Raw genomic sequence first — 139,183 nt, 5'->3', positions numbered from 1 at the left:
AAGGCGGAGGTGGTGTGAACGAATGGAACAGCAGCCGCTGTGTCACTGAGTATTACATCACACCCAGCCTACACACGCACGGGGCCCGGCACTCACACACACGCGGAGGACCCCGACACACACTTGCACGCACCGACACACACTTGCACGCACCGGCGCAGCGCGGGGAGGAGCCAGGGACGCTGGTGATGGGGTGGGCCAGGTCGGCGTGGGAATGGGGTCCCCCACCCTGCACTTTCGTGTTCCCCCACAGCAGGAGGCACAGCCGAGCATCCGTGATGCCCACACCACACGCGGGGCCTGTCGGCACCCTGTGCCCACCATGCACTCAGCAGCGCTTCATGTCGAGAGCACCAGGCTCACGTACACATTTACACACGGCAGCCTTTGACATGGGTGTCTCTGAAAGTCACAGACTCCTCAGTCTCTCCCCCTGGGTCTCTGAACCCCTGAGAGCCCAGGATCTCGGGTCCCTGGGTCCAAGGGCATGAACTTCCTCTGCCTTTTATAGGCCTAGCACCTTGCTCAGAGCAGGAAGTGCTCATTGCACGTGGGCCCAGGGAATGACGGTCTGGCTTTGGGGCGCAGGCTTCCCTTCCCCCTGGCAAACCTGCCAGAAGAATATCTCCAGATTCACATGGAAGTCATGATAAAGGGTGAAGGTCAAGCTGGTCCCAGCCCAGAACTTTATCAGCTGCAGTGAGAGTCAGAAATCCAGGAACCAGGAGGGATGGAGGGCCCCACAGTCCTGCTGTAGCTCGGGGATGCTGGGGCCTGGACAGCACTCTTTAACCCCTAGGCCCTTGGGCCTCTCTGGGCCTGTCCCTCCATCTGTATCATAAGAAGATTGGATCATAGCCACCCTTCAAAAGTTACTTTGAGGAGTTCTTCTGTGGCTTCCACGTGCCACGGGTGCAGCCAAAAAAAAAAAAAATTATTGTTTTAAAAGTTACTTTGAAAAAAAAGCTTAAGTGACTTTGAATGAGAAGAGCCTGGGGCATAAAATGCAGATTCCTGGGCCATCCCCCAGGAATGCTGATTCTGCACCGCCAAGGGAGTGGTATTCTTTCCAGGACCCCCGGCTGATTCTGTTGCAGGTGGCTGGTGTCCCCAATTAGAGACGAACTCCCACCGGTCCCTAAGATCCCTTTCAGTCTGGACCCTCGAGGGAGGAGGCTCTGTGGTCACCAGGGGGCCAGACAGAGGGCCGTTTTACGTGGGCCTTAGCTTCACAGAGGGTCTCAAGTTAGTTCCACCAGTTCTCAAATGGACTCGATTTTGGTCCCCAGGCACTATCTGGCAATGCCTGGAGACATTTTGGTCATTGTTATGGAGGTGGGGGAGCTGTGCGACACATCCAGTGGGTAAAGGACAGGGATGCTGCTGAACACCCTCCATAGGAGACTCTCAGACTGCCCCCCACACCAAGCACTCCCCACCCAACTCTCCAGACCAAAGCTGAGAAGCCCTGCCAGTCAACATGACCCAACCTACCATCGTGAAAACAGGAGTGAACAACTTTCCCCAAATAACTTTCAACCTATCACGGTGCTTCCTACAATGTCCTCTTGGCATCTCTCCATTTTCTTTAACATACCAGGAGCCTAAAAAAGCCAAGGTGGCCAGGGCATCTTGCAAGTCTGAGGTGGCACCCAGAACCACCTCCCCCCCCACCCCACTTGGGGCTCCCCACAAGGGTTGGGGGTGGTTGGGCTCCCGGGGCTGGTGCTCCCACCCCCACAGCCCGCCCAGAGAGGCCTCCCCTCTGTCTCCCCACAGGTCCCGCCTCAGCCTGCCTCCTGCTGATGCTCCTGGCCCTGCCCCCAGCAGCCCCCAGCTGCCCCATGCTCTGTACCTGCTACGCATCCCCGCCCACCGTGAGCTGCCAGGCCAACAACTTCTCATCGGTGCCGCTGTCCCTGCCGCCCAGCACGCAGCGCCTCTTCCTGCAAAACAACCTCATCCGCACACTGCGGCCTGGCACATTCGGGCCCAACCTGCTCACCCTGTGGCTCTTCTCCAACAACCTCTCCACCATCTACCCGGGCACCTTCCGCCACCTGCAGGCGCTGGAGGAGCTGGACCTGGGCGACAACCGGCACCTGCGCTCTCTGGAGCCCGACACCTTCCAGGGCCTGGAGCGGCTGCAGTCGCTGCACCTGTACCGCTGTCAGCTCAGCAGCCTGCCTGGCAACATCTTCCGCGGCCTGGTCAGCCTGCAGTATCTCTACCTCCAGGAGAACAGCCTGCTCCACCTCCAGGTGAGCCAGTCCCACTGGATGGACGGACACACACACACACACACAGAGTCCTCTTCTGCTTTCCTCTCTCCCGGGGCCTCTTGGCTCCACTGTTTCTGGGTACAAGGCGGGGTCACCCTTCCTGCCTTAGGGTCTCAGCACCTCTATTTCTCTGTCCCTTTTCTAAGTTTCTGTCCCTCCCACTTTCCCCTTCCTTTTGCCTCTTCCGACCACCTCTCTCTGTCACTAACTCCCCAACCCCCCATCTGACTCCCTCTGCCTGTCTGTCTGTCTCTCTCTTTCTGTCCCTCCCTGTCTCACTCACCAACTTGCCTCCCCCATCTGTCTCCTTCTGCCTCTTCTGTCTGTCTCCCTTCACTCGCCCACTCCACACACACCCCCATGTCTGTCTGGGTGTGTGTGTGTGTGTCTCTTTCTGGGATCTCTCCTTTCCCCCTGGTTTGCCTTCGGGGGACTCTGCCTTTCCCCAGGCGCCGCAGCCCGAAGGCCCCATGGTGGCTTTTCTCACCCACCCCCCACACACCCTCCCACGTCATGGGGAGGTGGAGCCAGAGGGCAGAGCCGCTGCAATGGGTATCCCATAGAAGGTTCCTCCTCGCTCCACCTTGCTGGGTGGTGGGAGAGGGAGAAACCTACCCTTTCTAGATTCCATCCCCCAAATCTATTACTGCCTCAGTGCAACAGAAAGAAAAAAAGAGTAAACAGCCGTTAAGTGGCTGGAAAATGGATTCTCTGAAAACGGAAGGAATAACAGTCATTGCTATTTATTGTTATTATTATTGATCTAAATATTGTTTATTGTTGTTGTTACACTGTTTGACAGTCAGATCGTCCCGTTCTGTTTCCCCAGGAAGCAGTAACACACCCTCCAAACCACTCTGGGAGAAAATTCCCTCTCAGCAATGTGGGCTCTGGGCAGCCAAAGTCTCCCCTCTCCCCACACTCAGCTTGGAAGGCGCTTCCTCCTCCCCCTCCTGGGTTGCGGCCTAACTGGTCACCAATGTATGGAGTTGATGCTGATAATAATAACAATAGCAATAATAATTTAACATTCACTGAGCACCCAGTATGAGCTTGGTGCTGAGAAAAGGGCAGTGAACAAAACAGACAAAACTCCTGCCTTCACAGAGTATGGTCTAGTGGTGGAGAGAAACGAGAAGTAAAATATATAGTATGTCGGGAAGATATGTTGGATGTTATCATTATTACATTAGTATTATTTGTGTTATCATTATTACATAAATAATAATAATAATAGCCCACTAGCGCCTAGCAGGCACGCTTGGGTAAGGACTTTACAGGTGACAACTCTACCATTTACAAGTGTGTGACATTTTTAACCTCCCCAAGCCTCAGTTTTTCCATCTCTAAAATGGGAGTAGGAGTTCCCGTGGTGGCGCAGTGGTTAACGAATCCGACTAGGAACCATGAGGTTGCGGGTTCGGTCCCTGGCCTCGCTCAGTGGGTTAAGGATCTGGCGTTGCTGTGAGCTGTGGTGTAGGTTGCAGACACGGCTCGGATCCCCCGTTGCTGTGGCTCTGGCGTAGGCCGGTGGCTACAGCTCCGATTCGACCCCTAGCCTGGGAATCTCCATATGCCGCGGGAGCGGCCCAAGAAATAGCTAAAAAGACAAAAATAAATAAAAAATAAATAAAAATAAAATAAAATGGGGGTAGCCATAGCACCATCTTCTAGGGATTTTATAAGCATTAAGTGCACGAGTAATTTGTAAAGCACTTGGAATACTGCTTGGCGTACAGGCAGAACTCTATACATGCTTGTTAAAATGCTATTTTAAAAAGAGAAACACGCCTCATTTAACATGAAGTCTCAGTGAAATGGCCCGTGTTGGACCCTGTCTTGGAGATGTGGGCCAGCTTCCTTTGTTTTGTTTTGTTTATTTATATTTTCCGCTGTACAGCCTGGGGACCATGTTACACATACATGTATACATGTTTTTTCCTCCCATTGTTGTGTTGCGATATAAGTATCTAGACATAGTTCTCAGTGCTACACAGCAGGATCTCATTGTAAATCCATTCCAAGAACAATAGTTTGCATCCATTAACCCCACACTCCCGATCCCTCCCACTACCCCCCCCCGCCCCCCCGGGAACCACAAGTCTATTCTCCAAGTCCATGATTTTCCTTTCTGTGGACATGTTCATTTGTGCTGGATATTAGATTCCTCAGCTTCCTAACTTTGTACCCCATGGTTCCCAAAGTGTGCTAAGCCACTTCATCTCATTTCTACAGCCCAGGTGGGACACTGTTTACACCTCTTTACAGATGAGGAACTGAGACCAAGGATCCCAAAGCCTTTGTCTCTTTCCCTCTTTTTTTTTTTTTTTTCCTTTGCTTTTTAGGGCTGCACCCAGAGCATACAGAAGTTCCCAGGCTAGGGGTCGAATATACAGCTGCAGCTGCTGGGCTGTGGCCTGCGCCACAGCCACAGCAACGCCAGATCGGAGCCGAGTCTGCTACCTCCACCACAGCTCATGGCAGTACGGGGTCCTTAAACCCACTGAGCAGGGCCAGGGATCAAACCCGCATCCTCATGGATACTAGTCAGGTTCATTACCCCTGAGCCACAATGGGAACGCCCCCCAAAGCTTTTGTCTCTTAAACCATTGTCCGTGTGACTGGGGCTTATGGGTTCTCAGCATCATGTCAAACCTCACAACCAGCTGGCTGTGGGATCGGTTAGGGGCAGTCGGGGCATAGAATGAAGTTTCTGAGGCCACCCAACCAAGAAGAGCTGGTGGCACTTGAGCCTTTGTGGTCTGACGACCTTGCAGGCCATTTTCCTCACTCAGAACGTTCCACTGGCGTCTGATCAGGTGCAGGGGCAATGGCACTCAGAAGTACAGCAGTGCAGGCTGATTTTTGAAAAGCACACGGCTAGTGTCTGCCAAGCCCAAGTTCAAAGTCCGCCTCCCATGTGACTTTGGAATAATTACTGAATTTCTCTCCATCTCATCTCCATTTCTTTTTTCTTTTCCCAAAATAGCTGTCATGACACCTCCTTTTCTTTATCTGTAAAAAAGCAATCATAATACTACTAAATAATACTCATCTAAGGAGTTTTATAGTAATTAAAATTTAGTACAGGGCAATGTCAATATATGGGTGCTATTTTCTCACTTATTTAGCTGTAGGCAAGTTGTGTCGCAGGACCCCTCCAAACCTCAGTTTTTTCATCCTTAAGATGGGAATAGTACAAATAATGCCTTCCATACAGAACAGCAGTAAAGAGTAAATGAGTTCGTATACATGAAGCACATAGTTCAGTGCTGAATAAATTTTGTCATCATGATCTGATTCTTCATCACAAATGGCAGCCAGGGGTTGGGGACAGGAAAGACCTGGGCAAGGGGGACCTTGAGTGGACGCTGGGGACTTCTGAAATGGGAAGTGTTGGCTCTGCACACCCCTGGCATGAATGGTACGGAGCATCATGGGAAGGAAGCATCTTCACACCTGGCCCTTTATAGAAGAGAAAGAAAAAGACAGCCCCTGCCTGTGAACTGCCGGGAGAAACTAGGCTGGGAGATGCCACAGGCAGGTGAGGAAGCATGCGGGCTGGGGTGCGATCCACAGAGAGCAGGTGTGACCCAAGATGGAGCCGGGCCTGCCCTGAGAAGGGAGCTCTGGAGGAGGGAAGAGGACCATGGCTTTTCAGGATGAGGATGGTGGAAATGGGGTGCGGCAGAGGTTCTCACGGACTGTCCGCTAGATGCCAGGCACCGTGCCACATGCATTCATCACAGGTCCCTATGGAGCACCCACTGCATGCCAGGCAGTGTTTTGGGTGCCAGGGATTCAGGAGTGAAGGAAAACCAGTATCCTTGCTCTTCTGGAGCACATTTCTTACTGGAATGGAACCAGAAGAGAGAGACATCCATCCCTCTTTTAATCATTAGAGCAGCCTGCCTGGCGGTAAAGAATAGTCTTTACATTCAGGCAGATTTGATTTGCTCTGTGGCTTTGGGCAGTTTACTTCACCACTCTGAGCCTCAGTGGACCCCTGATCTGTGAAATGGAGAAAATGACCTGTACCTCGAGGGTTTGTTGTGAGGATTAAAGGAGATGCTGCTTGAAAACATATGCAATCCAGAGTAAGCATCATGTCCCCCACTCAACAGCTGAGGACACTGAGGCTCAGAGAAGTTAAGGTCAAGGTCACCCACCTCAAAAGGAGCACAGCTGAGAATTAGCCCAGGTCTGTCTCACTCCAGAGCACAGCTGTTCAGAGCCCTGTCTCCAGAGTTCACATCTGCATTCCACTATATAGTAGCTGTTGAACCTAGGCCGGTCACTTGCCTTCTCTGAGCCTCCCTCTCCTAAACTCTGAAAGGGAAGAATAGTATCATTGGGGAGTTCCTTTTGTGGCTTATTGGAAATGAACCCAACTAGTATCCCTGAGGACACAGGTTGGATCCCTGGCCTCTCTCAGTGGGTTAAGGATCCGGCATTGCCATGAGCTGAGGTGTAGGTCGCAGACGTGGCTCGGATCTAATATTGCTGTGGCTGTGGTGTAGGCCAGCCGCTATAGCTCTGATTGGACCCCTAGCCTGCAAACCTCCATATGCTGTGGATGCGGCCCTAAAAACACCAAAAAAAAAAAAAAAAAAAAAAAAAAAAAAGAGTAGTATTATCGGCTTCCTAGGGCTGTGATGATTCAGTTACTACATGGGATCCGTGGAGCACAGGGCTTGGCACATGGTGAGCGCTTAGTTAGTCAGCTGCTGACGCAATTGATGGCGATGATACCCAGCGTAGATCGGTGAACACTGAGTGGGGGTGCCTGGCACAGAGTAGACACTCGATACAGTTTTGTTGAATGAATGAGGTACATTCCAGAGCTCACTTGCTCATTAATATCAGATGAGGATGGATCTTAATGATCAACGACCTCACTTCCTTTGTTTCGCAGATGAAAAAAAAAACAAAAAAAAAAAACTGAGGCTCAGAGAGGTGCCTGGAGCTGCTCAAGGTCACGCAGCCCAGCCGCTGATTTGATTAGTGCAGGAGACTGGAGCTAGGAAGTTGGAGGGAGGCAAGGTTAAGAACAGGATGCTGTCCAGGGAAGGGGGCAGAGATGCTGCATTGAGATTCCAAATGGATGCGGAGAGCTGTGAACCGGCCAGGGAGGTGAGGGAAATGTGGTTTTCAAAATGGAAGAGGATGACTTTAGCAGACGCTCTCTGCCCAGAGGGAGGGGGTGATAGGGAGGGTGGGGTGGGGAGGGCGAGGGCTGTGAAAGTCAAGAGCTTATTAATGCACAGAGAACAGTTTTAATGGGGTGGAGAGAGGAAGGACCGGATTTGAAAGCTGCAGTAGGATTTGGCAGCAGCTTGGACGGGGGGGAGTGGGGAGTGGACCCCCAGACTGAGGCTCTGAGAAGGGAGAGTCAGGACTTTTGCAGAGGGACAAAAGGGAATGAGAGGAGATTGGACACAAGGAATTCTGTAGCCCCCAGTTGGGGCTGTGGGTTCAAGGTGCCTACATTCCCTAGGATCTCTGGACTTTTGGTCTCCCCTTCCTGATGGCCCCGAGTCCCCATAGTGCCCACTATCTCTGCTCCTCCGACTGCCCCCCTCCCCGCCTTATTGATCCTTGGACCAGGTATCCTGGGTGCATCCTACTCTTGCTGATACTCATAAAAAAAAGTGAAGCCCTAATTAGGTGTCTCTGGATGGGCCAGGATGAAAAGGACAAGGGCATCAGGCCAAGTTGGGCCAGGCTAAGGCTACGGAGGTGCCGGGAGCCCACTGGAGACCTGAGCTGGGCAAGGGGTGGTGGCAGCAGGGGGTAAAGAACGCTGGTGTCAGAGGGAGCCGAGAAGGTGGAGGGGGACGGATCTTAATGTGGCCAAGAGGAGGGATCTTGGCAGGCTCAGTTCCTGTAGCGGAGAGGGCGGAAGCCAGATGGGAGGGGGCGAGAAAACGCAGGAGCACAGGAAGGTGGAGGCTGTGGGTGTGGGCCGGGAGTCAACGCCCTCCCCCAACCTGAGCGCCTGCGACCAGGCTCCTGGGTGGGGTGGGAGGATCATCTCCCCAGGCAGGGAAGGGTGGGAGAGCCATAGCCGGGGGACAGGACCCCAGGGTGAGCTGGCTTGAGCACAGAGGATGCTTCTGTCCTCCAGAACCAGACCTCATGGGTCTGCCCATTGGCCACAGTGATGTCCTCCACAAGAGGGGAGGACCTCAGTGCTAGAATCTGGTCCCCTCTCTGACAAGCCCTTCATCTCCCTGGATCTTAGTGCTCTCCTCTTAAAAAAAAAAAAAAAAAAAAAAAAAAAAGACAAGGCAGGTGTACCCAGAAGTGCTAACTCCCAAATCTGGTTGACCATCACCAATACTTTGGTGAACTGGTTAAAATGCATAGCCCAGCGCCACCCCCACCGCCCCCCCCCCCCCATGGAGCATACGCGCTCCTCTACTTGCTGAACCATGGTTCAGGGTCCTTCCAGCACTAACATGGTCTGACTCAAACTCCCCAGCCTTGGGCAGGTGCATAGTCCCTCTCAGGGGGACAGTGATGCAGAGCCTGGAATAGCGGGCTTCCTCCCCTTCTCCAGTTGCCTCTGGGCAGGGTGGTGGTGGTGGTGGTGGAGCTGACAATTGGTCCCCTTAATATCTCAGCCCAGTAGCCAAATTTTGGGGCCCCAGGAAGCTCCTTTGTTAGAAGAAAGGGACAGGACCTAATTCTAACTGAGTCCCTATTGTCATAGTAACCACCATTTATTGATGGGTGTCTACATGCCCACCAGGTTCTGAATCCTTTCATGATCTCATATAACCCTCCCTCAGCCTGCTGAGAGGGTTGTTTTCTGAAGTATACATAATGGGGAAACTTAGGCTCAGTGAGGCTAAATAACTTGCCCAAAGTAACGTGGCTGGGAAGAAGGCAAGCTAGATTTGAACCCAGACTTTGCTGACTCGCAAGCCTATGGGCTTCACCTTTGGACCAAATCCCAATGTGCCAGGCCCTGTGCCCAGCATCTCACCTATCTGATCTCTATGTGGATTGTCTTCTTTAATCCTCAGAACAAACCCAGGAAGAGATACACTTACCTGCATTTTATAGATGAAGAAACAGATTGCTGGCTTGGCCAAGTTCACAGTAATGGCTAACTCATAGAATGCCCAACATATTGATATATGTTGCTTCAGAGTTCCCGTGGTGGCTCAGCAGTAACGAACCCGACTAGTATCCATAAGGATGCAGGTTCGATCCCTGGCCTCATTCAGTGGGTTAAGATCTGGCGTTGCCATGGCTGTGGTATAGGCCAGCAGCTTCAGCTCTGATTCGATCCCTAGCCTGGGAACTTCCATGTGCAGTGGATGCAGCCCTAAAAACAGACAAAAAAAAAGAAAACATGTTGCTTCATTTAATCGCCACACCTTACAGATGAAGAAACTGAGTCACGGGGATGTGGAGTGACTCGCTCAAGTGACAGCTAATGATAGGGCCAGGATTTGAAGTCAGGAAGTCTGCAGGCTTAGGCAAACCAGGGGTTCTTATTCTCCAAGCGTGGTCCTCCCACCAGTAGTAGCAGCAGCACCTGGGATCTTGTAGAGACAAACAGAATCTTTCCCCACCTCCCCAGACCTGCTGAATCAGAAACTCCATGGAGTTCCCGTCGTGGCGCAGTGGTTAACGAATCCGACTAGGAACCATGAGGTTGCGGGTTCGGTCCCTGCCCTTGCTCCGTGGGTTAACGATCCGGCGTTGCCGTGAGCTGTGGTGTAGGTTGCAGGCGCGGCTCGGATCCCGCGTTGCTGTGGCTCTGGCGTAGGCTGGTGGCTACAGCTCCGATTCCACCCCTAGCCTGGGAACCTCCATATGCTGCGGGAGCGGCCCAAGAAATAGCAACAACAACAACCACCACCACAACAACAACAAAAAAGAGAGACAAAAGACAAAAAACAAAAAAAAGAAAAAAAAAAAAAGAAACTCCAGGGGCAGGGCTCAGGGAACAGCAGGGGACTCTGACGCACCCCCGAGTTTTAAGAACTATATTGCCTGTCTCAACATTAACTTCTAAGCAGGTTAGAGGGAGTTCCTGTTGTGGCTCCGTGGTTAACGAACCCGACTAGGAACCATGAGGTTGCAGGTTCGATCCCTGGCCTCGCTCCGGGGGTTAGTGATCCGGCATTGCCATGAGCTGTGGTGTAGGTCGCAGATGTGGCTTGGATCCCAAGTTGCTGTGGCTGTGGCATAGGCCAGCAGCTACAGCTCCGATAAGACCCCTAGCCTGGGAACCTTCATATGCGGCCCTTAAAAAAAAAAAAAAAGGCAAAAATATATAAATAAATAAACAGGTTAGAGGAGGAGCTCCCCTGTGGCTCAGTGGGTTAAGGACCTGGTGCTGTTATTGCAGCGGCTCAGGTCGCTGCTATGGCGCAGGTTCGAACGCTGGCCCGGGGAACTCCCGTGTGCTGCAGGGTCGGCCCTCCTAAAAAATAATTTAGAGGAGGCAGGATTCGAACCCAGGACTCTAAGAATCAGGTCAAACTCTTTGTAGTCTATCATCTATCATAACGCTCCCCTTCTTTCCTGGATTTCTTCTTTCCCTGTCTCAAGACCACTCTATTCTTCTCGCCTCCCTAACCCCCAAAGGATGACCTGTTCGCGGACCTGGCCAACCTGAGCCACCTCTTCCTCCACGGGAACCGCCTGCGGCTGCTCACGGAGCACGTGTTCCGCGGCCTGGGCAGCCTAGACCGGCTGCTGCTGCACGGGAACCGGCTGCAGGGCGTGCACCGCGCGGCCTTCCGCGGCCTCAGCCGCCTCACCATCCTCTACCTGTTCAACAACAGCCTGGCCTCGCTGCCCGGCGAGGCGCTCGCCGACCTGCCGGCGCTCGAGTTCCTACGGCTCAACGCCAACCCCTGGGCGTGCGACTGCCGCGCGCGGCCGCTCTGGGCCTGGTTCCAGCGCGCGCGCGTGTCCAGCTCCGACGTGACCTGCGCCACCCCTCCGGAGCGTCAGGGCCGCGACCTGCGCACCCTCCGCGAGGCCGACTTCCAGGCCTGCCCGCCCGCCGCGCCCACGCGGCCGGGCAGTCGCGCCCGCGGCAACAGCTCGTCCAACCACCTGTACGGGGTGGCCGAGGCCGGGGCGCCCCCCGCCGACCCCTCTACCCTCTACCGAGACCTGCCGGCCGAAGACCCGCGGGGGCGCCAGGGCGGGGACGCTCCCACCGAGGACGACTACTGGGGGGGCTACGGGGGCGAGGACCAGCGGGGCGAGCAGACGTGCCCCGGCGCTGCCTGCCAGGCGCCCCCGGACTCCCGCGGCCCCGCGCTCTCGGCGCGGCTCCCCACCCCTCTGCTTTGCCTCTTGCTGCTGGCGCCCCACCACCTCTGACTGCGGTGCTGTGACTGAAGAGGCCAGTGTGTTCCCCTCCTGCCCCCTTCCCTCATCCCCCATGCGGCTCTGGCCCAATCCCCGCCCCGGCCTTGTGGCCTTGCTGCCTTCTTTCCTCGCCCAGGTCCTCTCTTCCCCAGGACCAGGCCACCGCTCCCCGCCTCCCGGGCTGCTGGCTTACGGCAGCCCCAGGAGGACCTGTCTGGCGGCTCAGCCCTGTTCGGCCCATCTCTGGCCATTAACCGATCCCATCCCAAGGCTGGGGTGGGCGCCCCAGGCAGCCGCTGACCCCTTTTCCCAGCGCCCACCGTGGACTCGGAGGGGCTTTGTCTGCAGAGCATCTTCCACCAGCAGAGCCTTTGGAAGCTCCCGGGGCGGGAGCCCCCCACCCCCACCCCCAGGAGCCCTTTGAAGGGATGCTTCAGCCGGGGCCAGGCCAACACTAGGCCCCCGCTTATCCTAGCCATCCTCAGCCTCCCGACACTGGAGAAATACTTTTCTCCTAAGTCTACCCTGGACACTTTTTAGGGTGCCTGGAGAGAACTTTCGTCTCCACCACGGCCCCTGTGTGGTGAAGATCAACAGAAGTTGTTTGGGGAAAAAAAAAAATTTATTAAAAAATTCTATTATTTTATGTTCTGTTAAGATTTGTTGGCTCAGGACCTCCAACGTGGCAGGGGGTGGGGTTAGAACCATCAGGCTTTCAGGACCAGGAGGGTTAGAAAAAGGGGAGCCATTCTGCACCATCACAGTGCTTCTTGCTCTTCACCCCGTGATGAGGAGCTGAAGCCGGAGGAAGGGGGGGTGTGACTCTGGAATCTCAGGCAGGCGGGGTGAAATCTGACAGCCAGGAGTGGATGCTGATGGCACCTCCCCTCCCCATTTGTCCAGAAGCAGCAGCTACAGCCGACCCTGAGTTGTCTGTGCCAGAGGAGCTAAGCCTGGAGACAGTCTCCATCCTGGCTAATGGTTCTCTTCCAGGCCCTGTTCCTTTAGGAAAGAAGAGCAGTGACCACTTTTCCCTACAAGGAGGAGTAGCATGGACAGGCATGGTCACAGCCAGCCCAAACATGGCTTTGGGTAAATCTGAAAAAGCTACCTTTTCCCCAGGGGAAGCCAGCCCCATACTAGAGCAAACACTTTAGCAAACAGAGCCTAAGGCTGCATTTCAGCTCACAACTGCCCCCCTCAGCTGACTACCCTTGTGCAGTGTACAGCCTACATAGCTGTACACAGCAATCCTGTAGACAAATGATCTCTTTCCTTTGGCTCCTATGAGGTAGAAGGCAGCAGGGAGGAGTCAGGTCAGAGAAGCAGTTCTCTAGGCAGGTTAGAAGAGAAACCAAGGGGCCAGGGTGATCAGAGGGACAGGAAATCCACGCTGGAATGTTTTGTTGGCTTGAGGTATGATCAGAAGTTTCATCTTGTGTGTGGAGGAGAGGATGGGGACAGGAAAGAGCCCTGGCTAAGAAGGACTTGAATGAGTCTCATCTGATAGAAGCAATTGGGGAAAGGTTTGATGGTTTAAATTTAGGGTTAAAGATCTAACTTGGGGAGTTCTCATTGTGGCTCAGCAGGTTAAGAACCCGACTAGTCTCCATGAGGATGCAGGTTTGAACCCTGGGCTTGATCAGTGGGTTAAGGATCCAGCATTGCTGTGAGCTGTGGCATAGTTTGCAGGTGCAGCTGGGATCCTGCACCACCGTGGCTGTGGCATAGACTGGAAGCTGTAACTCCAATTTGACCCCTAGCCCAGGAACTTCCAAAGAGGAAAAAAAAAGCGGGGGGGATCTAACTTGTGAGTTTGGAATGCAAGAGAGGGGACCTGGGTGCTAGAGCTCGAGGATGCTGAGATTCTGTGGCCCCAGCCAGACAAGTAGGAAGAAGGTGGGACGAGGTGGTTGGAACAGGAGAGTAAACACCCAAAGCCTGAGGCAGGTGGACTTTGGATAAAGCTGTGGGGTTGGAGGTGAGGGGGAGAGCGCCAAATCTGGGGTTTCCTGGGGGCCTGCATCGGGCTGGTTTTGAGGAGGCTAGGAGGTGGGACTTGGGGGGCCAGGCAGGCAAGAGCTCTGAAGGAGGAGAGGCCTGGGCGGGGGGAGAAGGAAGGATGCTGGTAAATCAGAAGCAGGCTGTCCAGGTCACAGAATTATCATTGTGAAATATTCATGGGCCTTTGGTCCAGATGCTATTTCAGAAGAGTGAAAGCAGGAGGAGTGTGCGAGTCTCAGGAAGAAGCCTACAGCAATGGCACTTTCTCCCCACCCCACCCCCACCCGCCCAGACAGACCCACAGACGCCCATCACGTGCCCACCCACGCTCTCTCACACACTCACACAGAGCGGAGCCGGGGAGCACGTGCAGGCATGCCAACACCCACGGGTCCCACAGGCGGGCAGATGCACCCCAAATACTGACGGGCATGTGCAGTGGCTCACAAGGGTCCCCCCACAGAGACCACCCCCAGAAAGCTCACACACAACCCCAGCCTCCCCAAACCATGCAAGTTTACAAGCCTGAGCCACACACCCTGACATGAGGGGGATTTTCAAAGGCATCCAGGCCAACCTCCAAGGATGCTCTGAGGGAGAAGTGGAGGCCCAGAGAGGGGAAAGGATTTGTCCATGATGCCTCAGCCCTGAAGGAAACAAAACTCATTCACCTCTCCGTATCTGTGTTCTTTTCCTCTGCCTGACACCTAGCCGAATTAAGCCTGCCTTTTCTCTAATCTCTCTCCCGGTTTACCCCGTCTCCCTCTAGCCCCAATCCAGCCCTTCCTTTCCATCCTCCTGCTACCTCCCTGCTGCATCTCCTCATTACCTCATGCCTAGAATGTAGGAGAAAATAGCAATAACCTCCTCGCTGGTTTTCCTCCATTCAATCTCTCTCTCCCTCCTACTCAGCTGGCCCATGTTGGCCAGATTCATCCAAATTTGCATTATGTCATTTTGTTTTTACTCAGGAACCTACACCGGCTCCCTATTGCCTACAGGTTAAAGAGAAAACACCTCAGCAAAGCTTCAAAGATTCTCTTCAGAGGCTGGTCCCAACTGCCTCTCCAGCTTTTTCTCTCGTGTGGCCTTGTCCCAAAAACCTTCCCTCCAGCTAGAATGACTGTATCATGCTGGCCATCGGTTAGCATGCACTTGAAACCCACAAACCTATTTTGAACCCTCTCTAAAATTCCTCAGTCTCTCCCCCAAATGAGGAACCCTCTCCCCTGTCCTCAGATGACAGACTCCTGGGCCCTTCCCCAAGGCCAAAACTGTGTCTTGCTGACGTTGTCAGTGGGGGTGGGGGGGAGGCCAAGTTCTTGTCCTTCAAAGCTGCCTCTAGAGGCTCAGGCTAGGGTTCCCTCCTAGCAGATGGCAGCCCCCCGCTGGCCACCTTGGGTATCATAGCCAAGCTCAGTCACCCTTAACTGAGAGTGAGCAGCTATCTGCTTGGGGAGAGGGATAGAAGGACGCCAGATGACAAGGTTTATAAGCCCTTAAACCTCTAAGGTTCTTACCCTCTAGGTGGGGGGACGGCTCTCAACCCTGCTTTCTGAGCTGCTGGCTCCTGCCTTTAACTTCCTGATCCATGCGAGAACCCCTCTCCTGTGAAAGACAAAGACCTGGGGGCTCCCAGGACCCTGCTGAAGGGAAATTTGCCCCCCGGGCCAGGGACAGGCCAGGTGGCAGGCCCAAGGTCCAGCGGGGGTCAGGTTTCTACATGAATTTTTAATGCTTCCAGACTTGTCAGATGTTCCGAAACCTGAGCATGTCCTTTCATCCGTGTTCATGGTGCCAGTCCCCCTGGGGGTGGCGCAAGGAGGGTAGGCCTGGGTCAGCTACCCAGTTGCCTCTTGAGCAATGATTTGGGGGAAGCAGAAGGGTGCCTGACCTAGTTATTTTCCCACTTACTGTGTGACCTTGATCAAGTCACTTAACTTCTCTGAACAGCCCTTGTTTTGTTGTGTTTTGGTTGGCATTTATAACCTGGGGGCACTAGCGTCTGCCTAAATTGAGTCCTTGTAGGGAGTAAGTGCAATAGCCCATGGAAAGGTGACCTACATCTTTGTAGTTATTATTATCTTTCCTCAAGCCCTGCCTCCCTCCTCCTGTTGTCTCCAACCCTCGGGGTGCCTTTGCCTCTTTCCTTTAGAGGTGGGGGTTTTGGCTCTGCCATTACCCCCTAAGATCCAAACTGCCTACCCCAAGATTCTTTGGCCTTCTTCAGATGAGGGGGGGGGAGTGAAGCAAGAAGATGAGGCAAGGCTGGTGGTTGAGAGAGGAGGGAAGCAGGCAGTGGAGGGAGAAGGGTAAATCCCGCTCAGCTGGAAAAGTCAGGTGCAGACTCTATCTTTCTTTCTCCCTCCTTCCTCCCTCCCTTTCCCCCTTCCTTCCCTCCTTCCTGGCACCTTCTCCATGCCCTGGTACTCTCACACCGGAAGCAGAAATGGCCATACTGAGCAGAGGTGAGGTCAGGAGCATGGAGGAGGGAGTGGGGAGCTGTTGACGGAGGCTTGTCCAGTCTTTCCAGCCCACCAATTCCCTGCAGAGCGTTTCCAAAAGGAAGGTCTTTTCTATCTGATGTAGGTGAGAAAATGCTAAGATGCAAATTCCTGCCTGAGTGCTTCAGACCTACTGAACCAGATCCCGAAGGGAGCCCTGGAACCTGCATTTTAGCACATGGGGGTGGGTTATGAAGCTCTCTAAAGACCAAGAAGCAGCTCCTCAAAGGTGGGGTGGTCCTGGGGGGACAGACAGGAGAAAGCAATAGGAGCAAAGTTAGATTCCCCACCAACACACACACACACACACACACACACACACACACACACGCCTGGTGGGAGTTACAGACTACACCCTTGCATGGAGAGAATGATGGCAGGGATGGGGAAAAAAGGACAGAGTGAGAGGAGTATGGAGACAAATGCGGGAGGTGGGGGGAGCAGTAAATGTGACCCAAGGTAAGCAGCCACAGTCACTTGCATGTTGCCCCCACCTTCCCGGTCGATCTGAGATCGCGACCCTCTGGTTCCCAGATGTGGAGACTCTGGAAGTCCCGTGTCTGGAGCCCTAGGGTCAGGGAGGAGGCCTCACCTCCAGAGACCAGCGGTCCTCCCCCGAGGTTCAAAGCGCAGGTAAACCCGTGGACAGCTCCCCCTCACTCCTCTGGCAGGAGACCTTCAGGCCTGCCTCAGGTCGGTACCGTCTGACCTTCTCCCTCCCTCTGCCCTCCCCAACCCCCCGTCCCAGCTCATCTGCATAACGTTCCAATTAACACGTTTTCCCTCAGCTATTTACAATCCCTGAACTCGATCCCTGAACTCGCTCCCAGCTCCGGAGCCCACTTCCCGCCGCCCCCTCGCCCCTCCCCCGGAGCGTGGCCCCATTAACCCTTACGACCCAGGCCGCTCCCTGCGGCCTTGACCCCACCGGCTGGGGTGAGTCTAAGGGGTGAGGGGCGCGCCTGCGGGGGACGGCGGGGTCTGCTGCGGGCCCGAGGCCCGGGTTCTCCCCGTAAAAGGCAGGCGCTAGCCCGCCCCTCTTTCTGGGAAGAGACCGGGAGGGGGGCTTCTCCTGGGAGACTCGGGGCGTCGAAATTCCACGTTCCTCATCCTCCGGCCCCCGCACCCCTCCTCCTCCCCGCCACGTACCCTCTCCCCTCCCCAGCCATCTGTTCCACTCGGCAGCGCCGCGACAAACACGGCTCCAGCTCGCTTCCTCCCCTGCCCAGCCCCCTTCCCCAAGTTCCCCATCCCAGAACGGGGAGAGGGGAGACATCCCTCCCCCAGGAGTCCGAGATCTCTGCTAGCATCTCCCAACGGGTCCCAGGCCACAGCTGAGCAGGGGGAGTGTCGAGACCCCTCCTTCAGTCTCCAGAGTCGGTGGAGCAGGAGATTAGGGTGGAAGGGGGGAGGCGTGGCGTGGGGGCATCTCAAAGGAGGGCAGAGCAAGCCAGGGTAGAGGTCTGGAGATCGAGACCCGGGAAAGGCAGACTAGTGGGTATGGGGTGTATGCGGAGGGGTGTGAGGGTTCCCTTCCTGGCTCGCCGCCCGCTCCCACCCAGGTCCAGCCGCGGCCACGCAGCGCCGCCTGCTGGGCACACCGAGTACCCGGCGCACACGACTTGCCTCCTCCGTCCGCCGCACTTTTCTGTTCATCGCTTGTGATCAACCTCCACCAGACTGTGCGGGGAGAGTCAAAGTCCGAGACAGGGAGTGGGGTGAGACTCGGGCGGGAACCCGTTCAACCCGTTGATGGGTGCTGTCCAATCCTGATTTGATATTTTGCGAAAAGGGAACTGTGTTGGAAGCCAGGAGTCTGGGCTCAGAGCAGCCAGGGATCTGCTATACGACTTTGACAAGTCTCCAGACTCCGGTGGATGTTGGTAAAACGGGTGGGTCAGTCTGTTTTAGCAATTTCAAACGAGAGTTTAAGATAAAGGGAGGGCATACCTAGAATACTGTCTTCCAAGGTTAATATTTGGGGATTCTCCAAGGGATGTTTTTTTGCGTGTGGGGGCGGGGTGGGGTGGGGAGTGGATAGGGCCTTTGCGGTCATTCTTAGCCCTCAGAGGGCAGCCAGGAGCTGGGCTATCTTGGAACCTCCTTTCTGCCACTGATTGCCTTAGCAGCCTTGTGGTTAGGACTCAGCCGTCACAATTGGAGGCTTCCAAGCACAGCTTCACTACCTACCAGCTGTAACCTTGGGTCTTGTGCCTTCCTCTCTCTGGGTTTTCCTCAATCTACAAAACAGCCGAAGACACAGATCACTGATAGTTAGGAGGAAATGAGATACCTGTGTAGCTACGACAGGCAGATCCTCAGAAAATATTGGTGGCCCCTTCCTGCATTATGCCTCCATTCTGTGACTTACTCCAGCCTCTAAGGTTTATGACCCAGGACAGAAACAAATGCAGGAGTGGGATAAATAAGGTATCGCTTCCTGGAAGGTCCCATGTCCTTAAAGATAGATAGTGTCTTCCTTGATGCACATGATTGTCTTTCTTTTTTCTTTTCTTTTTTTTTTTTTTTTTTTTTTTTTTTTTTTTGCCACATCTGCGGCATGTGGAAGTTCACAGGCCAGAGATCAAACCGGCAACACAGCAGTGACAACACTAGATCCTTAACCCAGTGAGCCACCAGGGAACTCTGATGCAGGTAATTTTAAAGCCTAACTTTATTGCCAAAGGTCAATATAAATAGAGCATAAAATGATGCTCGAATTTGCATAAAGTTTTAAGATAAAATATTTTAAGAAAGTGTTCCTTACAAGAGACCTCCAGGGGTGCCTTGATAGAAAAGTCTGAGACTCATTCCTTAGCACTCTTTCCAAAGCACCCTTCCCTGATCCCCTGTAGGGACAAAGGCCAAGCACCCACAGGTGCCCCAAACCCTAGGAAGTGGTGGACAGGAGCAGAGGGCAGGGATCCAGACTCCCTGCAGACACTTAAGGGCAGGGCATGGTTGAGAACAGGAAGGTGAGCCAGACAGCCAGAGGTGGACAGGCTGGCACTTTGGGTGTCCTACTTAATGCCCAGCTGAGTGTGGGTGAGGAAGAGGGATGGGGGTGTGGGTAAACACCCCCCCCCACCCGAGCCAAAGAGAGACACACCAGTCTCTCGCTTCCCTTTTAATTTCCTCTAAGATCTGCAAGCAGCAGCACCAGGGAGGGCACTCACTCTCCAGCTCTAGAAGGGGCTCCCCCCTGACACCCCATCCAGGACACAGCCAGCACCTCAGGCCCCTTTCCTCCAAGGGGAAGGTGGTTTCATACACACACACCCACACACATGTATGTACACTCTAGACCCTACACAGCTGAGGCCTTGGGGGCTGCTCTTCACTGATTCCACAAGCCCCCAAGAAGCACCAGCAGGCAAGCCCCTAGGACAGGCCCCAGAGGAAAAGGCAGGGTAGCCAAAGGCACCCTGGTCTCCTCTAATCCCAGGATCAAGAAGGCCCAATCCTAGCATGGGGGACATCTTCAGTCAATGGAACATTGCTTTGGGAGATCTTTTTTTTTTTTTTTTTTTTTTTTTTTTCCTTTTAGCAAGTCTCTACAAAAACAGAACTTCTATCCGTATTTATAAATCCACAGCCCCTAGCTCTGGGCGGAGGTTACAGGTAGAAAAGCCACGAGGCACTCCCTTTGGCTGCGCTGGCCTCGGTGGCCTTCATCCAGGCCCCTCGGCTCAGAGGTCTACGCTTTCACCTCGGGGTTGGCAGGCCCCTTTGGGGGGGTCCTCCCAGTGGGTGGCATACTCCCTCTGGAGCTGGGCACGGTAGCAGAAGAGGTAGCAAGGGAGCAGGAATCCCAGGAGTGAGAAGAGCAGGAGGCCCAGATTCACCTTTAGGGCAAAGGAGGGAGAGAGAGAAAAAGTCAAGTTCGCCCTCAGGGACCCTCCTCAGCCTCCCTCAGGGAGGAGAAGGCAGCCGTCTGTACTCCGGGTCCTGGGCCAGAACGACAAACACACTGAATGCTCACGAGTGCCCACCGGCATCTCACCGAGCGTCCGGCAGCCTTGAGAAGTGACAGGGCCTGGTCTGAACCCCAGCTAACACCGGTGCCCAAATGACCTGGGGGATTCTGGGCTGGGAAGCTGGACCTTTGAGGACACTGATAACAGGACCCCTTCTGGGGTGGTGAGAAGAAGCTCTCAGGTGGTTAAATGAGCTGGGGGCACAGACTGGGACAAAAGGCCCGGGAGGCCCAGCCCAGGGGCCTTCAGGAGGGCCTTGGACCCAGCGCAGTCCCCCTCTGTGCCATGTACTATGCGGCTCTGGGCAAAGCCGTCTCAACTCTACGAGCCTCCTTATCTGGGCCGCCGTGGCCCCTAGCTAAGGACAGGCCTAGGGCACCTGTCCTCAGCACCTGGAGAGCACCTGGTAAACGGCAGCGGTTATTTCGTCGTCATTCTTGCAGGAGGGTTTGGGAGTGGGTGGCCCCTCAGGGCAGATGTCAGCTTTAGGGAGGTCAATGTGATATTAGGAAAAGCCTTTCTAACAAGACCAATAGCAGAGTTCCTGCTGTGGCTCAATAAGACCAGTGATGTCTCTGCAGCACCAGGATGGAGGTTGATCCTGGGCCCTAGCACAGTGGTTTAAAGGATCTGGCACTGCCACAGCTGCAGCATAGGTCCCAACTGCAGCTCAGATCTGATCCCTGGCCCAGGAATTCCATGTGCTGTGGGGTGGCCAAAAAAGAAAAAGAAAACAAAAATGAAAACATCAATGGCTGCTGCCATTGCTGGGGGTGTTTGAGCTAAGAGCATTTGTAGGAACCCCTTTCTAGGGGCACTGGTGAGAAGACCCTTGCACTGGATGGAACTAGGCTGGATCTGAACCGGACCACTTGACAAGTCACCTGGGAGCATATTCCAGAGTCCTGGGCCCAGGCCAAGAGAGGCTGATTCAGTGGGCTGGAGAGTCTCTGAGGGGTTCTGACGGACAGCCAGCTTGGGAAGCCCCAGATCAGAGACATCCAAGGTGCCTCCTGGCTGAGACGAGAGTGAGGGATTCCGTCAAACACAAGAGCCCGCCACCCCCAACTCGGGAAAGGGGCTCCCCTTGCTTCTCACCCAGAAGGGCTCTCCTTTCAAGGGTCCCACCATGGCCATGAAGAGTGGCTGCTGGAGCAGGGCGAACATGGCACTGGTGAGAGACTGCAGGCCTGTCAATGTCCCGAAGTGGTTGGTTGGGTACCTGTCAATGAGAAGAGGGAGGTTCCAAATGTGAGCGACATGGGGCCCTCTCCAGCCGGGCCCCCGCCCGCCCTGTCCCTCCCTGGACAATACTCTGTATTAGCCAGACCAGGCAGAACATAAGAGATCAGGCTCTCTGCATGTGTTCTTCGGTCCCAGGCCTCCAGCGTGTATGCTGTGACTTCGGGACTGCTGAATTGGTTTCTTTTCTTTTTTAAAGGGCCACACCCAGGGCATAGGAAGTTCCCAGGCTAGGGAACGAAGCAGAGCTGCAGCTGTCAGCCTATGCCACAGTCACAGCAACACTGGATCCTTAACCCTCTTAGCAAGGCCAGGAATCAAACCCTCATCCTCATGGATACTAGTCAGATTCTTAACCCACTGAGCCACAGCAGGCACGCCCCTGAGCTGGTTTCTGATACCCACTGTCTGCGTGATAAAAGCAAGTAACTCAATCTCTCTGAGCCTCACTTCCTTCACTAGAAACAGGGATAGCACTAACTTCACTGGGCTGTTTATCCTCTTAACACATATGCATTAAGCTCCTATTATGTGCCAGGTAGTGTCCCAGCCACACAGAGATACAGCAGTGGACCAGACGGACATGGAGGTGGCATTCTGGTGGGGCAGGTGGTAGTCCCCAAGAAAAACCTATGGTGTGGGCTTCCCACCACCATTGTGGTGCAGCAGAAATGAACCCAACCAGTATCCATGAGAATGTGGGTTCAATCCCCGGCCTCGCCCAGTGGATGAAGGATCCGGCGTTGCTGTGAGCTGTGGTATAGGTCACAGATGGGGCTTGGATCCCGAGTTGCTGTGGCTGTGACATAGCAGCTGTAGCTCCGATGTGACCCCTAGCCTGGGAATCTCCATATGCCACGGGCGCAGCCCTTTAAAAAAAAGTGAAAAAAAAAAAAACCCGGATGGTGTGACCGGCAGTGATGAAGTGCTAAGGGGAGCAGTTAAGCAGGGGGATGGGGTGAGGGTGTCTAGGGGGCTGAGACTGTAGAGAGTATGGGAGGCCTCACTGAGAGGAGAGCTGAAGAAGCTGAGACGGCTGGCAGCCTCGTGGCAACCTGGAGGGAGAACGTGCTAGGCAGAGGGGACAGCAAGTCCAAGGGCCCCGAGGAGGGAACATGCTTGGGGTTACTGCCACATGCACAAGACAGCCAGGGTGGGGGCAGGGGTGAGCAAGGTGGGGGAGGGGAAGAAAATGAGGGTGGGGCGGGCAGCCGTGGGGTGACGGGAAGAGACTTATGTTCTAACAGGTGTCTCCAGCTCCCTTGTTAAAAATACTGAGGGAGACAAGGGCAGGTGGCAGTGGCAGGCGGGAGTGGCATTGCTGGAGATGCTGAGAAGGGCTGGGCTTGGAGTCTGTGGAATGTGGAGCTGGCAGGCTTGCTGATGGCGTGGATGTGGGCTGTGAGGAAGGGAGGAATTGAGGATGACTCCAAGTCTGTCTGAGGTGCCCTCGAGGTTTGAATGAGGGGACCACATCCGCCGGGTGCCCGCCACGGAGTAAGCGCTCCCCAGCGGTTACCAAGTTGTCACCCCTCTTGCTCCATCACACACGTGGAAGAGACACTCAGCCATAGGGACCAGAAGAAAACGGGGAACAGGAACAGGGCAGGGAAGGGTGTGCTGGACACGAAGCAGGAAGATCATGAGGCAAACAAGATTGCTCTCTGGAAATTTTGACAGGGCTGACATGGTGAGAGAGGCCACTCTGGGAGCTGTTCTGGAGAGGAGGTAAAAATGTCATCAAACCAAATATTTTAGCTTCCCTTAAGGGAAGACCTTCTGACTGGAGCTGTCCCACAGTTGGGGGTGGGGGGGACTGCCTTAGAGGTAGTGAGCTCCCCGTCGTTAGAGGAGCTCAGAGAGACCCGTGGACCAGACCACCTCCAGATGTCAGCCTTCCAGGGAGGCTGGAGAGGGGTGCACCAAGGGGAGTCTGGGGTCCTTTCGGCTCTGCTCTAGGAGTCTCTGGTTTTGGAGGGGAAGCTCAGGAGGGGAGTTCGGCCCCAGCTGACTCACACTGCAGCATAGAGGCCCCCACAGGCCGAGTGGTAGAAGCCTCGAATCACGGTGAGCAGGACAAAGGTCAAAAACTGAAACCAGAAAGAGAGAGGGGAGAGGTTAAGTGCAGGGGCAGGGGAAGGCAGGAGGAAGGCTGGGTAAAGACGAGGTGAGACCAGAGCCTACATGGGCCTGCCCCCTGACCCACGCAACCTGCTAGAAATGCTTCCTGCAGAACCCAGGAAACAGACCCAGAAGAGCCACGCTTCCTGGAGGGCAGGTGCTGGGTGAACCCTGCCTTTGGCGGGGCTCTGGGAGGCAGGGAGAGCAGGGAGGATGGAGGTCGGTACCTGGAGGTGTAAGCTGTTGATGAGGCAGGTGATGCCAAACGCCACGAGCAGCAGATTGGTCAGGGTGAAGGCGTTGATGGCATTGGTGAGCTTCTGGATCTTGAGGTAGCGCGGTCTGACGGAGTTGGTGGCCGCACCATCCCTGAGGAGAACAGGCCGTCACTGGCTGCTGCCTCTACCTCCTCAGCAGCACCCCCTCCACGTTCTCAGCATGGCCCGTCCCCCTCCAGGGCAGCAGAAAAGAGAGAGAGCCATTCTCTCCAGCCTTGCCTTTCTCAAAGTGTGGCTCCCCCAACATCATTCAGGGCCTTACCCCAGACACCAGAATCTCACCAGTAGGGCCCTGGAATCTGCATTGGGAAAACCATCCCAAGTATTTCACAAGCACCCAGAAGTCTGAGAATCCAGGCTGGGAAGGCAGGCAGAGAACGGGGAGTCCTCACGCCATCCCTCATCAGAAGCCCCCCGTGGAAGTGTCCCTACCCACCAGCCTGGACAAAGGTAGATGCCACTCTGGGGACGGCAGCTGGACCCCTGACTGCCCAGCAAGCCCCTCCCTCTAGCATGATCAGGGGCTACCAGAGGAGAGGTCAGTAGGCTCAGATAGACAACGGAAGGTTGCCCATTGGTCCCAGATGGAAGGGCCCTGCTGATGGATCATGGCCAGAGCAAGGAGGGGAGACTGGGTACCAGGGCCAGGGCACCACTGATGGAGAGGGAAGCTACATCCTTAGGTGTCTTCTCTCCTAGTCTCCCTCTCCCATCCTCTCGGGACAAACAGGACTATCTAGATTAACACAGAGGAGTTCCCGTCGTGGCGCAGCGGAAACGAATCCGACTAGGAACCACGAGGTTGCGGGTTCGATCCCTGCCCTTGCTCAAGAATCTGGGGTTGCCGTGAATTGTGGTGTAGGTTGCAGATGCAGCTTGGATCCTGCGTTGCTGTGGCTGTGGTATAGGCTGGATGCCACAGCTCCAATCAGACCCCTAGCCTGGGAAACTGCATATGCCACAGGTGCAGCCCTAAAAAGACAAAAGACGAAAAAAAAAAAAAAAAGAAAAAGATTAACACAGAAAGGGCATAAGCAGGGAGTTCCCACTGTGGTGCAGTGGGTTAAGAGTCCAACTGCACTGGGAACTATATCTAGTCACTTATGATGGAGCATGACATTGTGAGAAAAAAGAATGTATACATATATGTATGTGTAACTGGGTCACCATGCTGTATGGTAGAAAAAGAAAAATAATGTACTGGGGAAATTAAAAAAAAAACTACAGTAAATCTTATGAATTGATTTGCTCTAAAAAAAAAAAAAAAAAAAAAAAAAAAAAAAAAAAAAAAAAAAAAAAGAAAGAAAGAAAAAGAATCCAGCTGCAGCAGTGCAGGTCTCTGCAGAGGTGCAAGTTTGATCCCCAACCTGGCACAGTGAATTAAGCATCCAGCATTGCCACAGCTTGCAGCTCAATTCAATCCATGCTGTAGGTGCAACCATAAATAAATGAAAATAAAAATTTAAAAAAGAGCACAAACAGTCAGAAGACCTCAAGTCAAGACCCACTCGTGGTCTCCAGCCAACATAATGGCCTCAGTGACCCCCACATCCTGTATTCACACCGCGGTATAGTCCCCTTCTGCAATACCACTGAAGACAATACCACTTCTGAGGTCACAACATGAAAGACACTGCAGCCTCTGCCCTAGTCCCCCTCCCTGAGCCGTCTTGCTGCGGGCCAGCCAGCTGCTGGGTCCTGAGCAGCCTTCAGAGAGGCCCAGCTTGGGAGGAACCGAACCTCCTGCCACAGCCACCCTAGTGCTCTCAGGAGTAACTGTCCAGCCTCAGGCAGTACTTCAGATGACCAAGGCCCTGGCTAATAGCTTGACAACAATCTTATGAGAGATCTTTCTATGGTCTGAATATTTGTACCCCACCTTCCCCAAATTCTGATGTTGAAACCCTCCTGCCTGGAGTTCCCATTGTGGCTCAGAGGGTTAAGAACCTGACAGTATTCATGAGGATGTGGGTTTGATCCCTGCCCTCAGCTATGGCTCCAATTTGCCTCCTAGCCTGGGAACGTCCATATCCCAAGGGTGCAGCCCTAAAAAGATTAAAAAAAAAAAAAAAAGGAAAGGAGTTCCCACAGTAGCTCAGTGGTAATGGACTTAACTAGTAGCCAGTGAGGGCATGGGTTCGATCCCTGGCCTTGCTCAGTGGGTTAAGGATCCGGTGTTGCCATGAGCTGTGGTATAGATCACAGATACAGCTTGGGTCCCACATTCTGCTGGCTGTGGTGCAGGCCAGCAGCTGCAGCTCCGATTCAATCCCTAGCCTGGGAATTTCCATGTGCCACACATGAGGCCTTTAAAGAAAAAAAAAATATATATATATATATATATTATATAAAATAAATATTTTTAAAAAAGAAAGAAATCCTCATGCCCACTGTGATGGTATTCAGAGGTAGGGCCTTTGGGAGGTGACTTGTGCCCTTATGAAAGAGGCCGCACAGAGCTCCCCAGGTCCCCTATGAGAGGACACAGCGAGATGTCTTCCACCCAGAAGAGGATCCTCACCCAACAGGGCTGGCATGTGGAGCTCAGGATTCCAGCTGCTGGAACAGCGAGAAGTAAGTATCTACAGATTATAAGCTACTCCGGTGTTTTGTTACACCCGTTCAAACAGACTCAGACAGACTCAGAGCCAAAAGCATCCAGCTACGTCATTCCCAGATTCCCGACTCGCAGAAACTATGAGATGGGAAACGTCTGTTGTCTAAAGATGCAAATTTGGTGGTAATTTGTTATAGATCAATAGATATCTAATATACCAACCCTATCTCTTCCTGACTTAAGGCTTTAGTGTGTACCCCCCCCTTCTTTTTTCTTTTTAGGACGGCACCTGTGGCATATGCAAGTTCCCAGGCTAGGGGTTGAATTGGAGCTGCAACTGCTCACCTACACAACAGCCACAGCAATACCAGATTGGAGCCATATCTGCAACCTGTGCCGCAAGGCATAACCCTTAACACAGTGAGCAAGACCAGGGATGGACCCCACATCCTCATGGATAATAGGTTCTTAATACACTGAGCCACCACAGGAACTCCTAGAATATGCCTTTTTTTTTTTTTTTTTTTTTTTGTCTTTTTGTCATTTCTTGGGCCGCTCCTGCGGCATATGGAGGTTCCCAGGCTAGGGGTCTAATCAGAGCTGTAGCCACTGGCCTATGCCAGAGCCACAGCAATGCAGGATCCAAACTGCGTCTTCGACCTACACCACAGCTCACAGCAACGCCAGATCCTTAACCCGCTGAGCAAGGCCAGGGATCAAACCCGCAACCTCATGGTGCCTAGTCGGATTCGTTAACACCTGAGCCACGACGGGAATCCAGAGTATACCCTTTTTAACCAAGGTTCTGAAAACAGCTACTGAGAGCTGTGTGACCTTGGGTAAGTTACTTAACCTTTCTGTGTCTCAGCTCCTCATCTGTGAAACCAGGATAATGATGGACGTTACCGACCTCAGGGAGCTGATGCAGGATTAAGTAAGACAATGCGAGTGCCCAGTGCACAGTCAGCACTTGGTGTCAACTCTACTTATCATCAAGCAAGCCATGTCCCCCCTTAGTCTCAGTTTTCTTGTCTATCAAAAGGGATGGACCTCCTTCCCTCCCAGGGCTCTTGGGAGGATGAAGTGAGATGTTAGATGTGAACGCACATGGCGGTCACCACCCTTGTGCAGGTCACCTGGCAGGGGCCTTGGTGGGGATGTCCACGCAGTCCTTGATCTTCCAGTCCATGATGTAGCCAATGAGGGGGGAGGTGAGGATGCACAACAGTTGCGCGGCCCCAAAGACAGAGGAGTAGAATTCAACTGGGCAGGACAGGAAGAGAAGTGGGGTCAGCAAGTGGCGTGAGTGATGCCTGCCGCCCCGTGGGCACTGTCACCCACTTCCAGCAGAGGAGAGGGCATGCCAAAATAGCCTCCCTCTGATCCCAAGGTCCTAGATCCCTAACCCCCAGGGTGACAAGGGTAGGTCCAGGCTCCCTGTGCAGCGGGCAGTGGAGGAGTGGGTGTGGGCCAGGGACCGAGCTTTCATCACCCTACCTGTCTCTGTCACCCTTTGCTTCAGGTTTTCCGTCTCTGCGCGGGGTGGAGGGGAGAAGCCAGGATGAGAGGAGCTCAGTCAGGGACACCCTTCTGCCCCCCGCCCCAGTGGGCTCAGCAGCACCTCACCATGCTCCTGGCCGCTGATCACGAGGTACTCCAGCATCCTGTTCATGGAGGCCAAGAAGAAGATGATTCGCAGCTGGGTCACACCCATGGTGAGGAGGCTCCACAGGAAAATGGCAGAGAAGAGGCTTTTGCGCAAGGGGACAGACTCTGGGAAGACAGAGGGGCCCCCCCCAGCCCAGATCTTCCATTTGCCTCTGCGCAGCCCAGCTGATGCAGTTCTAGTGGGGGCTCTGACACTGTGACGGTGGAGAGGGACGGGTTCCTTCAAAAACGAGGGTTCAGGGAATTCCCTGGTGGTCTAGTGGTTAGGATTCAGTGCTTTCACCCCTGCAGCCCAGGTTCAATCCCTGGTCTGGAAACTGAGATCCCACATCAAACCACCACATGCTAGGTCAAAACCAAACCAAACCAAAACAAAAAACAACAACAAAAATGAGGGTTCAGCTTCTCTGGCCTCCAAGTTCTTGCCCAGCTCTAAAACTGCCTCACCAGCACCTTTTCAAGTGACTTCTGGGTGTACGCATACCTAGGCTTGGCATGGTCATTAAGATGCCAGCTACTATTTACTAAGCACTTACTATGTGCTGCACACTTGGCACGAATTAGCCCATGCAATCAAGTTCAACAACAAGCTCATCTGAGGGCATTCTACAGATGGGGAAAATGCAGCTCAAAATGCTCAATGGCTTGCCCAAGCTCAAGGGGCTGGAAGCCAAAGGTCAGCTGGACTCCGCTCATGCCCATAGCAGCTCTGCCACGGGAGGACCGGCAGTGGCTATCATCCACATAGCTGCACAGCATTCCCCAGTTTACCAAGAGCTTCCACATCCCTGGCTTCCTTCAACCCTCACAGCTAACTTCCCCAGTGAAGTGGGTGTTCCGAGTGCTAGTTTAATAGAAAGGGAAAGTGAGAGCGGGGTTAAGTGATCTACCCAAGTCACATGGCCTGTAATCGGGGAGCAGCCAGCCTTAAACCCCCATCTTCTGACTCCAAGGCCCATCTTCCTTCCATGCATCTCAGAGCTGACACCTTGCAATGTGGCAGAAGGCAGGTGCAGCTCCCCCTGTAGCCAGTAGGGGGCACGAACCAGCCAAGTGTCAGAGTCTGCAGGCTGGAGGCTGGCCCACCTAACATAACCTGATGCAAGAGGTTCAGAGGTTGCTGGGAGCGCTGAGAAAACCAGCTCTCCCACAGGCGTGGAGACCCTGCCCTGTTCTGGAAGCTGCTCCCTCCTTCATCCCAGCAGAACATCCCCGAAACTGAACGTCCCAGAATTCTCTGGGCTTTGATTTTGTCCCCATTCTATGAATAGGGCACGTGCCCACCTCTGTGAAGGGGTGCCATGAGACCTGAAGAGGGGAGAAAGAGCACTGAGGCCTGAGCGCCCACTCTGCGTGAGGACCCGGCCATCCTCTCCGTTCCCCGAGGCTGGCACCTTGACCAGACACTCACTCTCAGCAGACTTTTCTGAGATGCCACGAACGTCCTGGGATGAAATGAAGATGTCAGCCCCCTCCTCCAGGCTGGGGGCCTTCTGGCTCAGCCGCTGGCCCACGATGGTCACATAGGTGTAGAAGCGGTCACCTGTCACCTTGTGATCCAGGGCCAGCTCTCTGAGCTTCATCTTCTCCCTGCCAGTAGCCAGGCCGCAGCATGTGGGAACCAGCCGGGCAGAGCCCACCCTCAAGAGCCAGCCAAGCCCCTCCTTGCCCAGCACTGACATGCCCACTGACAAGCTCCCAAGTGCAGGGCTGGTGTCTGTGTGGCTCAGCACCCCATAAGAGAGGGTGGGTGAGATGTTTTCCACTTGGGCTGTGCCCATGGAGGCTGCATTGAGAACTCAGATGGGGACGGGGGGGGTAAAGTAGGAGTTCGGGATTAACATACACATCCTACTATATATAAAAGAGATAACCGGGAGCTCCTGTTGTGGCTCAGTGGTCACGAACCCGTCTAGTGTATCCATGAGGACGCGAGTTCGATCCTTGGCCTCGCTCAGTGGGTTAAGGATCCAGTGTTGCTCTGAGCTATGTTGGAGGCAGCAGATGTGGCTCGGATCTGGTGTTGCTGTGCCTGTGGCGTAGGCCGGCTGCCACAGTTCCGATTTAACCCCTCGCCTGGGAACTTCCATATGCCACAGGTGTGGCCCTAAAAAAAAAAAAAAAAAAAGATAACCAACAAGGACCTACTGTATCTCACAGAGAACTATACTCAATGTTTTGTTCATAACCTATAAGGGAAAAATATCTGCAAAAGAATATATATGTATAATGGAATCACTTTGCTGTACAGCTATCTGACTGGCACCCTAGGTGCTTGGTTGTGGACCCATCTCCCCAGTTTCTCCCTAATGGGGGTAGGTCCCCGTGGCATGTGGCACTATTGCAAGGGTCCCTCCTACTCTGATCTCATCCTCCAAACCTAGAAAGATGACTAAGTCACCGTGTTTTGGCTGCCTGCTTTACTCCTCTTCTACCCAGAGCACCTGCAGGTGGGCGAGACCAGGCCCACCGTTCAGATGAGAAAGCCAAGCTCAGGAAGCTCAGGTGATTTGCACACCCAGGTTTCTCTGACTCCAAAGCTGCTTCTGTCCATCCCACCCACACCTTCCTGCTCCCTCTCCTATCCCACTCCCCACCCCCAGCCACTCACTTGTAGTTGAAGTCCTCCGGCGAGGGAAAGGATTCTTTGGGCCAGTTGAGGACACAGTTCAGAAAGATGAGGGAGGCCAGGCCCGACCAGGTGAACATGATGACCATGAAGGACACGCCAGCGTCATAGATGAGCTGGGGGAAGAAGGGGCAGGCCCATGGAGGAGGCTGTGGGACCCCCGGCAGGTCTCCAGCCGGAGGCAGAACCCAGGCCCCAAAGGCCTTAGAGAAGGTCTCTTCTACCCCGTTCCCTGGACTCAATTTTCAGATGAAGAAATCAAGACCAGAAGTTAAAGCGTCGGGAGCTCCCCTGGTGGAGAACTAGTATCCATGAGGATGCGGATTCGATCCCTGGCCTCGCTCAGTGGGTTAAGGAGCCAGCATTGCCGTGAGCTGTGGTGTAGGCTGCAGAAGTGGCTTGGATCTGGCTTGCTGCGGCTGTGGTGTAGGCCAGCAGCTGTAGGTCTGATTGGACCCCTAGCTTGGGAACCTCCATAGGCTGTGGGTGTGGCCCTAGAGGGAAAAAAAAAAGTTAACAGTTGGACCTAGAAGCCCCACTATCCTCTTTCTTTTTCACCCCAGCCCCCCTCAAGAGGTGTGAAATAGTTCCCCAAAGGTGCCCTGAAGATGCTGGCCACAAGCTCGAAATGTCTTTGAAATCTTATTTATTATCTTAAAAAGACACCAATGTTGCCTTTGACTCCAAACACCTGTTTCTTTTCACACAAAAGTCATTTTATCATTTTTATGTTCAAGAAAGGAGAATGAAACCTCCTAATCATGTGTTTTGTTTTGTTTAGGGCATATGGAGGTTCCCAGGCTAGGGGTCTAATCAGAGCTGTAGCTGCCAGCCTACACCACAGCCAAGCAATGCCAGATCCAAGCTACATCTGCGACCTACACCACAACTCACCTTAATGCCAGATCCTTAACCCGCTGGGTGAGGCCAGGGATTAAACCCCGTGTCCTCCTGGATACTAGCTGGGTTTGTTAACTAGTGAGCCAGGATGGGAACTCCCTAACAGTGTTTAACTTGCCCCTTCCTGGCACCTCCCCTGGGGGAAAGACAAACCCTATCTGAGAAGCCTTATCGCACCTTTCACAGGTGTGACAACCGAGGGGGGGAGGGGGTTGTGCAAGCACTCTGCCCATGGCCACCTAACCCCAGGACATGCTGGCTTCGTATTGACTGGGATTCTGTGCCAAGGTATCGGCCCCTCTTGTGAGGAAGCCAGGCACAGAGCTGTGAGCTGCCTGCTACCCTCCCCATGGGAGCCTGGGATGACTGCTCTCTGCCCTCCCCTGGGTCTCCAGCGCTGCCTGAGAAAATTTCTGCTCCTCCTTGGCCTCAGCCTCAGTCTTGGAGCTCTTCCTTCCCTAGGAACAGGAAGGAGCTTCAAAGGGCCCCTCCCAGCAAAATCTGGCTCCTCAAACCCCCCTGCCTTAGTTGAGGGAAGAGAAAACCCCACCCTTCAGGCCTGCTCCTACCTGAAGAATCATTGCCCACCCCCTACCACCAATATGTTCTTTTTTGCTTTTTAGGGCCACAGCCACAGGGTCGAATCAGAGCCGGAGCTCCCACAGCCACAGCCACAACAACTCGGGATCCAACCCACCTCTGCGACCTACACTGTAGCTCGCAGCAACACCAGATCCTTAATCCACTGATTGAGGCCAGGGATCAAACCCACCCCGTCATGGATACTAGTCAGGTTCCTTACCACTGAGCCACAAAGGGAACTCTGCAAGTACCTTCTAAATTAATACATTACCCACCTAAGTCAGAATCTAAGGAGCATGCTAGACCCAGGTGAAAGGGTGATATGATATCAGAGGAAGAAATAAGGCCTCAAACATGTCCAGAGTTAGAATCTGGCTTTCTGGCTCTAGATCCACCAGGCTGACCAGTCTAGGAGCTGGCTGGGCATGGATTAGCTCGGTGACCTTGGACCCAAGTTACCTAGCCTCTCCAGAGCAGGGCAAGGAGATGTGGCATAAAAGGTACAGTGAGGCCAGAGAGACTAGGGCCCTGAAGGTATGTGAAGGAGTCGGACTTGATGCTATAGGTGAAGCAGAGCAGGTGTGTGAGCCAGTCCTCCGTCTAAGATCATGCGACTGACAGCTTAGAGAGGGAAGAGACTGGAGGCAGGGAGATCAGCTGAAAAAGCAGTGGCCCAGGAGAGAGGATGAAGGCCTGGACTGGGACCAGGGGAAGGGAAAGGAGAAGAGCAGCCAACCCACTGGTCGCCAGCAGCACCGGCTCTTCCCATGATGCTGCAGCACTTCCCACCCCCACCCCCCAACCCCTCCACCCGCCTCAGTGATGGGAACTGAGCTCCGACTGGCAGGTAATGGGTCACCACACATCCTGGCCACTATGCACCCAGTCCCACCCAGTTCTGTGTCAAGGCAGAAAGAAGGCCAAATGACTTCACTGGCCACCAGAACCACCTTACCTCCACCCCGCCCACCCCCAAGCAGCACCCTACCTTGATTCCCGGGTATGTGATGGCAGAAGAGGTATAGGAGCCGATCATGAGGGCCATGACAGTGGCGCGCAGATTCCCAAACATGTTGGGCAGCTGAGGGAGGACAGCAGGGCCAGTGAGCAGGCGGAGACCCTGACATCCACCCAGGGCTCCCCTTTCCCAGACCCACCATCAGCTCCAGGAACACTCACCCCAGTCACAACAGAAAAGTTCAAAGGCAAAAATCAATGTCTGAAACTGTGCTGTAACCCCCTCCCACACAAAGAGAAATATTGTTTAGCCCCCAGGGTTTCCCAAGTTAGTTTTTTACGGAGCCCCTTAGTCATAAGAGGCCTATTTATTTATTTATTTATTTTTTTCCTTTTGCTGCACCTGCGGCATGCTGAAGTTCCCAGGCCAGGGATCTAACCACTGTCACAGCAGCACCAGATCCTTACCCACTAGGCCACAAGGAAACTCCATGAGATGCCTCTTAATAACCCATGGAATAGGTGTTTAAGAAACACTGATCCAGTGCAACTGCTTTGACAGATGAGAACGCTGAGGCCCGGGATAGGGATAATCAGGTTTACTTCCTTCCCTGTTCATGCCCTCTGAGCTCTATCCTAGACCCCAAGGCTGTGTGACCATAGCTGGATTGGTAACAAGATCATGCCCCTTAACCCTCTTGGGGGCCCCAAAGGCCCCAGTCCTTGGTTTCTACTCAGCATGGGCAAGTAAACAGGACGGCTAGGGAGGTGAGGGTGGGAGTGAGAGAGGGCACAGGTGTCCAGAAGAAGTAGCTCTGACATGCAGAGCAGAGGGGAAAGCAAAGCCACACCACCCTTTGTGTACCCTGCCCCTGGAAGAGTCCTAGATGCCACAGGGAACTTAACCCACTTAAGGGGAAAACAGAGGCCCAGAAGGGGATCTCAAATAGCTCTGGAGAGGAAGGCAAATAAACACAGAGAACTGACCGATCAATCTCCAAGCAGCTATGAGAAAGAAGTGGGGCCAGGGGCTGACCCCACTGAGGCAGAGGTATCCCCGGCACCCTGTATCTGCAAGGCACGCGGCCAAGGACTCCAGGGAAAGTGCCACGGGCCGGGAGATCAGCTGGGGCCTTGGCGCCCCCCAGTCCCCGCGCCAGGGTCCGAGAGCGCTGTCTCCGCCCAGCACAGCTTTAGGCAGGCCGGGCTAGCCCAGCGCAGAACTGCACGTCTCGGCTCCTCGGACCAGTCCAGAGCGCCTAGAACCGAGGCTCGGGGGCGGGGCAGGCGGCAGGGGGCGTGGCGGGAACCGGGCCCTGCCATTGGCTGGGGGTTACGGGCCGGGCGGCAAGGGCGGAGCAGCGGGGAGGCGGAGAGCCCCGTGGGCCTCTGGACAGGGTCAGAGGTTAGGCCCCAAGGGCAGGGGAAAGAAGGGATTTAGGGCCTTGAGCCAAGTTGCACAGCGTGGAGAAGGGGCTCCGGAGGAAGGCGGGGAGGAAGGGGTCTGCTTCCTTAGAGAGTTGTGAAATGTCCTGGGCTGGCATTTAAAGGTGGCTGCTGGGTGAGGTGAAATTCAGTCAAAAACACCCAGTTTAGCCCTCCTTTGAGATCAACAGCACGAGGCCAGCCCAGCCCAACCCCTCCCTCCACCACACACTCCTAAGCCTTTAACCCTTCTGCTCACTCACTCATGTATGCATTTCGAGTAACACCGAACACACACATAAGAGATCAAGCCAAGTGAAAAAGACTCTTGTAGGTTAAGCACAGCTGAGTGTCGACAATTTGATATGATTCAAACTAACACACAAATACACTGACCTACCCTTGGACAGCATCACACATACAACGTGGCCGACACACACCACTGTCTCAAGCTATGCTCCCTTCCATTTGCATCACCCAGTTTTATTCCTTCCAGCACTTATGACTAGGGACATCAATTATTAGTTTACATGGGGTTTTTCTGTGTGTCTTTTAGGGCCACATCCGCAGCATATGGAGGTTCCCAGGCTAGGGGTTGAATCAGAGCTGTAGCTGCTGCAATGAAGGATCTGAGCCTTGTCTGCGACCTACACCACTGCTCACAGCAACGCCAGATCCTCAACCCACTGAGGGAGGCCAGGGATCGAACCTGCATCTTCATGGATGCTAGTCAGATTCGTTTCCACTGAGCCACAACGGGAACTCCAGTTTACTTGTTTTTAGGGCTGCCTGTTCCCCCAACCCCTGAATGTAAGCTCCAGAAAGGTGAAGAAGTCATCAGTTCTCTGTGCTGTGGCCCCAGTGCCTAGACAGAGTTCGAGACCTATGGGCTCCGGACACACACACACACACACACACACACACACACACACACGCACCTCCCAACATCCACACTGAGGGTCTCATCCACATACACACAGCCTCACACCCACACTGCGCTGCAGCCTGCACGGTTTCACACACACATGCATTTGATCTGCGTCCACTGGCCCCTCTCCTACCCTCGCCCTCACTTGCCCCTGTACCCTACCCCATTCCTGGGTACCCTGCTGCCAAGTCAGGGCCTGTCATACTCACTGTGAGTGAAGAGAATGTTAGGCAGATGCCACCAAAACCATTCAGGGACAGAGCCAGGAATATCAATGGAGACAGAACTAGGAAGGGGAGAGGGATGGATGAGGGCCTTGGGGGAGGCGTGGGAGGCTAAAAGCAAGAGCTGGAGTAGCATCTACCTTCGTCTCGCCCATTCTGTTCCTGTGGGGGCACAAAAGGCCAGACATCTCACCTTTGGTGTCACGAGAGGCCAAGGCCATGAGGGTGCAGGACACGGCAAAGCAGGTGCTGTGGAGACGTAGGGGGAGAAGAGAGAGGGGCTGAATGCTCTGTGCCTCCGCTTCCCTGAAGCACAGCCTCCTCCAGCTCCCCACAGCCCAGCCACCTCACCTGCCAACCAGCTTCATGGGCCGGGGGCCGAAGCGGTCCATGAGGATCCCCAGAGGCAGAGTGGTGGAGCTGAGCACAAAGGAGCCGATGGTGAAGCCCAGGTTGAGCATCTTTTCCTGTTGGTTACAGCTCAGCCACTGGTGCTGCTCATTCTGGGTGGTGTTGGTGATGTTCTCAGCTGAGGGGTGGGGAGGGAAGGGCAACATATGATCACAGGAGCAGCTGGGCACAGGACAGTGGCCTGGGATCGGGGTCCTGCACTCAAGGCCGATGCGTCTGCTTTACTGCCACCCGGGTGCCTCTGGTGGGGAAAGGACTCCATAAAATGGCAATTAGTATCTGACCCAGGGAGAGCCAAATACCCAATATGAGGCCTTGACTAGCTCAAACATGATAACTAATATTGAAGTAATTTACCAAATTCAAAGTCACTCATTGTCTACGCTTCGGAGGTTGTAGATCCCAGACAGGAAGCACTGCACTGAATCTGGGGCAACATCAGTGAGTGATGCTCAACTGATGGAAGAGGCATTCCCTTAAAACTTAGAGGATGCAGGCTCCCAGCAGATACTCAAGTCTGATATACCAATGGCTAGTACAGTTAGCCCTCCATATCCATGGGTGTACATCCCCAAACTCAACCAGCCACAGATTGATTTTGAATTTTGGTTAAATCTGAGGATGCTGAATCCACGGATACGGAGGGCTGATTAAACCACCTCTTTTTAAAATGGTACTCTCTTTGGCACTGGTTTAGGAACACTGAGGATCTGACTGAATGTACAATGATACCCTGTCTAATATATAATAGCACTGCAAAAAAAAAATTAAAGGATGTTTTCTTCATAAATGACATTCTGTTAAAATCATAGCTAATATTACAGGGAACTACATCCAGTGTCTGGGGATAGACCATGACGGAAGATATTATAAAGGAATCTGTGTGTGCGTGTGTGTGTGTGACTGGGTCACTTTGCCGTACAGCAGAAATTGGCACAACTATTGCAAATCAACTACAGTCTCACAAAATATTTTTTAAAATAATAGCTAATATTTTTTAACCATTTAAGTATGTTCTAGGCATATTCTCAATGGGTACAGTATTAACTCAGACAGCCCCATGAGTCAGCTAATAAAGTATCTCCATTCTCCAGATGATGAAACTGAGGCACAGAATTAGGACTACGGCACTGCCCTCCAGCACTCTTTTAAAAGTTAACCTCTGAGAAGACCTGGCCTCCAGGTAAAATGCCAACTTGGAGTTGTGACAGGTTAATGAAAGGCTGGTGATGGGGGATGGGGGGGATTTCACATCACTTAAAGCTCAGTGAGTCATAAAGTGGCGGCTCCCCTGTCTCCTATTTGTTACTTAGGCATCATTGCCAAGGGCATACTCAGAGTGCACCTGGAAGGCAGAGGGAAGGGGGTCTGAATTCCCATGACCCTCCCTACTAGCCGGGCAACCCTGGACAAGTAACTTCCTCCCTTTCAGCCTTACGTCCCTTGCCTGTAAAAGGGAACAGAGAAGACCTAACCCAGGCTCCTTAGGAGATTCAGCTGGAAAAAGGAAACGAAGACCTTTGCACAGGGCCTGGCCCAGGGAAGGTGCTCCTGGACCAGCTGATGAAGGAGTAGGTGATGGCCTACTGGCGGGCGGGGGGGGGGGTGCAATGTAGTGAGCCTCTTCTCTAGGTGCTGGGGATTCCACAGGGAATAAGCCAGAAAGCTCTCAGCTCTCCTGGGGCTTGTACTAGATAATAAACAGGGAAACAAACGGATGCTGATATAGTGACATGTGCGGTGAAGGGAACAGAACAGGAAGATGTGATCGTGCTGAATGCTGGCAAGGGGCAGGATCTGCTCTCCCTGGTGACAGTGACTGCTGACTTCAGATATCCGAAGGGCATGAGGGGTGGCAGAAGGCAGAAGTGATCTGTATGCCGACAAAGGAAGGACAGAGGAATTATTTGCAGAACGGGAATGCTGGCCAGCCAGGGGAGGAAGCGCCTTGGGCCATGGGCTGCACAGAGGCTGGGGGAAACGCTCAGACACCGGAAAGAGGGGTTGAGAGGTTTATACCACACAGTCTCTGGGCTTCAGGCCAGCCCCCGAGTTTAGTGATCTTTATTATCTCTGTTCTTTTCCCCACCAGGTTTGTCTGCACCTGTTTATTCAATCTCCTCATACTTAAGTGACATGTATGGTTTGACAGGCATGATGTCGGGACAGTGGGTAAAGCGGGAAAAAAAATACAAAGATAATTTAGACCAGACGCTGCAAACTGGTGACCAGCAGTGAACCCGTGTTTTGCTTGGCTTGAAAATTTTAATTGGGTGCCAGTTTAAAACTAGGAGTTATCACATAAAGATCGAGACGTTTTGCTTCTCTTTAATAAATGAGAAGATCTGAGTTCCCTTGTGGTGCAGCAGGTTAAGGATCTGGTGCTGTTACTTCTGTGGCTCGGGGTTTGATCCCTGGCCTGGGAACTTCTTCCTGCCGCAGGTAGAGCCAAAAAGAAAAAGAAAAAAAAAATGATCTGGATAATGCTGGAGCTGAGTGGAGGCCACTCCTTTTTGCCAGGGATTATCCTCTCTAAGTAAGCTAAGGCCTCACCTTTCTACTATCTCTCAGACAAATTATTATTATTATTATTTTCTTCTTTTTAGGGCCGTACCTGCAGCATATGGAAGTTTCCAGGCTAGTGGTGGTCGAGCTGCTGTGCCAGCCTCCACCACAGCCACAACAATGCAGGATCCAAGCCACATCTGCAAACTACACCCCAGCTTGAGGCAACCCCAGATCCTTAACCCATTGAGCGAGGCCAGGGACCGAACCCACATCCTTGTGGATACTAGTTGGGCTCGTTACCACTGATCCACAATGGGAACTCCCTATTATGTTTTTTATTAAAGTATATTTGACACGCAATATATTAGTTTCACCTGTACAGCATAATAATTTGACTTTTTTTTTTTGTTATTTGACGTCTGTACACACTTTGAAATGATCACCACAGTAAGTCCAGTTAGCACCGTCACCCCACAAAGCTAATGTAGTATTACTGACCCTATTCTCATGTTGTGCATTACCATATGCCATTATTATTAACGGCCTGGCCCCTGCTGGCATCGGAATTTGCAGCCCCTGAATTAGAAATGGTCCCTGCTCTGAAGTTTTTCACAATCGGATGGCACTTTCTCTCACTGGCTCTCAACTAATGAACACCTACTTTGCGCCAGGTTTTTCTATGTAGTCTATCATTTAATTTTCACGACCCTAAAAAGTGAATGTAATGACCCCCATTTTATAGACAATGAAGCTCTGAGACACAAAGCAATTATGGCCACACAACTTCTTTTTTTTTCTTTCTTTCTATTTATGGCCACACCTGCAGTATGTGGAAGTTTCTGAACATACTGCAGTCCGATTCTTAACCCACTGCGCCCAGCACCAATTCCTGAGGCTATTTTCTTTTTCAAGTGGATTGATTTAAAAGGAATTATTGGGAGTTCCTGTTGTGGCTCAGCAGTCAAGAACTCAACTAGTATCCATGAGGATGCAGGTTGGATCCCTGGCCTCACTCAGTGGGGTTAAGGTTCCGGCTCTGCCTTGAGCTATGGTGTAGGTCATAGACTTCCATACACCACAGGTTCGGCCTTATAAAGCAAAAATAATAAAAATAAAAAAATAAAAGAGGAAGTAAAGGAAGTATTAAGTAAATAATGGTACCCACGTCACACAGAAATGAGAAAATCATGACAGTGAACTACAGATGACTAGGTCTGGGAAACAAGGTTCATAGTCAGATATTCCTTGTGCCCAATTCTGGCACCACTAGCTGGGGCACATTCACACTGCTCACAAAATGATCCCATCTGCTTTTTCTCTCAGGTCTGTGAGTCCTTCCTCATGGCTCCTCCTCTCTCCCCATCCCTACCCCCTGCTTCACTCTCCTGAGGCTGACACAACCACATTCACCAAAACACCTGTAGGACTGGGCCCTGGCTGGCTGTCTTGTCTGTGGCAGGATTCCCCCAGGAGAACTCTAAGCTCAAGTTTTTCCAGAAAAGTTCTGGGGTCAGATCTGGGTTTGAATACCCACTCTGCTCCTTATTTATTAGCTGTGTGACCTTGGATAAATTACTTAGCATCTCTGAACTTCAGCTTTCTCTTCTCTATAAACAGATTTGTGGAGTTTCCTTGTGGTGCGGCAGGTTTAGGACCTGGGCCTTGTCACTGAAATGGCTCAGGTCACTGCTGTGGAGCAGGTGTGATCCCTGGTCTGGGAATGTCCATATGCCACAGGGGCAGAAAGAAAGAAAGAGAGGGAGAGAGAGAGAGAGAGAAAGGAAGGAAGGAAGGAAGGAAGGGAGAAAAAGAAAGAAAGAAAAGAAAAGAAAAGAAAGAAAGAAAGAAAGAAAGAAAGGAAGGAAGGAAGGAAGGAAGAAAAGAGGGAGGGAGGGAAGGAAGGGAAAAGAAAAGATAAGACAAGATGAGAAAAGAAGCGCAGGGTGTGGCTCAGCAGGTTATGAACCTGACTGGTATCCAAGACAATGTGGGTTCAATCCGCAGCCTCACTCAGTTGGTTAAGGATCCGGAGTTGCTGTGAGCTGCGGTGTAGGCTGTCAGCAACAGCTCTGATTCAGCCCCTAGCCTGGGAATTTCCATATGCTGCAGGTGCAGCCCTAAAAGACAGACAGGAAGGAAGGAAGGAAGGAAGGAAGGAAGGAAGGAAGGAAGGAAGGAAGGAAGGAAGGAGGAAAGAAAGAAAGAGAAAGAAAGAAGGAAAGAAAGGAAGGAAGGAGGAAAGGAGAGAAGTGCAGATCCAGGGAGGATAAGGTCCCATTTTATATTCATGGTAACAGAAATATTAAGAATGCTAAGTAACTGGCTCAGATCAGCAGGCAGCACACAGCAGAGTGGGAAGCCATGCTGCCTACCTCTTCCTACACAGGACTGGAATGCAGATTCCTGGTTGGGACCCTGTAGTGTGTGTGCTTGGGTTTCTGCAGAGATGTGGGTTTCATCCCGAGCCAGGCACAGTGGGTTAAAGGATCTGGCATTGCCACAGCTGTGATGCAGGTTGCAGCTGCAGCTCAGATTCAGTCCCTAGCCTGGGAACTTCCATATGTCTGGGGTATGGCAAAAAAAAAAAAAAAAAAAAAAAAAAAAAAGCAGAAAATAGGTGCTTTTGACAGGGCAGCACGACTAACACAGATCAGAGTAGAACAGCCCCAATCAGGCTGATTTCTAGAGGCTGAAGTTCCTTGAATGAAAAAGACAGGTTGTACCTTGTTTTTGAAGAGTGGACCAATAAGTTCTGAGAAAAGAGGGGGAGGGTTCACTTTGCCAAACCACCAGGCTCCAACATGCCCTCAGTTCTGGGCAAATGAAAACACCAGGTGGATACTTCGCACCACTTACAAAAATTAACTCCAAATGGATCAAAGATCTAAATGGAATTCTCAGAAGAAAACAGACATAAATCTTTGCAACCTTAGATGAGGCAAAGGTTTCTTAAACATGACACCAAAACACAAATGGCAAAAGAAAATACAGACTGGACTTCATCAATACTAAAAACTTTTGAAGGTCCCACTTCGGCATTTCGGGATCAGCAGTGTCCTTGGAACGCAAGGATGCAGGTTTGATCCCTTGCCCGGTACAGTGGGTTAAGGATCCTGAGTTGCCGCTACAGCATAGGTCACAACTGTGGCTCTGATCTGACCCCTGGCTCAGGAGTTCCATATGCTAAGGGACAGCCACCCTCCCAAAAAAGACTTAAAAATAAGTTTGTGGTTCTGATGGGGAAAACAAACGTACAGTTACCGAACGGGAAGGGGGGATAAATTAGGAGTTTGGAACTGGCAGATACAAACTACTTTAAATGAACAACAAGGTCCTACTGTATAGCACAGGGAACCATATTTAAAATCTCTTTTTTTTTGCCTTTTCTAGGGCCGCTCCCACAGCATATGGAGGTTCCCAGGCTAGGGGTCCAATCGGAGTTGTAGCCACTGGCCTACGCCACAGCCACAGCGACGTGAGATCCGAGCCACGTCTGCAACCTAAACCACAGCTCACGGCAACACCGGATCCTTAACCCGCTGAGCGAGGCCAGGGATTGAAACCGCAACCTCATGGTTCCTAGTCGGATTCGTTAACCACTGCGCCACGACGGGAACTCCTTTTTTTGCTTTTTAGGACCATACTTGTGGCATATGGAGGTTCCCAGGCTAAGGGCTGAATCAGAGCTGCAGCTGCTGATCTTTGCCACAGACACAGCCAGGATCCAAACCATGTTTGCTCACGACAATGCTGGATCCTTAACCCACTGAGCATGGCCAGGGATCGAACCCACATCCTCTTGGATACTACTCGGGCTATTTCCCGATGAGCCACAGTGGGAACTCCCATATTCAAAATCTTGAAATAAACCATAATGGAAAAGAATACAAAAAAGAGAAGTTCCCACTGTGGCACAGTGGGTTAAGAATCTGACAGCAGTGGCTTGGGTCACTGTGGAGGTACAGGTTCAACTCTTGGCCCAGCACAGTGAGTTAAAGGATCTTGCACTGCCATAGCTATGGCATGGGTTGTTGCAGCTGTGGCTCAGATTCGATCCCTGGCCTGGGAACTTCCATATGCCTTGGGTTCGGCCATTACAAAAAAAAAAAAAAAAAAAGAATACAAAAAAGAATATATATATATTATTATATACACACATATATAACTAAATCATTTTGCTGTAAACCAGAAACACAACATTGTAAATAAGGTGTACTTCAATTTTAAAAAATAGTAAAAATAGGAGTTCCCGTCATGGCTCAGTGGTTAACAAATCCAACTAGGAACCATGAGGTTGCGGGTTCGATCCCTGGCCTCACTCAGTGGATTAAGGATCTGGTGTTGCTGTGAGCTGTGGTGTCGGTCACAGACGTGGCTCAGATCCTGAGTTGCTGTGGCTCTGGTGTAGGCCGGCGGCTACAGCTCCGATTGGACTCCCAGCCTGGGAACCTCCATATGCCGAGGGTATGGCCCTAGAAAAGACAAAAAGGCAAAAAAAAAAAAAAAAAAAAAAGTAAAAATAACCAAAAAACCAAATTTTGTGTTCCAAAGGACACCATGAAGAATGTGAAAAGACAAACCACAGTGGGAGAAAAAATGCAAATCATGTATCTAATAAGGGACTTATATCTACAATACAAGGAACTCTTACAACTCAATAAAAATGATTCAATTTTAAAAGGAGCCAAGGATCTGGATAGATATTTCTCCAAAGAAAATACACAAATGGCCAGTAAGCACATGAAAAAATACCCACCATCATTAGCCACTAGGAAATGCAAATCAAAACTACAAAAAGATAACACTTTATGTCCCTAAAAATGACTATAAGAGATGAATAATAAGAGATGTTGTCCAGGATGTGGAGAAATTGGAACCCTCAAACACTGCTGGAGGGAATGTAAAATGGCCTAGCCACATGGGAAAAGTCGAACAGTTCCTCAAAATGTTAAACTCAGGAGTTCCCGTCGTGGCGCAGTGGTTAACAAATCCGACTAGGAACCATGAGGTTGCGGGTTCGGTCCCTGCCCTTGCTCAGTGGGTTAACGATCCGGCGTTGCCGTGAGCTGTGGTGTAGGTTGCAGACGCGGCTCGAATCCCGCGTTGCTGTGGCTCTGGCGTAGGCCGGTGGCTACAGCTCCGATTCGACCCCTAGCCTGGGAACCTCCATATGCCGCGGGAGCGGCCCAAGAAATAGCAACAACAACAAAAGACAAAAAGACAAAAAAAAAAAAAAAATGTTAAACTCAGATTTACCCTTTGGCTGAGCAATTCCATACGGAAGGAAAGCATATGTCCACACAGAAATTGTATGTCTGTTCACAGAAGCCTTACTCATAATACCCCAAAAGTGGAAACAACCCAAACATCCATCAACTGTTGAATGAAACAAAATGTGGGGTGTTCCCACTGTGGCTCAGCAGGTTATGAACCCAACATAGTATCCATCCATGAGGATGCAGGTTCGATCCCTGGCCTTGCTCAGTGGGTTAAGGATCTGGCATTGCTGTGAGCTTCGGTGTGGGTGGCAGACAGGCTCAGATCTGGGATTGCTGTGGCTCTGGGGTAGGCTGGTAAATGCATCTCCAATTTGACCCCTAGCCTGGGAATTTCCATATGCTGCAGGTACACCCTAAAAAGACAAAAAAATAAAAATAAATAAATAAAATGTAGTAACAAAGGACTTGGAAAGAAACCAAGTCATAATATACTTACCAACATGAATGAACCTTGAAAACATAAATGAAAAAAAGCCAGGAGTTCCCGTCATGGCTCAATGGTTAAAGAATCTGACTAGCATCCATGAGGACGAAGATTCGATCCCTGGCCTTGCTCAATGGGTTAAGGATCCAGTGTTGCTGTGAGCGCTGGTGTAGGCCAGTGGCTATAGATCCAATTGGACCCCTAGCCTGGGAATCTCTGTATGCCATGGGTGTGCCCCCCCCCCAAAAAAAGCCAGTCACAAAAGATTACCTATTATAAGATGACATGTATATGAAATGTTCAGAATAGGCAAATCTATTTTTGTCATAGGAAAACCTATAAGAGAAAGTAGCAGAGTGGTTGCCTACTGCTTGGGGCAGAAGAAGAGGTGGGGGGAGTGAACGGGCATCACTAGTGGGTCCAGGGTGACTTTAGTGGGTAAAGAAAATGTTCTAAAATTGGTTGTGGTTATGGTGGCACAACTCTGAATTAACTAAAAGCCATCAACTTGTATACTTTATTTTTTTTTAAATCTTGGCAGAGTTCCCATCGTGGCACAGTGGAAACTAATCCGAATAGGAACCATGAGGTTATGGGTTCGATCCCTGGCCTCGCTCAGTGGGTTAAAGATCCAGCATTCCCGTGAGCTGTGGTGTAGGTCGCAGACGTGGCTTTCATCCCGCGCTGCTGTGGCTGTGGCATAGGCCAGCAGCTGTAACTCCAATTGGACCCCTAGCCTGGGAACCTCCATATACTTCAAGAGTGGCCCTAAAAAGCTGAAAAAAAAAACAAACAAAAAACAAAAAACAAAACTTGGCTGCACTCAGCATATGGAAGTTCCTGGACCAGGGATTGAACCCAGGCCACAGCAGCGATCTGAGCCACTGGATTTTTTAACCACTACAGCACCAGGGAACTCCAACTTTATTTATTTATTTGGGCCACACCCAGGCATATGGAAGTTCCCGGGCCAGGGATAGAATCCAAGCTACAGCTGTGACAATGCAGCCCCAGTGATTGAAGCTCAATGTTTTAAGGAACTTGTCAATGTCACCCAGATGATAAAAAGTGGTGGAAGCTGGGATTCTAACCCAAGCTGGCCTTCCTCCAAAGCCTGTTCCACAGCAAGGAGACTGGAGGAAGAGGATGAGGAGGGAGAGGAAGGGCCAGACTCCACATCCATCTAGCTCCTTGGGCTGAGCTTGTCAGCCCAGCTCCCTCCTTCCCTGAAAAGAAAGACGGCATTCACAGCACCAGAGCCTCAAGTCCCAGACACCAAGAGGGGTGCCTCCCTGCCTCCAGGCACCTGCAGGCTGGGAAGCAGTCACTGCTCCCAAGGATTGTTAGAATTCCCACTCCCGCATTTGGGGCCCCTCTTTCTTTTTTTTTTTTTTTTTTTTTTTTTTTTTTTTTTTTTTTTTTTAACATTTTTTTTTTTTTTTTTTTTTTTTTTGTCTTTTTTTGCTATTTCTTGGGCCGCTCTCGCGGCATATGGAGGTTCCCAGGCTAGGGGTCAAATCGGAGCTGTAGCCACCGGCCTACGCCAGAGCCACAGCAACGCGGGATCCGAGCCGCGTCTGCAACCTACACCACAGCTCACGGCAACGCCGGATCGTTAACCCACTGAGCAAGGGCAGGGACCGAACCCGCAACCTCATGGTTCCTAGTCGGATTCGTTAACCACTGCGCCACGACGGGAACTCCGTGGGGCCCCTCTTTCAAAGCCAAGGAGACCAAAATGGAAAATGAGGCACAAGTCAGGGCCTAGAGGAAATGAGGCTATTAACTTTGTACAAATGGTAACTTGAAGACCTGGGGGCTCAAATGGCTTGAAAAAGGAGGAGTGCCTCTCCTCTTTACCTCCTTGTTGGCTCTCCTTTGCCTCCTTCAGCCTTCACGCAGCCCTAGTAAGAAAGCCCTCACCCAGCTAACTGCTGCCACCTTTTTTTTTTTTTTTTTTTTTTTTTTTTTGGTCTTTTTGCCTTTTCTAGGGCCGCTCTGGAGGCATATGGAGGTTCCCAGGCTAGGGGTCTAATCAGAGCTGTAGCCGCCGGCCTATGCCAGAGCCACAGCAACGTGTCTGCGACCTATACCACAGCTCGCAGCAACACTGGATCCTTAACCCACTGAGCAAGGCCAGGGATCGAACCCGCAACCTCATGGTTCCTAGTCAGATTTGTTAACCACTGCGCCACAACGGGAACTCCTAACTGCTGCGCTTCTAGGAGTTTCCACCTTGCTCTAGACCTGAGGCTGCCAAAGGCTTAGAACCCCAGGGGCCACTCCCAGGATCTGGAGGACATTAGTGAAGACTGGGTTAGATGAATATGGTCGAATGGGCCTTTCTCTAGAGGAAGTTTGAAGAGGTCAAGAAGTGGGGCTGTCCAATCCTCTGGCAAGAGCTCCCTCTTAAGCAGCCCTGGTTTCTGTCCACTTGGCCGCCTGTCTTGGCAAGTGTCCACCTTCCCCCCTCTGCTGCCGTTCCCAGGCCTCACTGGCCCCTTCTTGGGCATACCTGGGCACAAGCTGGAATAGAAGCCCTCGTTCTTGAGCATGATCAGCAGGGAGCTCCAGCCCAGGAGCACCGCAGAGAAGAAGAGGTTCTCCAGCACCGCGGTGCCTGCCATCCACCAGCGCCTCCTGAACGCCACCTGCAGCGTGGGGGCCATGCTGGCCGAAAGGCTGCACAGCAACAGAGCACTTAGCGAAGAGCGCGGACGACCCAGAGACTCGTCCTGCATCATGGTGGCTCCTGAGTCCCCTGGAGCCGGCCGGAAAGGGGGCCTTCAAGGAGGCCGTATAGAGCCCGGGGCTTCCCAGCGGGTGCCGCCCAGCTGGCTCTGGGCGGACCGGCAGTGCTAGGGGCGCACCTGACGCTGGGCTCCTGCCGTATGTCACTATCAGAGACAGGGAAGGTCCTGTCTGTGCGCAACAGCTTCTTGGCGCGCTGCCGGGCTTTTCCATCCAGGCCAAGACCCGCAGAGCCGGGCTCCCAGAGTCTAAAGCCGCACTTCCCCAGGCCCCTAAAGGTCCGCAAGGGGCAGAGCGTGCTCTGAAGCCCCCGCTGGCCAGTATCCGGCCTCCCTCCCCAGAAGAACCCCCTGAAGCAAGCAGGAGGGGGAAGGGGAAGTCTGATATTAGCACAAGACCCCCCCCCTTCCTGTCACCCCTATAAGATCACTCCTCTCTTCTGGGGCTAGACTTCAGCAAGCCCTCCCCCTTTCCGCACTAGGCAACTCAACTCTACAGTTTTTCGGACCCAGCCAGCAGCTGCCACGTGGAAGGAGACCCAAGCAGCCCTGCAGCGTCCCCGGCGCCACCCACTCACTCCTCGGGGCACGGGGCACCACGCTGCGCGCCTGGGAGCCAGCTCGCCTTCTCCAGCCCTGGGAGGGGGCTCGAGCTCCCGCAGGAAGTCCGGCGGCCGCTGACTTTATAAGGACAGCGGCGGCGGAGGGGCTGGCGGACGGGCTGGCGGATGGCTGCATTTACCAGAGGGAGAGAAGGCGCCCGAGTTCCCCCAGCCTCGGCCACGGCCCCCACCGCGGGAGGAGACTGGATGCGGGCGGCGCGGGGGCGGAGAGCAGCTACGGGGGCGAGACCGAGAAAAGCAGAGACCAGAGGGGCAGGACGAGCAGGAGCTGGCGAGAGAGAGCGGAGGAAAGCACGAGGGCCTCGGTACTCTCATCTGTGAAATGGAGCTTTGCATTGGGGAGTTCCCGCGGGTCCTTTCAAACTCCAAGAGCGTGGCTCTAAACCGAGGAAGTGCAGCGAGGGGGCGGGGAAGAAGGGGGGAGTCAGAGGGGCCAAACTACAGGGGAGGAAGGGACGCGCTTGGAGTGGCAGGACCCGCCGGCTCAGGTAACGGGTTTTTCTTGGGGAGCCTGGGAGTGTCGGTGAGCACCGGCCCGGTGGCTCTCAGCGGACGCGCAGCCGGGGACACCCCCCACCCCCAGCAACACCTCCTGCTCACCTCCGATTCGGGGCAAATGAGCCTCCCGCAGCCGCGGACCCCTGGGGAGCGCAGCGCCTGTGCGGCGGCGAGTGCACACTCTTGGCAGCCGGTGTCGGGCTGCCGGAGGTCGGAACCGCACGGGCGCTCCGGGCTTCTCTGCGCGTCGGGTCTGGGCGGCCTCGGAGATTCAGCCCGACAGCCTAGGGTTCTCACCTCCTCTGCCCCGTTGGAAGAAGGTGGCGACTGAGAACCCGCCAGTCGCCACCAATCCGCGAAACGAGGCTAGGAAGAAATACATCGACGGAGTTAATAGCTGTATTTACACCCATCCGGGGCTGCGCCCCGAGGTAGGGGCGGGGGCTCTCCCCTAACCCTCCCCCTAGGTCGAGTTTCACGCGCACGTGACTCGCCGTCTGGTCCCCAGATACCCTCCCAGGCACACTCCCCTGCACCTAAAATTTCTGCCCGATCTCCTTCCCGCTACCCTCTCCCTGGCCCCCTAGGCTAATCAGGGCAGCGCCCTATGTATCCTTGGTCAAAACAAAGAACAAGTCCTTGGCTGGATCATACTGACCGCGATGCAGGGCAGGCTTGGGTGGGGTTTTGATCTGTGCAGCTGGGAGTAGTGTTTTCTGAGAGGCAGGATGACACGGGTGTCTTCGTAGAGTTAGTCAGAGGTCTGACTGTTGGTCTGAGTGTTGGGTTACCTTAGGCAAATTGCTTAACCTCTCTGAGCCTGTTTCCTCCTGTAAGCTCTCATAACAACAGTACCTACCTTACAATAGTACCTACAATGGTACCGCAGAGAGGTAGGGGCTGGAATTGGAGGTTTTGAGGCAGGTAAAATGCTCATCACAGCTCTTGGCACAAAGTAAGCATAATAAAGGTTCACAGGCATTGTTACTGCAGTCATTATCATTATTTTAGAAAATGCGGTGTTGCTATGCTTGCAGACACTTACTAATTCTGGATAAATCTCTCAACCTCCCTGAACCTCAGTTTCCTCATCCGTAAAATAGAGGGGAAGGTGTCACTGCTCGAACTGTGGTGTGGATTAATGACAGAGGCAACTCAACACAGATGGGAGTTTAGGACAGAGTGTTGAGAGTGACACTGGTGATACTCACCAAGTTCTGTGGGCATGTGAGCAAACACTCAGGGGAGTTCCAGACCCCAGACGAGAGGGCATCTCTGGAGAGCTGAGCTACCTATAGCCATGAGAGGAACTGAGTGGCTACTGCATATGCCAGGCACTTTCCAAGCAAAAATCATCATTAAATCCTCAGAACATTACAGGCTCATTTCAACTTCACAGCTCTTCACAGAGGGAAAGACTGGAGGCTGGCATCTGGAAAATAGTGGGCAGAAGCAGGATGTAAAGCCAGGTCTGGTTGGCCGGCTTTTTTTAATGGCCCTCTCCGTTCCTCCAGGTCAGGAGGAAACAGCAAGAGCGAAGGCTCAGCTGCGGAAAAGGCACAGGGAGTTCTCTCTGGCAGGAGTACAGTATGAGGCTCTGATGGTTTCACTTCTCAGAATTCATTACTGGCTCCCAGAACTTCCAGATCAAGGTCAAACTCCTTAGCTTTGCACAAGGGGCACTAGCATAAGAACCCCATGACCCAAGGCAATCATAGATGGATCCCTTTGAAAATGCAACAAAATATTAGGGAGTCCACTCCCTGTGAACGTGAACACATCCTTATACTTAAATTCAAATTCCAGGGGTTTTGTGCGCCCCCCTCCAGCTGTAGGGCCTTCCCTCCCTTATCTCCAATCCACTTTTCCACATTTTCACCTCGTGAGCTGTCAGCTCCACAAGGGCCAGGGTCTGGTCTGCTGTGTTCACAGCTGGATCTCCAGCACCTAAAACAGCACCTGGCCCCTAAGAGTTACTCAGTACACACCTGTGGAATGAAATGTGAAGCCAGCTGTTTGTACACCTCCTTGCCTTTGCATCTGCTGTTCCTCGTGGGAATGACAGAGTCCCATCTTCATTTTATTTATTTATTTATTATTATTGCCCACGCCAGAGCCACAGCAACGCCAGATCCTTAAACCACTGAGCAAGGCCAGGGATCAAACCCGCAACCTCATGTTTCCTAGTTGGATTTGTTACCGCTGCGCCACGACAGGAACTCCTCCATCTTCATTTTATATGCACTCATCTTCCACAACTCATCTCAAGTTTCACCTCCTTCTGGAAGCTCTGATCTCTTAGTCTGGGTTAGGGGCCCTGTCTGTGAATTCCCTGCAAGAGCTATGCTATCTTGAAATAAAGCCCTCATACTGCTCTAGAATCAGCAGTTTCATTGCCTGCTCCCTCGACATGAGCTATAAATCTCTGGAGGGCAGGAACCGTGGGAACTACATTGCACATGAATTATTTGCTTGCTGTCCATCCAGGACGTGGCATGTAACAGCCTATGGTAAACATTTGTGGAATGAGTGGAAGGACGTAGTGGGGAAGGGAGCTGGAAACATAGGCTGGGGTCAATTTGGAATGACCGCTGCTAGACTAAGGACTTCCCATATTATGAGATAGGTGATGGGAACTCCTGGATTTTGTGGTTTTGCTCTCTTTTGGTTTAGATTGTTTGTTTATTATTTATTTAGTTTTGTCTTCTTAGGGCCCCACCCATGGCACATGGATGTTCCCAGTCTAGGGGTCCAATCAGAGCTGTAGCCACTGACCTATGCCACAGCCACAGCAATGCCAGATCCAAGCCAGGTCTGCAACTTACACCACAGCTCAGGGCAACACCAGATCCTTAACCAATTGAGCGAGGCCAGGGTTTGAACCTGCGTGTAGGTCGCAGACGCAGCTAGACCGAAGGTCAGGGAGGAGTCCTTAAAAATGCTGTTTGCCCGTGATAGAACGTGATAGAAGATAATATGAGAAAAAGAACATATATATATATAGATGTATGACTGGGTCACTTTGCTGTACAGCAGGAACTGACAGAATGTAAATCAACTCTACTTTTATTTATTTATTTATTTATTTATTTTTTGTCTTTTGTCTTTGTTGTTGTTGTTGTTGTTGTTGCTATTTCTTCCGCCGCTCCCGCGGCATATGGAGGTTCCCAGGCTAGGGGTCGAATCGGAGCTGTAGCCACCGGCCTACGCCAGAGCCACAGCAACGCGGGATCCGAGCCGCGTCTGCAACCTACACCACAGCTCACGGCAATGCCGGATCATTAACCCACTGAGCAAGGGCAGGGACCGAACCCGCAACCTCATGGTTCCTAGTCGGATTCGTTAACCACTGCGCCACGACGGGAACTCCGACTCTACTTTAATTTAAAAGATTTTTTAAAGATACTGTTTGCACCAAGATCTGAAGCTATGAGACTTTCCATGCCCAAATCAGTACAATTTATCAGCCCCCAAGAGGAGGACACAGCATGGAGAGGACCTACAGCAGAAGAATGCCTGGGAGCTGAAGGAGAGGCAGAGTCATAAAAAAAAGTACAAAGCATGAGGGGGACTGAGATATGACGTTGCAGCTGGAAAAGTAGATACAGGTCAGCTTTACTGAATCTTCTAAGATAATAAGATGCGCTCAGGATTTCAGGTTGTGGCTCAGCGGTAACAAACCTGACTAGTATCCATGAGGATGGGGGTTTGATCCCTGGCCTTGCTCAGTGGGTTAAGGATCCAGCTGTGGCGTAGGTCACAGATGCAGCTCAGATGCGGCGTTGCTGTGAGCTGTGGTGTAGACCAGCAGCTGTAGCTCCAATTTGACCCCCAACCTGGGAACTTCCATATGCCATGGATGTGGCCCTTAAAAAGCAAAAATAAAAACAATAATAATAATAAAAAGAAGTGCAAAATAATAATAATGATAAATGTCAGAAAATGACCTTCCTCCTCCCTAACTCAATCTTCCTCCATCACTGCCTGTGTCAGTAAAAGCACAGCCTTGTATGCTGTTGCCTAAAGCCCAATTGGAGTTATCCAGACTCTGCTGCCAGCTTCACCTTCCACATCCGACCTACCAGCCAGCCTATGGTTTCCACCTTTTTTTTTTTTTTTTCTTTTGCCTTTTGTCCTTTTAGGGTTGCACCCATGGCATATGGAGGTTCCCAGGCTAGGGGTCTAATCGGAGCTGTAGCCGCTGGCCTACACCACAGCCACAGCAATGCGGGATCCGAGCTGCGTCTGCGACCTACACCATAGCACACGGCAATGCCAGATCCTTAACCCACTGATTGAGGCCAGGGATTGAACCCACAACCTCATGGTTCCTACTCGGATTCATTAACCACTGAGCCACGACGGGAACTCCTGGTTCCCACCTTTAAAGACTTCTCCTCTCCACCCCCTGCTGGCCCCAAGCCTAGGTCACCCCAGTTCCTTCGTGGATTTCTGCGACCATTTCAACCTGGCCTTCCCAATTCCACTCGTGCCCATGAGTCGACCTTCCAGTTAGAATGATCTACTGGAAACACAGCTTCAAGAAGGCCACTCCCCGTGGAAGTTTCCCATGACTGTTTGGCGAATGTACAGACTCCCAACAATGTCTCTTGGGGTGCACCCGGCTTCCCAGCCCCCCCCCCCCCGCTGCCCCCACCTCCCTTCTGGTGGCTCTCCTATGATCTATGGTGCCCTGATCTCACCCATTAACATCCCATGTTCCCCCACCTGGGCCTGGAACATTCCCTTGCCCTGGACCATCTAACTGATCCTTAAGATTCTGACTTAACGGTCACTTTGTAGAGGAAGGCTCCTTGCCTGACAATAAATCCCGTTGGTATCCCTGGCTTGGGAACTTCCACATGGCGGAAAAAAGAAAAAAGAAAAAAAGCCTTGGATAAGCAATGAGATCCTGCTGTACAGTACAGGGAACTATATCCAGTCTCTTGGGCTAGTACCATGATGGAAGATGAGATGAGAAGAACAATGTATATATATATATATGTATGACTGGATTATTTTGCTATACAGCAGAAATTGGCACAGTATCTTAAATCAACTATATTTTAATAAAAAAATAAGTCCCATTACTATATGACTTACATAATATTGAAATCTCCCTCTGACAAAACTCATCATAACGTGTCTGATTCCCTTGATGGCCCATATGGGCCAGAGGGCAGGGACCTGAGCCCACCCTCCTCCCCACTATCCTCCCACCACTTAACACAGAAACCACCACTCCCCACGCCCCTGGCCTGGCAAATACCTACTCATCCTTCAAATCTTACTCACCTGTATCACATCCAGGGGGACAGGCTTCTCTGAGCACCCAGGCTTGGTGGCACATCCCCTTACACAGCCCCGCAGCTCCCTGGACATCTCTGGTGGCACTTATCACAAATTACATGACTGATTTTTTTTTTTGCCACACCCTAGGCATGTGGAAATCTCTGAGCTGGGGATGGATCCAATACTACCGCAGTGACAATGCTGGATCCTTAACCCTCTGAGCCACCAGGGAACTCCTAAAAGTGACTGATTTTAATATGTCTCCCCACCCTTTGATTTTGTCTTCTTTCTTTTTGCTCCAGCATTTAAAACAATGCTCATCACAAGACACCCCTCAGTTCAGCCCACAAGAATTCTTATGAATATCCATAACGTTGCATGTGAAATTCTATGTGCACGTACAATTTCCTGAAGAACCAGTCCGTGGCTTTTGTTGGAGTTTCAAAGGGGTCTAAGACCTGAAAGGTTAAGAACCAACTTCCAGGAACTGAAGGAGCTGTCTTTGCTTCAAAACAGCACTGCCAACCCAGACTTCTATACCATGGCCCTAGAATACAAGTTCCAAGAGGGCAAGCATCTTTACCTATTTTGTTCATTGGTGTATCCCAAGTGTCTGGAATGGTGCCTGGCCCCTTCCAGGTGTAGCTGTAGAATGACCAAATATAGCCTCCAACAACTGTAACAGTTGTGAGAACTGTCTGTGTAGTGGTTAACTATGGCTGCATACAAATTACCCTCCTGGAGTTCCCATCGTGGCTCAGCGGTTAACAAACCCAACTAGCATCCATGAGGAGGCGGGTTCGATCCCTGGCCTTGCTCAGTGGGTTAAGGACCCGGCATTGCTGTGAGCTGTGGTATAGGTTGCAGACACAGCTCGGATCTTATGTTGCTGTGGCTCTGGCATAGGCCGGCAGCTATAGCTCTGATTTGACCCCTAACCTGGGAACCTCCATATACCGCATGGATGTGGCCCTAAAGAGACAAAAAGACACAGACAAAAAACAAATTACCCCCTAAATGGGAGTTCCCATTGTGGCTCAGTGGTAACGAATCCCACCTGTATCCATGAGGACGCACACTTGATCCCTGGCCTTGCTCAGTGTTAAGGATCCGGTGTTGCCGTGAGCTATGGTGTAGGTTGCATGGATCTGGCACTGCTGTGGCTGTTGCGTTGGCCCAGCAGCTGTAGCTCCGATTCAGCCCCTAGCCTGGGAACTTCCATATGCCCATATGCCGCATAGTGGCCCTAAAAAGCAAAAAAAAAAAAAAAAAAAAAAAATCACCCCCAAATGTAATGGGCTTAAAGCAACACTTACTAGAGTTCCCTGGTGGCATAGTGGTTAAGGACATAGCACTGTCACTGCCATGGCATGGGTTTCATCACTGGCCCAGGAACTTCTGCATGCCATAGACTCTGCCAAAACAAAAAAAACAAAAACAAAAGCAAAATTTTTTTTTTTTCCTTTTTAGGGCCACACTGGTGGCATATGGAGGTTCCCAGGCTAGGGATCGAATGAGCTACAGCTGATGGCCTATGCCACAGCCACAGCAGTGCAGGATCCAAGCTGCGACTGAGACCTACACCACAGCGCACAGCAACACTGGATCCTTAACCTACTGAGCGAGACCAGGGATCAAACTTGCAACCTCATGGTTGCTAGTCAGATTTGTTTCCACTGCGCCACAATGAGAACTCCCCAAAACATTTATGATCTCAGTTCCTCTAGGCTGGGAATCGGGGTACAGCTTGGTTGGGTCCTCTGCTTCAGGGTCTCTCACAAGGCTGCAAAGTGTCAGCCAGGACTGCAGTCATCTGAAAGCTCAACTGGAGAAGGTCTGCTTCCAAGCTCAGTCATGTGGTTGCTGGCGGGATTCAGTTCCTCCCTAACCGTGGGCTGGAGGCTACCTGCAATTCCCCACCATGGAGGCCTCTTCATAGTGCAGCTCACAGCACGGAAGCTTGCTTCATCGGAGTTTGCAAGAGAGACAGAGTCAGAGAGATACTAACAAGAGGGCCAATACATCTTTTGTACCGCAGCCCTGCAAGTGGCACTCCACCACCCTTGCTGTGTTCATTAGCAGCGAGTCTCTAGGTTTAGAGCACCATCAAGGGAAGGAGATTATACTCGGAATGAACAGGAATGAACAGCAGCAGGCAGGAGCATCAGGGGCATCTGAGAGGCTGCCCACTCCAAGACATTTACAACGTGTTTTCGCACATGGCATCCAGCTCATCTGAAAACCCAGAGCAGAAAGTGCAGGCCAAATGCCTGCCGGTCACGCAGATGACGAGGAGGGAAGAAACGAGTGGTAGGAGGTGCGGTGGACAGCCGAGCCTCTGCCCATCCTCCAGCAAACTGCTGCCAAGCGGGAATGTAGGCTGACTTGTCAGATCATCATCTAATTTGTCAAAAGAAGGCAAACTACAGATTTTTTTTTTCTTTTTTGGCCACATCTGTGGTACATTCCTGGGCCAGAGATAGAATCTGAGATGGAGCTTTGACCTACACCATAGCTGCAGCCACGCCAGATCCTTAACCCACTGCATTGGGGCAGGGGATTGAACCAGCAACTCCACAGAGACAAGCCAGATCATTAACTCACTGCACCACAGCAGGAACTCCCCAAAGTCCAGATTTTTACGAGACATTTCCTGACTTTTTTTTCTTTTTATGGCCACACCCGCGGCATATGAAAGTTCCTGGGCCTGGGGTCAAATCGGAGCTACAGCTGTTGGCCTGTGCTACAGCCACAGCAAAGCAGGATCCAAGCTGCATCTGTGACCTACACCACGGCTCACAGCAATGCCGGATCCTTAACCCACTGATCGAGGGCGGGAATTGAACCCACAGCCTCATGGATACCCAGGTTCGTTACCATTGAGCCACAACAGGAACTCCACATTTCCTGCCTTTTAAAACTGATAATCTAGCAAATACACACCTGAGGATTAAGGTTTTGACTCCTCTACAGCAGTAAAGGCCTAAACTATTCTGCTCTTTATGCGTTTGTTCCATCTCTCCTCTGCCCACCCTGATGCCCCCACACTCATTCACTGAGGGCAGGGACCTGGCTAATTCACTTTGCACACTTTCTTTAGTTCTTTGTGTGTGGCAGGGCAACAATACTGCTAATTAAAAACCACTGACAAATACCTCATTAGGGAGTATTCCTTCCCCACCCCCCGACCCTAGAGGAGTGGGTAAAAGCGGACTCTGGTGTCTGAATAAATCAGAATCCTGGTTCTGCCACTTGTTGTCGCATGATCTTCAACAAGTTACTAACTTCTCAGAGTCTCAGCTTCTTCACCTATAAAATGAGAATAATAGACCTGCCCCGGGGTTGTTACAAGATTTAACTGAAATAATCTATGTATTAGCACTTATATTAATAATAATACTCTTGTTATTAACTGAAATAATATACTTACATGTAACATAGCAATTATATTAAGATGCAAATTTATTTATTTGTTTGTTTGTTTATTTATTTTTAGGGCTGCACTCTTGGCATATGGAAGTTCCCAGGCTAGGGGTCAAATCAGAGCTGTAACTTCTGGCCTACACCACAGCCACAGCAACGCAGGATCTGAGCCTCGTCTGTGACCTACACCACAGCTCACAGCAATGCCAGATCCTTAACCCACTGAACAAGGCCAGGGATCAAACCCAGGTCCTCATGGATGCTGGTTGGGTTCATTACCACTGAGCCACAATGGGAACTCCCTAAGATGCTATTCTTAACTTGCATCATGCCCTTTCCTCACATCTCCCCTGGATTCATTAAGCCATCATCTACCACTATCCACCTGGCTGGAAGCTGAAGGGAGCCTTTAAAATGCAGATCCATCATTTTCACTGCCAGGGTTTATATCCTTCAACAGTCTGCAGATACCCTTCAGGGAAAATCCCAACAGATCTCTCCAGGCTCTTTGGAGCTGCATCTGCCCAGCCCTCAGGCCTCATATCTTACCACTACCTCCCTTCCCACTCAGCAAGCCAGGCACGCCGAAGCTTTGTTTCTCGAATGTGCCACACTTTCTGCCAATTCAAAGCTTTTGCAAGTGTTCTCTCTCTCCAGCTGGAACATCTCTCTACTACCACCCCTTCTAGACGTTCCAGCTATGTGCTATCAGAGAATTTTTGATGTCCCTTGCTAAACCTGAGGGTAAGTACAATATCTATTTTCCTCACCACTTTCCTCTTAGCACAACTGCTGCAAAGAATACACAAATACGACACGTTTGTAGAACTGGCTATAGCCGTGCTGGTCCCGTGAGCAGACAGCACCACCTGTTGACCAAAATTGGCACTTCAGTACCCAGAAAAGAACCCCAGCTCTCTGTCCACCCCTTAGGTAAAGGGACAATGGTTTTGAAGTTTCCCAAGATCTATCTGGAGTCTCTCTACAGTCAGCGAAAGGGGAAGCGGGCAGCTAACACTGTTGAAAAGTTAATATGGGAGAGCTGGGCACTTTCCTGTGTGCGCTAGCTGTTAACAAATTGAAATTTTTACAACCAATAATGAAGTAGATACTTTTTTTTTTTTTTTTGTCTTTTTAGGGCCACACCCGCAGCATATGGAGGTTCCCAGGCTAGGAGTCAAATCAGAGCTACAGCTGCCAGCCTGCACCACAGCCGCAGCAATGCCAGATCCGAGCCGTGTCTGCGACCTACACCCCAGCTCACAGCAATGCTGGATCCTTAACCCACTGAACAAGGCCAGGGACTGAAGAACCCGCAACAACATGGTTCCTAGTCGGATTTGTTTCCGCTGCACCATGATAGGAACTCCCGAAGTAGGTACTTTTATCACTTTATAGATGGGGTGGCTGAGGCACAGAGCAGTTAAAGCCCTCATCCAAGATCATGCGGCCAGAAAATTAGCATTTCACCCTAGGTGATCTGACTTGAACCTGGACTTTTAAGCCTGGAACCCACTGCCTCTACTGTCTCCTTCACTTTCAGCCCAAAGACCTGATGAGGTCCGTCTCAGACACTCCCTCTACTGCGAAGGCACTACTAGCACAGTGGCATTGGCATCAACCAAACTCCTTCTGTACAGAGGCCTATACATTTCAAGAGTTGCACGGTTCTCCAAGGGCATCCCTCAGGACGGGAATTAGATGGGGCCTCTCCTGCACAAAACAGAACATGCAGCAAGCAGCCCTGGCTTCTCTCACTGTGCCACTCCTGCGGCCCCCAGCAACCACCTGAACCCCCATTTCCTAGAAGGACCTTCAGCCTGCTGGGCAGACTAGATTGGGTAGCTTACGAAGAGTGAGGAACACAGTCACTGATTCAGATGCAGGTGACCACCAAATGGCAGTGGGTATCACCTGGTCCCCTCCCTGGATCGCATACATCACACGTGAGGATGGGTCCCCATCACACATGTCAATACTGCCATTTAGAACCAAGCGGTTATGGCTACTTCTTTCTTTTGTCTTTTTAGGGCTGCACCTGCCACATATAGAAGTTCCCAGGCTAGTGGCTGAAGAGGAGCTACAGCTGCTGGCCTACATCACAGCCACAGCCACGCAGAATCTTAGCCTTGTCTGTGACCTACACCACAGCTCATGGTAATGCTGGATCTCCCACCCACTGATCGATGCCAGGGATCAAACCGGCATCCTCGTGGACACTAGTCGGGTTTGTTACCGCTGAACCCCAACAGGAACTCCCACTACTTCTTAAGTTCCATCTACTTTTCACCCTCTCTTCTAAATCATTCCTTTACATCATTTAGGAAAAGGCCTGCACTTAAAGTTTTAAGTTGTTAAATAGAAATAATATATATACTGGACACTTTCTATGGCCCAGTCATTATGCTAAATGATTTACTCATATGAACTCATTTAATTTTCACAATAGCCTTATATTTGTCCCCAGTTTACAGATGTAGAAGTTAACTGCATGTTCAGGGTCACACAGCAAGTGGCTGACGTGGGGTGTAAACTTAAGCCACAGAACCAGCCTATGTTTTTAAACACATCAGACCCCCTCTGCTGGTAGAGTCTGTGACCATTGCCTTTACTCCCAAGTAAAGCGTCAGGCACACTGCTTTGCACACTGCAGGAGTCAACAAACTTGTTTTAATACATAACATATATATGTATACACACACACACACACACACGTATACGGTCACATTCCAGTGTGACAAATATCCCTTCTTTGACCAGGAAAGAGCTCTATCATACTCCAGGCACCTGGAGACTCTCCAGAAAGAGCTTAGGCCCGGCCGTCTTCCCAGATGACACCCAACAGGGGCACGTTTATTAGACAAGTGGGAGGGGGCAGGGTGCACCTTGGGGTGTACTGTCTAGGGCCTCACGCAGGCCCAGAGCTCTGCTGCACCCTCTTCATCAGCTCTTCGTCCTGCATAGATAACTCTGTGAGCTTTTTGCCCATCCGCTCATGGATGTCCAGGTATTTGGAGACGCACCGGTCCAAGCACACAGACTCGCCCTTGGACAGTTCTGCTTCCTTGTAGTGGGGAGGCACGCACTTCCGGTGGCAGGCACTGGTCATTCTAGAAAGAAGGGAGGGCAAGGCTGGGTCAGTAGCATCCCATGGATAAGAGGAACTCTCAACCATTCCTGCTCTGCGACGCTGATTTCACCTCCCAAGGAGGCAGTGTAAATCCCATTCACTCCTCAACCATCTTGGAACGTTCTTGTCAGAGCCCATGTTTATAACTGATCAAACAGGAACCCTATGTTGAGTACTGGCTAGGGCCAGGTATCATGCTAAGTGCTTGACGTGGATCTGTTAGTAGAGCCTGTGAAAAGCCTATGAGGTAGGCACAATCGTTATCCACCTTTTTACAGATAAGGAAATTAAGGCACATAAAGCCGGGCTATGAACCCAGGTAGTCTGACTTCACAGCCTACATTTAAAAATCATTGTAGGAATTCCCGCCATGGCGCAGTGGTTAACGAATCTGACTAGGAACCATGAAGTCGCAGGTTCGATCCCTGGCCTCGCTCAGTGGGTTAAGGATCCAGCGTTGCCATGAGCTGTGGTGTAGGTCGCAGACTCAGCTTGGATCCCACATTGCTGTGGCTATGGTGTAGGCCAGCGGCTACAACTCCGATTTGACCCCTAGCCTGGGAACTTCCATATGCCGTGGGAGTGGCCCTAGAAAAGGCAAAAAGACACACACACAAAAAAAATTTTTAAATAAATAAATTTTAAAAATTATTCTAATATATAGCCTCCAAGATAAAGCAACTAATTAAGAGAGGACACCAGAGAGCTTAAGCCAATAAAAATAGCAAATTTTGGAGTTCCGTTGTGGTGCAGTGGATTAAGGATCCAGCAATGTCACTGAAGCGGCTTGGCTGCCAGTGTTGTGGTTCAGGTCCGATCCCTAGCCTGGGAAATTCCACATGCCCTGGACGTGACCAAAAAAAAAAAATTATCAGATATTTGTTGACTGCTTACTTGCTTGTGTTTGGCTTGGTCCTAAGAGCTTGTCATATATTTTAACATTAAATATTTATAATGTCTTTATGAGAAAAGTATTATTATTAACTCTATTTTATAGGTGGTGAAACCACTGGTCAAACAGTCCAAGTAACTTGGCCAAGGCCATAGAAGTGCTGGTCGGCGAAGCTATGATTTGTTCCCAAATTTGCCAAATGGTTATAGGCACTAGTTAGAAGTCAGACTGAGGTACTGGTCTTGACATTGCTATTGACCAGCTGTGGACCCTGAGAAAGTTACTTAATCTCCAGAAGCCTCAATGTCCTCGCTTTAAAACAAGATAAGTAGGGAGTTCCCGTCGTGGCGCAGTGGTTAACGAATCCGACTAGGAACCATGAGGTTGCGGGTTCGGTCCCTGCCCTTGCTCAGTGGGTTAACGATCCGGCGTTGCCGTGAGCTGTGGTGTAGGTTGCAGACGCGGCTCGGATCCCGCGCTGCTGTGGCTCTGGCGTAGGCCGGTGGCTACAGCTCCGATTCAACCCCTAGCCTGGGAACCTCCATATGCCGCGGGAGCGGCCCAAGAAATAGCAACAACAACAACAACAAAAAGACAAAAGACAAAAAAAAAAAGACAAAAAAAAACAAAAAACAAAAAACTGAGAAATGTTATAAAAAAAAAAAAAAAAAAAAAATAAAACAAGATAAGTAAAATTAATCCAGCAAAGATAAAAAGAGATAATGCATATAAAATGTTCCAACATGTGTCTGAGATGGAGTAAGAGTTTAGAAAATGTTAACTACTTGGAGTTCCCATTATGGCTCAGTAGTAACAAACCCAACCAGTATCCATGAGGATGCGGGTTCAATCCCTGGCCTCAATCGGTGGGTTAAGGATCTGGCATTGCCAGTGAGCTGTGGTGTATGTAGGCTGGCAGCTGCAGCTCCTATTCGACCCCTAGCCTTGTAACTTCCATATGCCACACATGTAGCCCTAAAAATCAAAAAAAGAAAAAGAAAAGAAATGTTGACTAAGTGGCCTATGTGCTATTTGTCAAAAGGCAAATGCTGAACTATTCCTGGAAACTAACCAGAGCCTGAGATGGACCCTCTCCTCCTGTCCAGCTCCTTCATGGTCAATTCCATCCCAATCTAAATGCCTAGTTCCCTCTAGTGACCCCACACTACATCTGGATTAGCCCTTAACCATGTGGGCCTGGGGTGTGGGGGGGGATGAGTGCTGGGAGGGTAGACCACCGTTTTTCATAAGTCATCCACCTCTGGCTTTGGAAAGGGTGACCTAGGGTCATTCTCTAAAGACAAGGTAGTGCGGACTCGGTCCTTACCTGTTGTACATATCAGCCATCATCTCTACCTCCAGCTCTGCTGCCAGCTGCTGGGCCCTGAGTGGGTCCATTTCAGCCCTGAACGGTCGAGGGGATCTCCTTCTGGCCTCCTAGACCTGGGGACAGACGGCACGGTCAGCACCCAGCCCTCCCATTCGCTTTTCCATACCAGGGGCTGGAGAATGTGGAGGAATCACAGACCATCAGACCAGCAAGGGCCACTGACCTCATACGCTATTTCACAGACGTGGAGGCTGAACCCGCAAAAGGGACACTGCCTTGCCCAAGGTTACAGAGCACGTTAATGGCGGGGCTGTAAATCGACCCTCGGTGCCCTAACGCCCAACTCCTCGAGGTCACCTCTATCCAGAAGGAGATGGGGAAACCGGAACAGAACACTCTAAACCGCTGTCATGAACCTGCGGGGGCCCTAAGAACTGGATCATACGCGGAACTACGGCGCCCGGACCTAGACCAGGCCCTAAACTGAAAAGGCCGCACCATCATCAGGGTCATTTTGAGGTCAGAAGTTGCTCACCACGGCCGGAGGTCTGTCACAGTGCCCCCGGTATCCCCAACTTCGGGTAAACACTGGAAATTCACCGGGTGCCCAGGTAGGGTCAGGCGGAAGCACGTGGGTCACTTCCGGGGAGGAAGTCCCGCCTCTTCCCGATCCGTACTCGCTTCCGGAATGAAGCACCATCTAGGTGGTGCCGGGAAATCTGATACCATAGAGAGGGCCCTGTCTGAAGGCTAAGGCGTCTCCCAAATGCTAGAGAGGACTCAAAAATACCATAGAGATTTAGGCCGAACGCAGAGCGCCTGCAACCTGTTAGAATTCAAGTCCCCGGGGGTGTCACCGAGAGGTTTGAGTAGGAGAGGTAGGGTCGCAGAGGTCCGTAACCCTCGCCCCTAACGCCGGAGAGCTGAGTCCAGAGCGCATATCTGACTCGGGGAAGGAAAAACGTCGTCCGTCCCCTCCGCCCTGCAAACAGCAGCTCTCAGCTTGTGCTGCACTTAAGGTCACCTGGGACGCTTTAAAAAAATCCTGATGCCCAGGCCTCACTTTCTACCAATTAAATCAGAATCCCTGGAGGTAGGATTCAGATATCAGTAAACTTTATTTATTTATCTATTTATTTTTGTCTTTTCAGGGCCGCACCCGTGGCATATGGAGGTTCCCAGGCTAGGGGTCTAATCGGAGCTGTCGCCGCCAGCCTATGCTGGAGCCACAACAACACGGGATCCCAGGCGACCTACACCACAGCTCAGGGCAAGGCTGGATCCTTAACCCACTGAGCGAGGCCAGGGATCGAACCCGCACCCTCATGGTTCCTAGTTGGGTTAATTAACCACTGAGCCACGACGACAACTCCAGATATCAGTAAATTTTAAAATTTCCCAGGTGATTCCCATGTGCAGCCAAGTGCTCCTGGGGCCTTTGTGTGAATACGGCTGTGTGCAGATCACCAGGCTTTCTCTGGGGTTGCAAAGACAAGTGAGGCATGGTTCCTGCTTGCAGAAAGATGAGTCGAGAGGACAGTGTGTGGGGAGTTCCCGTCGTGGCTCCGTGGTTAACGAATCTGACTAGGAACCATGAAGTTGAGGGTTCGATCCCTGGTCTTGCTCAGCGGTTAAGGATCTGGCGTTGCCGTGAGCTGTGGTGTAGGTTGCAGACGCGGCTTGGATCCTGCGTCGCTGTGGCTCTGGCGTAGGCCGACAGCTACAGCTCCGATTCGACCCCTAGCCTGGGAACCTCCATATGCCGCGGGAGCGGCCCAAGAAATGGCAAAAAGACACACACACACGCGCACAAAAAAGTACAGTGTGTCTTATTCAACTTCTACTAGACGCCCTAGGCCATAAAGAGATGAATAGGAGCAATTGTGGCTGCTGCCAGAGCTAACCTAGAGCCTTTGGGTGAGGGAGAAGGAGGGTACTGTGAATTCTTTCTTTCAAAACTTAATATATTCCTCGATCTGCAACCCCCCCCCCCCCCATGAAGAAAACCCACCCTAATCTCCCTGGATTTTTCTTTTTTTTCTTTTTTTTTTTTTTTTTCTTTGCTATTTCTTGGGCCGCTCCCGCGGCACATGGAGGTTCCCAGGCTAGGGGTCGCATCGGAGCTGCAGCCACTGGCCTACGCCAGAGCCACAGCAACGCAGGATCTGAGCCGCGTCTGCAACCTACACCACAGCTCACGGCAACGCCGGATCGTTAACCCACTGAGCAAGGGCAGGGACCAAACCCACAACCTCATGGTTCCTAGTCAGATTCATTAACCACTGTGCCACGACGGGAACTCCCTCGTTTTCTTTTTTTGACGTTTGTTTGGTTGGTTTTTTGGCCGTGCCTGGGACATGCGGAATGAAGTTCCTATGCCAGGGACTAAACCTGTGCCACAGCAACGACAACACAGGATTCTTTTTTTTTTTTGTCTTTTTCTCCTTTTGCCTTTTCTAGGGCCACTTCCCGCGGGCATATGGAGGTTCCCAGGCTAGGGGTCTAATCGGAGCTGTAGCCGCCGGCCTAGGCTGGAGCCACAGTAACGCCAGATCCAAGCCATGTTTGCAACCTACACCACAGCTCTTGGCAACACCAGATCCTTAACCCACTGAGTGAGGCCAGGGATCAAACCCAAAACTTCATGGTTCCTAGCTGGATTTGTTAACCACTGCGCCACGATGGGAACTCCCAACACGGCATTCTTAACCCACTAGGTCACTAGGGAACTCCAATCCCTGGATTTTTCAAGGAATTTCCAAGTAAACAAAACTTGGAAGATGTAAACTAATAATGAAATGTAAGGGTACAATGCCCATTGGAGAAGGTGGGCTAGACACTTTATGTGGTTGGTCACCATATACTTCCCTCAGAAAGTCCCAATTTTAAACACTCATCCGAAGGACTCATCTTTGTCAAACCCTGTCCTCTGATACTTTAAAACTGAGGTATCCCATTCAGACAGTAAAATGAATAAAATGTACAATCTTAAGCTTAATTTTTAAATATATATTCATTTTTATAACCACCACTCAGATCAAGGTACAAAATAATTGCAGTATCCTAAAAAGTTATCTTACGTTCCTTCCCAGGCAATACCCCCTGTCCTGCACTGAATCTCTATTTAGACTTCTATAACCATCAGTTAGTTCTGCCTACTTTTGAACTTCATGTAAATGGAATTATACATTATTTTGTTTTGTGCCTGACTTTTTTTGTTTCGTTTTGCCTTTTTAGGGCCATACCATGGCATATGGAAGTTCCCAGGCTAGGGGTCCAATCAGGGATGCAAGAGCCGGCCTACACCACAGCCACAGCAATGACAGATCCAAGCCGTATCTGTGACCTGCACCACAGCTCATGGCAACACTGGATCCTTAACCCACTGAGCGGGGCCAGGGATCGAACCCGCAACCTCATGTCAGTTACTCATTCTTTTTTATTGCTGTCTAGTGTTTGATATATAAATAAGCCACAATTCATTTATCTATTCTTTTGTTGATGGACTTCCGGGTCGTTTCCAGTTTTTGGCTATTATGGTAATGCTGTTATATATATTATTATACATATGTTCTAGTGAACATATGTTGCCCTGCTTTTTGCTTTTGAAAATATAGTCAACATATCATGGAATTGGAGTTCCTGCTGTGTCGAAGCGGGTTCAGAATCTGACTGCAGCAGCTCAGGTGGATTTGGAGCTGTAGCTGCTGGCCTGTGCCAGAGCCACAGCCACAGCCACACAGGATCCGAGCCGCATCTGTGACCTACACAGGTTTGGCCCACCAGCCCACTGCAGCAGATTAAAGGATCCGGCATTGCTGCCACTGTGGTATGGGTCACAGCTGTGGCCTGCATTCATTCCCTGGCCCAGGAACTTCTATATGCTGCAGGTGTGGCCATAAAAAAAAAATTATGAGATAAAAGAAATTACACTGTAAACCAACTATAATAGAAAAAAATCATCATAAAACATGAAATAAGAAATTGCATGGGAAAAGGAGATGGGTTCTTTCAAGAGGAATTGGCCTCCTGGATGGGATTTTTACTAGACGTTATGGAAAGTTACATACACTATGATTCCACTTAAATAACATTCTCAAAATGACTAAATTATAGAGATAGGAGAAGGGATTGATTGTTGCCTAGGGTTAGAGTTGGGGGGAGGGAGGTGTGCCTGAGGGGTAGCACAAGGGAGACCTTTGTGTTGATGATGAAATGGTTCTGTGTCCTGACTGGGTAGAGGTGTTTATAGAAATTTAAGCTGTCACGGAACTGTACACACCACTATAACAATGCCAGTTCCCTGGTTTTGATATGGTGTGTAGTTACATAAGATCTAGTCTTCAGTGGATAAACCTTAAGTAGAATTTAACCTGCAGTACCCTCTCTGTACTATTTATGCAACTTCCTGGAAACCTATAATTATTTCAAAATAAATACTTTTAAAAATTATTGCCAAAAAACCCTGGAAAAGATAATGTACTTAAAGTATCTAGTCCATGACAGATGCTCAATAGAAAGAAGGCGTTCTTTGGGGTTTGTATTTGTTTTTGTTTTGCTTTTTACGGCCTAACCCACGGCATGCTAGGGGTTGGATCAGAGCTGTAGTCGCCAGCCTATGCCACAGCAAGGCCAAATCCAAGCCACTTCTGCTACCTACACCACAGCTCACAGCAACACAGGATCTTTAACCTACTGAGTGAGACCAGGGATCAAACCCACAACCTCATGGTTACTAGTTGGATTCGTTTCCACTGAGCCACTACGGGAACTCCTGTTTGGGGGAGTTTAAAAAGACTTTTATTAGAACAAATTTAAATCATACAGAAAAGAGGAGAAGACAGTACATTGAACCACATACTAATCACTCATCACCAGGGTTTAACTATTGTCAACATTTAGTCATTTTTCTTTATCTTTTCTTTTTTTGCTTTTTAGGGCCACAGGTGCATCATAGGGAAGTTCCCAAACCAGGGGTCAAATTGGAGCTGCAGCTGCTGGCCTGGGCCACAGCAACAGCAGCTCTGGGTGGGATCTGAGACGCATCTGCAACTTACACCACAGCTCACGGCAACGCTGGGTCCTTAACCCACTGATCAAGACCAGGGATTGAACCTGCATCCTCATGGATACTAGTCAGGTTCATAACCTGCTGAGCCATGACAGAAACTCCCTCATTGTTCTTATTGATGATGATGTTATTGTCTACTATACTGTGTCCTTTTCTTTCTATCCTGAGACAGGTGGGCATTTGAGGACCTATAAGTTATCTCCAGTTGTCCCTGCGCAGAAGCTTCTTGTAAAAGAGAGTTTCCTGGCCTGCTTGTTGCGGCTTAGCAGGTTAAGAACCCGACTAGTAAATACCCATGAGGGTGCGGGTTTGATCCCTGGCCTCGCTCAGTGGGTTAAGGAGCCAGCATTGCCGTGAGCTGTGGTGTAGGTCACAGAGGCGGCTCGGATCTGGCATTGCTGTGGCTATGGTGTAGGCTGGCGACTGCAGCTCTGATTTGACTCCTAGCCTGAGAACTTCCAGATGCTGCCTTTGTGGCCCTAAAAAAAAAAAAAGAAAAAAGAAAAAAGACAGTTTACATAGCCCCAGCTTTCCAAGGTCTCTTTGGCATCCAGATTCACCCCGGTGATCTCCACCAGCGCCATGCTGAAGCTCTGGCCCCTTGATCTAACCCATGTCCTACCCCTTCCCAGTTTCCCAGAGGGGAACTATGCATTTGTTGTTCACAAGGTCAGTACTACCATCTTCTTGGATGGGACCTCAGCCCCAGAGAACGGAGGCCAGGTGCCTGCCCAGAATCTCCTATGGCCTGACTACTCAGGAACGGTGTAGAGAACACAAAAACAGCCCAGGTGGACACCCCTGAGATGTGCAAGAGACGAGAGAATAAGACCGTCAATGGCGTGAGCAGAATGGTCATTCTGTTAGCTTGAAGAGGAAACCAGCACAATCTCAATCACTCTTATCCACTATTACCATTCCCCACCACTGCTCTTCCCTGCTGCTGACGGTCTGGGCCAAGCCACCACCATCTTGCCCCTAGGTTACTGCAGAAGTTTCCTGATTGGTTTCCCCACCTCAATTCATATTCTCTTTCAGTCTACTCTCCAAACAGCAGCCAGAGTGATCTTGTCAAAAACAGAAGACAGGGAGTTCCTGTTGTGGCTCGGCGTTAACCAACCGGCCTAGTAACCATGACAGTGCAGGTCTGAGCCCCATCCTCACTCCATGGGTAAAGGATCCGGCATGACTGTGGCTGTGGCATAGGCTGGCAGCTGCAGCTCTGATTTGCCCCTGGCCTGGGAACTTCCATGTGCCACACGTGTGGCCCTAAAAAGCCAAAAAAAAAAAAAAAAAATTGAAGATAGGAGTAACCTGGTGGCCTAGTGAGTTAAGGATCCAGCATTGTCACTGCTATCACCGGGGTCACTGCTGTGCTGCGGGTTCAATCCCTGACCCAGGAACTTCGGAATGCTGTAGGCACAGCCAAAAAAAAAAAAAAAAAAAAAAAAAAAACAGAACAAAAGTAACTGGCTCGGATCAGCGAGCAGCACATAGTTGAAGTGAGATCATGTCACTTCACAACCTAAAACACTCCCAATGACTTCCAGCCACAGAGCAGAAGCCATGGTCCTCACAACAGCCTATAAGGCCCCACGTGATTCGGCACCTTCACTGCCTTTTCTCTCCAACTGATTTCCAGTTCCATTACTCCGCCACCGCCAGGCTGGCCTCCCTTGTACTCATCAGACATGCCAAGCACACGCCCACCTTTCCCCTTGCTGTCCCTCTGCCTGAAATGCTTTTCCCCCAGGGAGCGGCTCACTTCTCTCATGTTATTCCAATATCCCCTTCTCGGAGATACCTTCCTTGACCACTCATATCTGAGAGTGTAGGTCCCCCTCCCCAAATAAGATGCCTCTTCATCCTCCTCTCTGCTTCATTTTTCTCTATAAAACCACCACTCATAAGACATATTCTATTCATTGATTTGCTTACTATCTCCCCACACGAATGTCTGCTCTATGATCTGGTTCTGCCGATTTTTATTGTGTTCACTACAGTATCCCCAGGACATACTAGGTATTCAAAAACCGTCTGATCAACAGACACAAGAATTGTCTGAGTTTTTTTTTTTTTTTTTTTTTTGGCCGCACCCATGGCATGCAAAATTCCCTGAAGATAGGAGCCAGGGATCGAATCCCAGCCAGAGCAGTGACAAGGCTGGATCCTTAATTCATTAAGCCATCTGAGAACTCCGTGGACAAGTTTTAGTGAGTGTTACAGTGGCCTAATATTTGGCTGTTTTCAATATCTAATGACAGTAGGGCAAGAAGAACAATACTTTTGCTTTTTTTTTTTTAAGTCCACACCCACAGCATATGGAATTTCCCAGCCTAGGGGTCAAATCGGAGCTGTAGCTGCTGGCCTACACCACAGCCACAGCAAAGTGGGATCCGAGCTGCGTCTGTGACCTACACCGCGGGCTCACAGCAATGCCTGATCCTTAACCCACTGAGTGAGGCGAGGGATTGAACCCACATTGTCATGGATCCTAGCCAGGTTTGTTACTGCTGAGCCACAACAGGAACTTCTGTTTTCTGGGTTTGGTTTTTTGTTTTGGCTGCACCCACAGCACACAGCAGTTCAGTGGTCAGGGATCAAACCCACGCCAAAGCAGTGACAGGAGTCACAGAAGTGACAACACTGGATCCTTAACCTGCTGAGCCGTATTGGAATTCTGAGGCATGAGTTTTAAAGAGCACAGCAGGCCACAGAGCTACATAGAAAAGCTCACCAACCTTGGACAGATAAACTCTAGATGGGTGAAGGGAGTATCTTAACACTAGAGGCAGCAAACCAGTCATCAATATGGGACTGTTCTACCATTGGTACCTGAACCTGACTTTCAGATCATCCCAGACACAGGTACCCAAGTTCCCATTCCATATTCCTACTAACAATACTTTAGCTAGCAAATTGCCTATATCCATTTTATATAACCAATATCCATTTAGTGAGCACCTCATACGACACAGGCAATTTGCTAGCTAAAGTCTTTGACCTCATGGAACTTAGAGCCTCGAGAGTAAGTCAGGTGACGAAGAAATAAATAAGGTAGTTCTGGATTCCAACACATATTATATAAGAAGAAAGATAAAATATGCTTGAAACAATAGAGAGGAGCTCAAGGTCATGGGAGACCTCTCTGAGGAAATGAAATTTGAGCTGAGATCAGAAGAATGAGAAAGAACCAGTCTTGTAAAGAGTAGAAGCAAAAAGTTACCCTCCTGAATATGAAAAGGAATCAGTTTATTGAAGGAATAGGAAAGAGGCCAGTGTGGCTGAAATGGTGGGGACAGGGAGGTGACTGGGAGAATCACAAGCTTTGTAAGGGGTGGGGACATCCTCGCCCTGCCCCCCAACATTCTCCAAAGGTAGTAGCTTTCTTAGATCGCAGGAAACCTGGAGAGGTTTTCTGATCAAAATCTCAATTCAGTACAAAGATTTATTTAGTGCCTGCTGTGCACCAGTCCCTTCAGCTCAAAATAGAACTCGGCTTTTGCAGCTTCTAGACTCTAAGCCCAGTGATCCATCAGCTTGGGCCGTCGGGCCTCTCCTCTGTGCCCCTCCCCCGCTCCAAATCTCCTTCTGGTGGGTCCTGAGCCACATCCTCACCTCGGCAGCTGCCCCCTGCACCCCCTCTTCAGCCCTCCCTTCTGCAGCTGCTTAGTCTGAGCAAGGGGAAAGGGGTCTATTTAAAGGCACATGGGTGAGGGGGGGGCAGTACAGGGGAGGCTTAGCCTGGGCCCTGGATGGGCTGGGGAGGCCAGACAGCTGGTGACCGCTCTTCAAATGGTTTTCAGGTCGCCCGGGCCAGGCGGGTACAACGGGAAGGAAGATGAACCCAGGACGAGGCCGGGGTCAGGCAGGAAGGACCGGCTGTGATTGAAAGGTGCCACCTGTCAGACCGCCATGGGAAATCCGAGCTTCCCAGTCCAGGGGAAAGTGTTGTACCAACAGAGGAGTAAACAATGCTCATCCTGGCCCTGCGGCTCTCGCCGTACGGGTGGGGTGGGGTGGGATGGGGGTGGGGTGGCAGGTGGGGGCGGGGGCAGCTGGAGGTGGGGGCGGGGACTGAAGAGCTGGGGGCTAGAAGCCACTGGGGCTGAAAGACAGCCAGGGAGTGAGGCCGCTCAGCTAGAGGAAGGAGGCAGCTCCAAGCCCCCAGGGCAGAGGCCCGTCAGGTAGGAGAGCCCTGGGCCCCTTTCTGAGTACCGCCTCCATCCGCCAACCCCTCTCCCACCTTCTGAAGGCGGGGGCCTCCGGTCGGGGCCCTGCAGTTGGTGAAATCCAGGTCCTTTCCACCTCTCTCTATGCCAGAGGTGCGGGGCTCAGCTCTGGGGGGCCAGGCAACTTAAGATCACCCACAGACTTGCCTGCAGGTGGCTATCCACGAGCACCTGACATGGGTAGAGAGGGCCTTGGGGGGTCTTATCAGTTCCAGCTGGGGTGGGAAGCAGAGTCTCTAAGCTATTAAGAGTGGCATCTGCAGAGTTCTCAACGTGGCTCTGTGGTAACGAACCAGACAAGTATCCATGAGGACCTGGGTTCGATCCCTGGCCTCACTCAGTGGGTTAAGGATTTTGTGTTGCTGTGAGCTGTGGTGTAGGTCACAGACACCTCTCAGATCCTGCATTACTGTGGCTGTGGTGTAGGTCAGCAGCTGCAGCTCTGACTTGACCCCTAGACTGGGAACCTCCATGTGCCCTGGGTGCGGCCCTAAACAAACAAAAAAAGAGTGGCCTCTGCAGAGGTTGTCCCTGGTGGGATGGGAGATGGTGGAAGCTTTAGGACCAGCAGAGGACAGACCAGGTGGCTGTGGGTTGTGGAGATATTAGCAGAACCATCAAGTGTTGTCTTATACTTGGTGGGGCCAGGAACTCAGCCTCCTGGGTCCTTTTCCTCCTGGTCTGCCAAGGAAAATAGGAAGGGGAGAGCTCTCATTGTGGCTCAGCAGTGATGAACCTGACTAGTATCCATGAGGTTGCGGGTTCGATCCCTGGCCTCCCTCAGTGGGTTAAGGATCCGGCATTGCTGTGAGCTGTGGTGTAGGTCACAGATGCAGCTCAGATCCCGCATTGCTGTGGCTGTGGTAGGCTGGCAGCTGTAGTTCTGATTCACCCCCTAGCCTGGGAACTTCCATATGCTGCAGGTGCGGCCCTAAAAAAAACCAAAAAAACAGACAAACAAAAATGGATAGAGGAGCTGTCGGCAGTGGGCACAAGGATTCCTGGGGAAGGAAGGAGGAAGGAAAGTGGAGAGAAAGGGAGGGAGGAGATGGTCTCCTGTGCACTTAGAAGAGGCAGCCTGGACTCCTCAGCACCACGTGCCTGCCCTCCCCCTCCAGAGGGATGCCCCTCACCCTGGGCCAGAGCCTTTGAAGGGGACGCTGGCTGAGGAGCTGGTGGGGGCAGCATCCCTGCCACAGGTCCTGAACTGGTTGTCAGGTGACCTGGGTTCCAGGTACAACTTGGCCATTTCATTGCCCTCGGACTTCTGTCAAGGGATCAGCTCCCCAAGCCTGGAATTCCTAATCTGTAAAATGGGGCCGATAACACCTGTTCCGAAGGGTTCGTGTGAGGAATTTGCTCGGGGACGTAAAAGTGGGCACCGCAGCGCAGGCTGTGAACGGCTCTAGAGTTGTCAGTGCCGGGATGGGTGGTGTTATCCTGGTGCCTCCACATCCGAGTTTCTTCGCTCCTCGTCTATTTATGACAGGCCTGTGGGGTGGAAAGCTGAGGGGAGGAATACGCAGGATGAGTGAGGTGTGTGTGTCACCGGCCCTTTCCCTCCGCCATCCTAAGTGCGTCGCATGTAGCTCAAGGGTCAAATGGAAGAGGCGCTCAGCTATGTCTTGGCCAAGTGCTCACACGCTTTGAGGTATAAAAAGGGCTTATCATCATCTTACTGGTGTTCCGCTCTCTTTGCCTTGTCTTACCAACTAAATGCCCTCACGGCTGAGTCAGGACCTTAATCTGGCACAGGGCTGGCCAGAGGCCAGCCTACACCATAGAGCCAATGCAGGAGTTCTCTTCTGGCGCAGCTGGTTAAGGATCCCGAGGTGTCAGTGCAGCGGCTTGGGTCACTGCTGTAGCATGGGTTCGATCCCTGGCCCAAGAACTTCCACATGCCACGGGGATGACCAGAGAAACAAACAAACAAAAATAAACAAAGCAAGCTGTTGTAAACCATGTGCCCCTCCGGCACACTGCAGCGCCAGGCACATCTCAAAATACATTCTATGCATTGACTTCCTTAACTTTCCACTGTCCCTATGAGGTGAGACCTATTTTTATCTCCAGAAATCAAAACACAGAGAGGGTAAGTAGCTTGCTCAAGGTCACTGTGGAGCTGGGATCGCATCACAGGAAGCTCCAGAATCCGTAATTTTCACCACGGCTCCATGCCACCTTGCCAACAAGAGTGCAGAGCAGGAAGGGGTGGCGGGGATCATTTAGACCAGCATTTGCCATACTTCCTTCTGCTAAAGGTGGCATGGCTCGAGAGGGTGACAGATGCACCTCAGGAAAAATAAAGCAAGGAGAAAAAGAAGCAAGCCAAAAAAAAAAAAATAAAATAAAATCCATGGCCAAATAGGTATGGAGAAACGTGAATGAAATAAAGCTAAGGGAAGTTAAAGTCTCTTTACTGTGGTGTATCTATCTATCTAAGTGCTAATGAAGAGTTAAGGGTAGGCTGTTTCTGAAACAACCTTAGCCAGAGAAGGCATCTCCCTTTCCCCATCCCTCAGCCCTTATTAATGTCTTCAGAGACCCTAGTTTTTCAGAGAACAGTTTGGAAAGCTGATCTAGAATAATTCTGTCATTGCTTTAGCAACTGAGGCTCTTTCTAGAGAGGCAAAGAGACTTGCTGAAGTCTCAGACAGCTGGGTAGGGGTCAAGGCCAGCTCCCAGCTTCCTGATAATGCACATCATTGGCTTCCCTCTATTTTTTTTGGCCGCACCCATGGCCTGTGGAAGTTCCTGAGCCAGGGATCAAACCCATGCTACAGCAGTGACAACACCAGATCCTTAACACGATGCGCCACAAGGGAACTCCCCTTCTAACTTGAATACCGGAGCTGCTTAACTAGGAAGGGGCTCTGGCAGGAGGGGTGCAGTTGGAAGGCAGTGTGAGCATCTTTGAAAAGTCCCAGCCTGTTTCCTAGGGAAACAGTGGGCGACTGAATCCAGGGACCCCAGGACTCTGGTCTGGGGGCAGTGAAACCCAAATGGGTGTCAGGATCAAAACCCTACTCCTTGTATACCTGTCCTCCTCCCTCTGTCCCGGTTACCCAGGTGCTCTGGGTACTGTACCCAGAACGATGGCACTGCAGAGGGCAGGAGGTATTTTTAGCCAGTGACAGGAGTGTCTACTTCTTTTACGGCCTGAGTCATGCCCTGAACACTATTCTGGGATTATTTTCTCTGTAAACAGACCCCCAAGAAGGGCAGATGGATGAAGGAGCTGGCCCTGTCCCCCTACCCAGCTGTTTCTGTAACTCCAAGAGACTAATCGTCCCTCAGTGTCTGTAGGGGATGGTCCCAGCATCCTTTGCAGATACCAAAATCTGCGGATGCTCAAGTGTTTTATATGAAAATATGTAATATTTGCATATAACCTATGCACATCCTCCCTTATACTTTAAGTCATTCCTAGATTATTTATAAAGCCCAATACAATGAAAATGTTATGTCAATCCTGTAACTAACATTGTAAATACATACAAATGCTATGTAAATAGTTGAAGTGGCAGCAACTTCAAGTTTTGCCTTTTGGAATTTTCTGGATTTTTTTTTTTCAAATATACACCATCCAAGTTTTGCAGAACCTGCGGAGAGGGGAGGCTGACTGTACATACAGTCCTTGAATAGGAAACCTCACGTCAAAGGGTCATAATCGCTCTCCTCCCCCACCCCCGGCAGCTGGAGGGTCAGATGTCCCTGCAGAGGTTAGTTAGGGAGAGTCCCTTTCTGTTCTTCACTAAAGGAAACTCATCCATGCCCAGGCTCAGCTCTTCAGAGAACCACGCACAGGCTGACAGAGCTGGCCGAGACCCAGACACCAAGCTGGCGTGGGGTTTCCTAAGTCCCAGTTATTTTTACACCAGCTCCATGATTTAGGTATTTTGTATTCTGTATTCTGCTTTCTTGAATGTCTTCCTTTCGATTAACTTATTTTTATTTCAATAAATGTATTTTTACAAGAAACTTTATATCACCCCTGGAAAGGGAAACTCAACATCACTGGCCAGAAATAGAAAGTCACAGTAAAAATAAATACAATGTGATCAAAACCGTATTACTAAATTCTGTCTAGAGACTTCTGCCTACTTTGGGCTCTAAGCCTGAGGGCAACTGTCTCCACTAAAGTGAGGGAATAGCAACAGTTCCACAAGGGGTTCGAGATGGGGGCTAGCATCAAGTTGTAACCATCTCACTGACTTAGTCAAAAAAAGGCAAAATCAGGAGTTCCCGTCGTGGCGCAGTGGTTAACGAATCTGACTAGGAACCATGAGGTTGCGGGTTCGGTCCCTGCCCTTGCTCAGTGGGTTAATGATCCGGCATTGCTGTGACTGTGGTGTAGGCTGGCGGCTACAGCTCTGATTCGACCCCTAGCCTGGGAACTTCCGTATACAGCATGAGAGGGTCTAAAAAGCCAAAAAAAAAAAAAAAAAAAAAAAAAAAAAAAAAAAAAGAGGCAAAATCATTGAAAAGGCATTATGTGGCATTCCTGCTGTGGTGCAGTGGGTTAATGGTCGGGCTTGTCCCTGTGGAGGTACTGATTCCATCCCTGGCCCAGCACAGTGGGTTAAAGGATACGGTATTGCTGCAGCTGTGGCATAGGTCACAGACTTTATCCCTAATCCGGGAACTTCCATATGTCATGGGGGCGGCCAAAAAAGAAAGAAAGAAAAGGTATTATGTGATCCAATACTCTTTTTGTTTCTTTGTTTAGGGCCATACCCTCAGCATATGGAAGTTCCCAGGCTAGAGGTCCAATCAGAGCTGCACTGCTGGCCCACACCACAGCCACAGCAATGACCAGATCTGAGCAAAATCTGTAACCTACACCACAGCTCATGGCAACGCCAGATCCTTAACCCACTAAGGGAGGCCAGGGATCGAACCCACATCCTCATGGATACTAGTTGGGTTCATAACCCATTGCACCACAACAGGAACTCCAATGATCCAATATTCTTTAAAGCCCATGCTACAACCTGCAGAGGGCATTAGGTGAACATCGTCGGGCATCGAGCAAAAGTGGCTGGCTCAGCACCCCATTTGGGGGGAGGTAACCCCTTCATTTCATCAGAGGGAGAGTGGATGCTTGTGTCATGTGTCCGAGCAGGGGGGAACCCAAGACTGAACCACAGGCCTCCAGACTCCAAGGCCTTCACCTGCAGAAAGGAGGCATGACCAGGCCTGCTTGTCTTCTCTTTGCAGAGATGGAGCAGAAGAAAGGGAAGCCCTCTGAGGACGGGACCACTGTCTCCCCAGCCACGGAGGCCCCAGAGACGGTGGGAGATGGAGCCTCTGCAGAGGACGAGGCCACAGGCCCAGCTGAGAGGTCTGTCAACGAGGGGCCTCCAGGTGGGGCAGGAAAGCGGGAGAGTGCACCAGCCAAGGACAACACATCAGCTGAATTCCAGGGGGAAGCAGATGGGTTGGATGAGGTCAAGGTGGAACCCAAAGGGAAGGCTGAACTTCAAAAGGAGGATGATGGGAAGGAAGAGACCGACTCTGAACTCAAGGAGGCTGAGGGAAAAGAGACCACGTTGGCCTCTGAGAACCAGATGGCTTATGAGAAAGAGGCCAAGCCTGGATCTAGGGAGAAAGCTAACCTGAATGATGAGGCCAAGGCTGAGCCAAAGCAAGCTGCTGGGGAGCAGGAGGCCAACACTGGAGGCAGGGAGGCCACTGAGGAGGAGGCCAAGGCTGGAGGCAGGGAGGCCACTGACAAGGAGGAGGTCAAGCCTGGAGGCGGCGAGGCCACTGGCAAGGAGGAGGCCACCACAGTCTCTCAGGAGGAGAACGACAAGACAGAAGAGCCTAAGGCTGAAGCCCAGGAGAAAGCCTGTGCTCCAGAAGCCAAGTCGGACTCTCAGAAGAAGGCTGCCATGGAAGAGGAGGCCAAGGCTGAACCGCAGGAGGAGGAAGAGATGAAGGAGGAGCTGGTAAGAGAGAAAGAGGAGAGGAGGGAAGAGGCCCCCACAGGCGTCCCCTCACCCCCCGGAAGCAGGCCCCTTCCTGCTCTATTCTCTTGGGAAAGTCCAGTCTTCCCCCTGATGTCTAGCACCTGGGGTGGGGCTGTGGGGGCCCCAGGTTGCCTTCCAGGTCTTTCTGAAGCCCTCACCGAGACGTGGGCAGCTGCGAGCCCACACGGGTCATGTTGGTTCCAGGAGCCAGGCAGCCCTGATGAAGAGCAGAACCAGGGTATGGAGGGAGAGTCAGAGGAAGGCGCAGGAGTGCCTCCCAGCTCCCCGGAGGAGTGGCCAGAGAGCCCCACGGAGGAGGGCGGCGGCCCCAGCCCAGGTGAGTGAGAACCCGGTAGCCCACAAATGAATGGTGCAGGGGCTGCCCTGAGGGGGCGTGTGGGGAGTGCCCCTCAGGTCACCCCAGTTTCCCTCCCTCCCTCTGTTCCTTTCCCCCAGATGGGCTGAGTCCAATTGCCGAAGCTTCCGGAGAGACCAGTCCTTCAGCCAGGTAACGTCAAACTCCTGGAGCCCCAGCTCCACCCCAACCCCACCTGCTCCCTTGCAAAGTCTACCATCCCCTGGGCCTGGGCCTCCCCAGTATCTGATCTCTGAGTATGCCAGGAATCTTGGTTTTCAGCCCCTCAGCCTAGGGCAGAGTGTGGAAGCAAAGGGCTGGTGGAGCCTGGATGGTCCCCTCCCACCCTCTGCTGAAGCCTCATCAGCACCTGGTGGCTCTTCACCAGGGTTCCTGGTCTGGCCACCCAGCACTGCTCCACGGTGTCAGCATCACCCTTAAGAGCATGAGCAGAAAGCCTGCGTTTGGACAGTGACTCTGCTGCTTACCAGCTGTGTGATCTTGGCCGTATCACTTTGCCTCTCCTCCCTTGTGAAGTGGGCACAGTCACTGTACCCACTGCATAGGATTCTCCTGAGGCTCAAGTGATGGATGTGTGTAAAGCACTCAGCCCTGGAGTTCTCATCATGGCTCAGGGGGTTAAGTACCCAACTAATGTCCACAAGATGCAGGTTGGATCCCTGGCCTCACTCAGTGGGTTAAGGATCCCGTGTGGCCGTGAGTTGTGGTGTAGGTCACAGACGCAGCTTGGATCTGGTGTTGCTGTGGCTGTGGTGTAGGCCCGCAGCTACAGCTTTGATTAGACCCCTAGCCTGAGAACTTCCATATCCTCTGGATGTGGCCCTAAAAAGCCCCCCCCCCAAAAAAAAGCACTCAGCCCAGCGCCTGGTGCCTGGAGGTGCCATTTAAAATGAAAGCCTTATTCTTGCCACAGCACAACTTTAGTCATTGTAAGAGTCTTCGTTTATTTCAAGCTGAAATTCACCTCCGTGTCACCTCCTTAGGGAAAGGTAACCTTGGGGAGCTCTGTGGCCAGCCCAGCTGGGTGTTCTGAATTGCTCTTCTCACACAGGTCCTAAAACCACCTCATCAGGTAGTTGTTCTTGTCCCCATTGTACAGATGAGAAAGCTGAGGCTCAGAGACTGACATGACAATCCCAAGATCACACAGCAAATAAGAGGCAAAGGTCAGACCTCAGAGAGCCCCAGTTCTGCACACACATCCCGCCAGACCACATGCTCCCCGGAGTTAGACTGGGCCTCACTCTTCCCTCTCAACAGCTCACGATGCTGGGCGCAGAGGGAACATGGGCGAGAGTGGGGGCCACAACCTTGTAAGCCTCTTGAGACTCCGGGGACCACGCTCAGCCAGCCCCTGGCCTCCTCCCGGTTCCGCTGGTCCCAGCCCTTCTCACGCTTCTCTGATCTTTTCCCCCCACCCCCGCAGTGAATCTTCGCCCAGCGATGTACCCCAGAGCCCCACAGAGCCCCCGCCCTCACAGGAGAAGAAGAAGGAAAGGGCACCAGAGCGGAGGGTGTCAGCCCCTGTCCGGCCCCGGGGGCCCCGGGCCCAGAACCGCAAGGCCATCGTGGACAAGTTTGGCGGGTAGGATGCGGTGCCAGGGGAGCTGCTGGGCTGGGATGGTTGGAGGGGACGGGATGGGGGTGGATCCTGAGAGGCAGGAGGAAGAGCCCAGGCCCGGGTGGGAGTACAGACGTCTCCTCTGGGGCTGGGGTTTCTCCCTCATGGGACCCTCCCACCTCTCTCGCCTTTGCAGAGCAGCCTCGGGCCCCACCGCCCTGTTCCGGAACACCAAGGCCGCGGGGGCTGCCATCGGCGGTGTTAAGAACATGCTCTTGGAGTGGTGCCGGGCCATGACTAGGAACTACGAGGTGCACAGGACTGGGCCACGGGGTGCGGCAGGGACCCTTCCCCAGGGCGGCTGTGCTGGGAGGATCTGAGTGATGCAAAGCCCGGGGGCGAGGCGGGGGGGAAGCGTGGAGGGGGGCAACGTCAGGCCCTCTAGCTGAGGCTCACCAAGGCCTCTGGGGCCTCCGCTTGCCTGCAGCACGTGGACATCCAGAACTTCTCCTCCAGCTGGAGCAGCGGCATGGCCTTCTGCGCCCTCATCCACAAGTTCTTCCCCGATGCCTTTGACTATGCTGAGCTGGACCCCACAAAGCGCAGGCACAACTTCACCTTGGCCTTCTCCACGGCAGAGTAAGCCCTCCCGGGGATGCAGAGGTGGCCGGGAGCTCCGGGGCCGCCTACCCAGAACCGGTTCTGCAGATGCTGGTTTTCCCAGTGCGGATTTACAGGGACCAGGTAGTGCAGTGGTCAGGGAGGCAATTTACAGGGACCACGTAGTGCGGTGGTCAGGGAGGCACTGTGGCCACACATGCCTGTCTCTAAGAGGTATTTCTTGATCCCTGGGAACTATTTCAGGACATAGCAGTGGGTGAAAAGGGCAGAATCTCTGCTTGGCCGTGGCTCACATTCTAAAGGAGAGACGGATCCTGAACACACTTCCTGTGAAATATAATGTAGGGGGACAGGTGCCATGAAGAAAGTTCAGGAGGGGTAAGGGTGATTGCAGAGATTTGGGGCCAGATTCTGACTCTGCTGTTTGTTAGCTGTGTGATGTTGGACAGGCTCCTTTACCTCTCTGAACCTCCATATTCTGATTTTTTTTTTTGGCTGTACCCATGACATGGGAAAGTTCCGAGGCTAGGCACCAGATCTGAACCACAGTAGTGACAATGCCAAGTCCTTAACTGCTAAGCCATCGGGAAACTCCCATATCCTGATGTTTAAAATGGGCACGAAATTCCTCATTTGCAGGGCTATGGTGAGTAACAAGTAAATAATTAAAAAAAAAAGTTTCTATGACAGTGCTTAACCCTTCACAAGCACTTCAAAAAATCTCAGCCGCTCTTCCTATTTATTTATTCACTTTTGCTTTTTAGGGCCGCACCCATGGCATATGGAAGTTCCCAGGCTAGGGGTCAAATCAGAGCTACAGCTGCCAGCCTACTCCACAGCCTCAGCAACGCGGGATCCAAGCTGTGTCTTCAACCTTCACCACAGCTTACGGCAACACCAGATCCTTAACCCACTGAGAGAAGCCAGGGATTGAACCCACATCCTCATGGATACTAGACATATTTGCTTCCACTGCGCCACAACAGGAACTCCTGTTCCTATTTTATAATGAATGCTATCACAGTTATTATGATAATTACTCACTGTGGAACCTGGTGAGGTGGATTTATTGCTGAGGGGCAGCTGGGCCGGGGAGTGGGATGGTGGCAGGATGGAGAAAGGGGTGGACTGGACAGGCAGAAAGGGGGTGAGGAGCAGTGTGGCCCAAGGAAGAACCTAAGAGGCAAAGATGGGGCTCCCATGTGGTGGGGAAGGGGAGGCATTCCCACCACCAAAGCCAGACTCAGCCAAAGGCTTCCATCTCTGCCCACGGTGAGGCCTGAGTCCTCCCTGATGGCACTGGGGCGCCTAGGAAAGGCTTGACAGGACTATGCAGAGGGTGGGCAAGGAAGCAGCTCTGAGGTCCTAGAACAGACTGCTGAATGCATTTCTTTCTCTCTTTTTTTCCTTTTTAGGGCCACACCTGCAAACATCTGGAAGTTCCCAGGCCAGGGGTTGAATTAGAGCTGCAGCTGCTGGCCTACACTGCAGCCACAGCAATGCCAGATCCAAACTGCATCTGTGACCTACACAACAGCTCACCGCAAAGCCAGATCCTTGACCCACTGAGTAAGGCCAGAGATCGAACCGACACCCTCATGGATACTAGCCGAGTTCATTTCCACTGAGCCACAACGGGAACTCCCCCATTGCATTTCTAAAGCTCTGGAACAGGGAATAAGTCATTGAGGATGTTTGTAGCACCTGGGCTGGGAGGCTGAGCCCTCTGGTCTAGTCCAGGCCTGGCCACCAATCTGCAGGGAAGCCTAGAGCAGCAATCTTCCCCTTTCCAGGCTTGTGTGTCCCCACCAGCAAAACAAGAGGGTTGATAGTGATTTGTACTTTTCAAGTGGGTCCCTCCTCCCCCACAGATTCCTCAAGCAAAATATTAAATGAATGCCCAACATATTAAACAGATTTAAGTGAAGCCTTTTTAGGTTAGGAGAGGTTCCTGGAGCACAGCGGCTTAGCACTCAACCCCCTGTTCCCGAGGTGATCCCTGAAGCATGTCCATAGGGCCCTAGGGCACCAAGGATGCTATTTGAAAACCACCAGACTTGACGCTCCAGACAATCCCTTACATTATCTTGCCAAGGGATGGGGTGAGTGCCCTGGGGTGGGGGGATTAGGGGGGGGGTCAGGATCACCTTTAACAGTGATGACAAGCCACAGGAATCAAGAGTGATAAGGAGTTCCCACGTGGTGCAGCAGGTTAAGGATCTGGTGTTGTTGCTGCAGCAGCTCAGATTGCGGCTGCGTGGGCTCCATCCCTGGCCCAGGAAATTTCACAAACAGGAAAAAAAAAAAAAGCGTTCCCGTGGTGGCGCAGCAAAAACAAATCCAACTAGGAACCTTGAGGTTGTGGGTTTGATCCCTGGCATCACTCAGTGGGTTAAGGATCTGGTGTTGCTGTGAGCTGTGGTGTAAGCTGCAGACATGGCTCGGATCTGGAGTTGCTGTGGCTGTGGCGTAGGCTGGCAGCTGTAGCTCCGATTGGACCCCTAGCCTGGGAACCTTCATATAACTCGGGCGCAGCCCTAAAAAGCAAAAAACAAAACAAAAACAAACAAGCAAAACAAATTAGAAAGAACCAAAAAAGGTCGATGGGGTGTCAGGCACTCTGCTAAGTGCTTTTCTTGGCTCCTCTCATTTGATGTTCACAACTCTCCAGGTAGCTACAAGCAGAGACGTTATGTGAGGTTTGCGCAGGAGCACTATGGCAACACTGGGATGGAAAGTGAAACTCCTAGTCAGGGCTGAGAGTTCTTGGTGAATATCAGGAGGGCACATGGCTCGGCGCGGAGCAGGTGTCCCTGGCCTGTGGGGCACGGGTCACTGTCCTCCTCCAGCAGAGCCACGGGAAGGCAGAAGGAATAATCAGGCGAGGATGACAGGTGGCAGGAGGCATCAGGCAGCAAGAAAGGATGCTTGGGGATAGAGAATGGAGAATAGACCTCCATCCTCCATCTTCCCCCCCACCCCCACCCCGCATCTCTCTATGAGGAGCTGAGTTTGAATCCGGCCACCTCCTTCCTAGCTCTCCGACCCTCGGCAGCCACCTGAACCTCTCTCAGGTTTGGCGCGAAGGTTAACTGTGCAAAGTAAGGGGATCCTTGGCACAGCCGTCACATCCCACTGGCTTCCTTCTGGAACTTTCCTCTGATTCCCATGGAACAGCCAGTGCTGGAGCCCCTATGCGGTCTCCATCAGCTGTGCTGTTGGAGGAACCTGACTGGGCTCCCCAGGCCCAATGGGAACAAAGCTTTGCCTCTCCTGTGTCAGGGGAAAGCACTGCATTGGTTGCAGGGAGCTTGTCCCATTCTTCGAAATCTTCCCAGTCTGTGCTCCTCCCCCACTCCCAGGCCAGTCCAGCTTAGGTTTCAGCCCAGCTGTCTCAGCCCCAAGAGCAGATTTTCACTGGGACCCTGGTTTCACTTACTGCCAGCACCCATGGCGGTTTGGCAGGCAGGGACTGCTAAGACCTGGCTTCAGGGCAGAGATGAAAGAGGCATCGGGCAGACTTGCGGTTGAGTCCCAGCTGTATCACTCGCTTTGACCTTGAGCAAATCACCAAAACGCTCTGAGGCTCTGGTTCTTGTGCTGGTTGAACACAGAGGGGTGGGGTAAATGAGACCATTCACGGGGAAGCACTTGATGAAGCCCCTGGCACAGGGTGGCAAGGCAGGAACAGTGGTTCAATCAGATGGTGTCACCTCAGCAAAGCCAGGAGTAGCATGTGACCCCAAAGAGCAGCTGGGAAGTTAGAAAAAGGACTTGCTGCTAAGTACCATGCCATTGCTCAAACACATTAAGCACTCCTGCCTCAGGACCTTTGCATAAGCTGTTTCCTCTGCCTGGAATCCTCTTCCCGCAGATTTAGTCTCTTTAAGAGACCTTTCCTGAGCTCCCTATTAAAGATCCCTTTAGAGTTCCTGTGTGGCTCAGTGGGTTAAGGATATGGCGTCACTGCAGTGGCTTGGGTCATTGCTGTGGCACGGATTTGATTGGCGCGGATTTGATCCCTGGCCCAGGAACTTCTGCATGCCACAGGTGAGGCTGAAGATAAATAATTTAAATCCCCTTGAACACAGAGACATATGCTTGTCTCCCTTCCTGGCCTTATTTTTCTCCATAGCAGCTCTCAGCATCTGCTGTACCACTGATTTCCTGTGTTTGATGACTGTCTTCTGCCACAAGAAATGTCAGTGACATGGGGTGGGGGTTGATTTTGATCAGTGCTGAATCCCCTGGAAGAGTACCTAGCACATAGTAGGCCCTCAGTAAATACAGAGAGACTGAATGGAGTTGGAGAGTTTGCAAATACAGGCCAACACTCTAGCTAGGACTGGGGTTCTGTCCTTTAAACTCTTCCTGAGAGGCTTCCCGTCCAGAGGACAGAGACAGGAGCACGTGGAAGGGGCGGGTTAATGCAGAACTACAGACCAAATGAAGACACAGGAAAACGAAAACACGGGCTTTGGAGTTCCCACTGTGGCCCAGCGGTAGTGAACCTGACTAGTATCCATGAGGACTCGGGTTTGATCCCTGGTCTCGCACAGTGGATTAAAGATCTGGCATTGCCGTGAGCTGTGGTGTAGGTCACAGACATGGTTCAGGTCCCATATTGCTGTGGCTGTGTCACAGGCCTCAGCTGCAGCTCCCATAGCCTGGAAACCTCCACATGCTGCATGTGCAGCACCCCCCCACCCCCAAAAAAGGAAAACACAGGCTTTGGAATCAGACCAGCCAGCTGAGTGTGAGTCTGAACTCTGTTGGGACTCCCTTATTGCAGCCGTACAATGGGATGGTTGGCCTGGATGACCTCCTGGCTCTGAGGCACATAGTTCTGGGGTTTTATTCTTGCTGGGCTGCACTTGCCCCCCGCCCCAGCTCCCACATCCTCCGCCGTTGGCTCTCTGCTCCTCACCCCTCCCCATCCTGCCCCTCAGGAAGCTGGCTGACTGCGCCCAGCTGCTGGAGGTGGATGACATGGTGCGGCTGGCAGTGCCTGACTCCAAGTGCGTCTACACCTACATCCAGGAGCTATACCGCAGCCTCGTGCAAAAGGGGCTGGTGAAGACCAAGAAGAAATGAGGGGCCAGCCGACCTGGTAGGCAGAGCGCCCAGCTGATCAGAGGCTCACTTCTGCTCCATGGAGGTAGCAGCAGCGCTGGGGCTCAGGCAGGCGCAGATGGCACCAGTTTTAACTACATTAAAAGTTCTTTTGTAAAATCTTGTCTGGCCCCTCAATGCTTCCTCCCTACCCTTCCCGGGAACCTCTCTCACCTGGGATCATAAACTCAGGCCTCCTGATAGAATTTTCTTAAATCATATGATTTCTTGATTTTCTTTTCTTTTTTTGTCTTTTAGGGCCTCACCAGTGGCATATAGAGGTTCCCAGGCTAGGGGTTGAATCAGAGCTACAGCTGCCAGCCTACGCCACAGCCACAGCCACACGGCATCCGAGCCGCATCTGCAACCTACACCACAGCTCAGGGCAACACCGGATCCTTAACTCACTGGGCAAGGCCAGGGATCGAACCCACGTCCTCATGGATGCTAGCTGGGCTCATTAACCACTGAGCCATGACGGGAACTCCTGATTTCTTGATTTTCATATCAAATCACTTGATATGATTTTCTCAACAACCATGAAGGGCATCTGGGAAAGGATAGCAGCCTGGGTCCCACCACTCACTAGCTGTGTGTCCCTGGGTCAGTGAGTTAACCTCTCTGAGCCTCAGTTTACTGTCTAAAGAGGAATAACAGGAGTTCAAACTCATGGAGGAGCTGTGTGGGTTGAATGAGACCTGCAAGAGGACAAAAAGCCTCACCTAGGGCCTGTCACCTAAGTGTTTTGTAAGTGGTGGCCCAAAGTAACAACACATCTTACATTTCCAGCCACGGGTGGTACTTTCCCAATGCTTTTGCTTCTGTCCACACTTCTGTCAGGTTAGGGAATCCGAGGGCAAGGGCCAGAGTAGAAGATTCTCTAGAAACATCTCCCATATTAGGCTAGTGGGGCCTGGGGCGATTCCCTTGATTCAGTGATACCCTATATTCTGTCTCTTAAAAGCCAGTGATTATCCAGGAGCTTAGAACCATTGCACCCAGAAACTTCTTCCTTCGAGTTAAGATAATCCCTCCTACTCTGGCTGAAGTTTTGGCTTGTGTTTTTCCACTGCTCCTTATAACTGAGAGCTGAGTTACAACTTCCTGCTAACAAGCCTTCCTGGCTCTATCAGCCACTCGGCAGCACGTGGGCTGGTGAGAACAGCTCACGAAGATCACAGACACAGAAACCAGCCAGCGTGGCACTGTGGCCAGAGGTGTGCCCTCTGCCTTGACTGGCGGCGTGGACCTGGCAACCCTCTGAAGCTGTGCCTTGGTTGTTTCACCCATAAAATGGGGATGTTACTATTGCGGACATGTTGATGACCCCTCCGGCCGAGGGTGGCCTGGTCCCTCATGGCCAGCTTTCCCCACAAGGCTTGGGGTTACCAGAGCCAAACATAAATGGAAGCAAGGTCACATCTTTTATGAGACTGCAGCTAGGAGTGGCTCAGTGGTAACAAACCCGACTAGTATCCATAAGGACAAGGGTTCAATCCCTGGCTTAGCTCAGTGGGTTAAGGATCTAGCATTGCCGTGAGCTTCAGTGTACTTACGGAAGCTGGTGGCTGTAGTTCTGTTTCAATCCCAAGACTGGGAACTTCCATATGCTGCACCCATGGCCCTAAAAAAAAAAAAAAATACTGCAGCTAAATCCCCGCCTCCTCTTCTCCCAATGAACCCCCATTCTTTCAATGAACAATCAGCTGGAGTCCACAGTTCATCTGTGACTTTAATGGCTGGGCAAGCACATGGTCGCCGTGGTTCCCCCCGGACTGGAAGCTGGAGGGGAGACCTCTCTCTGCTTAAAGCCTGGTCCCCAGGAACCAGAACCTAATGGGACAGCAAGTGGTTTTGAAACCATGTAGGCATGTGGACGTTTCTGGGCCGGGGATCGAACCCGTGCCACAGCAGCAACCCAAGCCACTGCAGTGACAATGTCAGATCCTGAACCCACTGGGCCATGAGGAAACTCTGAGATTAGATTTTTCACTTTATGTTTCATCAGTGGAAGAGAAAAGGTTTTGCACCTAAATCTATGTGTACCTATCAGCGGTCTGGCTGATCTCATTCACTCAATCAACAAAATGATTCATTGTGAAAAGGATCCCCACCCTAGGACCTGCCTCCTACCCATACACCCCACCACCCCTCCACCCCGTGCCTGGACCATGGCGCGGGATTCCGGTCAGCTGCTGGGCTCACTGCCCACAAGCTGGCTTGGAAGGTGGCCTGAGTCTCTACGATGGACCAACTAGCGAAACCAGGAATCCCATCTCACAGAGTCCAGAAGAGCTGGCCTGTGACTCTGCAAACCTCGATGTCCCTGGCTCTGGAGCAGAAAAAGGGAGTGGGACAAGCGCACCTGTGGGCCCTGGGTCCACATACCACAAACATCTGTACCCCCCCCCATACACACACCTGCGCGTTCACACACGGACACACACGCACACACACACACTAATGACTAACAGCCTACAAGGGAAAACTTGGAAGAAGTGAGCAGGATCACAAAGGGGCTCTGGCTCCCCATCCGTGCGGTATGTCCGTCCATCACGCAGAGAGGATCTGGTGCAGAGACGGGTCACGGGCAGAGTTAGGAGGGCCGGTCCACTCCGAACTGGAGGGTGAACTCTTCGGCCTTCCTGTTGAACAGCTCCGGGTCCTGGGTCAGCTGGTCGGCGAGCTCCACCCGAAGGGGCTGCCCCGGCTCTGGTCTATTCACCAGCACGTTGAGGGCCTCCAGGACTGGGGAGAGAGGTCAGATCCCGACATCAGGACGGAAAGTAAAAATCCTGGGAAGAAGGTGGTGGTTCCCTCCCTCCCCCACGCCCCACCCCCGCCACCAAAATGCCACGCTCACTCTGTGGGGGGGACCCCCACCCCACCCCCGCAGGAGGGTCCATGTCGCAGGATGGCTCTACAACCGCATCCAAGGCCCCTCACCATCTTCGCTGATGATGCCCAAAGCCCTGCCTGGTTATATCAGCAGTTTTCTAACTGATTCATAGTGTCACAGAAGCTTCTCATCACGGGGAGAAAAATGGAGTTTCTGAGTTCTATCCCCTTTCAACAAGAACTACTCTGCTCTCCCGTTTTTGTTTTCCTTTTTGGTTTTTGTTTTGTCTTTTGAGGGCCATACCTGTGGCATATGGAAGTTCCCGGCTACGGGTTGAACGGGAGCTACAGCTGCCAGCCTATGCCACAGCCATAGCAATGCAGCATCTGAGCCACGTCTGCGAGCTACACCACAGCTCATGGCAACACGGGATCCTTAACCCACTGAGCAAGGCCAGGGATCGAACCCGCAACCTCATGGATCCTAGTCGGGTTCTTTAACCACTGAGCCATGAAGGGAGCTCCCATAGCAGCACTTTTTACAATAGGTAAGATGTGGAAGCAACCTAAATGTCCATCGACAGATCAAAAGATAAAGATGTGGTGTGTGTATACACACACACACATACATACACACAACAGAATATTACTCAGCCGTAAAAAAGAACGAAATAATGTCATTTGCAGCAAAATGGCTGGACCTAGAGATTGTCATACTAAGTGAGTTAAGTCAGACAAAGACAAATATCATGATATCCCTTGTATGTGGAATCTAAAATATGATACAAATGAACTTGTTCACAAAACAGAAACAGATTCACGGACATAGAAAACAAACTTGTGGTTACTAAAGGGGAAAGGGGAAGAGAGGGATAAATCAGGAGATGGGATTAGCAGATACAAACTACTATAAAACTAACACACCACTGTAAATACATTATATTTCAATCTTTAAAAAAGTGAATTTTTTTTTGGCCATGCCCCCGGTACGGGGAAGTTCCTAGGCCCGGGACTGAACCTGCCCCACAGCAGCAACCGGAGCCACAGCAGTGACAATGCCAGATCCTTAACCCACAGAGCCACCAGTGAATGCCACTGAAAGTGAATTTTTAAAAAATGACATTTGTGGGGTTCTCTTCTGGTTCAGTGGGTTAAGAATCTGGTGTTTTCACTGCAGCAGTTTTGGCTGCTGCCGTGGCTCGGGTTTAGTCCTTGGCCTAGGAACTTCCATATGCTGCAAATGCAGCAAAAAAAAAAAAAAAAAAAAAAGCATGCAAAGCTCTCAGCACAGTGCCAAAAATGTTTAATTAAGTCATGTGTATTAGCATTATTAGGCCAATCCCCTCAGCTGTCATGTAGGGCACTGAACCCTGGAAATAACAGAGACTACACCAAGGTCCCTGGGTGGCCTTACTTATCCCAAGCCCTACCTGCTACAGCCCAGCTCCTTCCCTCAGCAACACTGCTCTGCGCACCTGCCCAGGTATGAGAACAGAGTCAGGAGCAGGTCAGCCAGCTCAGGATCTCAGAATGCATCCCTGCTTTCTGACAACAGGCTCAGCTGAGATGCACACATTTTTTTTTTTTTTTTTTTTTTGTCTTTTTACAGCCGTGCCTACAACATATAGAGGTTCCCAGGCTAGGGATCTGATCAGAGCTACAGCTGCCAGCCTACGCCACAGCCACAGCCACACCGGATCCTTAACCCACTGAGCAAGGCCAGAGATCAAACCTGAGTCCTCCTGGATACTAGTTGGGTTCGTTAACCACTGAGCCACGATGGGAATGCCTAGACTCACAATTTTTATCTCCTCCCTTCTGGGCTATTCTAACTCAAAAGCGGTCCTCTGACCCCATCCAGCATGGGTCCCTTCCTCTGGCAGGGCCCAGCCCACCTTGGCAGGTCTTGGTGCAGGGCTTCCAGTTCTCGTTGCTGATGATGGGCAGACACACCTGGCCTTCGCTGTCCACGTTGGGGTGGTAGATCCTAGTTGTAAACGTCACCGTCGGGGGCTTGAATGGGTACTCCTCTGGGAAGCTGATGCGAAGGTTGAAGGCCCTGAGGTTGTAGGGCGGTTTCTCCTGGGCAAGAGAAGGGCCACTCTGAAAAGCTCATTTTCCTCCTAGGCCCTTGGTCTGGGTTCCCCCTCTCCCTGCCCCCCACCCTAGGGTCCCAGGCATCCTCTGTTCCACTCCGAGGAAGACCCATAAACAGGGACACCCATGGCACCTGTATTCACCTGGCAACTGAGCTGTGGATTCATGAAAGAGTGGAGTCCCAAAAGGACACGGGGCCTGGCAGTCCCAAGAGCTAGACCCTGGCTTTTGCAGTGCAACCAACAACCAGCTGCCTCTCATCCCTAAGCCTCAGGTTCCTCTTTTGAAAAATAGGTCAAGTTTGGTTAGATGAGCCCTAAAGACCATCTCATCTTCTTTTTATTATATTGATAATTACACTAATTTTTATTATATATCATTTATATATATATATCACTTGTAAATTTATATCTACACTTTTCCAGATTTATTGAAATATAACTGCCATATATCACTAAGTTTAAGTTCCCGTTGTGGCTCAGTGGAAATGAAGCTGACTGGTATACACGAGGATGCAGGTTTGATCCAGTGGGTTAAAGGATCCATCATTGCTGTGAGCTGTGGTGTCGGTCTCAGACTCGGCACAGATCCTGTGTTGCTATGGCTGTGGTGTAAGTTGGCAGCAGTAGCTCCAATTCGACCCCTAGCCTGGGAACTTCCATATGCCTCAGGTGTGGCCCTAAAAAGCCAAAATAACAATAATAACAATAATAATAAGGTGTACAGCATGATGGTTTGATTTAAATACATTGTGCTTCTTAGGGCCACACTCACAGCATATGGAGGTTCCCAGGCTAGGGGTTGAATTGGAGCTACAGCTGCTGGCCTATGCCACAGCCACAGAAATGCAAGATCCAGGCTGCGTCTGCAACCTACAACACAGCTCATGGCAACACCGGATCCCAGACTCACTGAGCAAGGCCAGGGATCGAACCTGCATCCTCATGGATACTAGTCAGATTTGTTTCTGCTGCACCACAATAAGAACTAAATATACTGTGAAATGATGACCACAGTAGGTTCAGCTGACATCCACCTTCTCATAAGATAATAATAAAAAAAAAAAAAGAAAGAAAAAGAAAAAAGAAAAAATTTTTTCTCCTTGTGATGAGAGCACTTAGGATTTATTCTCAACAATTTTCCTGCGTATCACACTGTGGTGTTAGCTGTAGTCATGTTATACAATACATCCCAAGTCATTATCTACAACTGCAAGTTTGTACCTTTTGTCTGCCTTCATCCAATTTTCCCTTCCCCCACCCTCCACCTCTGGCAACCAGAGGTCTGATCTCTTTTCCTATGAGTTTTGTTTTTAGATTTCTCATATAAGTAAGATCACACAATATTTATCTTTCTCTGTCTGACTTATTTCACTTAGCATAATGCCTTTAAGTCCATTCATGTTGCTGCAAACAGTCAACTAGCTTTAACATCTGAGAATTATGGAAGAGAAGGATGGACATTTTTCTTTTTTTAATGCCTGCACCCGTGGCACATGGAAGTTCCTGGGCCAGGGGTCCAATCAGAGCTGCAGCTGCTGGCCTACACCACAGCCAGAGCAATGCCAGATCCAAGCCCTATGTGTAGCTCGTGGCAAAGCTGGATACTTAACCCACTGAGGGAGGCCAGGGATCGAACCTGCGTCCCCAAGGGTACTAGTCAAGCTCTTAACCCACTGAGCTACAATGGGAACACGGATAGACACTTTCTCTTAGGGAGCTCTTAGCAAGTACAGGAGAATGTCATTGCTGGGTGCTTGGAAAAGGAGAAAATAAGGAAATCAAAAAAAGTCAGGGGCTCGGGAAAGAAATTCTGCAGCCACTGTGGAAAACGATATGGCGGTTCCTCAAAAAATTAAACAGAATTACCATATGATCAAGCACTTCTACTTCGTAGTATCTATTCAGAAAAACTCAAAGCAGAGACTCGAACGGGTATTTGTACACCCAGGTTCATAGCTGGGTGGGTCACGGCAGCATAAGACTGAAACAACCCAAACATCCATCAACAGATGAATATATTAATCGCATGTGGCATATCCATGCAATGGAGTATTATTCCACCTTAAAAAGGTAGGACAGGAGTTCCCGTCGTGGCGCAGTGGTTAACAAATCCAACTAGGAACCATGAGGTTTCGGGTTCGATCCCTGACCTTGCCCAGTGGGTTAAGGATCCAGCATTGCCATGAGCTGGTGTGTAAGTCACAGACGCAGCTTGGATCTGGCATTGCTGTGGAGTAGGCTGGCACCTATAGCTCCAATTCAGCCCCTTGCCTGGGAATCTCCATATGCCATGGGTGCAACCCTAAAAAAAAAAAAAAAAAAAAAAAAAAAAAAAAAAAGCAAGGACATTCTGATAAATGCTGCAGCACAAATAAATTCTGAAGACCTTATGCTACGTGAAGAAAGCTAGACAAAAAAAAAAAAAAGAACAGGAGTTCATGTCATGGCTCAGTAGTTAACAAATCTGATTAGTAACCGTGAGGTTGCAGGTTTGATCCCTGGCCTTACTCAGTGGGTTAAGGATCCGGCATTGCCGTGAACTGTGGTGTAGGCCGCAGACACGGCTAGGATCCCGCGTTGCTGTGGCTCTGGTGTAGGCTGGCAGCTACAGCTCCGATTAGACCCCTAGCCTGGGAACCTCCATATGCCGCACCAGTGCGGCCCTAGAAAAGACAGAAAAACAAACAAACAAACAAACAAAAACCCAAATATTGTATGATTCCATTTATTTAAGGTACCTAGAATAGTCAAATTCATTGACATAAAACAGAAAATTAGTTACCTAGTGCTGGAGGGAGGGAGGAATGGGGAGTTAGTGTTTAATGGACACAGGGTTCTGGTTCTGGAGATGCTGATGGTTGCACAACAATGTGCATGTACTTAGTGTCACTGAACCAAAAACATAAAAATAGTTTAGGTGGTAATACTGTTATGTCTATTTTACTGAGGTTAAAAAAAAAAAAAAAGAGGGAGCTCCCATTGTGGCTCAGCAGAAATGAATCCAACTAGTATCCATGAAGATGCAGGTTTGATCCCTGGCTTCCCTCAGTGAGTTAAGGATCTGGTGTTGCTGTGAGCTATAGTGTAGGTTGCAGACACGGCTCAGACCCCGAGTTGCTGTGGCTGTGGTGCAGACCAGCAGCTGTAGCTCCGATTTGACCCCTAGCCTGGGAACTTCCACATGCTGTGGGTGCAGTCCTAAAAAGCAAAAATAAATAAATAAAATAAATACCATTTCTGTATTAAAAAAAAGAAAGAAAGAAAGAAATCAGAGCTGGTGTGACCAAGGATTGCCAGGGGCCAGCAGAAGACACACTAGACTTCTAGCAACCTGAAGATTTTCCTGGGCACCTACTCTGTGCCACCCTGTGCCAAGGGCTGGACACACATTAGCCCATGCTGCACAGTGTAGGGGTTATACAGACTTTGGAGCCACCCTGCTTGAGTGTGAATCTTGGCTCTGCCACTTTCTAGCTGTGTGACCTTAGGCAAGTAACTTAACCTCCCTGGGTTTTTCTATAAGGAAAGAATAACAGACTTCTTCCTAGGGCTTCTGTGGGTATTAAATGAGTTAATTTATGTGAAGGGCTTAGAATAGGGTCTGGCACATGGCAAGCACTATGCATGTGCCAGCTATCAGGATAAGTACCATGAAAACTCATAAGTAGAAATTTCCCTGGTGGTAGAATGGGTTAAGGATCCAGCACTGTCACTGCTGTGGTGCAGATTTGATTCCTGGCCCAGGAACTTCTGCATGCCACAAGTATGGCAGAAAGAAAGAAAAAAGGAAAAGAGAGAGGAAGAAAGGAAGGAAGGAAGGAAAGAAAGAAAACCCATGAGTATTAGCATTATAAGCGAGCTAGTGCCTGTGGGGCTTCTAGGCACTCAAGTCTTTCTGTGTCCTGCATTTCTTGTTTTTAGGGAATAAATTCAGCCTCCGTGACCTTCCCTGAGTTCCAAAGGGCAACTGCTAATCAGGGAAGGGAGGAGATGCAGAGACCTGGGAGGAGTCATCAAGAGACAAAAGCGCAGCCTTGGGTCAGGGTCCTGGTTCCTCCTTAATGAATAAACATTAACAATGTATTTGAGCCTTTCTGAAGATCTAAAACCCCCAACAAATGGAAGAACTACTTGATGAAGCAGTCTTCATTCTGGGAAGGAGGAGGACCACCAGAACCAGGCCTGGGGGCCCCTAAATAGCAGCTTTGAAAGACAATGCAAGCTTGCCTCTACCCTGATCTTCTTCCGCAGCCCTGTTTTCCATTCCCCAAACTATAAAGCAACCTCCTGGGAGTTCCCATCGTGGTGCAGAGGAAATGAACCTGACTAGGAACCATGAGGTGGCGAGTTCGATCCCTGGCCTCACTCAGTGGATTAAGGATCTGGCATTGCTGTGGCTGTGGTGTAGGCCCGCAGCTGTAGCTCTGATTGGACCCCTAGCCTGGGAACCTCCGTATGCACGAGTGTGGCCCTAAAAAGCAACAAAACAAACAAACAAAAAAACCCACCTCCTAATCCCTTACAGAGGGGGCACAGTCTTTAAGGCAGTGGCCTGCTGTGGCCCCCTTTGCCTGGCAAAGCAGTAAAGCTATTTTTTCCTCCTTCACCCAGAACTCTGTCTCCGAATTTCTACTCCGCAACAGCAGACAGAGGCCGAGTTTCGGCAACAGCATCTCCATTTTCAGATGCAGAAACTCAAGTCCAGTGTACATGTAAGCCACATGCCGGGGGGGAGGGGGGGGGCAGTAACCGCACTGGGATGGGAACTCAGCACTGGCGACTCGACCTCTCCACAAATGAGCACCACTCTCCAAGTCCAGGCTGGGGGTAGGGGGGTGACCCCAGGACAGAGCACAGGAGCCTTCGGGCTGATTCCAAAAGCTCCAAATCCTTTAAGAACTTTCGTTATAGAGAAGAAAGGACAAAGACAGTCAGAATGACATACACATTTAAGTTCAGAGTCCAGGTTTTAAGAGAGTTCCTCTTCCTTAGCAGAAGGCAAAGAAGAAGCCTGAGTGGTCTTGGGTGTGTCTGAGATAAGAGCAAGGACAACTGCTGGGCAGATAAAGAAAATGTTTTAGTTTTCAAGTTCTGGATAATAATAAGGCCTGGGACCTGGGAAGTAGACATAAGATCAAGGGTGAGGCCTTAGAAAAGGATGGGAGAGGAGTTCCCCAGTGGCTCAGCGGGTTAAGGATCCAGTGTTGTCCCTGCTGTGGCATGGGTTCAATCCCTGGCCTGAGAACTTCTGCATACTGTGGGTGCAGCCAAAAAGAAAAAAAGAAAGGGAGTTCCCGTAGTGGCACAGTGGTTAACGAATCCGACTAGGAACCATGAGGTTGCGGGTTCGGTCCCTGCCCTTGCTCAGTGGGTTAATGATCCGGCGTTGCTGTGAGCTGTGGTGTAGGTGGCAGACGCGGCTCGGATCCCGCGTGGCTGTGGCTCTGGCGTAGGCCGGTGGCTACAGCTCCGATTCAACCCCTAGCCTGGGAATCTCCATATGCCGCGGGAGCAGCCCAAAGAAATAGCAACAACAACAACAACAACAAAAGACAAAAAAAAAAAAAAAAGAAAGAAAAGAAAAGAAAAAGAAAGAAGAAAAATGTACAGGAGAGCGTCTGTGTGTCCTTCTGCCGGGGCTGCATGCTGGGCTGCCTGGGTCTCAACAGAGGAAGGAGATGGTGGAGCCACGGCGCTGAGACGCCTGGGCATGCATGCCAGCTCCATCTCGTGCAGCGGAACAGTTCTGGGACTCAGTTTCCTCATCTGTAACATCAGGATGTTGGACCAGACAGAGGGCTTCACACCACACCTTAGGATCAGCTAAGAAAGTCCTACTTCCTCCCAAGTTCCAGGTTAAATAAAGAATTCTGCTCTTCTTCCAGCCTAGCGCAGGTGGACTGTTTCAGCCCAGCACCCCACAGGACAGGGGTTCCAGTGTCGGCCTGACTCAAGCTCTTGTCCATTGTTCTGGACCACAGTTGAAGGAGAAGATGGCCCAGCCTAGGCCACTGCCTTGTCGGTAAGAAGTCCAAATCCTAAATAATCAAGTGACTTGTTCCCATTACATTCCAAAGAGCTAATACAAAGCTTAATTGTTTCCATTTTTACTTCTGAGTATCCAAAGGCAGATAGATGAATTTCTCAAAGAAAGTATCTGTGGTCATTAATAATTAATGATAAAATAGACATCCTGCACTTTGATAGATCCTTTAGGATAATATGTACATATTTTTCGTCTTGTTAGGGCCATACCCACAGCATGTAGAAGTTCCCAGGCTAGGGGGTGAATTAGAGCTACAGCTGCTGGCCTATACCACAGCCACAGCAACGCGGGATCCGAGCTTGTCTATGACCTACGCCACAGCTCACAGCAACACTGGATCCTCAACCCACCGAGCAAAGCCAGGGATCAAACCTTCGTTCTATGAATACTAACTGGATTCTTTACTGATGAGCTACGACGGAACTCCTAGAATAGTATTTCCAAAGCCAGATTCTATCAAGATGATCTCTACTGTAGAGAAAAATCAGGATAGTAGAGATGAATTATGTATTGGCATACATAAAAATGATTTTCTGAAATATGATTTTTACTTTTTATTTATTTAGTTTTTTATTTTGGCTGTGCTCAAGGCATGAGGAAGTTCTCAGGCCAAGGATCGAACCTCAGCCACAGCAGTGACAACAATGGATCCTTAACCCACTAAGCCACCAGGAAACTCCTAAAATACGAATTTTTTTTTTTTTTTGACAGCACCTGCAGCATGTGGAAGTTTCTGGGCCAGGGACAAAACGCTCACCACAACAACCCCAAGCAGTGACAATGCTGGATCCTTAACCCACTGAACCACAAGAGAGCTCCTTGAGATACAATTTTTAAAAGGAAACCAAATACAATTTAAGTCTGAGGAATAAATTCTACCAACCGTGGGAGAAAGGACATTTATCCCTACCCCCTGACAAAGGTCTAAGAGGGCTTTCTTTCTTTCGTTTTTTTTTTTTTTTTTTTTTTTTTTTTGTCTTTTTGCCATTTCTTGGGCTGCTCCTGAGGCATGTGGAGGTTCCCAGGCTAGGGGTCGAATCGGAGCCGTAGCCGCCGGCCTATGCCAGAGCCACAGCAGTGCAGGATCCAAGCCGCGTCTGCAACCTACACCACGGCTCACGGCAACGCTGGATCCTTTAACCCACTGAGCAAGGCCAGGGATCGAACCCGCAACCTCATGGTTCCTAGTCGGATTTGCTAACCACTGAGCCACGATGGGAACTCCTAAGAGGGCTTTCTTTCCTTTCTTCCTTTGGATGCCCTTTGACTGCTGAAGCGTCCATCATGGGCTTGGTAGCTACTGAATTGGGGAAGGGAGTCTCCTATTAAGTACAAAAGCCTTTTAGCCTCTTCATCAGTCGGCCCTGACCTCAGAAGCTATCAGTCCAGAGAGAGAACCCCCCTACCAACGATCCCAGCCGGTGGAAAAGAGGGTACTAACGCAGAGACAGTTCTTGCCCCAACCCTCCCTGGCCTATGTGGCCCCAGCCAGAGGCCACGGTCCCCTGGATACTCACAGGCAGGAGGAGCGCGTGCCACACCAACACGTTGGCATCATCGCTGAACAGCTTCCCGAGGTACCTGGGAAGCTCCTTCTGAAGATCCTCCAGCTCCTGAAAGGAGGACAGCACGTGGGCAGTTGGCCTAGTCTCCCCTGCTTCGCACCCCTCACCCCATCCCAAGCTGCCCCAAGTCCCAAACAGGACACCCCAGGGGACAGAAGCTGACAAGGTCAGAGCCCCCATTGACCGAGCTTGATATGTGTCGGGCACAGTGCTTGATGCTTTCAATGAATCCCTTGATTTTTAGCCTCACCAGCTCTTTGGCTACCAGAAGGGAGGGCAGATGCATATCACTGCTTCCAGAAAAGACAACTCAGGAGTAAACTCCCTTAGCAGCCGTCTCTTCGGAAACCAAGCTCCTTAACGTGTCGTCTTATCCTCCTCCTGGAGAGTCACAAGGTCCTCCCTCCCTTTCATGGCACCCACTGAGCATCCAACATGACAATGTGCCTTTATGGTGCTCTGGGCAGAGCGGGCAGCAAAGACACCACCCTGTCCCAGTCAAATTCCTCCAGACCAGGCCTGGGGAGGGACAATGACTCCGGCAGAGCAGAGCAGGGGAGAATTTTACACCTGGGCAGAAAAGCAAAGAGACAAGCATTGACTTCCCTTCCCAGATACGCTGCCCAGTCACCCAGACATCACTGAGTTCTCCCAACAGCCCCCTCCTCAACAGCATCCTCTGTCGATATCTGACTAAGTCAGGCCCCAGCCCCTGAGAACTTCATCACAGTAACGGAAGAAACACGAATGTGATTATGTGAATGATGTGGGGATAGATAATGGAGAAGGAGAGGAGAGAGGAGCAGGAGAGCACTGTGAGTGGGGCCATGTGGCATGAATAGGAGTTCCCCGTGCAGAGAAGGGCCGAGGCAGAGGGCCCAGTTAGAGCAGATGTACACAGCCTGTCTCATGCAGCCGTCACAGTTATTACAGGAAAAGGGTCACAGTCAAGTACATTGGGGAACACTAGGCTAAACAGATTTCTTTCATGCAGGACTTCCCAAAGCCTTTATAGCATGCTACTGTGTATTGCGATTCTCTGAGATGTGAATGCAAGCATGCAGTACTTCTCAAATGTATTAGACCAAGGAACCCCAGTCTCCATCCTGGGGTCCATCCCGTGGGACAACAGACCTTTTTTTTTTTTTTTTTAATGTTTTTTAGGGCTGCACCCATGGCATACAGAGGTTCCCAGGCTAGGAGTCTAATCAGAGCTGCAGCCGCCAGCCTATGCCACAGCCACAGCAATGCCAGACCTGAGCAGTGTCTGTGACCTACACCACAGCTCACGGCAACGTTGGATCCTTAACCCACTGAGCGAGGCCAGGGATTAAACCCTCAACCTCATGGTTCCTAGTCAGATTTGTTAACCACTGAGCCACAATAGGAACTCCTCGCCAACAGACTCTTAAAAATATATTTTCTTGGAGTTCCCATCGTGGCTCAGTGGTAACACACCTGACTAGTACCCATGAGGATGCCGGTTCGATCCCTGGCTTTGCTCAGCAGGTTAAGGATCCAGCATTGCTATGAGCTGTGGTGTAGGTCGCAGACACGGCTGGGATCCCGCATTTCTATGGCTGTGGTGTAGGCTGGCAGCTACAGCTCCAATTCCACCCCTGGCTTGGGAATTTCCATATGCTGCTGGTGCAGCCCTAAAAAGACACAAATATTTATATTTTTCTTTATAAAAAATGTTTAAAATTGAAGTGTAGTTGCTGTATGATATAAGTTACACTGTAAGATGCACAATTTTTAAAGGTTACACCCCATTTATAGTTATAACATATTGGCTATATTCCCTGTGTTGTATAATATCTCCTTGTAGCTTATTTTATACCTAAGAGTTTGTATCTCTTACTCCTCTATCCCTATGTTGCCCGCCCCCCCCTTTCCTCTCCCCTCTGCAATAGACCTCAGGGGAAAAAAAAAAAAAAACTCAACAACAACAAATAAAAAGGTCACATTTTTCTGGACCACCAAACAGGTGGAAAACAGTGGTTCTCAACTAGGGGATTCCTTTACCCCCCACCCCCCACCCCAGAGGTCTGACAATGTCTAGAACCATTTTTGGCTGTCACAAACGGAGAAATGGGGACTTGCTGCTGTGGCGCAGTGGGTTAAGATTCCAACTGCAGGAGTTCCTGTCGTAGCTCAGCAGAAACGAGTCTGACTAGCATCCATGAGGGCGCAGCTTCAATCCCTGGCCTCCCTCAGTGGGTTAAGGATCCGGCATTGCCACAAGCTGTGGTGTAGCCCGCTGATGCAGCTCGGATCTGGCATGGCTGTGGCTGTGGTGTAGGCTAGGGGCTACCGCTCCGATGTGACCCTTAGCCTGGGAACCTCCATGTGCTGTGAGTGCAGCCCTAAGAAAGACCAAAAAAAAAAAAAAATTATCCAGCCCCAAATGTGAGTACTGACAAGGCTGCAAAATTCTGACGTAAACAAAGGCAGAGAGAAAGGTCCCCCAAGCCCGTTTGTTCACAGCGGGGGAGGGGTCTTCTCACATGTGCACCATCTAAACTTTCTCTGCCCCTCCCCAACATACAAACACCCCCTTATCCCTGTTTCTTATCTTTCAGTCCATACGCCAACTCTGTTCACGCCAACAAACTGCATTTTGCACCTTCTGCTTGGAATCTATGACCCTTTCTTCATCTTCTATCCCAAACTAGAAGCATCTCTACTACAAGTCCTAGTTCCAGTATCACTTGTGACTCCTGAGTAAGAATGAACCCCCAGGTTAAACAGAGAAGCTCTGAAATGGTCAGTTTCCCAGCTTCACTAGAACTGGAAGCCCTTGGACTTGATCTGTTTTATATGAGTTCTGTTCAGACTTTCCCAAAGCCTGGGAATGTTGAAACCCAAGCTAGGACACACGCCTCTGTCCTGAGGTCTGTTAGGAAATCATCTGACTCAGAAGAATAGAAAACGAAAGTAGAAGAACCAGTGAAGGAACCTGTGGGTTGGAGCTCCACCAACCAGGGCTCCAGTCCAAGGTCCCTCCCTCGATCTCTATGGGGTGACCCAGGAGAGCCAAGTTATTCTCTCCAAGCCTCAGCTTCCTTATCTGGAAAATGGGGATATATGACTTAGCTCACAGGGATGCTGTGGGAATGAGCTGGAATAACTAATGTAAGCTGCCTGGCACTCATTTAACAGTGCCAGTGCAATAAATACTGGCTCCTCATTCTTTCCCATTTGGCTGGAAAGACCCTCTGGCCCATTTTGCTGCCAATCTCCAGATTTCAGTCCCTCTGTGCTGAGCCTGCTTTGAATGCCTCTATCTGAGATCTTCTCAGAGGCTCAATCACCCACCTCAAGCCTGCCCCCTGCTCTGTACATAGGAGGGGAATTTCCAGGAGACTCAAAGCTTGAGGGGGTATCAGACCCACCTCACCAGAACTGCTCTAACCTTCTCAAACTGTCTCCAATCCCAGCCACAACCTGGGTTTTTCCCACCTCATGGGGGAAACTGTCCCCTCTCCATCCTTCCAGAGGTCACTTCAAATGGCATCCCTGGTTGGAATGAAAGCTCAGTGAGGGCAGGATTTTGGTTCATCTCTGCCTCCAAAACAGGAGCCAGCACAGAGGAGGTATTCAATAACATTTGCAGAACAAATAAACACACCGTCACCTACCCCAGGACATCGCCCTAGCATCTTTTCTTTCCCAGAACAGTCTGAGAACTTTGCTCCTGCCTCCTATTCAGCATCTCATACTTCTCGGGACTCTAACGTAGGTACCAAATTATAGGGCAGGCCATGGGCTATGCCAGGACAAGAACCTTGTCCTGGTTATCTCTGCTCAAAACGCACCCGCCACCACCTCCAGCTGAGGGCCTGTCTCCAAGAAGAAGCCAACGAAGCCTCCCCGCACCTGAGACGCACGCAATTGTTATCACAAGTTTCTGGGAGAAGAAATGAAACTGAAACCAATGGGGGGGGGGCTCATTCCCATCCCCAGCACAGCTCAGGGAGCCAGCGACACCCCCGCTCGATATGCCCTCACCTCCCCAAACTCCAGCTCTGGCCCCTCTCGAAGATTCCCTCTTCCTCTGGGGTGGGAGCGGAGATGGCAGGGATTCAGCCATCCCTGGTACCCAGACAAACAAACGCGCTCGCACTGCTAAGGGAGGGATGGAGGGAAGAGGGACTAGCAAGGCGAGGGGAGCCTTGAGAAAGGGGTCATTCTACACGCGGTTACCTTTGCCACCCGCTTGCTCGCCGTCATCTCGGGACCAGTGTGGGCTCTGTCGGACTCCAGCGAGACTGTGCACCGGCCGGCGGACTCGGCGCTCCCCGCCCCGGGGACCCCACCTCCGGGAGCCCCGCCCACGCTCCTCTCCACCCGCGGGGACTCCGGGCTGGGCGGCCCTGCTTCCCACCGCCTCGGCAGAGCCTAGGAGGCCACGGAGGGGAGGACCCGCCCCGTCCCCGGCGCGGTGGGCTCGGATCCCCGGAACTCTAGCTCTTTTGTCGGCAGACAAGGCGGGCCTGGGAGCGCGCGGCGTTCCGGTTCCCGGCATACCACTGGGGGGCGCCGTGCACCCGGCCGCGAGTGCTCCCGGGCCGGGGTCCGCCCATCCGGGTTCTAATTTCAGCTCCTCCGCCGGAGGCCAAGCCGGGGTCTCCATCAGCTCCGTTAGCCCAGTCGCCGCAGCCGCCCCGAACACACACTCGCCCTAAGAAAATACAGGATGCGTGCTATGCAAACGCAGCTCCGCGACAGGTTGCTCGGGGGCCTCCACCGTCTGACCGCCGCCCTAAGCCTCTCGCGAATTCCAGGAGCCCCCCTGTGCAAACCACTTCCCCAAACCACTCTGGGCCCAATGCTCCATCTCTAAAAATTGGTGGGAGACGGCGTGGACTATAGCCTTTTCAAGGACCCCTCCCCTGGAGGCTTGTGTTCCTTTGTGCTGCCCAGCATTCGGCGGCGGAACTGCAAAGATGTTCCTCCCAAGTGACCGCTTGGTGAAAAGCACCGCAAGGGGGCGCTGTTGGACCCATTCACTTGCTTTAGGGCTTTGGTAGGTTTAATGTTTAAGTGCCTGCTCTGTGGAGGTTTGGGAGACAGTTGGGTAGTGGGGACCCCAAGATGGACTTCAGAGGCTTCCATTATTTTACCATCAGTCCACTACAAATTGCGGGCCTACTGTGTGCCCCAGTACACAACCAAGAGTCTCCACCCCTCTGTGTAAGGGCAGAAACACTTTCCTCCTGGAGGAAGCTGAGGCTGCCTAGGAATAGCAGCCCCTGAGCCCCTAGCAGCATCTGGAGAAGAATCTCTGGTAATAAGGAGACTCTGGGGAAACTGAACCCATCTTCCCCATCCCTTTCAATCCAGAGGAAGGAAATCAGAAAATATTTTGTGCAGGTATTTTGAGTTTTGAGCACAGTTTAGGAAGTTTGTTTTGTTTTTGTTTTTTTGCTTTTTTAGAGCCGCACCCACGGCATATGGAGGCTCGAAGGCTAGGGGTCAAATGGGACCTACAGGAGTTCCCGTCGTGGCGTAGTGGTTAACGAATCCGACTAGGAACCATGAGGTTGCGGGTTCGATCCCTGCCCTTGCTCAGTGGGTTAAGGATCCGGCGTTGCCGTGAGCTGTGGTGTAGGTTGCAGACACGGCTCGGATCCCGCTTTGCTGTGGCTCTGGCGTAGGCCGGTGGCTACAGCTCCGATTCAACCCCTAGCCTGGGAACCTCCATATGCCGAGGGAGCGGCCCAAGAAATAGCAACAATAACAACAACAACAACAACAACAAAGACAAAAGACAAAAAAAAAAAAAAAAAAAAAAATGGGACCTACAGTTGCTGGCCTAAACCACACCCACAGCCACACCAGATCCAAGCCGTGTCTGCGACCTGCACCACAGCTCTCGGCAACACCACATCCTTAACCCACTGAGCAAGGCCAGGGATCAAACCTGTGTCGTCATGGATACTGGTCAGATTTGTTTCTGCTGAGCCAGGAGGGGAACTCCATCTCCTTCAGGTTTTAAGCTAAGCGCCTTGGAACCAAACTATTTCTCCTCTCAGATGTGGGATGTATTTGCAGAAAGATTAATTCTGTTTAATTCAATTCAATGAGCTTTAATTGGGCATCTTCTATATGCCAGAAATGAATAGAACACTATCCACAATCCCATAAGGTAGGGAGAAAAAAAAAAAGGTAGATAGAGATGAAGGAACGGAGGCATTTGAACCCACCTCTAGTCATTCATCTCAGTTAATAAACATTTACTACTGAGTGCCAGGAACTGACTCTAGAAAACACCAGCATAAGGAGATGGGGTCCTTGGAGTTCCCAATGTGGCTCAGCGAATTAAGAACCCAACTGGTATCCACGAGGACACGGGTTTGATCCCTGGCTTCTCGCAGTAGGTTAAGGATCCGGCATTGCCGTGAGCTGTGGTGTAGGTCAGAGGTGAGGTACATATCTGGCATTGCTGTGGCTGTGGCTTAGGCCCACAGCTGTAGCTCCAATTGAACCCTTAGCCTGGGAACTCCCACAGGCTGCAGGTGCAGCCCTAGAAAGAAAATGTGGGGTCCTTTCACTTGAGAAAGCTCTCGAAATGTCAGGACAGAGAGAAAGAATGAAGCCCCTCCATGCATTTTTAATGCAAAGTAGTAAGCTTTAGGCTAGAGGCAGTCAACTGATTGTGTGGGAGCCTGGAAGGGGGGGTCACTTGATCCAGCCTTAGAGAGGGGCAGAGACTTCCTGAAAGGGGTGTGTTGATCCAGGTGAATTGCAAGGCATGCTCAGTTAGCTAGAGTAAGAATTTGGGATGAGGATGTTCCAAGAAGAGAGAACAGCATGAATGAAGGTGCGTGGCTGTGAAGATGAAAACTGAAAGAGGTTCCATAACATGGAGCAAAGTCTGCCCATCACTCTGGGGTTCTCCTTCCTTTCTCTCACAGAAAGACTCTGTCCCCAAAGTGAATTCGGGGTCTTGGATTTAGCCCAGGCTCCCCATCCTGGGATGGAGCTGAAACCCCCAGGCAGTAGAAAGACCCTTCAAGTCTGTACATGAGACAGACCTTCACGTGCCCAAGCGAGCCCCATTGGACCTGGATTCTAGTCCCACATCTGCCCCCCCAGTGCAGTCTGGCCACCTGCTCCCCAAGACCCCTGGGAGGCTAATTTCACAGAATTGGAGGAAGGCTGAAAATTGTAAGTCCAAGATAGAAATCATCTGGATGGAATCCCATCTCCACTATCCTTGGCTGAATAACCTTGGCAAGTTACTTCCCCTGTCTGTGCCTCCATTTCCTCATCTGTAAAATGGGGCTAATAATAGTGGCTGTGAGGAGTAACGAGCTAATATTTGGACAATTCATGATAGTTATAGTAACAAAATATTAAAAGCATGTCCAGTGAGCCCAGGAGTGAATGTGCTGGGTTGGAGGAACAGAAATATCTGAGCTTGTTCCCAATGGCAACACTATCTTCTTTGGGGAGGGGCACACCCATGACATATGGAAGTTCTCTGGCTAGGGGTTGACTTGGAGCTGCAGCCGCCAGCCTACCTCATAACCACAGCAACACCAGATCCGAGCAGTGTCTGTGACCTACACCACAGCTCACGCAACACCGGATCCTTTTTTTTTTTTTTTTTTTTGTCTTTTTAGCTATTTCTTGGGCCGATCCTGAGGCATGTGGAGGTTCCCAGGCTAGGGGTTGAATCGGAGCTGCAGCCACCGGCCTAGGCCAGAGCCACAGCAACGCAGGATCCGAGCCACGTCTGCAACCTACACCACAGCTCACAGCAACGCCGGATCGTTAACCCACTGAGCAAGGTCAGGGATCAAACCCGAGTCCTCATGGTTACTAGTCGGATTTGTTAGGCTAAACATTTTTGGGGGGAGGGGGTGCTTTTTAGGGCCCCTAGCCCAGCAGCTATAGCTCTGATTCAACCCCTAGCTTGGGAAATTCCATATGCCGCAGGTGTGGCCCTAAAAGCTAAAGAGCAAAAACAGAAAACGAACAAACAAAAAATTGTTCTTAAAGGCCAACAGTAAAAGTAGGTTGTGATGCTGACTGTACAACTCTAAATATAATAAAATTCATTGAAAAGAAAAAAAAAGAAAGGCCGACAAAGGACAAAAATCCCTTTAAATCCAGACAGCAGCTCTTGTTAAAAAAATAATAATAAAGAAATGAGGGAGCTTTGAAGAAGAGTAAATTAGCATTCTGACTAAGGGGGTTCTTCAAAAGGCCTGAGGCCTGACTCCTGTCACCCAGGTAACGAGATCCTGATCAGAGGACACAACCTGAGGTGGAAAGATGGGCTTTGGCTACCCCATCCCCCAGGGTTTTGTTCCCTCTTCCTTTTCTGTTTTAGCCTGAAGGAGATGGGGCTAGGAGAAAGCTCAGAGAGACAGAGCCCACCAGTGGGTCAGCTTCCCGGGTCAGCTAATGGTGGTGGGAGATGAAAACGTGGACAAGAGCAGAGCTCTTTGAGCTGGGAGCTTTGGCGACCAGTCAGAGCTGCACCTAGGCCTGAGGGAGCTTCTGACTAAATGGGAAGACTCAGAGGGGTTTGGATCACCAAGGAATACAAAGTTGAGCAAGCAAACCCGGATGAGGTTAAGCAATGACAGCATAGAGTTGGGTTGGATGAAAAGCATCAATCTAGCCCTGTTTGTCATACTTTTAAAAATCTTACCAAAAGGTCATTTTTTAGATAGCACACATGGAAATAGAGGCAATTAGTGCTCATGTTTAAATTGCTTTTTTAGGAGTTCCCATCATGGCAAAGTAGAAAAGAATCCAACTAGGAACCACGAGGTTGTGGTTCGATCCCTGGCCTTGCTCAGTGGGTTAAGGATCTGGTGTTGCTGTGGCTGTGGTGCAGGCCAGCAGCTGCAGCTCCTCGTTGATCCCTACCTGGGAACCTCCACATGTGCGAGTGCAGCCCTAAAAAGCAAAAAAAAAAAAAAAAAATTGCTTTTTAAAAAATGTTATTAAAATAGTTCACAGTGTTGTATTAATTTCTGCTGTACAGAAATTAATTTCTTTCTTACACTGAAGTGACTCAGTTACATATATATTCTTTTTCATATTCTTTTCCATGATGGCTTATCCCAGAATACTGAACATAGTTCCCTGTGCTGTTATACAGCAGGACTGTTGCAGGAAGAAGAACCCTTTCCAGGAGTTCCCATCGTGGCACAGTGGTTAACGAATCCGACTAGGAACCGTGAGGTTGCGGGTTCGGTCCCTGCACTTGCTCAGTGGGTTAAGGATCTGGCATTGCCGTGAGCTGTGGTGTAGGCTGCAGACGCGGCTCAGATCCCGAGTTGCTGTGACTCTGGCGTAGGCCGGTGGCTGCAGCTCCGATTCAACCCCTAGCCTGGGAACCTCCCTGGCTCTTGACTAATACTCAGCAATGAATTGTCTGAGGAGACACACAGGCTGGCAAAGCAAAAGACTTTATTGGGAAGTGGTGCCCAGGCAGAGAGCAGCAGGGTAAGGGAATCCAGAACTGCGCTGCCACGTGGCTCACAGTCTCTGGGTTGGCCTATACTTGGTCTGTCTGGCCCAGGATCCTTCTTGGTGGTGCCTGCATCTCTCCATCAAGACGGAATCCAGCACCAAGGATCCTGTGAGGTTGGTGGTCTCCTCCCTCCTATTGGCCCATCCCATAGTCTCCTGGTTGGTCTTCAGAGAAGCACTGTTTACCTCATCAGGAGGACCTCCTGTTGTGGGGCAATTCATGCAACTGGCAATTATGTGCCAGGCTGAGGTGGGTGGTTTCAGTCAGGGGTCTCCGAATAGGACTTTGTTGTTTATCCATTCTGTATATACTAGTTTGCACCTCTAATCCCAAACTCCCAATCCTTCTCCCCAGCACCCATCCTCCTGGCAATGACACACATTTCTATTTAATAAAGTAGGGGAGGTTCCTGGTGGCTCAGTGGGTTAAGGATCTGGCTTCTCCCTGCTTTGGCTCAGGTCACTGCTATGGTGCAGTTTCCATCCCTGGCCCAGGAACTTATGCAGACCACAGGTGCAGCCAAAAAAAAAAAAAAAAAAAAAAAAAAGGGAAAATGAGAAAATGAAAGTAACTCTGCCGTCACAAGGAAAGCAAGACCAAAGTATATGGGGGTGGGGGTGGGGTAAAAATCATCATGCTTCAGCCTTGAATTATTCATGTGTTCTTGGTGCAGCTGTTTCTCTCGAATTTGGCGGAGGGCTTGCTCTTCACACCCACCCTCTCCTGCACATCCATATAATATCTTTGTGTCTCAACGCTCTTAGCTTTATCAGTTCTTTAGAAGAGCTAACAGGCAGCTGCCAAAATGACCATTGGGATGGGTGTGTAGGAGGAAATAACCACTAGAAGGCAGGGTGGGACAATTTCATCTGTGTCCTTGATGGCCAGTGTCCAAGGACCTTGCTCATTCAATCCTCAGGAAATAGCTATTGAGCTTCTGCTGTATGCCGGGTAGTGGGCTGAAAGGAAGGTGCATGGACCAGAAATGGAATCTGTGCCTCTCACAAGGCAGGCAAGAACTCTGATTCTAACCACGAGGGCCTTCCTTCCACATCAGCCCCAGCCACAGCACACATCAACCGTTGACACCAGCGTGCAATTGGTACGCTTCTTTTAACACCCACTCTTCCTGTTTGCGGGTAGTCTTCTTCCTTTCACGAACCCAGATGAAGGATGGAAAGAGGTCAGAAAGATGGAACTCTTGGGGACCAATAGATGGGAATCCTGTCTAGCTGGGGGAAGAACTTTTGTACTAGACTCATTTGCACACTCCTTTCCCAATCCTGCACACAACTGTCACCTCTAGTTACACACAATCACTTGAGATTCTCAGCAGTTCATCCAGCCCCTGTGAGGAGTTCCCCCATCTCAGAAGCTCTGCCTTTTACCTTAGGCAAGATGTATCCACTTATTCAACAAACATTTACTGAGTACCTTCCAGATGGTGAACACAGGATGATGCTCAGGAATAGAAGAGTAAATAAGACAAGCAACACCCCTGCCCTCGGAGAGAATACATTCTTGGCCACAGATTGAAAAGTTTTAGGAACAAATGCAAAAATCATGCTAATCCTAAGGGAAAAGCGTGATGTTTGACCATATTACAATGAATAATTTTTATTCTTCAAAAGACAGTATTAATAGAAGGAAAAGGCAAACCACGGGATAAAATATATTTGCAACATAGATAACTGACAAAAGGTTTGTAATCCAAAAAGAACCCCTATGGAGTTACCTGGTGGCTCAGCAGGTTGAGGATCTGGTGTTGTCACTGCTGTGGCACGGGTTTGATTCCTGGCCCAGGAACTTCCATATGCCATGGGCATGGCCAAAACAGAAATAAAAAATGAAAAAGAACTCTTAAATTAAAAGAAAGAACCCAATAGATAAATGGACAAATATCAGTTAAGATAGACTAACAGCTATGGCAATCCACCTCCAGATCTCAGTGCCTTATAAAATAGAAGTTGTAGAAGTTTATTTCTTGCTCAGGAAAAGTCCAAAATTAATGTTTCTGATTGCAGGAGACTCTGCTCCACAAAGTCACTCAGTCACCTAGACTGACAGACACTCAGCTGCCTTTAACATGAGGCCTCCAAAGGCATCCTGGACATCTACACCCAGCCAGCAGATGGGGGAGAAAAGAACGTTTCATGGGTGGGAGATTTTTCAAGGCCAGGTCCAGAAGTGGCTCTTGTCATGTCCCCCAGTCATCCTTACCCAGATCTCAGCCTCTTGGCTTACAAAGCTGCAACTGAGGGGAGCAGGAAAATGCAGCTGAACTGTACGGCCAGGAAAGAAGGAAACAACTTTGATGAACAGTCAATTAGTTTCTGCCACAAGGCATTTCACCAAAGAAAAAAATCCAAATGGACAATGAACATAAAAATGTGCTCAGTCTCATTAGTGATCAAGGAAATAAAAATTAAGCCCAGGAGTTCCCACTGTGGCGCAATAGATTAAGAACCCAACATAATGTCTGTAAGGATGGGGGTTTGATCCCTGGCCTTGCTCAGTAGGTTAAGGATCCAGTGCTGCCGTGAGCTGTGGTGTAGGCCGCAGATGCAGCTTGGGTCCCATGTTGCTGTGGCTGTGGCGCAGGCCAGCAGCTGCACTCCAAATTAACCCCTAAACAAAAAAGAAATAAAAAGAAAAACCTGGAGACAGGAAAGAATTGCAGTTAGAGTTCACAGGCCATCTACTGGCAGAATTCCTTCTTGTTCACAAGAAGTCCCTCTTGTTCAATTAGGCCTTCAACTGTTGGGATGAGGCTCATCCACATCACAGAGGGCAATCTGCTTACTCAGAGTTCATTGATTTAATTGCTAATCTTTTCTGAAAAAAGAAACACTCTCAACAGAAACATTGAAACACTGAGAATAACGTTTGACCAAATACCTGGGCCCAGTGGCCCAGAAAATTTGATACATAAAAGTAACCATCACAAGGTCTTATACAAAAGTTTTGTAAAATGTTTAAATTGGTAAAATCACTTTGGAAGGGGTAGGAAAATGGAAAATGTGCCTATCTTCCAACTCCGCAATGACACCCCTAGGTACATATCCTAGAGAAACAGGCCACATGCACAGGTATGTTCCTAGCAGCATTATACCAAAGAAACCTAAAACTGGAAACAAGTGTCCATCAATAGCAGAACAGATGAAACGGTGGTATGTTCACATGATGGAATTCTACAGCGCAATGAAAATTGTAAAAACTACAGCTTCATGCAATGATATGGACAAAACTTGAAAGGCACAATGTTGAGTGAGAGAAGCCAGATGCTTAAAAATTCACACAGCACGATTTCATTTATATAAATTTCCAAAATGGGCCCAACTAATGCTATTGTTTAGGAACAGTGACATAGGTGGCAAATATATAAAGAAAAGTAAGGAAGTGATTACTATACATTCAGACCATGGTTTCCTGTAGGGAAATGGAGCTGTGATTGAAAGGGGAACAAAAAATGCTTCCAGCATGACACTAACGCTCTATTTCTTGAACTGGGTGGTGGTTACATGGATGTGAACTTCATAATATTTTGTTAAATTGTATATCTATTTTATGTAATTTTCTTTATGCATTACTCACTATAGTTTTTTTTTTTTTTAATGTTGCAAAGATGCTGGGCAGCCATTGCAGATTCCTTTTGCATTATGAAAAATGAAAAGAGGAATTTCATCAGGAAATGAAACTGTCTAGTTCCCATTGTAGCTGAGTGGGTAAAGGCGCTGACATCTGTGTGAGGATGCAGGTTCAATCCCTGGCCTCACTCAGGGGGTTCAGGATCTGGCATTGCTGCAAGCTGCCATGTATGTCACAGAGGCGGCTCAGATCCAGTGTTGCCTCAGCTGCAGCTCCAATTCAACCCCTAGCCCAGGAACTTCCATATGCCAAAGGTATGGCTGTAAAAAAAAAAAAAAAAAAAAGGAAAAGTGAAACTGTCACACTCCTGGACATCTGTCCAGATAAAACTATAATTCAAAAAGATACATGCACCCCTATGTTCACAGCAGCACTATTCACCATAGCCAAGATGTGAAAACAACTTAAACGTCCACCGACAGATGAATATGAATCCTCCATATGCCTCAGGTACAGCCCTAAAAAGCAAAAAAATAAATCAAATTAAATTAAATTAATAAAATTCATTGAATTAAAAAAAGAAAGAAAGAAAGAAAGAAAAGTCCTTAAGGAGTTCCCATTGTGGCTGGCAGGTTATGAATGTGACTAATATCCATGAGGATGTGGGTTCGATCCTGGCCTCACTCAGTAGGTTAAGGATCTGTCCCTGCCATGTAGGTCGCAGACGCAGCTCAGGCTCAGATCCTGAGTGGCTGTGGCTGTGGCGTCGGCTGGCAGCTCCAGCTCTGATTAGACCCCCTAGCCTGGGAACTTCCATATGCCTCAGGTGCAGCCCTAAAAATGAAAAAAAAGAAAAAAGAAAAAAAGAAGTCCTTCACTGGGAAGGTGACCATGTGGTCCACCCACCCAAATTGAGCAGTGCTAGGATGTAGGCTCCTGTCCCCTGTCGGGCAGGGATGAAGGAGGATGAGACCGGCTGGTTTATCCTCAGGAGCTGCAGGTCGAAAGAAGCAGTCACCATCTGAAGGGAACCAAGTTCATAGCTGTGTAAACAGTCCAAACTGGGTTTTCCATCTGAAAAGGTGGCACCAGAGCGCCGGAGTCATAGGTTAGAGTCAGAAATGTGGCAGAGAGACCAGGTGAGCTCTTACGTAAGAAGAGTGAAAGCCAGCAGGCGAGGGGGAGCCTTCTGGAACCAGAATGCAGTTAGGGGACTTGGGGATGAACCCAAATGTCTCTCAGTGTGAGAGCACAGAAATAGTTTGAGATACAACCACACAAGGGAATACGAGGCAGCTGTAAGGAAACTGCTGCAACGACAGGGAAAAAGGTCCTTGACACTGAGCGAGGAAAGAAATTAGGGAAGAAAAATAATGATGTCTATAGGAGAGGCAGACCTAACTTCATAAACAGAGAGGAGGTCTGAAAGAATACACTTGGAACTGCTATCAACAGCGATATCTGAAACAACTTTTCCCTTTATAAATGTTTGGATGATTTGAAAATTTTTACAAAGTTCACATGTGACACTGTAGCGATAACTTTGAAAGTATGCTGTAACATTTCCTTTAAATACATGTGGAGGAAGTTCCCGTTGTGGCTTTGCAGGTTATGAACCCAACTAGTATCCATGAGGATGCTCATTCAATTCCTGGCCTTGCTCAGTGGGTTAAGGATCCAGTGTCGCTGTGGCTGTAGCCTAGGTCAGCAGCTGCAGCTCTGATTGGACCCCTAGTCTCGGACCTCCATATGCCTCAGGTGCGGCCCTAAAAAAGCAAATAGAAATAATAATACTAAAATAAAATACCTGAGGAGTTCCTGGGTGGTGCAGTGGGTTAAGGATCTGGCATTGTCACTGTTGTGGCTCAGGCCCCTGCTTCGGCGTAGATTCGGTCCCTAGCCCCAGAACTGCTGCATGCTGCAGACATAGTCAAAAGAAAAAAGGAAAAAGAAAGAAATACATGAGCTTATTTAGAAGACCCATAAGGAGTCATCATGTTTCTATTCTATCCAGAAAAGCTTTGAATTCCTTGGCCTTCCAGGGCCTTCAGATAGCTTGTGAGTCTGGGGTTCAGAGTATTTGTTTCACAACAGTTATTTGGATCTATCTAATTCCAGCCTTTGTCTCTCATTCCCATCTACTTCCTACCAGTGGACTGGCAGGAAGACAAAAAGAGAGGGTATTTTATCTTACATTATTTTATTGTAATAAAAATTCTTAACATGAGGTCTACCCTCTTAACAAATTCTAGGTGTACATTGTTGTGGGCTGCAGGTACAATGTTGTATGGCAGATCTCTAGAGCTGGTTCATCTTATTTGAAGCTTTACACCTGATGATCAAGAATTCCCCATCCCCCACCCACCCCTGACAAATACCATTCCAATCTTTGATGTTATGAATTTAATGATTTAGGTAACACATGTAAATGAAATGATGCAGTACTTGTCTATGTCTGGCTTATTTCACTCAGCATAATATCCTCAAAGGCCACCACATTGTTCCATAGTGCAAAAGAGCCTCGTTTTTTTTTTTTGGCCACAGGGGCATGCATCGTCTTAACATGGGACTCAGTTCCCAGACCAGAGATTGAACCCAGGTCACAGAGGTGAAAGGTTCAAGCCCTAACCACTGGACCACCAGGAAACCCCCAAAATTCTTTTGTTTGGCAACAGGAGAGGACAAAACAAACCTGCCCCCTCTGAGGCTCGAACTCAGGACCTTCAGATTATGAGACTGACGCGCTGCCTACTGCGCTAAGGAGGCAGATGCAAGCTAGCCTTGTTTTTTTAAGGCTGAATAGTACCATGCTGTGTGTATCTATCACATTTTCTTGATTGTTTTCACATTTTAGCTATTGTGAATAGTGCTGCAGTGAACATGGGAGCACTCATATCTGAGAAGAGAGGCTTCAGCAGAAAGGTCCTGTGAATGAAGACTCTAGTGAGTTCCCGAGAAGGCTTGGTCTCTGGAAAGTGGAACAGGAAAGAACCGACAGGAGACAGACTGGTGCGAGGATGTCAGGGGTGCATGGCAGCAGAAACCCCACTGCCCCCTCACCCATGCCTGCCAAACCCAAGCCTTCCCCTAGAGACAACTATGCTTGTGGAAAATAAGAGAAAAAGTTCAGCCAGTGATCTGTCTTTAGCTACAGAGCATCAATCACGCTGCAGGAAAGCCAAAACACAGTTCTCAGAATGGCAGAAACATCATTCTCACACAAATACACAGTGAGAACATTAATGAGGCAAACATCGGGTTGACAAAACTGGTTCAAAGACCTAAGGAAGAAATTGATGTGGGTGTGTGGGGGTGCGGGTGTGTGGGGGTGCGGATGTGGGTATGCGTGTGCGGGCACACATACCCAATGAAAAAAATTCTAGGAGTTCCTGTCGAGGCTCAGTAATAACAAAACCGACTAGTATCTATAAGGATGTGGGTTCCAACCCTGGCCTCGCTCAGTGGATTAAGGATCTGGCATTGCTGTGAGCTGTGGTATAGGTTTCAGATGAGGCTCGGATCCCAAGCTGCTGTGGCTGTGGCGCAGGGTGGCAACTGTAGTTCCAATTCAACTCCCAGCCTGGGAACTTCCATATGCCACAGGTGCAGCCCTAAAATGAAAACAGGAAAAGTAAAAGAATTCTGAGATAACAGAGCTTAGTTATAATACTGGCTATTGCCCTATAGGGCTATAACCTTTGGGGTTATCATTATCTTCTCCTCCAAATGTTTCCATTTCACTCTCATCTCTCTTACACAAAAAATATTTGCATCTTAGCCTTTGCTGCAGGTCAACATCTGACGTTACAAACTCTGGGCCCTGATCCATTGCAAATAAGAAATCAAAGAAAGGAGTTCCCATCGTGGTGCAGCAGAAACGAATCCCACTAGGAACTATGAGGTTGTGGGTTCGATCCCTGGCCTCGCTCAGTGGGTTAAGGATCAGGCTCTGTCGTGAGCTGTGGTGTAAGTCGCAGACGCGGCTTGGATCTGACATGGCTGTGACTGTGGCACAGGCCAGCGGCCACAGCTCTGATTAGACCCCTAGCCTGGAAACCTCCATATGCCCGTGGGTGCAGCCCTAAAACAACAAAAAAATAAATAAATAAAAATAAGGAAAATTTTTTTCTCCTCCAATGGTATTCCTCAGAAAGTCTTAAAGAGAGGATGGAGCCCCAGGGCCCAGACAGTCTTTGCGTGTAATAGATCAACCTCTCCCTGCACCTACAGTAGTGCTCGGTGGTGCTGTCTGTGGGAGAACTGAGGATTCTCTGTGTTCTGAGAAACTGGTGACCCTGACCCTTCTGTCCTAGTTCCAAGTTTGGGGTATTCTTTCTTCAGAGGAGAAATTACAGGTGTATAGATTGTGAGAGCATTCCCTCGCGGCACTTTGCACCTTCTGAATCTGAGAACAGACCTGAAAGCGAAAAACTGATAAAACACTCTGAGTACGGAAAGAGCTTTAGGGAGAACCTGAACCTTCTCCAGCACCAGGAAACACAGGGAGGAGAAGTCATGGCCACATAGGGGACATGGGGAAAGAGTCTCCTGTGGGCCATCGCTCCTCACCCATTAGAAAGGGAGGTTCTCAAGGGTGAGAAACCCTGGACTTCCCCCCAGGGGTTCAGAAAGGACTGAATTCACAACCCTAGGCTGATGGCCTATGGAAAGCCCACACAAAGAAGAAATTCTGCAAACGTCCTGATCAACCTCAGGCCATTCATAAAGCCAGAAAAGGACCAGTGCCCTCCACCAGAGAAGGGCTTCGGCTTTGCTCCAGCTTGATCAGACAAGAGTCTCCCCAAAGCAGAGACACCCTCGAAATGTCCAGCGTGAGGAGACGGCTTTGGCCAGAGAGCTGAACTGTCTGAAGGAGGTATGCCCACACCCTGGGAAGACCGCTCCCCTGGTCCTTGTCCTCCCTGAGACTCTGGTCCTCAGAGCCCCTCGCTTCTGCAGCTGGACACGAGCTGTTCATTCTGCTGCTGGCTCCAGGCTATAGCTGCTGTTGTGTGCCAGTATTGCCTAGGGGGTAGTACAGGCTTCCTGGCTCCAAGAAATGTGGTCCACATCTCAGCTCTGTCACTTTCTAGCTGTGCAATGTTGGGTGAATCAAATAATTTCTGCTGAGTCTCATCCCTAAAAAAAATTCATTTAAGATGGGATTAATATTAGCACCCACTTTCTAGGTGTCATGAGAATTAATGAGGGGGCGAAATGAGGTTGTTTTCCACCACCTTCCTTTTGTTTGGCTGACCCATGTCCCAGAACCCACAAGTTCAAGGACCCCAGGTCAGGCCTTGTAGACGGAAAAGTGGCATTGTGTGTTCGGCTGTTCCAACCATGGCACTGAACTTCCCTATGACTTAGGAAGGTCCCCAGTGGCTGCAGGAAATGAAGCACCTGCAAAGCCAAGCACAGTCCTCTTGAGTCTTTTCCAAGGACCCACCTCCCCACCCTCACCCTGTCAAGGAGACAGCAAATATTCTCTCTCCGGTTTCTGCCTCCGGTCAGTCCTTAGAGTAGCAATTCTGGTGCTAGCAGCCACCTGTCCTGAGTGTGTCAAACAGGACAGGCCCAGCAGTGAGGTGATCACAGGACATTAAAGTTTTATTATTAGGTCATCAGAGATGGCCTCGTTTTGCAGAGGTAGGGTTGCCAGATTTAGCAAATAAGTTTTGCTATACAGAGTTAGTCTAGTTAAATCTGAATTTCAGATACTTCCCCCCCCAATATTTTTAGTATAAGTATGCCCCAATATTGCATGGGATATATTTCCAAAGAAATTTTTTGTTGTTGTTTATCTGAAATTCAAATTTAACTGGATTTCCTGTATGTTATCTGGCAACCCTGAGAGGGGAGCTAGGTGCTGAGAAGGAAAGCAACTAGCCAGGGTCACACAGCAAGCCAGGTCTCACAGCCAGGTCTGCTGGCTCCCAGGCTACGCCCTACCACCCCTCATCACACACACCCCAACTTTCTGTTTTTCACTTAAGGTGAATACTTGCTGGGCTGTGTGCCTCAGATTCCTCCTCTGTTGCACAAGAAAACCACTGGTTCCAGCTCCAGGCAGAGAAGCACGACACCCAGGGAGGAGAGCAGGGGCGAGATTCGGACTTCCGGAAGTGGGGTCCAGGCTTATCTCCAAGTGAGGGCAATCGAGAGCCAGCCACTTAAGTGCTGCAAGGCACGTATGGAGTTCCTGGGCCAGGGATCAGATCCGAGGCATAGTCGAGATCTACGCTGCAGTTGTGGCAACGTAGATCCTTAACCCGCCCAGAGGTGCTGGGGACTGAACCTGCATGCCTGCACTCCGGAGATGCCACTGATCCCATTGCACCACAGCGGGAACTCCCAGTTTCTTAGCTACCAAATGGGCCTATTTCCCAACCCTTACTTTGAGATGGCCAATTCCCGGAAAGCTGGTTGCTGTGCAAACTGTGGAGCACATTTTGTGTCAGTGCTGTCCCCATCATGACCCACGAAGATGGAGGAGGAGCTTGGGTGTGTAGAGCTGAGAGCTGCACCCAGGCTTCCCCACTCCTGGCTCCCAAGGGGCTTTGGGCTACATTCCAGAACTTGCTTGCAAAGCTGGACCAAGTGGTTCGTCCCATCCTGATTTACAGGAATTCACACCAGTGATCAATCATCCTTAATTTGTAACTGGGCAGTGTCCTGGGCCAGCCAATAGCTGAGACCCAACCCCCCACCCCCCACCCCACCCCACCCTCCCTGACCCTGTGAGACTGTCCACTCAGTCGGCTCTGAAGCTGCCCAGTGACCAGGAGTGGGGAGCAGGTTTGGTGCTGGGTCTGGGGGAGTTGGGGGAAGGAGCTCTCTTCATCCTCCTCGCCTTCTTTCCCTCCCCCAGTGCCGCTTAATCTCTGCAGACCTAGTAGGCTTGCTGCCACCTAGGCTTCTGCCTCCACCCCCCTTCCCCTCCATCTCCATCCCCAGGGCTGCCGTGCCCAGCCCCTCTGGACCTCCCCTCCTCCCCCTGGCCCGGCCTCATTGTTTGGCTAAAGCAGGACCCTCTGGATGGAACAGATGGACGGAGACCCGGGTCCGGGGCGGGGGAGGAAGGGCCAGCCGGTGCCGGGAAAGGGAAGCGGTTTTGGGGAAAACAAAACAGGGGGAGGAGCCAGGGAGAAGGTGGCCCCGGGAGGGAGGCGGGAGGAGGGGGAATTCGCAGAGAGGGGCTCGGGCCTGGAATGGAATGAGGGCGGGCCCAGGGGTGGGGTAGTAGGAGGCCCCCTAGGCCCGAGGCTTGGAGCTGGCACCGACGCTGCCTGGCCCTGCAGGTCCGGGCTGACGTCGCCGCCCAGATGGCCTTCAGGCTGACCCCGCTGACCCTCCTGCTGCTGCTGCTGCTGCTGGCTGGGGTGAGTGGCCCCTTCCTGGGGTGGGGGTGGGAAGTGGGGGTAGGGGTCGGGGCTGAGGATTAACCCTTCAGGCTCCGGAGAATGAGGAGAGCTCCTTTTGGGATTAGCAAATGTGACCCTCGCACAGGAGTTCGTACAGAACGTGGAAAAAGCGGCGAACTCAGGCCCAGGCAAGGTCTAATTCTGACTCGCTATGGTGCCGGCTGTGCTGGCCTTGAGCCAGTTACTTCTCCGAGCCTGCCTGCCCTGATTCACAAAATGGAGAAATAAAGCAGAAGGATCAAAGAGGGCAAGGAGAGGGACAGCATTTTTTGATATTAAAATCGAGGGTTTGGGGAGTTCCCTCGTGGCTCATTGGGTTAAGTATACGGCAGTCGCCACTGCTGTGGCTCTGATTCCAAATGTGGCATGGGTTCGATCCCTGGCCAGGGAATTTTCAGATGCGGCAGGCATTGGCCAAACAAAAAACAAAAGCGAGGGGTTTGTTCAGGAAAACTGCGTTGTGAGGGTGGGGAGGTGGGCTGCCGAGACCTAAGCTCTCCACAGCGGTCTGGGAGGTCAGGGGGAACAGATGAGCCCAGGAGAAAGGTGGGTGGTACTTTGGCCTGTGCGTTCAGGGCACGTGTGGAAGCTGGCATTGGCACTGGCCTTGGAGATGCATCAGATGATGTACTCAAGGGGTCTGGCATCAGAGACCAAAGTTTGACATCTAGTTTTGCCTCCTGCTTCTGTAAGAGTCTGGGTAGTTAGTTCATATATCTTTTTTCTCAGTGAAATGGGATAATCCATGCATGGTCTGAAAGAATTAGCGGTGGTGGCTCCAGGGCAGGCCCCTCTCCCACCAGCCTTTCCCGAGAATAATTCTCTGGTATCCCACCTTCTCTTCCTGTGTTGAGTGTATGAAGGGCATTGTGCCTTAAAATGGAAGAAAGAAAGAAAGTCTCTTGAACCACAGGATAGAGCCTCCTCAACCCTGAATGATGTCAGCCACGTGGATCCAGGGAGCTCGGAAGAAGGGAAAAATGAAGGTGATATCGCAAAGGGAGATATTTCCAAGATTGTATCCATTCAACCCACCAAGAGCTCTTCCATCTTCCCAACCAACCTGACCATCGTAACAACCAGTGCCACCCAGCCCGTCAACCAGTCCACCACTCAACCCATCGAACCAACTACCCTGCCCACCACCAAGCCCTTCTTGACCACTACCGAGCCCTTCTTGCCCACTACCAAGCCCTTCTGCCCAGTGCCTTCCATCTCCTGCCCCGAGGAGAGTCATTCAGCAGAGGCCGTGCTGGGGGAGGCTTTGACCGATTTCTCCGTGAGGCTCTACCATGCTTTTTCGGCAATAAAGAAGGCAGGGACCAACATGGTCTTCTCCCCATTCAGCATCGCCAGCCTCCTCACCCACGTCCTGCTCGGTAAGAACTCGGACTGTGTTGTCTCTAGGGCATATGTTAGATGTTCCCATGATGGGCCTATCTACCTGGAGACCTGCAAAGCTTCCTCAGGAAGGAAGCTATAAAATTGGGCTATCTTGGGGGAGGGAATCTTTTTATTCTCCAACATTCATTGATTCTTTCATTTAGCAATGATTTCAGAGGCACGATGGCTTATAAAATCCTATGGCCTATACAAGAACATATACAATAAAGTACCATCTCCCAACTGTGGTTCAACGTAAGGCGATAAGGAAGATGAATTAGAAGGATGTAGGGAGTTCCCACTGTAGCTCAGTGGGTTAAGAACCCCACTAATCTCCATGAAAATGTGGTCTGATCCCTGCCTTGCTCAGTGGGTTAAGGATCTGACGTTGCTGAAAGCTGGTCACAGATGTGGCATTGCTGTGGCTGTGGTGTAGGCTGGCAGGTGCGAATACCATTCAGCTGCTAGCCCGGGAACTTCCATATGCTGCAGGTGTGGTCCTAAAAAGAAAAAGAGAGAGAGAAGGATGTAGAGTAGAATCACAATAGTGTTGCTTTTTAGCTGTGTGACCTTGGGCAAACCGCTTAACTTCTCTAAGTCCTTGTGTGTAAAATGGAAATGGTTGTAGTTACCTAAAAAAAATTAAGCAGATGGCCCAGTGCCTGACTTGGTAGGACATCAAAATGTTAATCCCTCTGCATTCCTGAGAGACAACTGTCAAGTGCCATGGGGTAATTACCGTAGGAATGGCACAAAGTGCTCCAGGCAGTGGGGACAGAGCTGTCGCTCCAAGGAGTTATTCCAGGAAGGCTGCTAGAGACAGTACAGTGAGCTCATAAGAGCCTTTCTTCTGGAGTCCCAGAATCCTAACACCCCTAGCCTGTACCCACTAGATGCCAGGAGCACCCCACTCCCAATTATGACAACCAAAATGTGTCCAGACATGGCCAGATGTCCCTTAGGAGGCACATTACAGTTGGTTGGTTTTAGTTAATTTCTTTTTCTCTGTTTTTGTTAGTTTCTTTATTGCCCAAAGATATGGCTTGACTCCTTTCTCCAGCCTCCATTTACTAACTCTGTGATCTTAAAATGAGTAAATTGCTTACTCACTCAAACCTCAGTTTTCTCATCTGTGAAATAGGGATCGTAATTGTCCTTCCATAAAAGGGTTATTGTGAAGAGTCAATGAGATAAGACAGGAGAAGCACGAGTTAAGAGCTTCATAAATTTTACCCACAACAAGAAGATATGTACAATGAATGTTTAATAATAAATAACAGGGAGTTCCCGTCGTGGCGCAGTGGTTAACGAATCCGACGAGGAACCATGAGGTTGCGGGTTCGGTCCCTGCCCTTGCTCAGTGGGTTAAGGATCCGGCGTTGCCGTGAGCTGTGGTGTAGGTTGCAGACGCGGCTCGGATCCCGCTTTGCTGTGGCTCTGGCGTAGGCCGGTGGCTACAGCTCCGATTGGACCCCTAGCCTGGGAACCTCCATATGCCGCGGGAGCGGCCCAAGAAATAGTAACAACAACAAAAATAAATAAATAAATACATAACAGAAAGAGTATCAACCACCCATCCACTTTTATGATTCTCTGTCTCCTCTTAATAGTGATCTGGTGTCACTGCCTATAGAATGAAACTTTGTAAACCCAAATCAACTAAGTAATAGTTAATGTGGGCAGGCAGTGATTGGACCAGGCTTTGGATGATGAGTAGTATTTAAAAAAAATATTTTTTAATTAAAGTATAGTTGATTTACAATGTTGCGAATAGTTGGGGAATTCCTGTTGTGGCACAGAGGAAATGAATCCAACCAGTATCCATGAGGATGTGGATTCAATCCCTGGCTTTGCTCAGTGGGTTAAGGATCCAGCATTGCTGTGAGCTGTGGTGTAGGTTGCAGACGCAGCCTGGATCCTGCATTGCTGTGGCTGTGGCTTAGGCCAGTAGCTACAGCTCCAATTTGACACCTAGCCTGGGAACTTCCATATGCTACCGCGGATACAGCCATAAAAAGACCAAAAAAAAAAAATTAGGTAGAAGGAGCTCTCCAGTAGTGCCGTGGGTTAAGGATCCAGCGTTGCCACTGCAACGGCTTGGGTCACTGCTGTGATATCAGCTCAGTCCTTGGCCCAGGAATGTTCACATGCTGCATGCACAGCCAATAAATAAATACATACATAAGTAGATAAATAAAATCAGGTCGAAAAATGGAGAGAGAAAATATTCAAAGCCCTAGAAAATCCTCTGATAATTCATAATTCCCCACCCTTCTCTTTCTGACATGTGTTATCTTCCCAGACTCCTCTAGCTCTGATGATGTATGATTTCCCCACCCATCCCAGTGTGGTCCCTCAACCCTGGCCCCCAGTGGTGCTGTCCTCCACTCCTCCTGCAGTTCCCCTCATCTCAGCTGTTTCTTTCAGGGGCTGGGGACGAAACCAAGGGAAACCTGGAGAACCTCCTCTCTTACCCCAAAGACTTCACCTGTGTCCACCAGGCCCTGAAGGCCTTCAGGTCCGAAGGCTTCACCTCAGTCTCTCAGATCTTCCACAGCCCAGGTGAGTGCCCTGGAAGGAAGGCCGGTGCCGAGCAGGGTCCTCAGGATTTTGATGGAGACCCAGCACTGGGGGAAGAGAGGACAGAGGGAGTTTAGGACTGGAATGTGGGGATGCAGGGCAGGGCCTCAGATAGATCAGGTGGCTTCACTGCTGAGACCTTGGGCAAGTCATTGGGATTCATCAGCTCTGTTTAGAGCAAGAATGTCCTTCTTGGTTCAGTCATAGATAGGGCGAGAGGGCTCTAGACATAAAACAGGCAAAAAATGTTTGCTAATCTTGGTTCAGGGGAGTCTTGGGACTCCTGTTCTCTGTGCTTTGTGCTTTTGTGTTATATGAATTGGTCATCATTTACCTGCATTACATTATTAGCTAGGTGAGAAGAGCAATAAGCTTCCAAAATGATCTCATGCAGTTATTTCAGATTTTATCCCCCAGAGCCCTAGGGCTCTGCAGAGCTGCTGCAAGAGTCCTGGTGGGAGTGAGAAGTTAGGGAAGTTGAGTGGGGAGTGACCACTTAACCCCCAGGCCACTGGGGAACTCCAGCCAGAGCTCTCTCGTATAATGGGCTTCAGATATGACTATATTTGAAATCTTAATTCTACCGAGTTTGAAAATTACAGATTTGGTGTGATACCCTCTTCAAATAAGGGGAGGAAAAATTCCTGTCTTTTTTTCTTTTTTTTTTTTTAAACTATAAAGGCAATACTTGGAATTCCCTGGTGGCCCAGTGGGTTGAGGATCCAGTGTTGTCACTGCTGTGACTTGGGTTTGGTCCAGGGCTGGGAAGCTTCTGCATGCTGCAGGAGGGGAAAAAAAAAAAAAAAAAAAAAAAAAAAGCTGGAATTCCTGCTGTGGCTTAGCAGGTTATGAACCAGACTAGTATCCATGAGGATGTGGGTTCCATCCCTGGCCTTGATCAGTGGGTTAGGGATCCGGCATTGCCGTGAGCTGTGGTGTAGGTCACAGATGAGGCTTGGATCTGCAGCTCTGATTCGACCCATATGCTATAGGTGCGGCCCTAAAAAAGCAAAAAAAAAAAAGCAAAAAACAACAAAAAAAAACTTTTTAGAGATGGGAAAAATAGAGCTCAGAGGTATTCAAGAAACATTGCATGTATTTATTTGCTATCAATCAGTTTTCTTCTGTCTTGCTAGTTTGGTGGAAAGTGCAACTGCATTCAATACTATGTATTTAGTCCAGGAAAAATTTCTCTTTCAAATGCTTATTTTCTTTAGTGGACCCAGGCTTCGGAGAGCAAAACCCAGGAAGTCATCAGAGCCTTCCACTGAGGCTGGAAGGCAGAGTCTGTTTCCTGCTGAATTAAGGGAAGAAAAGGGGGAAAATACAGGCAAATGGGAGTAAGATCTCAAAGAGTTCCTTTGCCAAGTCACGGTCACATGGCGAATAGAGTCAGCAAAGGCCTAGGATGACCTCTCCTGCTCTTAGCTCAGGATTTGCCTTCTCTGGGCCTTATTTAGCTCAGCTGTAGGATGTGGGGCTGGACCCCTGCTCTGACATGCTGTCTTCATTGGAGCAAGTGGAAAGGGTGATGGGAAACCAGCTCCCTTTCCAGGCCTGCTCTTGGAAGAGGAGAGAATGTTCAGGAAACTCATGCCTCCCTCTCTTAACCCAATGCCAGACCTGGCCATAAGGGACACCTTCCTGAATGCCTCTCAGAGCCTGTATGGGAGCAGCCCCAGAACCCTGGGAAATGACAGTAATGTCAACTTGGAGCTCATCAATGCCTGGGTGGCCGAGAAGACCAACCACAGAATCAATCAGCTGCTGAACAGCCTGCCGTCTGAAACCCGCCTTGTCCTCCTCAATGCCATCTACCTGAGTGGTAAGGAGGCCCTGGACCAGGATGTCTCCCCATCCCAAGTCCTCCTTCTCCTCCTGGCTTAAAACCCACCCCACCTCAGAGGCCACAACCAGATCCCACGGTACCTGTCCCAGCCCTTGCTAACAGACCCTTGAACGCCCCTCCATCCTCTCCCCACCCGCTTTAGAGTAACCCTGCCCCACTCTTCCCTCTAGCCAAGTGGAAGGTAATGTTTAATCACAAAAAAACAAGTTTGGAGGCCTTTTACAGCAAATCCTCTGAGATAAAAGTGCACATGCTGACTAGCAAGAAGTACCCTGTGGCCCATTTCACAGACCCGACTTTGAAGGCCAAGGTAAGTTCTTGGCTCTTCCCACTTCTGCTTCAGAGTCTCTTGCGTGTCTTGATTTCTTTTCTGCTACCATCAGTTTGGGGCACACCCTTACTAATTCATCCTTTCTTCTCCTTCCACCTCTATTTCCACCCTATCTTTTCTCTCTCTCCCCTCTCCAGCCTTGGCCGAGGCAGGCATTGTATATTTGAGATTGGAGAGTAGGATTCTAAAGTTTCTTCATGTATCTCTACTGCAATAAATGGCAAAAAGTGAGTCATGTTCCTATTCTGTGCCTCTGTTTCTCTTTCCAGTCAACCTACCAGTAGACCCTGCTGCCTTAGTAATCCTCTGTGGGTGGGTGTGTATCTGTGTATAGATAGCACGCATCTATATGTGTACACCCGTCTGGGTGTATCCATGTGTTCATGCATGTGGTAAGTGCATGTGTTAAATGGCTTAAGGTCCTTAGCAGAAATTACACAGTATGTGTTTTTTTTTTTTTTTTTTGGTCTTTTTAGGGCTGCACCCAAGGCATATGGATGTTCCCAGGCTAGAGGTTGAGTCAGAGCTGTAGCTGCCAGCCTACACCACAGTTCACAACAATGCTGGGTCCTTAACCCACTGAGCAGGGCCAGGGGTCAAACCCACTTCCTCATGGATGCTGGTGGGTTCCTTAACCGCTAAGCCACAGTGGGAACTTCAGAACAGTATGATTTCAATGGATGAGGAGGGAGGGAAGATAGAATATGGAGCCCAGAAGATTCTAGTTAGTGAACTGTCTCATACCCAGTGACCAGATATTTCTGCCTTGTTGGGACAGCAAGACACAGACCTATGAGAAGGAAAACAATGGGAAATACCCAGTGGCTTAGTACTGGGCTGAGAAGTAAAGGATCTGTTCTGGAACATGCCAGGCTTATTTCCCCACAGGAGCTTTCCCCAGCTTTTCTCTGTCTGGACCCTCTTCCCTCCGATTTTCACATCACTTGTTCCTTCTGCTCATCCGGGTGTCAGCGAAAAGCCCACCTTGGCAGAGAGGCCTTCCCCCTCCTGAAAGTAGCCTCCTCTTGACCCTGTAACATCACCTGGTATTATTATAGCCTTGGTACTTATCACTCTCTGAAATTATGTGGTGTATTTGCTTATTTGACTGCTGTATTGTCTGTCTCGCTGAGATATTATCTCTTTCCTTCAGAACAGAGAGCTTACCTGTTTTCTTTCCTACTATATCCTCAGGGCTTAGAACAATGCCATATGTAATAATAAGTGCTTGTTATGTTTGCTGAATAAATAAATGAATTCCACTTTAAATGAATTTGATGGAAGTTGCTAAAGGGAGCAACTCAGGATGAGTAGCTAGGAAGACTTCCTACGGAGGTTGCTTTTGACCATTCTTAACCATTCACGCATTTTACTTCTTTCTTTGTCTTTTTTTTTTTTTTTTTTTTTTTTTTTTTTTGTCTTTTTAGGGCTGCACCCACGGTATATGGAAGTTCCCAGGCTAAGGGTTGAATCAGAGCTGCAGCTGCTGGCCTACACCACAGCCACAGCAACACGGGATCTGAACTGTGTCTGCAACCTGCACCACAGCCACAGCAACACCAGATCCTTAATCCACTGGGCAAGGCTAGGGATCAAACCCACATCATCACAAACACTGTCAGCTTCCTAACCCACTGAGCCACAATGGGAACTCCAGATTCATGCATTTTTCCGCCCTTCTTACCACCCCTCCCTATACAATGAATTTGAACATTCCCAACAATTTAACAACAATTTAACAGAGCTAGAACAACATGCTCTTTTTAATGTAAAAAAAAAGGGGGGGTTTTAATGTAAAAGGAGGAGTTTTATGCACTATTTACAGCTCAATGGTTTTTAAACAAATACTTGTTTTAATATATAATATTATAAATTCAAAATCAAATTTTACCTAAGCCTTTAAATTTTAAGCTGACTTTGCTATATTATTTATAATAATTTTAGTAAAAAACTCTTTCATTTGTTCTTCAGTTAAGTAAGCCACATGGAACGGATTAAACTCCTTTAAACCATTTGTTTCACTTACAAATATGGTTCATTAATATTCCCATAAGCATTTTGAACTTATGTATATGCTTTTAAAATATACTTTATACATTTAATATACTTGATTTTCTTTCTTAGCATGCAAATACCTGACAGAACAGAATTACAATCCTGCTTGGCCATATCTTCCTAGCACCTAAAGCCCACTTGTGAATCGAAAATTAAATTTGGGAGTCCCCACTGTAGTGCAGTGGGTTAATGATCCAGCTTGTCTCAGTGGCATTGCTGTGTTTTTTTGTGTTTGCTTTTTAGGGCTGTGCCTGCAGCACATGGAGGTTCCCAGGCTAGGGGTCCAATCAGCTACAGCTCCTGGCCTATGCCACAGCCATAGCAATGCCATAGCCAAGCAGCATCTGCAAGCTGTACAGCTCACGGGAACGCCGGATCCTTCACCCGCTGAGCGAGGTCAAGGATCAAACCTGCCTCTTCATGGATCCTAGTTGGGTTCATTAACCCCTGAGCCACGACAGAAACTCCAGCATTGCTGGTTTGATCCCTGGCCTGGCACAGTGGGTTAAGGATCTGGCATTGCCACAGGATGTGGCTCAGATTCGATCCATGGCCGGGAGATTTCCAGAGGCTGTGGGTGTGGCTGAAAAAAGGAAAAAGAAAAAATTAAATTTGGAGTTCCCATCCTGGCTCAGTGGAAACGAATCCAACTGGGAACCACGAGGTTGCAGGTTTGATCCCTGGCCTCGCTCAGTGGGTTAAGGATCCAGCTTTGCCGCAAACTGTGGTGTAGGTCGCAGACGTGGCTCGGATCTGGCGTTGCTGTGGCTGTGGTGTCGGCTGGCAGCTATAGCTCCGATTGGACCCCTAGCCTGGGAACCTCCATATGCTGCAAGTGCAGCCCTAAAAAGACCAAAAAAGTAATAATAATTAAATTTGAAGAGTAAAACAACTTTCAGCCAGCACTTCAACATCATTCTCACACTGAATGACATAATCCCACCCAGTCTTGTTCAAATCACAATTTACTTTGTCATTCCCATACTTCCTTCTGAATTTCCCTGGAACTTAAAAGAGTATTTCCCCAACTAAGGGATGTAGGTTTACCAACTCAGGTATACGGATGGTACCAGCTGGAAAATTCCAGACCACAACATGGTAATTTTTTTGGTCAGAGAGGCAGGGTCCATAGCCTACTGGCATGAGGGGTATGTACTGCCGGCTAAGTGTACCTTCTTTAGAGCCTCTGTCAATAGGGACCCCATGTCCAGCCTCTTCAGTTGATAAATGGGCTTACAACCTTCTTCTTCTGGGCCATTTAAAAAAATGTTATTGTATATATTTGACTTAACCATGTAGTGTTAGTTTCAGGTGTGCAGCAAAATGAATCAGTTACACATAAACATACATCCATTTTTTTTTTCAGATTCTTTTCCCTATAGGTTATTACAGAATACCGAGTAGAACTCTCTGTGCTATATAGTAGGCCCTTGTTAGTTAATGTTTTTTGGTCTTTTTTTCAGGCCACATCCACGGGATATAGAAGTTCCTAGGTTAGGGGTTGAATTGGAGCTGCAGCTGCCAGCCTGCACCACAGCGACAGGAACGTGGGATCCGAACCACATCTGTGACCTACACCACAGCTCATAGCAATGTGGAGTCCTTAACCCACTGACTGAGGCCAGGGACCGAACCCAAATCCTCATGGATACTAGTTGGGTTCATTACCACTGAGCTGCATTGGGAACTCCTAGTTAATTTTTTTTAATAATTTTTTTTTATGGCTGCACCTGCAGCATATGGAAGTTCTCAGGCCAGGGATTGAATCCAAGCCGCTACCGCAATCTATGCCACTGCAGTTGGATTCTTACCGAACTGCACCACATCAGGAACACCTAGTTATCTATTTTATATATAGTAGTATGTGTCTGTGAAGCCCAAACTCTTTATTTATCTCTCCCTCCCCACGTTTCCCCTTTTGTAACCATGAATTTGACTTTGAAATCTGTGAGTGTGTTTCTGTTTTGTAAATAAGCTCATTTCCATCTTTATTTTGGCTGCAGCTTGATGTGGGATCTCAGTTCCCAGACCAGGGATTGAACCCAGGTTGCAGTGGTGAAAGTGCTGAGTCCTAACTTCTAGACCACCAAGGAACTCCTATATTATTTTTTAATTAGTTTCCACATATAAGAGAGATCATATGATATTTGTCTTTCTCTGTCTGATTTACTTCACCTTGCATGATAATCTCTAGACCCATCCATGTCGCTGTAGATGGCATTATTTCATTCCTTTTCATGGCTGAGTAATATTCCATTGTGTATATGTACCATATCTTCTTTATGCATTCCCCTACCAATGGACATTTAGGTTGCTTCCATGTCTTGGCTATTGTAAACAGTGCTGAAATTTATGAGCCATCTTTTCAAGTTCCAACAGTCTATTGTTTTCAGCTAATGGCTTCATGGTCCAATTGAATTCTAGATTATTCTTGTCCATCTCTCAACCCCAACCATAATACCGTTTTCTTATGTCTTGTTAAGTGTAGGGTTTCACAGTCTTGGCACGGTTGACATCTTGGCTTGGATAATTCTTTGTTACAAGGTGCTGTCTTGGGCATTGTAGGATTTAGCATCATTCCTGGCTTCTACCCACTAGATGCCAGTAGCACTGTGAGCCCCTGTTTCTGCCACCTCCAAGCACTGCCACATGTCCACTGGGGGCATACTTGCGCTGAGTTAAGAACACCCTTGTATTGGACCTGTGGGTCCTGCCTTTCTCTCATACTTTTCTCTGGCCACCAGTTTGTCCTTCTACCGGCGTATTGGAAAGGGAGGCTAGGATCTACTTTTACACGACCTTGACTGTCAGACCAAGAGGTTTATACTTAATCTCATAGGCAGTGAAAAGCCATCAAAAGTCTTGGGAGTTCCCTAGTGGCCTAGCAAGTTAAGGATCTGGTGCTGTGGCTTGGGTCGCTGCTGTAGTGCAAGTTTGATCCCTGGCCTGGGAGCTTCCGGGTACCATGGGCACTGCCAAAAAAAAGTCTTTAAAAGGACCGACCTGAGGAGTTCCTGACATGGTTCAGTGGTTAACAAATCTGACTAGGAACCATGAAGTTGCGGGTTCGATCCCTGCCCTTGCTCAGTGGGTTAAGGATCCAGCGTTGCCATGAGCTGTGGTGTAGGTTGCAGACGCGGCTCGGATCCAGCGTTGCTGTGGCTCTGGCGTAGGCCGGTGGCTATGGCTCCGATTAGACCCCTAGCCTGGGAAGCTCCATATGCCGTGGGAGCAGCCCAAGAAATGGCAAAAAGACAAAAAGACAAAAAAAAAAAAAAAAAAAAAAAAAAAGGACTGACCTGATAACTGTGGTGGTACATTATACACAACATACCTGAGAGGAAGAAAACAGGGCTCAAAGAGATCAAATTCTTGCCTGTATTACAGAGCTAATCAGTAATAAAATCAGGGAGTTCCCGTTGTGTCTCAGAGGGTTAAGAACTCAACTACTATCCATGAGGAGGTGGGTTTGATTCCTGGCCTTGCTCAGTGGGTTAAGGATCCGGCGTTGCCATAAGCTGTGGTGTAGGTTGCAGATGTGGCTTGGATCCTGCGTTGCTGTGGCTGTGGTGTAGGCCAGCAGCTGTGGCTCTGATTCAACCACTAGCCTGGGAACCTCCATATGCCGCACATGCAGCCATAAAAAGAAAAAAAAATTAGAGTCAGGATGTGATCTCAGCCTATGAGATCAGACATTCGTGCTCATTCCTCTGCATCTCACCAGCACAGAGTTAGACCAGCACCCTTTACCCAGCTGGCACCCCCATCTCATGGCAAAGTTTAGGAGCCTTGTTCTGTCTGCTGCTTTTTGAAACGGAATGGATGGTCTCAGCTGACTGGAGATCAGCCTTGGGACCCAGAGGGTAAGAGCCAGGCGAGAGCTGGGGTCAGGAGCCTGATAAGGTGCCTCTCTTACTCTGCAGGTGGGCCGACTGCAGCTGTCTCACAACCTGAGCTTGGTGATCCTGGTGCCCCAGACCTTGAAACACCGTCTGGAAGACATGGAGAAGGCCCTCAGTGCCCCTGTCTTCAAGGCTGTCATGAATAAGCTGGAGTCGACCAAGTTCTATCCCACTCACTTCATGATGCCTCGCATCAAAATAAAGGGCAACCAGGACATGCTGCCAATCATGGAGAAATTGGGTGAGCCCTGGCAGCTTGGGGTTGACCCTAGGCCATCAGAGGAGAAGAGGTTGCTGTAGGGGATGGGGTGGGGGCGGGCCTTAAAAGTCTTTTTTCACATCCATCATCTCAGGTGGTCCCTCAACCCTCTGAGTTAGAGGGGCAGGCAGTCCCACTGGATTATTAAGGAAGCTGAGACTCGGAAAGTTCGCATGACTTCCTCAAGGTCCCTTGAGCTAATTGGAAGTGAGCCAGAACCCCAGACCAGGCCTCCAGCCCTCCCAACTGTTTCCTTATGGTTTCTTATGACACAGACCCTGGGAACAGGTGACCGAGGTGGGGTGGATACTCTTCCCTCAGAGACATTGCATCAAACTCAGCTACCCCCTGGAATATGCAAGAAGCTCTCTAGGTAAAAGGGTCTGAAGGCTTCTGAGTTTAGGAGAAGCAACAGATACTCCATTTCCTACCTTTGGACCTCACTTCCTGACCTCTGACCTCCTATCCAAATATATCACTTCATTTTCTGCTCTAGAACTTGATTCTACTAATAGATGATCTAGGTTCCTAGTGTATGAATCCCACCCTTGTATATGACCTCGCTGGAAAACATATGTCCTCTTTCTGATATATTACCCCACTCCCAAGGTCCTTGTTGATAAAGAAGCCACAGAGTCACTTTTCAGGGTTTGGGGGGCTGGGGGCAAGACCTCTCACCACTTGAGAGAAAGTAGTGATTGAAGTAAAGATGGTACCCTGAACTGAACGAGAAGGCATGATATCTAATTGGATAAAGGGGAAGAGGGGCGTTCCTGCTGGGGCGCAATGAGATCTGTGGGGTCTCTGGAGCGCTGAGACATAGGTTTCCTCCCTGGCCTGGCACAGTCGGTTAAGAATCCAGCGTTGCTGCAGCTCTGGTGTAGGGTTGCAACTGCAGCTCAGATCTGATCCCTGGCCTGGGAAGTCCATATGCCGCGGGGTGGCCAAAAAAGGAAAACACACACATACAAAGAGGAGGAGGAAGAGAGTATTGGAACTTGGGAGCAACCCAGAAAATTCAGGACAGGTGTCTCCAGCAGCCGAGGGGTTTGTGCTGGCCTTAGACTCATGTTTTTTTTCTCTGATTATGCCCTAGAATTCTTTGACTTTACCTACGACCTCAACCTGTGTGGGCTGACAGAGGACGCAGATCTGCAGGTTTCTACGATGCAGCACCAGGCCATGCTAGAGCTGATGGAGACGGGGGTGGAGGTGGCAGCAGCCTCGGCCTTCTCTGTGGCCCGCAGTTTGCTGGTCTTTGAAGTGCAGCAGCCCTTCCTTTTCGTGCTCTGGGACCAGCATCACAAGTTCCCTGTCTTCATGGGGCGGGTGTATGACCCCAGGTCCTGAGACCTGCGGGGGGCCAACTAGGGCAAGTCCTTCCCCTCTGGCTTCAGCTCTCTTGGTTGCAGCTCTGGACTTGCCCCCAGCCACCTCCCGCCTCAGGTCTGCCCTCCACCTGAAAGGCTCCCCGGGGGTCTGGTGAGGGGACCTGCTTCTACCATCCCTTCCCTGTGACTCTCTAAAGCACTTTTTGCAGCTTCCTCTGGTACAAATACAGCAGACTCTACAAATAAAACCTGGCAGTCCTTGACTTCCTCTCTCATTTGCCTTTGAATTTTAGAAGACAAGGGCTTCCATGTCCCCTGTATCAGCTAGCTATTGCCGTGTAACAAGTGATTCCAAACGTAATGGCTTAAAACAGCAACCATTTATCATTTAACGGAAGTCTTGGGATTGGGGCCGAGTGGTCTTGCGGAGCTGGGCTAGACCTGGCTGACTTTCCCTGGGCTGGATCATACACCTGTAGTTGGTGGGTTGGTGGGGGCAGTGAGTGATCTCTGAGGGCCTCAGCTGGAACACTTTGGTGCGTCTCTGTGTGTCTCCTGCATCCTTCCAGCAGTGCTAGGGTGCAGTGGCTGCTCTCTAGGGTGAGGAGTCAAGGATAGGCAGTCTTTCTCATCCACTGCACCTCTGCTTGCATCAAGTTTACCACTGTCCCATCAGCCAAAGCAAGGCACGTGGCCAGATCTGGCGTTGGCGTGGAAAAGCACTACAAAGGAACTTAGAGTCATTAACTGGGGACTTTTCATGCAATCCATTTATCACAGCCCCCATCTCACTTATTTGTTTACAACAGCTGTGACAACAGTAATAACAGTAGCCAGCATTGTTGGGAACTCACACAGGCCGTCTGCTAAGAGCTTTGCAGACATTTAATCCTCACAACTAGGATTTGGAAGCACATCCCTAGGACTTGGGTCTGAGCACATAGCCTCTATCTTCTACAGCTCTGCCCTTCTATCTTTAAGTCCTGCCTTTTCTTCATATTTTATTTGGCCAAGCAACTTACTGAGTACCTAACGTGTCAGGCATTATGCTAAAATGCAGAGTGTATAAAAATGACTTAAACGTAGTTCCTTCCTTCGAAACTAGAAGTTCCCATTGTGGCTCAGCAGGTTATGAACCCAACTAGTATCCATGAGGATGCGGATTTGATCCCTGCCCTCGCTCAGTGGATTAAGGATCTGGCGTTACTGTGAGCTGTGTTGTAGGTTGCAGACACAGCTCAGATCCCGCATTGCTGTAGCTATGGTGTGGGCTGGCAGCTTCAGCTCTGGTTCAACCCCTAGCCTGGGAACGTCCATGTGCCACAGGTGTGGCCCAAAAAGAAAAACAAAATAAAACAAAACAAAACCTAAGTTTGTTGTGGGAGACAGAGAGGAAGATAGATTTTAACACAGAGAATTTTTTTAGTTTCTGAAGATGTCCCTAAATTTGTTTTCCTCATTTCCAACTTCTACTCCTAAACTCACCGATGTTCCAGCTCTTAGCGCTTCTGGCTCCCTCTTTCCCATCCCTTTTCCTTCTTATCCTGTCTTTTTGCCTCAGTCTCCTGTCTCTCCCTTTTCTTCCATCCCTCCCCCAGTGCATCTGTCTCCTCTTCCACTCTTGGCCTCTCATGTCAACCCTGACATGCCAACTGACTTTGGCTTTCGCCCTGCAGGTCTGGTCCTCCACCAGCTCTGTCACACACTCAGACGCTCAGGTTCCCAGCCACAACCAGCCCAGGCGTATGTCTACTCTCGCAGGACTACATGTGGGGATTCAGGCAGCAGTCCACAAACATTTCTCAAGCATCTGCCCTACATGGAGATTTGATTTTCAGATAGTCTCAACTTAGATCAAACTAGTCCTGCCTGAAATCTTCCTACGGGATAAGTGTTTTCTTTAAGATCATCAAAACCAACCTTACCTCCTTGCTGCACCCACCCTAGAGACTTCAGCCACCAGCAGGATCTGGCTTCCCTCTTCCCCCTCTTACAGGATACCCTGGTGATGGGAGAAATAGGCATGGGAGGGCAGTGTGGTAACTGACGTGCTCAAAGACTTGTAAGCCAGACCTGCAGCTCTCTGCTCTTTGGGCTGGTCTCCTTCTCTTGGCTTGAGCTCAGGGCTGAAACGAAGGGTGGGAGGTGACCCAAGCTTCCAGTGTGCTCTCTCTAGTTTGTGTTCTGGTTGAGGTCAGTGGTTTCAGAGAGGGGAAGAAAGAAGGCATGGCTCATCTCTTGCCCTGTCATTCACCTACCACTGCTTGCTTGCGGCTCTCAGGACGTGTTTAACGACCTGGATTCCCAGTGTGGACTGTTTTTGGGGCAAGACCTCAGGATGCCTGGTCCCAGGTCAGAGGACTTCCATGCAGCCAAATAAGAGTCACCCACATTTCACTGATAGCGGGCATGGGAGGGTCACCCACATCAGGCTTGCTTTGCAGAGTGATCTCAGCATGCCCTTCCCTTCTGGCCAATCTCTCAGGCTGCTAGGAAGAGGCTGATTCCGGTCTGAGGGACTCCTCCTGTGTTGATTTTTTTTTTTTTTTGCCATGCCCATAGCATGTGGAAGTTCCCAGGCCAGGGATCAAACTCCAGCCACAGCTGTAACCAGAGCTGCAGCAGTGCAGTGACAATGCCTGATCCTTAACCCTCTGTACCACTAGAGAACTCCTACACTGATTCTTTTTTTTTTTTTTTTTTTTTTTTTTTTTTGTCTTTTTAGGGCACATCCAAGGCATACGGAAGTTCCCAGGCTAGGGGTCAAATCGGAGCTGCAGCCTCCGGCCTACACCACAGCAACAGCTGCACAGGATCTGAGCCGCGTCTGAGATCTACACCACAGCTCACAGCAATGCCAGATCCTTAACCCACTGAGCGAGGCCAGGGATCAAACCCTCATCCTCATGGCTACTAGTCGGGTTCTCTACCGCTGGGCCACTAGGGAACTCACCTACACTGATTCTTATGCGAGGAACTGCTGAAAGCAATCACCTCCCATTTTAGGGAGATTCCCCCTCCTTGGGGAGGCCCTGACATGATAAAGACTGTGCCAACCCAGAATTTGAACAAGAAAGTGATCCTGATCCACGGGCTTAGAGCTTTCCAAGTTTTCTGAACCCTCCCCAGCACAGTTTGAGCCAGGTATTATTCCTGTTTATGAGATAAAGAAGCAGAAACTCAGAAAGATTAAGTAACTATCCAAAGGTCAACAGCTGTAAATTGACCCCATGTTGTCTGAATTGTACTAGGTGGCTTATTTGGCCAGGTTTATTTCATTTCCGCCCTAACTAGACTATAAATCAGATCTGTGGGGGTTTTGTTAATGCCCTTTGCCATACGCTCCGTCAAACCTATCAGAGTGTCTTACACTGAAAAAAAGAAAATCTGTCAAGTGAATGATTGAATGAATGAATCACCACATCCAGGTAGGGGGAAAGAGGAGATTCCTTTTTTCCTTTTTATCTTTTTTGGCAGCATGTGGAAGTTCCTGGGCCAGGGATCAAATCCAAGCTGCAGCTTTGACCTGCACCTGCAGCAACACTGAGCTTTAACCAGCTGCACCACTGTGGGAACGCCAAGAGGAGATTCTTATACATCTGGAAGGACCAGGAAAATCTGGGAGTGAAGAAAATTTAAATATTTTTTGTTGTGAAGCTTTTTGTTTGTTTGTTTAGCTTTTTAGGGCCACACCCTCGAGGTTCCCAGGCTAGGGGTCGAATCAGAGCTATAACTGCTGGCCTACATCACAGCCCGAGCAATGCAGATTCTTTTTTTTTTTTTTTTTCTGTCTTTTGTCTTTTTGTTGTTGCTGCTATTTCTTGGGCCGCTCCCGCGGCAGATGGAGGTTCCCAGGCTAGGGGTTGAATCGGAGCTGTAGCCACCGGCCTACGCCAGAGCCACAGCAACGCGGGATCCGAGCCGCATCTGCAACCTACACCACAGCTCATGGCAACGCCGGATCGTTAACCCACTGAGCAAGGGCAGGGATCGAACCCGCAACCTCATGGTTCCTAGTCAGATTCGTTAACCACTGCGCCACGACGGGAACTCCCCAGATTCTGAGCCATGTCTGCAACCTACACCACAGCTCATGGTAACACCGGATCCTTAACCCACTGAGAGAGGCCAAGGATCGAACCTGCATCCTCATGGATGCTAGTCACATTCGTTAACCACTGAGCCACAACAGGAACTCCGTGAAGATTTTCTTGTAAGAAAACACATGTCACTTTGGAGGGGGTTGTTTGTTTAAAACAATAAACATTTCTTTAGCTTGTGCATCACTGAGTCAATAAGGGCCTGGCAGGTTGAAGGTGGCCTTGGTTATATGCCTGCTGCAATCAGCTGGGAGAGGTTAGCTGGAAGGGCTGAGGAAAGGTTTGGTTTTGCTGGGCTTGATAGATTCTTCCCTAGAGCTGGAGCCTTGGCTGAGATGAATCAGCTGACCAGCTCTGCTCTATTTGGTCTCTTGTCTTCCAGGAGGCCGGTCTGGCCTTATTGAAATGGAGGTTACAGGGCTCTGAGAAAATGAGCAGAAACATGCATGGCCTCTTGAGTTTGAAGCTAGGAAGTAACAGACTATCACTCTGCCTCATTCTATCGGCCAAAGCAAGTCACCAGGCCAGCTTAGATTTGAAGAGTCAGGAAAATGTGTCCACTTTTAAAGAAAAGATCTGTAGATCTTTTCACTTTGCAGAGAGCATGCATATAAGGAAGCATGAATAATTGCGGCCACTTTTCCAGTCTACCACACTGGTCTTATGTACACGTAGAGAAAGCATTAGCAATGTTTGCCAGCAACTTGCTACTCTGAGATTTTCATTAAAGAATCAAGAACTTCAGAGTTCCCTTTGTGGCGCAGCGGAAATGAATCCGACTAGGAACCATGAGGTTGCAGGTTCGATCCCTGGCCTTGCTCAGTGGATTAAGGATCCAGTGTTGCCATGAGCTGTGGTGTAGGTCAAAGACGTGGCTCGGATCTGGCCTTGCTGTGGCTGTGGTGTAGGATGGTAGCTACAGCTCCAATTAGACCCCTAGCCTGGGAACTTACATATGCCTTGAGTGCGGCCCTAAAAAGACAAAAGAGAAAAAAAAAGAATCAAGAACTTTTGTCTAGGGAGTTCCCTAGTGGTCTAGTGGTCAGGACTTGGTGATTTCACTCCTGTGGCCCAGGTTCAATCCCTGGTCTGGGAAATGAGATTCAGCTGCTGCATGCTGTGGCCAAAAAAAATCAAAAAAACCTTTTTGTCTCTGTCTTTATAATATTAGAAACAACTTACTACGTGAAATTTCGTGTTGCTTGCATATAATTTTACTCTTCCTGGGAGTTCTCTTGTGGTGCAATAGGTTAAGGATCTGTTGCTGCAGCGGCTTGGGATGCAGCTGTGGCATGGGTTCAATCTCTGGCCTGGAAACTTCCACATGCCAAGGGATTCGGCCCCCCAAAATTCTTTTTACTCTTCCTTTTCTGCTATCTCTGTGGCTGGCATACTTCACAACCCCCAGGCCTCCACCCACAGGTGTCACTTTTGTGAAAAAAGACATGGGGCCATACATTCATAAACACACAAACTAAGACCCTCACCCTCTCCCAGCCTTACTCTGGGACAGGCAAAATTCTAGAGATCTGCTTCCCATTCCCAATGACACAATCCTCCACTCATGGGTTTGGTTGAGGGTGTCCTGAGAAAGAATCCTGAAGAGTGATCAGGACTGCATTGCAGTTAGTCCTTGCGGCCACATGGTGGCACTGTTGAAAGTTTGTCCTGTACAGACTCTTGGACACATGAGTGGTTCCAGATTCTTACACAGTGAAAGTGGGAATTTAAACTTTGATTCCAAAGTTAACAGTTTACACTTGTTCAGCTGCTCTTTCCAAAAGATCAATACGTTTAGGTTCTGCCTAAATTCCAGAAGGCTTTGGACCTGAGCCACATGCAGTGTCAGAATCAGCCTGGTCCCCTTAGGTCCTGGGTTGAGAACCAAAATAGCAGCAAAAAGTACCAAACATGCATTGAGCATTTATTCAGCTGAGAAATTTTCATGAGTTACATAATCTCATTTTTTTCTCTTTTTCTTTTGCTTGGGCTGCCACACGGCATATGGAGTCCTGGGGCCAGGGATCAGATCTGAGCTGCAGTTGTGACACAAGCCACAGCTGTGGCAAGACAAGATCCCTAACCTACTGTGCCAGTTTGGGAATCGAACCCGGATCCCGGCACTCCTAAGATGCCACCAATCGCGTTTCGCCACAGCAGGAACTCCCATAGTATCATTTAAGAGGAGATCATACTTTATGAAAAAGATACATTACTGAAGACATCAGATAGTTTGATTTACATAATTTAATGCTATATTTTTCCAGAAGAATACTTGTAAAAGGTAAGAAGTGGAATCTTCAACCACTGTAGAACATATTTGCCTCTGTGCTATTTTTTTATTTACCAAACCCGAAAAATCTCATGTTTCACAGAGTAGGCATTTCTAAATTAACTTCTTGGCATGTTATGACAGTTACTTGGGATTTTTCATAGTGTTTTATCATATCTAACTTCCATTACAAAGTTATTGATTTTGGAGAGTGTTCTCTGGCACCAACACCACCACTTAATGAACTCTAAAATAAACTCATTCCAGGATACGGGGAATATTTTAAATGACAATGTTGAATATTAGAATTATAGGCTAATAGCGCTTTAGTCACCAAGGTCACGATCAGAAATTGTGATACATAGGAGTTCCCGTCGTGGCGCAGTGGTTAACGAATCCGACTAGGAACCATGAGGTTGCGGGTTCGGTCCCTGCCCTTGCTCAGTGGGTTAACGATCCGGCGTTGCCGTGAGCTGTGGTGTAGGTTGCAGACGCGGCTCGGATCCCGCGTTGCTGTGGCTCTGGCGTAGGCCAGTGGCTACAGCTCCGATTCGACCCCTGGCCTGGGAACCTCCATATGCCGCGGGAGCGGCCCAAGAAATAGCAACAACAACAACCAAAAAAAGACAAAAAAAAAAAAAAAAAAAAAAAAAGAAATTGTGATACATAAACACAGTTTGACTCACCTTGATGGCAGTTATTTACTTTTGTCAGCTCAAGTGACGCTGTCATGGAGCAATAGTTGTAAACAGTCTACAAACTGCTTGGCACACCAATTTTGGTTTTTTTGTTTTGTTTTTCTTTGCTTTTTAGGGCCACACTCGCGGCCTATGGAAGTTCTCAGGCTAGGGGTCAAATCGGAGCTGCAGCTGCCGACCTACACCACAGCCGTAGCAACGCAGGGTCTGAGCCTCATCTTCAACTTACACCACAG

General features: G+C 50.3%; 5 protein-coding genes, 3 long non-coding RNA genes and 1 other non-coding gene across 25 annotated transcripts in view; 4 read left to right on the top strand and 5 right to left on the bottom strand.

Annotated features, from left to right (window-relative positions):
• The window catches only part of RTN4RL2 (reticulon 4 receptor like 2), a 16,666-nt gene extending 4,393 nt beyond the window's left edge, over positions 1-12,273 (top strand). The window contains exons 2-3 of one of the 2 annotated variants that reach the window (XR_014836590.1): positions 1,780-3,665; positions 4,800-7,223. Coding sequence is in view for 1 of the 2 variants with exons in the window: in XM_021083037.2 (XP_020938696.1) it covers positions 1,780-2,261; positions 10,890-11,639 (1,232 nt within the window). In the remaining variant the exon portion in view is untranslated. Of the gene's footprint in view, positions 1-1,779; positions 3,666-4,799; positions 7,224-10,889 lie in introns of those variants that run through there. The other variant, XM_021083037.2, reaches the window with a different exon arrangement.
• A 6,520-nt stretch (positions 12,274-18,793) lies between these two features.
• Positions 18,794-49,548, bottom strand: SLC43A1 (solute carrier family 43 member 1). Of its 9 annotated transcripts, none has more exons than XM_085010056.1 (16): positions 48,653-48,740; positions 48,219-48,482; positions 46,761-46,927; positions 35,975-36,152; positions 35,817-35,872; positions 35,609-35,685; positions 33,078-33,170; positions 30,590-30,723; positions 29,390-29,568; positions 27,937-28,083; positions 27,808-27,843; positions 27,447-27,573; positions 23,703-23,844; positions 23,371-23,444; positions 21,211-21,334; positions 18,794-19,980 (listed from the first exon to the last, which is right to left on the bottom strand). In XM_085010056.1, the coding sequence occupies exons 3-16, from the start codon at positions 46,912-46,914 to the stop codon at positions 19,825-19,827; spliced, it is 1,677 nt and encodes a 558-aa protein (XP_084866182.1). In that variant the 5' UTR covers positions 46,915-46,927; positions 48,219-48,482; positions 48,653-48,740; the 3' UTR covers positions 18,794-19,824. The 9 variants fall into 9 exon arrangements, with proteins under 9 accessions (XP_084866182.1, XP_084866181.1, XP_084866186.1 ...); XM_085010055.1 differs by having other exon boundaries at positions 48,611-48,686; XM_085010060.1 differs by lacking the exons at positions 35,609-35,685; positions 48,653-48,740 and adding an exon at positions 48,775-49,548.
• Positions 49,549-59,470: 9,922 nt separating this feature from the next.
• Positions 59,471-62,814, bottom strand: LOC102159422 (mitochondrial import inner membrane translocase subunit Tim10). 2 transcript variants are annotated; one of them, XR_002341482.2, is made up of 3 exons: positions 62,719-62,814; positions 62,181-62,296; positions 59,471-59,941 (listed from the first exon to the last, which is right to left on the bottom strand). It is a non-coding gene; the product is annotated as a mitochondrial import inner membrane translocase subunit Tim10 (long non-coding RNA). The 2 variants fall into 2 exon arrangements; XR_014836591.1 differs by lacking the exon at positions 62,719-62,814 and adding an exon at positions 62,407-62,688.
• An 8,216-nt stretch (positions 62,815-71,030) lies between these two features.
• Positions 71,031-85,248, top strand: SMTNL1 (smoothelin like 1). 3 transcript variants are annotated; one of them, XM_085010053.1, is made up of 8 exons: positions 71,031-71,149; positions 76,707-77,437; positions 77,663-77,795; positions 77,915-77,966; positions 79,261-79,419; positions 79,592-79,706; positions 79,883-80,034; positions 84,966-85,248. In XM_085010053.1, exons 2-8 carry the CDS (start codon positions 76,709-76,711, stop codon positions 85,108-85,110), a joined length of 1,485 nt encoding a protein of 494 aa, XP_084866179.1. In that variant the 5' UTR covers positions 71,031-71,149; positions 76,707-76,708; the 3' UTR covers positions 85,111-85,248. The 3 variants fall into 3 exon arrangements, 2 of the variants coding, with proteins under 2 accessions (XP_084866179.1, XP_084866178.1); XR_014836588.1 differs by lacking the exon at positions 71,031-71,149 and adding an exon at positions 71,376-71,441 and having other exon boundaries at positions 79,883-80,793; positions 82,522-85,248; XM_085010052.1 differs by lacking the exon at positions 71,031-71,149 and adding an exon at positions 71,376-71,441.
• A 2,476-nt stretch (positions 85,249-87,724) lies between these two features.
• UBE2L6 (ubiquitin conjugating enzyme E2 L6) lies at positions 87,725-101,909 on the bottom strand. The gene is given in 4 exon segments (NM_001246215.1): positions 87,725-87,876; positions 89,862-90,048; positions 97,629-97,724; positions 101,883-101,909. Coding segments are annotated over 4 exon segments (462 nt in total).
• LOC146405110 (uncharacterized) lies at positions 94,677-101,321 on the top strand. The gene is made up of 3 exons (XR_014836589.1): positions 94,677-94,777; positions 95,951-96,087; positions 100,259-101,321. It is a non-coding gene; the product is annotated as an uncharacterized LOC146405110 (long non-coding RNA).
• Positions 101,910-107,094: 5,185 nt separating the features above from the next.
• Positions 107,095-117,066, bottom strand: LOC146405109 (uncharacterized). Of its 3 annotated transcripts, none has more exons than XR_014836586.1 (3): positions 116,735-117,066; positions 112,571-112,681; positions 107,095-111,281 (listed from the first exon to the last, which is right to left on the bottom strand). It is a non-coding gene; the product is annotated as an uncharacterized LOC146405109 (long non-coding RNA). The 3 variants fall into 3 exon arrangements; XR_014836587.1 differs by having other exon boundaries at positions 107,095-109,832; XR_014836585.1 differs by having other exon boundaries at positions 107,095-109,803.
• TRNAM-CAU (transfer RNA methionine (anticodon CAU)) lies at positions 113,457-113,529 on the bottom strand. Its single transcript has one exon. It is a non-coding gene; the product is annotated as a tRNA-Met (tRNA).
• Positions 117,067-117,505: 439 nt separating the features above from the next.
• Positions 117,506-132,140, top strand: SERPING1 (serpin family G member 1). Of its 3 annotated transcripts, none has more exons than XM_005660873.4 (8): positions 117,506-117,561; positions 118,065-118,145; positions 119,101-119,566; positions 121,998-122,132; positions 123,772-123,975; positions 124,170-124,309; positions 130,309-130,528; positions 131,643-132,140. In XM_005660873.4, exons 2-8 carry the CDS (start codon positions 118,089-118,091, stop codon positions 131,894-131,896), a joined length of 1,476 nt encoding a protein of 491 aa, XP_005660930.1. In that variant the 5' UTR covers positions 117,506-117,561; positions 118,065-118,088; the 3' UTR covers positions 131,897-132,140.
• The last annotated feature ends 7,043 nt before the right edge of the window (positions 132,141-139,183 follow it).

Source organism: Sus scrofa, chromosome 2, assembly GCF_054392235.1.
Source record: "Sus scrofa isolate SSC_HxYL_T2T_F1_AM1 chromosome 2, Sscrofa_HxYL_maternal_Yorkshire_Landrace_v2.0, whole genome shotgun sequence".
NCBI lineage: Eukaryota > Metazoa > Chordata > Mammalia > Artiodactyla > Suidae > Sus > Sus scrofa.
Note: the sequence above shows the minus strand (reverse complement) of the source record. Positions and strands in the feature narration are given on the sequence as shown.

What these genes read in the sequence shown, in the direction of transcription:
- SLC43A1 (XM_085010054.1), bottom strand. Translation starts at nt 46,989, where the DNA reads ATGATGCAGGACGAGTCTCTGGGTCGTCCGCGCTCTTCGCTAAGTGCT. An exon ending in CCGGAGGACTTCAACTACAA is followed by an intron (nt 29,569 to 30,589) that starts GTGAGTGGCTGG and finishes GGCTACTGGCAG; the next exon opens with GGAGAAGATGAAGCTCAGAG. An exon ending in GGGGGCCTCTATGCTGCAGT is followed by an intron (nt 21,335 to 23,370) that starts GTGAGTCAGCTG and finishes TCTCATTGACAG; the next exon opens with GTACCCAACCAACCACTTCG.
- SERPING1 (XM_005660873.4), top strand. Translation starts at nt 118,089, where the DNA reads ATGGCCTTCAGGCTGACCCCGCTGACCCTCCTGCTGCTGCTGCTGCTG. An exon ending in TGCTGCTGCTGCTGGCTGGG is followed by an intron (nt 118,146 to 119,100) that starts GTGAGTGGCCCC and finishes CTTGAACCACAG; the next exon opens with GATAGAGCCTCCTCAACCCT. An exon ending in CCTCACCCACGTCCTGCTCG is followed by an intron (nt 119,567 to 121,997) that starts GTAAGAACTCGG and finishes TGTTTCTTTCAG; the next exon opens with GGGCTGGGGACGAAACCAAG.
- SMTNL1 (XM_085010053.1), top strand. Translation starts at nt 76,709, where the DNA reads ATGGAGCAGAAGAAAGGGAAGCCCTCTGAGGACGGGACCACTGTCTCC. An exon ending in CCATGACTAGGAACTACGAG is followed by an intron (nt 79,707 to 79,882) that starts GTGCACAGGACT and finishes GCTTGCCTGCAG; the next exon opens with CACGTGGACATCCAGAACTT. An exon ending in TTGGCCTTCTCCACGGCAGA is followed by an intron (nt 80,035 to 84,965) that starts GTAAGCCCTCCC and finishes CCTGCCCCTCAG; the next exon opens with GAAGCTGGCTGACTGCGCCC.